The 127,929-nt window shown below is 42.6% G+C and overlaps 3 protein-coding genes and 1 pseudogene across 7 annotated transcripts in view; 2 read left to right on the top strand and 2 right to left on the bottom strand.

Annotated features, from left to right (window-relative positions):
- VWA2 (von Willebrand factor A domain containing 2) overlaps positions 1–4,107 on the bottom strand; it is a 17,405-nt gene extending 13,298 nt beyond the window's left edge. The window contains exons 1-3 of the mRNA XM_036439113.2: positions 4,041–4,107; positions 3,287–3,361; positions 2,476–2,609 (exon numbers count right to left, since the gene is read on the bottom strand). Of these exons, the coding sequence (XP_036295006.1) occupies positions 2,476–2,609; positions 3,287–3,361; positions 4,041–4,092 (261 nt within the window). The 5' untranslated portion in view covers positions 4,093–4,107. The remainder of the gene's footprint in view (positions 1–2,475; positions 2,610–3,286; positions 3,362–4,040) is intronic.
- A 14,838-nt stretch (positions 4,108–18,945) lies between these two features.
- On the bottom strand, positions 18,946–47,141 carry TDRD1 (tudor domain containing 1). The gene is made up of 23 exons (XM_036438004.1): positions 47,058–47,141; positions 46,496–46,826; positions 45,453–45,511; positions 42,870–43,014; positions 40,772–40,877; positions 39,765–39,828; positions 39,323–39,427; positions 38,920–39,102; positions 36,183–36,354; positions 35,379–35,465; positions 34,847–35,014; positions 34,617–34,724; positions 33,639–33,809; positions 30,676–30,918; positions 30,000–30,137; positions 28,303–28,413; positions 27,114–27,284; positions 24,545–24,820; positions 23,724–23,843; positions 22,834–22,950; positions 21,465–21,632; positions 19,514–19,560; positions 18,946–19,434 (listed from the first exon to the last, which is right to left on the bottom strand). Exons 1-23 carry the CDS (start codon positions 47,139–47,141, stop codon positions 19,342–19,344), a joined length of 3,267 nt encoding a protein of 1,088 aa, XP_036293897.1. The 3' UTR covers positions 18,946–19,341.
- Positions 47,140–47,657, top strand: LOC118719032 (annotated as a pseudogene).
- Positions 47,658–53,379: 5,722 nt separating this feature from the next.
- CCDC186 (coiled-coil domain containing 186) lies at positions 53,380–87,051 on the top strand. Of its 5 annotated transcripts, XM_036439108.2 has the most exons (17): positions 53,387–53,513; positions 53,546–53,624; positions 63,746–64,432; positions 66,996–67,122; positions 69,940–70,068; positions 72,075–72,287; positions 73,888–74,007; positions 75,923–76,027; positions 76,473–76,571; positions 76,721–76,807; positions 77,651–77,793; positions 79,223–79,478; positions 80,369–80,558; positions 81,671–81,751; positions 83,510–83,720; positions 85,221–85,440; positions 86,546–87,051. In XM_036439108.2, the coding sequence occupies exons 3-17, from the start codon at positions 63,780–63,782 to the stop codon at positions 86,627–86,629; spliced, it is 2,718 nt and encodes a 905-aa protein (XP_036295001.1). In that variant the 5' UTR covers positions 53,387–53,513; positions 53,546–53,624; positions 63,746–63,779; the 3' UTR covers positions 86,630–87,051. The 5 variants fall into 5 exon arrangements, with proteins under 5 accessions (XP_045438085.1, XP_045438084.1, XP_045438083.1 ...); XM_045582127.1 differs by having other exon boundaries at positions 53,386–53,624; XM_036439110.2 differs by lacking the exons at positions 53,387–53,513; positions 53,546–53,624 and adding an exon at positions 63,183–63,202.
- Positions 87,052–127,929: the final 40,878 nt, after the last annotated feature.

The raw sequence follows: 127,929 nt of genomic DNA, 5'->3' as shown, positions 1-127,929 counted from the left end.
AAATCAATAAAATATAAAATAAATAAATAAACGATGATTTTTCTAACACCATTGTTTCGAAAAAAAGAAAAAAAGAACATAAAACCCAAAGCCACAAAGCAGATGGGACCATCTTAAACCACCCGGATGCAAATAAAGCCCCTCACTGGCATCCCAGCAATGGACTGAGCACAGGGAGGTCGGGATGCCCACACACGGTCTGACACAGACCCCCGACTCCTCTGCACACCAAGTCCGGCTGTGAGGAGGTTTCTCTGGGGCCAAGCCCACACGTATCTCCCTGCACACCAGCTTCCGCCCTCCCAAGACCACGGAGCCACTCTGAATGCACACCCCCTACTGGGGATATGCCCGCAACCAAGGTACATGCCCTTGACCGGAATCGAACCCGGGACTTTTCAGTCCTCAAGCCGACGCTCTATCCATTGAGCCAAACCGGTCCCGGCTGAACCCTCTTTCATAGGAAAATGAGAACCAGGTTCCCTATTTGGAAATTCCCAGGCCTCTCACTGGTCCACTCCTGGTCGTGGGCACTGTCTGGTTTGCCAATGTCTAACCTGCGAACGCCACGTTCTAGATGTGGCTTGGGATGAAGTGTCCTGAACGCTGGGACCCTGGGGGTTGGGACAGGTACTCGCAACAGCACCAGCCATGACGTTTTTTGTTTCTCATTGAGAATCTTGAATTCCATCAGCACCCTCCACTTCCACATACACACACAACCCAGTCATACATACACACGCTCCGGCAGGCACGCACATGCACGCGCACGCACACACACACACACACACACACACACACACGCTCAGACGCACAATGCCATGTTATCACTTCCGATGTGACAGCAGGGTGTGAAGGCTGACCCTCATCACCTCATCCCACCCAATGGGTAGGAACAAATGACCCGTGAAACAAGCCCTGAGCTGAGCATCAAGAGCCCAGTTCTTCCACACTGAGCTTCCTTCTAAGGTTGCTGTGTGACCCTGGGCAGTCACTTAGATTCTCTGAGCCTATTTCTTCAACCGTAAACATCCTCTAGTCACCCACACAGCTCTTCTCTCCCAACGTGCCATCAGCTGAGATCTCTCGGCCATCCCCTTCAGGACATACAACATCAATGCCACGGTCAACAGTGTTGGATCTTTATGGCTCTTTCTCCAGGAATAACTAGTGGAATTCTATAAGGAATCCTTTCCTTTGAAAAGCAGAGCCCTCTGTGGAAGAGGGTGGAGACTGAGCAGGCGCAGGCCTAGGCCCTGGCCCTTTTAGGGTCTGTGATGGGCTGACTGTACAGTTGGAACTTCCGGGCTGCTCTGCTGCGGGGTCTTCCAATAGCTCTGCAAGGCCGCCTGAGGTCCCGGGAATGTGCTCAAGCTCTCGACGTGACATGCCATTCTGGAGGACATCCGGCCCCCATAAAAGGCCACTTTTGCTCCTAAATCCTAGGGGTTTTTGTAGGATTAACCCAGGAATGTCATCTTGGACAGCCCTCTGTGGGAGTATATTTAGAATAATGTTCTGGGCGAAAGGGAACAAGCCTTTGTAACGCTGATGGATGCTGTCGGGGCTGCACAGCTCCTGCCAGCAGTGGGTGAGAATGGCAGCTTCCTGGGGCCCTGCCAGGGCAGCGTGCCACCAAACTTTGGGTTGTTGCTAACACAGTCAGTGAACACCGGTGTACTCCTCGGAGGTTTGCTATTCCATTGACTGCTATTCCACTGCTATTTCCTATGTCCAAGGGCAATTTGCGTTCCATTTTCTGGGAATTGTCTGTCATGTTCATCACCCATTTTTCTATTGGAGTTATTCCAAAATGCCCCTTTTGGCCACCGGAGCCGCAGCTAGAACACTCTGCGGGCACTTAAAGCCTACTATGCGGAGCCAGGAAGAACAAAAAGTGAACATACTGGCTGATCACTCAGGCAGGACTAATTCCTTTCAAGCGAACAGAGAGGGTAGGAGGAGCTGTGCTTTGCACTGAGATTCTAGTCTTAGGAGGTAGTGCCATGCTCTCCCTTTCCCACTGTTGTGCAAATACGACATCTTGCTAGTGGGAAACCAAATCCGCGTGTTCACCACCACCCCAGGTCTGGCCACAGGAGTCCCTTGAACTACTGTGATTGGGCTGAGGGATTGTCATGTGACCTATACCTGCCCAATCAGAGCCTTCCCTGGGACTTCTGACAGATGCAGGGAAGGAAGTCCGCGTTCTTTTTACTGGTGTCACTAGCTTCAAAGACAAAGCAAGGCAGCTTTGCTATGGGTGGGAAGGAAGCCAGCTGTTACAGGCAAAACTGAATGAAGAAAAAGGGGGGCCTACCCTTGGATCCCGCTGCGCCTGGAACCATGATTCACCCCCTGGGTCTTTCCACTTCCACAAGCCAGCAGTGCCCTCTTCTGCTCAAGATTGGACTTCTGTCGCTTGCAACCAAAGACATCCTAAATACAGAGGCAGCAAGGCGTGCACTCACTCACCCTCTCGGGGTTGATGTCCAGAGCGTCGCAGACCGTGATGGCGAAGTGCTTGGCCCTTTCAAAGCTCCCTTTCCCGATGCTGTGAGAGCCATCCATCAGGAACAGGACGTCCACCGCAGCGGAGCACCACGCAGCTGGGGAGAGGGGACAGGTGGGTGACCATACACTTCCTTGCAGTGGGGTCCCAAGAGGGTCTCACTCCCAAAGCAGAGAGGAGGAGAAAGGACCCGGGGTGGGCCAGCTGCTGCTCCTCTTAGGTCAGTGAAGGGCAGAATGCTGGGAAAGGTCCGGGCCAGCGGCAGCCCCCTCTGCAGCGGGAAATACATGCCCACACGGGCACAATGCTCAGAACGAGACCCTCCCGTGAAGGTCTGGGGTAATGGGAGAGTCTAATTCGACAGCACTGACTTGAGCCGTATGGCCGCGGGGGCCGCTGGGCCAGTGTGGGATCCTGAAGAGCCCTGGTCCCAGCTCTCGGGGACCACAATCTGTTCTGGGACACAGCCAGGCACCCTAGTGCATGAGGTCAGGTTACCCAGGAGTTCAATACCAGCAGCACTGACCGCGTCTTTCCCACACACCGGGCACTGTTTAAACCCGTTATATGGACTGTTCACTTCATCCTTACACCCACCCCTAGATGACTATCTTTAAAAATCCAGGAGGAGCTGTGCAGGAGGCAGCGGATCGATGTTTCTCTCTCACCGATATTTCTAACTCTCTATCCCTCTCCCTTCCTCTCTGTAAAATATCAATAAAATATATATATTTTTAAGATTAAAAAAACAACAATCAACAAACATGGGCTTACTTTTGCTGGCAGCTGCAATCTTCCCCAGGGTCTCCCTGCTCATGTGAACTTCCTGAAGAGGGAGGGAAGGGGGCACTAGGAGAGAAGACACCAGAGGCGGTCACTGCGGGCAGAGCCAGCCCACAGCCCTGAGTGAACACTGTGCAGGGTCTCCCTCTCATGGAGCTTAATCTGGCGGAGAAGATGGACCCGGACTTCAGAAGATTCACACGGAAACAAACTCTCCTCTGTGTTAAGTGCTACATCTCCGAGGAACCAAGGCTACAGGGGGTTTTAACAGGATCTGACCCGACCTGGGGTCCAGCAGGAGCTGTGCTGGGTGCTGAAGGATGCGCAGGAGTTCCCAGGGCGGCAGTGTGGGGATGAGGCCTACGGCAGGAGGGAGCAGGGTGTGGGCCGGAAGGGGTATGGACTGACAGCACAAAGGGTGGGGAGGGGGTCTGATCAGGCTGGGCCGCTAAGAGATATGGGAAAGGTTTCAGGCAGGGGGTAGAAGTGGAGAGGGATCCAGATGTGCCAAATTTTGCATTTTTAAATGACCGCTATGCGCAGAATGGGCTGGACGAGACCTGGGCCCGTCAGGAGGCCGTTACAGTGTCCAAGCCTGAGGAGTTGGGGCTTAGGCCAGGCAGGTGGCCATGAAGTGGAGACACACAGAGGCATTCAGCAGAGCTTTCCATGTTAACATGGACAGGATGTGACACAACTCAAAGCCCTTCACGCCTTCCCTTTCTTCCCCCCAACCAGAACTTACCTCCCGCCAACATGCAAATGCAGAGGGCTTCCAGCAGCAGGCCGGAGGGCATGTTGATGGGCTACAGGGCCGGGGTGAGAACAAAAGCAACAGCCATGATCTCTGTGAGCTCCCGTCACACACCCAAACGAGGTGACAAGTGCTATGCAGCCCAGGTCAGCACAGGGACCCTGAGCCACTGCTCCGAACGCCTTCCACACTGAGATGGCACCCCTCTAAGTGACAACCTGACAGGCAGGCACTGCATCTGGCCCGTGGGGGCAGAGAACCTGCACCCTGAATCTAGAAGCACCTGCTTCTCATTGGATGTGAAGTGACCCCGAGAGGGGCCGTGGTTCCTCACTTCCCATGCCAGGAGGTTGTACCAGACGCTGCCAAAAATCCCATTTGGTCTGGCCAGTGTGGCTCTGTGGTTGAGCATCAACCTATGAACCAGGAGGTCATGGGTCAATTCCAGGTCAGGGCATATGCCTGGGTTGCAGGCCTGATCCCCAGTGTAGAAGGCAGCCGATCAATAATTCTCTCTCCTTCTCCTTTCCTCTCTGAAATCAATAAAAACATGTATATTTTTAAATATATATTTTTATTGATTTCAGAGAGGAAGGGAGAGGGAGAGAGAAATAGAAACATCAATGATGAGAGAGAATCATTGAGCCCGAAACCCAGGCATATGCTCTTGAATGGAACCAAACCTGGGGACCCTTCAGTCCACAGGCCGATGTTCTATCCACTGAGCCAAACCAGCTAGGCCAATGGTCGGCAAACTCATTAGTCAACAGAGCCAGATATCAAACAGTACAACAATTGAAATTTCTTTTGAGAGCCACATTATTTTTAAACTTAAATTATATAGGTAGGTACATTGTTATTAACTTAATTAGGGTTCTCCTAAGCTGGCCTTTGCTAAAAACTCAAGGGGCCTAAGAGTCGCAAGTGGCTCGCGAGCTGCAGTTTGCCGATCACTGAGCTAGGGCAAAAACATATATATATTTAAATCCCCCTTGCTCTCCCCTCCATCCTGAACCTATGATAGTCAGACCTTACTCAACTGTATATTCAGCTTATTGAATTTCAAAAACACTTCTGAAGAAAAACAAGATCAAATATTCCAGCCGGCCCGATCTAACCCTGAGGCCCCTCTTCACTTCACCTGGGTGGAAAGAGGAGATTCGGCATTGCGAGAGTGGGGGAGCCAGGCGCTCGCTCCCCAGACACCACGCAGGGAGGACCAAGGCCGGAGGGGATGGTCCCTGCTGGCTTCCTGCTGGCTTCCGGCCCAGCGCATGCCAGCCAGGCGCTCCCTTTGCCCCAAGGACATGTTTTCTCCCCTCTCACTCCACACAGACTCAGGGCAAGTCCCCACCTGCCACTTGGAGCCAGGCTTGCGCTGGGCCTGTGGGCGAGGGCGGGGCAGGGCAAAGGCTACCACCGACTTCCAAATGCTACCGCCTCCCTAAGATCAAGATGGCTTTCTGTGGTCACAGCTTCTGACCATGGGCACATGCAGGACTCCGAGGCTCAGGCCTGCTAATATTTTACAAAACCAGGATTCTAGCTGCCTCCCCAGGCTGCCCTGAGGACAAGCCGGAAGAAAGTCTGGAAGGTTCCTGCCACCCAGTAAGCATGAAACAAACAGAGGCAATATGTCATCTCGCTCTGCCATGCGCCCTTGCGTGCCCAGGCAAATGTTTCCAAGTTTCCGCTCACGAAAAAAAATATTGTATGTTGGTAGTTTGCAAATTGATGCCAGAGGCCAGATGCTTTCTCGGAAGTGTGTGGACAGGCGGGATGGTCTGGCCCTGGGACCCCAGCCCCAGCACAACCCCTGCTGTGACCCAGCCCACACACTGCATGAGACAGGTGCCTACTGGGTAAAAGGAGCATGACAATGGCCGCTGCCCACCACAGATGGGATACTTCCAGACCAGTCTTTGTGCTCACTGCGGTCTCTTTTGTACCGAGATGAATGTAAAGGATGCTATTTCGAACCCAACCAACCATTTCAAACACTCAGCTTCTTCTCCCCTTCTCACATATCAAAACTTTAAGATACGAATTCGCTATTCTAAATACAACCCTATATCTAAACACTTAATATATATATGTATATAATTTTATTGATTTCAGAGAGGAAAGGAGAGGGAGATAGAAACATCAACAATGAGAGAGAACCACTGATTGGCTGCCTCCCACACTCACCTCCTACTGGGGATAGAGCTCGCAATCCTTGATAGGAATCGAACCCGGGACCCTTCAGTCCGCAGGCTGACACTCTAGTCACTGCGCCAAACCAGGTAGGACTAATCACCTTTTTAAAATAATGAATTCACAGTGAAATTGCACAGCTACTACCATCAAGTGGGTATTTCTTGTGTGCCTGCTGCCTGGCTCCATACATTTATGTCTTCTCTCCCCTAATCCATGCAGTCAGTCAACGAGAACATTATTCCCATTTTACGGATGAGAAAATTGAGGCAGGTGGAGAAGTTAGGTGGTTGGTACCAGGTTATACAGCGAATAAGAGCATCCGACTCCATCCTGGCCTCTGGGGGGAGGGGGGGGGTCTGTTCAACCCCTCACCTTCCTGATGCTGGGGAATCAGGAGAGAGGAACAGGCATATTAACTAAAAGTCTGCCACCCCTGCAGCCTGCCCACTGGCAGTTTCCCAGCCACCTCCTACCCTGCCAGTAACTCCCACAGTGGAGCACGCGAGGAGATTCCCGTAGCCGTCCACATCCTTTTACAAAGCAGTGAGGGGTAGCCTGCCACCCAGGGCAGAAACAGACCGTTCGCTCCCAGGTGAACCCTGTCAAGCTTTCTCCATTCCATTAGCCTCCGCCACACCTTTGTTCCTTTCTGTTCCATGACTCATGCCAATCCCGAGCATCATACCTGGCGTCTGGGACTCACACAAGGGCTTAGATGCCCCCAATCTTTTCATCTGACTGTTGTCTACTGAATCCTGATCCCACACAGCACCTGCGGCATTTGGGGACACATTTGGGGACAGTGAGCGAGTGGGTTTGCTGCAGGGCACACAGAACACTGCACTCTGCGACACAGGAAAGAAACCGAGGCCAAAACAGGGATCCTTTTGACAAACCAGGGAGGACTGGTGAGAGCTACAGGCAGTTTTGCAGGACAATGCCCGCCTTCTCCTCCTGCCTTCTCCTCCTAGATCGGAAATAAATGAAGGCAGGGTGAAACGAGAAACCACTTCCACCTCCTTACAAAACGCAACTCCACACCCGAATATTAGATCAGCCCTCCGCAGCCTCCTCTCAGTGGGCCCAGATAGAAACCTGAGCCTTTTGTAAGGACAGTCAAAGCCTGAACAGGAAGGCTACAATCAGCGTAGGAGTCTCCGGGCCAGGAAGCCATGGGTGTCTTTTGCTGTGACAATGATCTTTCTTGCCCATTCAGTTGGCCAAACACCTGGCTCCGTGTCTAGGGAAGTAGACAGCACCTTTTTAGTTTGACGAGGCAGGGAAAGCATTTTAATAAAAGCTGCTCCGGGAAGAAGTAATGCTCCCCCTGAAAGAATCACAAATTTTCAGAACCCAACAGTCTGACACCCAGAAGTCAGCACTCAGGGACAATGCTGTTTGGATTCCCTGGATGGTTGGGGAGAGAGCTGGGCAGGTGGGCAGAAATTGCAGAGCCTCCCACACCTGATAAGAGATACTTTTAGCCAAAAGAGATGTTAATGATTGTTTTGATGATCTCTGAAAATCCCAAATTCACTGCCTTGGGACTCCAGGAGGCACAATCACAGGACCGGAAGCCCAGAGACCGAATTCCAGCCTAGCGCTGCTTGAAACCAGCTGGGAGACTCTGCAAACAACGTCCCGGACTCGGTCCATGCAGCTGTCAAATGGGGAGGATCTGTTTCACCAAGTCACGCTGTGGTGTGAAGATTCTATGAAATAACGCATGAACATCCATTTGGTAAAACACTTTCTAAATGGCCGAAACTGGTTTGGCTCAATGGATAGACTAGAGCACATGTGTCAAACACAAGGCCTGCGGGCCAAATCCGTCCCGCCAGCCCTTGCAATGTGGCCCGCACCGCGCTGTCATCACTGCACTCTGCTGCGTTTCCATCACAATGACAGTTTATGACTGTTCAGTAAACCATTCGGCCCGCGATTTAGGCTGGATTTTAGATTTTGGCCCCTTCTCTGATTGAGTTCGACACCCCTAGACTAGAGCATTGGCCTGCGGACTGAAAGGTCCCAGGTTCGATTCCGGTCAAGGGCATGTACCTTAGTTGCGGGCACATCCCCAGTAGGGGATGTGCAAGAGGCAGCTGATTGATGATTCTCTCTCATCGATGTTTCTAGCTCTCTATCCCTCTCTCTTCCTCTCTGTAAAAAAAATCAATAAAATATATTAAAAAAAAAAAAAAAACCACTTTCTAAATGAACGAGGGTAAAAGATGACCATTACATATATTAACTTCATGAAACACCATGCGTGCCCCATAGGGGAGGCATGACCATTTCCACTGGACACGAAAATGGTCTTGGGAGAAGTTGCGGCCCGAGGTCCCAGAGCTAGTGACCTGCAAGCTCGATGTCAAGTCCAGGTCTCCTGACGGCGGACAGCTCGCTGTTGACAAGAAAGAAGCGTGCAGCCCTAACGGGACATCAGGAGCCCTGAGAGTGAGCCTCCCAGGTCACTTCCTGAACTTCAGTCTCTCCATTTCCTGTTTACCTGGGAAGGCTGCCGCTGGCAGGATCACAGGATCACACATTGCAAAAGCGCCCTGGACCAGGGCAGTTCCCTCACTGGAGACCAGGGGCTGGGGATCAGGGAAGGAAGTGAGGGCTCAAAGGCAGGAGTCAGGCCAGGGAGGCCCTGCAGGTAATCTTGCAGGTGGGAAGCAGGCAGTCTACAGCGGCTCAGAAGATAACAGGGTGAACTAAAGGGAGGGCTTCAAGTGGATTCAGCTGTCCCACGGGGCTGGCTTGGCATGATGCCGAAATGGGGGTGTTGCCTGGATACTCTTCCTTGTGAGGGTCCCCAAGAGACCCCCACAGCCTTGTAGATGATGGGGTGATTTTTTTTTTATACCCTGGTGAGAGGAGGGGATCTACTTCAAGTGGATGGTAAACCAAAAACCAGATTTTAAGAAAACTACATCATTGCTGGTCTTCAGTCAAACAGGCAGGTGTCTGTATGATAAAGGAAGGAAGTCCCTCCCCCCTCTCCGTGACATTTGCCTGGGGACCTAGTCCGGGAAATTCTTACACAGACAAGAGTCTGGCTCTTGCTGGATGCCTACAAAGGAAGAGAACTGGCCACTGCCCCCTGGAAAAGGGCTCTGTGGGCTTTATGCCCCCTCAGCTAGTAAGAAGGGCTGCAGGCTGAAGGCCAGCAGCCTCCGCACCAGGCTCCTGTGGCCAACCGCAGTGCTAGCGCTCTCACTCTCCGGCTTGCTCCTTCTCTCTTCTTGATAAATGCACACTTCTTAATGCAAGGTCACACCGAGCTTCGATTTGTAGACCTCAATTTATAAAACACTTACAGGTTCTAGGGTTTTTGTTGTTTGTTTGTTTTTTTAATAAAAAGACCTCATGATCTGAAAACTGTAAAGTTCCAATTCAGTTCCAAGGCAGCAAACACACTGCCTGGTGACAGCTACTGTTTTTTTGTTGTTGTTTTCGTTTTTTTAAAAAATATATTTTTTTACTGATTTTTTACAGAGAGGAAAGGAGAAGGATAGAGAGCTAGAAACATCGACCAGCTGCCTCCTGCACACCCCCCACCGGGGATGTGCCCGCAACCAACCTACATGCCCTTGACCAGAATCGAACCTGGGACCCTTCAATCCGCAGACCTACGCTTTCTCTGCTGAGCCAAACCGGTTTCAGCGACAGCTACCGGTTCAACAAGGACAGGCGCCCTCCTCCCTTCTGGGTACCCACCTTGTTTTTAAACAGACGCTCTTGGGCAAGTTTCAAAGATGCAACTCTGATACTCCCCTATGGTCCCAGCAGGTGGGTAAGGGGATGAGGGTGCAAAATCACCAAGGAGGACCACCCCAGGCCTTCCCATCGCCCAGGGCGAGTCTGGGGGCAGCGGGCCGCTCTGGCTCGGCTTGCGGAGCCTTCACTGGGGTAGGGGGAGGAGAAGAGGGGGGGCGCGGGGAGGGCACTCCGCGGTCTGGAAAACTGCACCCGAGTAACCAGAACACGTGGAGATCCTCTGAAGTGGGTGGCGGCGGAAGGGGGGCGCTTAGGCATGTCCCCAAAGCCTGGATCCAGAACACACGCTCCTTCCGGGACTGTGCCAAGCCGCTGGGGTTTAGGATGTGGTTCCCTCCTCCACCCGCAGCCTCCCAAGCCCGGTGCCTTTACCTGCGGTCCTCGCCCGTGGGCTCGCCGCTGCGGTGCCAGGACCCAGGGAGGGGCCGCTGCGGGGCCCGCTGCGCGCACCGTCCCGGGACCCCGCCGGGCCGCCCGGGGCCGCGGCGCCAGGTGCGCCCCTCCCGGGGCGGGAACAAAGCCGCCCGCAGGCCTCCGCGCTCCGGTGGGCGCCTGGAGGGGGGCCGGCCCGGCTCTGGAGCGCGAAGAGGTCCCCGGCGCCCTTTGGGGGACGCTGGCGGGGCCGGGCCCCCGGGCTCCTGCGGCGCGGAGACGGCGCTGGGCGCTGGCTCCCCAGGACCCGCGCGGCGAGGGGCGCACGGCGGGACAGGGCACCGGGCGGCGCGGGCCAGGGGGCGCTGCAGCCCGCGGGGAGCGGAGCCACGTGGGGCACCTGTAGCTCCGAGCGAGGGAAGGCGGAGCACAACCCCGCCCGCATCACCTCCCCCGGCTTTAACAGGGAGTCTGGGCCCAGGTGGGCAATCAGGGAAGGTGCTCCCTCCTGCGCGGGGTCCCAGCCGCTGAGCGGTGCGCGCGCTGCTGTCTCTGCGGGACCTATTGCTGCTGTCTCTGCGGGATCTATTGCTGCTGTCTCTGTGGGATCTATTGCTGCTGTCTCTGCGGGGTCTATTGCTGCTGTCTCTGCGGGGTCTATTGCTCCGATTCCGGCCAAAACGTTGACTTTGGCATCGCTGCTGTTTGCCATGGCGATGATTGCCGTTTGTTTACCTGGCTGCCCAATCGTTGGCATTGCGCGGTGGTAAGTGGACCTTTTCGTCAATATTCCTGGTGAAGTCTAGGAAGTGCCTGATTGTTAAAGCGTAAACGCCCGCGCGCAAAGCACAATCGCATGGTGCCCGGCGCAATGGCGCCTCCAGGGTAAGCACTCGCGCCATAAACGGTGGCTACCAGTGGGTGGTCTGTGTTGGTCTGTGGATTTCACACTCACACAGAAAGCCTCATTGCATAATGTGTGTTCGGAAGAAAATGCGAGCAAGCAAGGTGAAAAGCCACACCTAGTCCACCTCATCGACAATCACTAATACTATGGTGTATATCCTTCCAGTGTCGTCCTACTTATATAACATCTAGAACAACTTTCTGTTTTGTAGACCCTATTGAATGTCTTAATGTAGTTAACATATCTGCTATGGATGGGCATTAACTTTTAATTTTAATCATGCAACTGGATATTTGAGTAACTCGGTTACTCAAAAGGCAAGAAGGTAAATTCGTAGGCTATTGGGTATGTGCACTTTAAGGTTTTTGATGTGTATCATTAAATGCCCTCCAGGAAGATGTTTCTTTTTTTTCCTTTTTTTTTTTCCCATGCCCTTCCCGTTATTCTTGTAAATGTCAACCGGATAAACTAGTACTTTGTCTTGTTTTACACCCTTCCTAAAAAAAAATGTTTCTTCTAAAAACGTCTCATTTCTGTGGTTCCCAGTTGGTGTACAACCCTCCCAACATTGCCAGAGTCGCCTAATGCCTGCGCATGGGCCCCCGTGCAGGAGAGCCTGCCTGCAGGGCTCAGTGCTGGGGGAGGGGTGGCCACTGCCTCGGATTGACAGGTCCCAGTGGAATGTAATGCAAGCCACCTGGGTGGTTTTAAACGTTCTAGTAGCCACATTTGAAAAGAAGTGAAAAGAAACAGGTGGGTTTAATTTTAATAATATTAACCCAGTTGATCCCTAGTATCTCAACATGTAAATAAGGTACAGGGTGTTCCCCCCCACCCCCCCCAAAAAAGTATACATACGCTAACAGCTGATGGCTCAGTCTTGGAAAGGAAATGTACTTTAATAAACACTGCCTTTATCATTATTCAAAGTGTGTGTATACATTTGTGGGACACCTTATAGAGATATTGTATAGTCTTTAAAATTCTGCTGTCGTTCACGTTTACTGCACATCTCAGTTTAGATTCGCCACATTTTAAGTGCTCGGTACCCCCATGTGGGTGGCGAGTGGCCTCTGCTGCTCCGGACAAAGCGGGTTTGAGATGGGCAGCCCTCAAGTCCTGGTAAAATGTGGGAATGCCACAGCTGACAGCCTTCTCCCCAACCTGTTACGATTGGTTATTAACGTTTGCCTGCACAGTTTTGCCTAATCAGGTTTACCTTAGAGAAGTCAAATTTCAATTCTAGACGTTTCTGAGAGCTTAACATCTTTAACTGGTGTCAAATTAAATGTTTACTCCGTGGTGAAGAAGGAACAGGTTAAACTATAAATAGTGGTGGAGATACCAGTTGCTTCAAACTCCTTCACATCCACAAAGAATCCCCCTGTCCCAGGTGCCTGTGGGGAGGAGGGGAAGGCAGATGAGTGGGAGGAGACTAGCAAGGCTGGAGGCTTTTAATACAGAGAGAAGATGGGCGGCTGCTATTGGCCTCTTTCACAACCCCTCTTTTGTGAACACCTGTGGGCACTTAAAAAATAAAATCACCCGAAGGACCATCATTCCAAAAGGCATGTGCTGTAAGCCTCTTGCTTTCAAGTTCTTGCCTTCTTCATCTTCATGGTCCCAGTGTCTGGTAACTCTGCACAGTAACTACCCTATTAAAATGTGAATTCAGTCTTAGCCGGTTTGGTTCAGTGGATAGAGCATCAGCCTGCGAACCAAAGGGTCACGGGTTCCATTCTGGTCAAGGGCACATATCTTGGTTGCAGGCTCCTCCCCAGCCAGGGCCATGGTCAAGACTCATGCAGGAGGCAACCAATTGATGTGTTTCTCTCTTCTATCTTTCCCTCCCTCTCCCAATCTCCCTAAAAATCAATGGAAAAAATATCCTCGGGTGAGGATTAACAAATCACACACACACAGTTAATTCATTCATGAATTGCTCTGTATGGCATGTCTCAGTAAACCACAAGCATGCAGATGACTGAACTCCATGCAGAGGTCAGCGGAGACACCAGTGCAGTGGAAGGGCCACTGCTTAGGAGACAAGGAGGTCTGCGTTGCTGCTGGCTTTGTGCAAAGAAAAGATGCTGACTTTTTGACTGCTCAGTTCCCTGGCCTATTAAATTAAAGACTGGTGGATTCCCATCTAGGAAAGCCCAATTCAAACTGTTTGCATCCAGTCCTCTGCCTGATGAAGGCAAGGAGGGGCATATATGAAAAAGCCCAAAGCGGGTACAACACAGAGGGGAAAAATGGTGAATTTCCAGAAGCCTCTTGAGAAATGGAAGAACAGGAAATAATGAACCTTAAATGGCAAAGAAACCATCCCAGAGGACACAAAGGGCCTTATTCCAAAATGCCCCACAAGGTAGCAAATTAAGCCAGAGCCAGAATTAGGAAGGGGGGGGGGGGGGGCAGATGCCTGCTGGCAGAGCGGGGCACAGACCCAAGGAACAGAAACATGCCATCTCAGTTGAAGCCCCTTAGGCTTGGGGTAGGTACCAATTGTTCCAAGGCTTCAAGCCCACATACCAATCCTTTACAGAGAGGAGAATAGTGCACAAGACCTTACTGCGTATGCTTTCTGGCCGAATCGAATACACATGGAATGTCTGTGCGGGAGGCAAAGGCTTGGGCATCGTAAGTTAGTCATCCAATCAACACCCCAAACCGCATAAGCACTCTCCTCCAAACTGTTCATGCTTCCAGGTGTTGGATCTATAGTTTCCATGCACAGATGTGTGCCTCAGCAAAAGCCCTCGCTGAATGTATTTCGAGAGGAATCCTGCTGCACCCTTGGAGGCAGAGCGGGCTTCTTACAGTAATGCCACTCCGTGTCCCTCTCACGTCATAAGAGGTGGGCCCCGACTCCTCCTCAGGTTATCAGCTCAGGGTCTCCAGGGAAAAGAAAAGCATAGGGAAATGCATGAGGCTGGGCAGCTAAAGCCTTACGTGAAACCAACGTTAGTACGTTATCAGAAAGCTAATGGCTAGATTCAAGAACCTTCCTAGGGAAGCTGGCCCGGGAACTTGCACAATGTTAGGCAATGGAAAAAGTGCGAGTTCATTGTGTGCACCTCCCACAGCCCCACCTGGGCAGATGGGTGGCCTGGAACCTCCCTGATTCCAGCAAGCAAAGTCCTGCTGTTCCTTCTTAACTCATGTTTGGAACCTCAGGCTACCCTCCAACTCCTTTCATCTGGAAAAAAAAACTAAAACCACCCTTAAGAAGCCTTTGTTTCTCAAGCAAGCTCTGCTGGGGGCCAGCCTGCCTGCAGAACCGCCCGCCCAGTGAGCAGCCCAGCTGTCATGCTCTGGCTAATCCCAGGAGAGCTCCATTTGCCAAGCAGGCAGTTGTGTTGGTGATGAGAGCACTAGTTGCATGAATGGTTCACGGTTCATCATCAGCCTCAGGAGGACTTGGCCTCTGCTGGAATTTGGCAGCGTAGCAACCTGCTGGTAAGGGCCTTTACTGGTTTTCTGGAGTTCACATTATGCAGCAAGAGAGCTCCATTTCAAACGTAAGTCACCCTCACTCACAATGTTGAGCCTTTTACATTCCCAGCTGCCCCAGCTAAAGAATTCTACCAAAAGAAAAGGCGTAATGAAGGGCTGTCCCCAAGGATTAAACAGGGAAAAGCCATTCTGTCCCCGGTTTTAATCCTTGATAGAAATCTCTCCCTGGCAAAACAAGTCCAATTTGTCTCAAGGTTTACACAGTCTCAGCTCTGTCTACTTCTCTCTGACAGAACTAGGTATTACAAGGGACAGATGTGATGGGCCATACCTGGTCCTAATGGACAATAAATACAGCACCTGCCGCCATGTCAGACACATAGCTACTTGTTGACTTATACCTCGCTCTAACAGGAACTATTTGTTGAATTGATGTTAACTAAAATAGGAAAGTCTTAAGACGACTTAGAAATAAGACATGGTGGTCTGGTATGTTAACCCTTTGCACTCCGAACCATTCTGGACATTGGCTACCAGCTACTCGACACTAACGGCGGAAACGTGCATTGAATTAACTCAATTCCCTGTAATCACTAATAAACTGCAATGTCCCCTGAGAGGGGACATCCGAGTGATATGCTAGAATTCCGATGTCCCCTCAGAGGGGACAGCGGAGTGCAAAGGGTTAATGTGCGGATTAAACTAGAGACATTTATTGTGAGACCAGTGCTACAGATTACATCAGCACCTTTTGGGGAACAAGGCACAGCTGAACCACCAAATGATCGTGAACTCCATTCAGTTAAAACTGTTTGAATTGCAGTTTCCAGGAGCTTATAATACCTTGGAACCTGATGAATTCTGACTTAGGTTTTTTTATGTGGTCTCTGACTTGCTTCCCTGACTTTCCAGAATAAAAAGGCAAATTTTGTGATTCTATGGGTTTTCATTTGCACTTTTGCTGTGGCTGGAATTGAACACACTGAACAAACTAAGCACCTAGTGCTCCTACTATGTGCGAATAAGAAAAGAAACTTAGTAAAATGCTGGCAATAAGGACACAAGGAATCTGGCAAAATGAAAAGATTTTATTGGGCAAAGCAGCATAAATTTTAATATAATGGGGGCACATCACATCAATGTTTGAACAATTCTTTACATGAGGAAAAATTCCACTGAATCTAACAGATTAGCTGACACACATTATCAGTAAAAATAACAACAAAAACAGTCTTGTTTCTCTTTGAGTTGGTGAAAACATCTCCTGAGGCTGTAATGGGCTGCTACTTAAAATCACAAAAATTCTGACAAAAATTTAGGGTGGCAGAAGAGTCAGTTGGCCATAATTCTCCGCATGTGAGTTTAGGAGAATTTAATATCATGTGCTTCTAATTAAGCTTAAATTGTCACCTGTATTTGTGTTTCTGAAAATGGCAAATAGAACGGCAAATTCTATCTATAATAAAAATCTAAGTGGCTACATAAGGGCTGGCGAGAGCAGAAAGAGAACTTTCCTTCCCCAGCTGGAGTGGTCCAGAGCCCGGGGACAGACTGCCACAGGACAAGTGAGCCACGTCGCCATGGAGAGCAGCGGATGACCTCATGCACAAGAAAAGAGGAGCAGAGAATGGAGCACAACAAACCAAAGAACATTTATTATGTGCAAGAGACAGATGGTGACAGGGATATTTTATTATAAAATACTTCAAACATACATAAAGTCCAAAAAGTAATAAAGCTCATGTATCCACCAACTAGACTAATCCAGTATTAATAGGAGGCATATTTTCTTCAGTAACTTTATGTAATAAAAAATTATATATACAGTAGGAGGCCCCCATGCATTCCTTCCTGATATTTCTGTGAATCTGGTACAGATCTTCTATGCAGGTTTATATATTTGGAAGGAAGAACTTGGGAAAATAAAACTACTCTACCTAATAGAAGAGCAGTAAGCAAACAAAAGTGGAGGCATCAAAGGTCATTAAAGAAAACGTCAAAGAGAAAAGGTTCCGTTAAACAAACACACAAGATGCTGTCCTTTCTCTCCTAGTCTAGCCTTCACTGTTTCCTCTCTCATAAGTGTTTATTTCCAACAGACTGTTTCTGAAAGAGAAAAATCAACTATCATTATGCCGTATATAAAAGCTTGGTCACCGTGGTTCTTAATTTCTATCTTAAGTACGTACAAGCAAAACAAATATTCACTTTTAACTGAAATTATATATTAAATCAGAACTGCCAGTTAAAAAATTAACCACTATCATAACAATGTAATGTGTTAATTAGAGCTGTTTGTACTCCCCCTTCACAAACATAAAATATAGCTGTGTAGACTCTCCTTCTACTATAAAAATATTTTATATTAACTAGTATGCTGAAGCACCTATTTATCACTTTTGAGCAAAAGGTTAGTTTTATGTTCTCAGCACCACATCACTCCTACAATTACTAACAAATTAAAACAAATTTCTCCAGAGATGATGAAACAAAATTAAAACACATTTTCTCTATCTCTAAGAGCAGCGGTCGGCAAACTGCGGCTCGCAAGCCACATGCGGCTCTTTGGCCCCTTGAGTGTGGGTCTTCCACAAAATACCACTTCAAGGGCGAGTCTATTTTGAAGAAGTGGCGTTAGAAGAAGTTTTAAAAAAGTTGGATCTCCAAAGAAATTTCAATTGCTGTACTGTTGATATTTGGCTCTGTTGACTAATGAGTTTGCCGACCACTGTCTAGGAGGAAAGACTTAAAGTACTAAATATTCAACTACATTTTCACTAGAATGAAGGAAATATACTTAAGTAACCAGGTATGTAATTTTTTCTAATAATATAACCGTAGTTTCATGCACTTCAGATTGATGGAACCTAAAAAGATATTGTAGCACAGCAGACAGGTAAGAAGCAGGAGACGGTAAAGTCAGCTTTAAGTCAGAAGACCTACTTTCCAGGCTGTGTGATTTTGGGCAACCATGGAACCTCTCTGAGCCTCAGCCTCCTCACCTATAAAATGGGGTCGTACTTTCTTTTCAAGGATGCTGTAAAGATGAACTCTGGGATTAGATGTAAAAGTCCCTTTTAAATAGAGCACCACCCAAATACATGGTATTACAGTGTATTCAAATGTAGATAAAATGTGTATTTATTACCACAGAGGAAAAGTCAATTCAAAGACTATGCTTTAAATAATGTCTTCACTCTATTCAGAAACAACAGAAAATACAGGTTTCGTGTGAAGTTGTGTGCGTCAGCACTCTCCGCAATCCTTGGGAAAAAGCCCAGAACACAAGTGAAAAGTAACAGAGCACGCAAGTTCATCAACTTGACTGGCACTAGCACTAAATTCCAGAAGTTCATGTCTTTGCATGTTCCTTAATCTACGAAATTAAAAGTATCATTGATGATTTTAAACCCAAGTACACAAAAAACAGCAGGATTACAACTCAATACATGAAAAAGCACTGAAAGTTGTCATTGCGATTGTAAGTCAGCATTTGTTAAAAACGAACCAAAACTTGTAAAGGAAATAAATAATGAGAATCAAAACTGCTGACCTTGCATTAATGACATTTACCCTCCAACTTGGCTATCCTTTCTTAGAAACAGATATACACTTCACCCAACAAGAGTGCACACATTAAAATAGTCAAAGAGGCTTTGCTTTTGGCTGGAATTATATCTCTTTGAATTAAGTGATAGGGACAACTTCCAACTGGCTGTTTACTGGTCACAAATTATTTCCGAGGACTATTTTAGAACAAAGGACCCCAGATAGTAACAGGGGATCACAGCAAGGGAACTATCATTTAAAACTCACCGATTTTGTCTTTTAATCACTAGAATCGCCACAGCCAAAAGAAAATAGTATGTTTTGTTTGGAAATGCAATGTAGCATCAGTGCAGCCCATTTTCCATTCTTGAACCTTTGGGACCTCCTCACAAAAAATGCTAAACATCCTGGCCGGGGTAGCTCAGTGGTTGAGCATGGACCTAGGAACCAAGAAGTCACCGGTTTGATTCCTGGTCAAAGCTTATGCCGATGTGCGGGCTCAGTCCCCTGTGGGGAGTGTGCAGAAGGCAGCAGATCGATGATATTTTTCTCTCATCAATGTTTGCATCTCTCTATCCCTCTTCCTTCCTCTATCTCTAAAAATCAGTAAAAACTTAAAAAAAAAAAAAAAGCTGAACACTGTTATAACAATGCACACAAGTGAGAGTTGATCTCACATCTAGACACAAAGTATTTCGGGCTATGCTTTACATCACAGCAATTATTATGAGTCCCTCCACATATCAATACGAACACTCCCCAAAATCAAACAACAATTGGAAAGTTTGCTGCAACCTGAACACATACCCCTGGGCTCAGTTCCACTGGCAGTGTCAAAGGAAGATTACCCAATAAAACTTAGGAAAACAGCCAAAACATTACAGCCAGGCCTCGGATCGTTAGCTCACAAAATAAGTACAGCCTCGCAGTGAGCTTTCACTCCAGCAGCTCTGCCCTGAGAACAGGACTGCAGGCCTCCGGCTGCTGGTTACAGAGGTGGCAAAAACAGCAAGTTTTACTTACTTAACTTCTTAACAACTTTTTCATTTCAATAAATTTATTTTGATTGGTTGGATTGTTTAAGAGGAAGAGAAGAATCTGTTCATGTTTTTCAACCTATGGGTGAAAAAGAGAGTAGCATTTAATTTCTCAAAATGTTAAAAGGTTCATTTCACTTAAAGAAAACTTTACCCACTTGTTTCTGTAATTCTGAGCAGCAGCAACTCGTCCTGTTCACCTTTTCTGAAAGTAAATGCAGAAAGTCATCAGATCACATACATGCAATATAAATAACAAAATTCCTCAAGTCTGAACATATGCAGATCTGCCTCTCCCCAGACATGGGTTCCAAACACAGAAGACTTGATCAATTAACTTTTTTAAAAATATATATTTCTTTATTGATTTCAGAGGAAGAGGTAGAGAGAGAAAGAGAGAAATATCAATGATGCGGGAGAATCATTGATCGGCTGTCCATGCTCCACTTTGGGATTGAGCTCACAACCCCGGGCCTGTGCCCTTGGCCAGAATTGAACCTGGGAACCTTCAGTCCACAGGCCAATGCTCTATCCACTGAGCCAAACTGGCTAGGGCTGATCAATTAACTTTTTGTTTGTGCTTCCATGCTATCTCAACTATGTCCAAGGATTTTACCAAATTAATGCCCACGTCTCCAAGGCTTCAGGTCTTCTGCTTCTCATATATGGGCTATCTCTCTTTGGCTGAGGGCAGGCCTGCCAAATATCATCTTATGAAATATCGTAAGATCCAATCTAAAAAAGTGGGTGTTTCTCACTTTCACCAGGATCAAAAGTAACCCAGAAGTAACTTTGAATGCATTTCTAACGTTCTTGGCATCAATTCCATGGACAGTGTTGCTGAGCCTGATCTAAGGACAGTCTGGACTGGCGGCCTGCTTCCATCCAGGGGGGTCCTCCAGGGAGCGTCAGGACCTGGAGCCCTACCACTAGGCTCACAGAGGAGGAGGGGATGTGGCCACGGGGAGTACGGAAAGATGAGTTCAACTAAACTGACAGCGATTCTTAATTACACTTACATTTGTTATTACACTTGGAAAAATACCTTTATTTAGGGCATTCTGCTCTTTAGATGTGATGCTTTTTGCCAGACCATACATCACCAGCTTATCAGTGAGACTGACAGCACCGTTTTCAGAGCTTTTCTCAACCAACACGGTATGGACATTCTTAGTGATTCCTTTTACAGAAAGCGTTACATTCTGATTCAACATGAAGTTTTTTAGTAGCTCTATTACTAGTTGAGAACAGCTTCCATTCAATTCCATCAGTCCTGGGGGGGAAAATTACATCTTAGAGTTAATCTTCAAGTCCCTTTATAAAGGTAGTATTTAGAAAAATTATTTAAGGATTCTAAGGAAAACGCTCACTGATTTTTAGCTAGGTTTATGTATGCTTTGATGTACTACTGCTATTTGCTGCATTAAAAATAATAAAACTCAAGTACTCATTGATCCCTGCTGTGTGTCAAGCACTAATCTAGGTCTGGAGGCCCAAACGGACAAATGGTGCCTCTGTGGACATATACTCATGCGGGAGAAGAAAACAGGAACAGTTTCCCAACTCCCTGAATCAAAACCAAAGCAGACTCTGAGGCAGTGTGTTCTTATCAGCGGGGACCTCCAGGTAAACAAATTGGGAGTAAGTAAAAATCTATTGTGATACTTCAGACACTTTATACAAAGTCCAAGAGAAGAGCTGAAAAGATGCAGATAGTACCATGGGCAGTGTCATCTGAGTGTCTCTAACGACAGAGGCAGGACAGAGCAGGAAGACCTCCAACAAGAGCTGTCAGGTGACTTCCCTTCTCCCCCTCCCCCCTCTTCTTGGCCCTGCGACTCCCTAGTTTTGCAACCTGGGGCAAAACCACCTCTGAACCTGGGCACTATGAAACCATCTGTAAAACAAAGATGGACCGACTCAATGTAGTCTTTGTGAGAATGAAAGAAAGAATAAAAGATAAGATTTCTTTGTGAACTCTGTTGATATTTAGAAATCTTGGCAGTTACTTGAAATACCCATTTGATTCAGACTTACTAGTAGAGCTATAGAACTAACAGGAAAAAGCAATAATCCAGAGACACTCAAATCGGAAAGCGACTTGTCTACCTTCGAACGAACACCTGATAATTTGGAAAGGAAGCTCCAAGTGGCTGGCGGAGATGGGCAGCACTCTGCAGAGAGGCAGCGTTTCCACGTTTCCGTAGTCCGCATAGATCACCCTCACCTCGGCCTCCGACGTCCCCAGAACAACAGCACGGTACCAGAGATCATCACCTGAGAACATAACGGAATTTTTCCAACATGAGAGATAACAGAAAATGCATCTCACATGTATCTTTTATCTGCATCTGGAGGATGGAATATACCCAATTTTTAGAGTAAGTCAAAAGTAAGAGATTCCAAAACAAGGGATCGTGGTGACCGAGGGGGAAATCTAGCCAACAAGGTGGGTGGGGAAGAAGTCCACGAAACCAAGGTGGGTGGTGTTGAAACAACTCCCAGCACGATGGTGAAGGGAAAATTCCAGGATGATGGCTCAGGTCTGGAAGGCAAGCCGTCTAGAAAGGAGTAGTTCAGAAGGTTAAAGACGCCTCAAATACAATAAAAGTTGATAAAAGTACCTTAAGGGTTCACTGAATTTACACTAATGCAGAGAACTGGAGGTAATTAGTGAAAGTATACAGAACACTAGTAACAACAAAAACACCACAAAATAGAAATCTAACTATGGTACACCACTAGCCGTGAACAGTGTTTATACAACACTAGTAGAGTAATAAAGAATTCTTAACCTAGCCCTAACCGGTCTGGCTCAGTGGATAGAGTGTCAGCCTGCGGACTCAACAGTCCCAGGTTTGATTCTGATCAAGGGCATGTACCTTGGTTTGGGCATATCTCCAGTAAGGGATGTGCTAAAGGCAACTGATTGATGTTTCTAACTCTATCCCTCTCCCTTCCTTTCTGTAAAAAAATCAATAATATATATATATTTTTAAAAAGAATACTTTACCTAATCAAAAATTACCACTTACAGTTTCTCAAACCTAATTCATTCTGGAAGGCTATTCGAGAAGCGATTTGTTCGAAAACCAAATCATTTCCCCCCATTAGAAATAATGTAAATGGAATTAATCTATTCCAGACCCCCAAATAATTCCATTTTAACTTTTCTGATATACAATAGATGTCTAATGTACTGATAAACACCTATTGATCCACCATATAGAGTATTATTATCTAGAGCTGGTTATCTAGAAGTACTGACAGATTTTTAAATCTCTACCTATACCCTTGCCTAAGTATAACTGTGGTTATGGAACAGAAAAGCTGAACAACCCCAATATTTGAATTAAACCCACGACCTTTTCTTTAATTTCTCTATCCAACCAAATGAACTGTGCATCTTAAATAACAAGATCCCATATCATCTCGTGTGAAAGAGAACAGAAAAGTGCTGTCCCTAGAAGAATCTTACTTGTGTATTGGGCACAGCACGCATCTCCAGCTCTTGGTATATAGGATGATGGCCTCATCTGAGCAGTGCAATATACTAACAATTCAGTTGTCAATATATACAGTTTTTCTGGATCTCCTAAAATATATAAAAACAATCTTTTGTGAAAAAATTTTCAATACTATTATTATAGTATGCAAAACAATGTTAAATCTAGTCACCAAAAAAAACCCCTCTGTATTAAAACATACATTTATTTTTTAAGAATAAATAAAACCCTATTGGTCATCTTGTGCCGAAGGGATGCGATACTGAGAGGGAGCAAGAAGGAAGCCTGGGGAGATTAATGTCTTGCTTGGGGTTGCTATACTAGGGTGTCACACTTATGAAAAATTATTAAGCTGTATTTTTACAATTGTTTGGTGTGCTTTGCTCCTCTCTCCCCTCCCTCTCCCCTTCCCTCTCCTTTTCCCCAGCCCCACCTCCCCACCTCTCCTTCTCTTCCACTCTATAACAATCAATGAAAAAAATATCCTCGAGGATTAAAAAAAAAAAATTCTCTTAGATGGCTGTTGAACATTAACTTGGTAAACACAATGCATTTAAATAAGAAGTTATACAATAATCAAGACACTGTTTTGTTATAAAAAAAACACACACACAAAACCTGTAGATTATTAAGACTAGGTTGAACAGGTGCTGAATGCAAGGCACTCTATTTATGTTCACACTGTGTTTTTATTCGTAAATCTGCCTGAAGTGCTAATAAGATCAATTCTTCCTTAAAACCTTGAGTGAGACAAAATTGTTACCCTCTTCCTTCTCCCCATTTCCTAATGAGTTCAGATAAGCACTTTCATTTTACAGTTAAAAAGGTTAGCATAAATGGGCCTCACATTTTAATTTCTTACCTGGCATGTCATTTGGCAGAGCATAAAATAAGTTTGGGTTAATGATTTCTAATATGCTGGCTTGTACAGTTTTATCAACTGGCAGTTCTATTGTCCTCCACTGCTGAGCTAAAGAGACAGCTGAAAACATACCAAACACAGGCTCCATGAAACAGGTCCAACTAAGTATTCTTTCCCAGTAATGTCTTTATTCACTCAATTTTTTCCATCAACATTCCCAAATTCCCAAAATAAATATCTGTATCTTCACAAAACAATCTATTCAATTTGAGGGATTTTGTGGGTGTTACAAAAAAAAATAAAAATCCAATCTATAATGAGAACCCTTGAAACCACTGCACTCCTGTAGTATTGTGTTCCTGTAATATATTTCCACTTCTGTAGTATATTTATATCATCCTTAAAATGTCTTCAAACATTAAGGGATGCACAACTGTATGATGAAAGTTTACCTTATAAGTAACTACATTAAAAATGAGTACAGTGTTTGCTGAATAAAACCATCGTGTTTCAATAAATTAATATTAGATTAACTTCAACTAGAGGCCCGATGCGTGACATTCGTCAGAGTAGGCCTTCCTTTCCCTGGCTGCCCCCACAGCTTCCCTCGCAGCCCCGACTTCATCTAGAAGGACGGCTGGTCTAATTAGCATATTATTTTATTATTATGGATAGCTTACTGTAAATCTATATTAATCTATCTCCACAAAGCATATTTCTACAGGAAAATTGTATCCTTCAGAATAGAGAATTTTTCATAGCCTATGAAGACAAAGGATAACACAAATTTAAATAACAAATAAATGGCTTAGAAATGTTACCTTGCTGCCCTGGGGTTTCAATCTGAAGGTCACGTTTATTGACAGGCCTGTGTGCTGTACAGTCTTTTTGTGGTGAACTGGCTTTTGCAACCAGTTGCTCGTCAATGAGAATATCACTAATTATTCTGGGATAACAAGTGGAGAGATCGGTGAGCTCAAGTCCCACTCCATTTTCAGAGATTTCAACCACTCGGGCTTGGAGTTTTATCCCTGCAACGCACATCTGAAATTTTGCTATGGCTTCCTTACTCCAGTGTTTGTTTCTAGGCTGTACATCTGGCAAATACATACAGAACAGCATTAAAAAGAATTCTGTGCCCACGCTGTATTTTTTTTTCTTTATTAAGGTATTACATATGTGTCCTTATCCCGCATTGCTCCTCTCCCCCCCTCCCTCCACTCATGCCCTCACCCCCCTGGTGTCTTTGTCCATTGGTTAGGCTTACTAGAATATGCCATGCTGTATTTTTGCTTCAGGTCAGCAATGTTGAATATCTTTTTCCAATACTCAATTCTGTATCTACATACCCTACACACCCTGCATGTCTGATTTTTCAATAATGCATTTGCAAATGTACCGCTCAGGATCTCTCCTTACTTTCCTACTACTGTGTCTTTACCTGGCATTTTCCCAATTGGCAAAAATAGATTATTATTTAACTTTTAAAAAAATATATTTTTATTGATTTCAGAGAGGAAGGGAGAGGGAGAGAGAGAGAGAAATATCAATGATGAGAGAGAATCATTGATCGGCTGCCTCTGGCACACCCAACCCACACTGGGGATCAAGCTCACAACCCAGGCATATGCCCTTGACCAGAATTGAACCTGGGACCTGCTTCAGTCCACTGAGCCAAACCAGCTAGGGCTATTATTTCTTTTAGAAGCAATTCTTATGTTCTGTTACAAGCAATGATGAGTGACCAATTATACTGGTAAAAAAAAATAATTCACCTTTGTGAACAGTTTTCCAATAATTTCAAAATGTCATTTTAAACTACTTAGCAAAAAATTCTTTTTCTTTGCTAATTTTGGCTTATACCCTCTTCTTAACAGTGATTCTCAAACTTCCATGTACATCTGGATAACCTAGAGGTCTTGTTAAAACATATTTAGGCTCCCCGCCCAAGAGTTTCCAATTTAGTAGCAGGTCTTGAGTGGGGAATGAGAATTTGCATTTTTAAGTTCTCATGTTGCTGCATCTGGTTCAGGGGCCACATATTAAGAAACACTAACATAAAACGTGGTAATTAAAAATAATAATCTGAAACATAATTAAGTATAAATTAAGTAGAAAAAACAACAACAGATAAGCAAAAGAATAAATGAAAAGCGTCTATGCTTCCAGACAGAATACTGTTAACATTTTGGTATCCAACCTTCCACAGTTTTAAGGTAAATACACACATGAACATATATACTCATATTTCTTTTTAAAATATTATAAATATTTATAATAATAATAATAATAATAATAACTATTATGAATATAACAGTGCCCAGGCACTATGAAGTGCTTTTTATACTTTTACTAGTGGCCTGGTGCATGAAATCTATGCACATTAAAAGATAATTTACTAAAGGAAATATTTTAATATTGCTATTTGCCCTTTCTCTATAATAGAAGTGTCAGAGGTGAAAGAAAATTAGTAAAATGTATATGAAAATCTCCCTCCTTTGAGTCTGGGGCACACCGCGGGACTGAGCCAAGGCCCCACCCACGCATGCCTCAGATCCCCAGGCCCGGTGCCAGGCTGAGGGTGCAGCCTCAGGTACCCTGTCAAGCCCTGCTAAGACTGGGGGGATGCAGCTCGAGGGCGGGAGGACCATTTGCATATTAGATCTTTATTATATAGAATCTCTTTGAGGAAGGTACTGTTTCTGTGCAGGGGTGGAAATGAGGGCACAGAGTTGAACCAGTTCGTTGAGGTCTCATGACTGGGAGGGAGCAGAGCCGTCCCAGAGTCCGTCCTCTTAGTTACAATGCTATGCTACATCTCCTTATAACTGCTTTCTTCACTTAAATCATGAACAATTCTTATATCAGTGACACACATTTAACCTCCTCTTAATGACTATGTAATAACAAACAGTGAAATAGGACCTTCTGAGTGCCAGGCTCTGTTCTGAACATTCCTTTAATCCTCACAACCACCCCTTGAACCAGACACTACCATAACCCATTGTATGGAGCGTCATTTAACGCATCTTCTCTTTCTATGTAGGTTGATTTGCTTTTATTAACAGCAGTAGAATGGGTTTCCTTGCAGGGGAACTCTGTAAAATTCCAGGATTAGTTCTTTGGGATAAATGATTGGAAGCAAAATATGACCATGAGAAGATATCCATTTTCCCACCCATCACAGAACAGAAAAGCAGCTGCTTCCCTACTCTGACATCGACAGGGAGTCTGGCCAGTATCTTTAAAAACAAATTTTGAAATTTTATATTATAAAGTAAGATCTTCTAACTTACACAAAATATTAAAATTATAGATATTAATACTTAGATGTTTATGCACTCTAAGTATTAGGAGACAGCAGAGAAAATTTCTTATTCTACATCATACCTACTAACCAACACCTTATCCCTTGAAATGGCAGGGTTAAAAATTCAGAGGGGATCATCTGGAGTTGATCTGCAGTAACTTCTTCAATGTTTCCATAATCCACAAAATGTACTTTAATGTTTCCATTTGGTACAATTTCCTTGACTAAAGCACGATACCAATGGCCATCACCTAGGTTTAACACAAAGTTTATTACATGGAAGTTGTTTCTTGAAAAAGACATCATTTGTCTAGCAGCTAATAACCCCTCTCTCTTTCACAGATGATGCCTTTAGCTTTCACTCACAAATCGCTACAAGAATACTCAAAATCAATTTTTAGAACACCTCCAAAATTTTTATAGCACCACACTTTTCCATCTAATATAAAGATTTCATTCATCACCTATCCTTAAATTATCAGAGTGAAAAGGTAAATGTAAGCATGTCTGTCAATCTGGAAGACTTAAAATACTCTCACTACTACTGACAGATTATTTTAATTGTTACTGGTAAAGCAATAGAAAAAGTAAATAGAAAAAGTCTTGCTGCTGAAACCGGTTTGGCTCAGTGGATAGAGTGTCAGCCTGCAGACTGAAAGGCCTCCAGATTTGATTCCGGTCAAGGGCATGTACCTTGGTTGCGGACACACCCCCAGTTGGGGGTGTGCAGGAGGCAACTGATCGATATTTCTCTCTCATCAATGTTTCTAACTCTCTCTCTCTCTCTTCCTTCCTTTCTGTAAAAAATCAATAAAACATATTTTTAAAAAAAGAAAAAGTCTTGCAATGAAATTAAGTTATCTCATTAAGTTTATCTTCAAAATAAGCAAACACAGGATGACCAGAAAAAACAATAAATTTATAGTGGACAGGTTTTCCATTATCTAATTTATTTTAGTATTATCAGAAATTTTGGAATGAAAAGCATTTAACCAAGTTTAAGTGTGAAAGTACCATTTGGAAGTTCCTGGTCAAAGAGAGAAGAAAAAACATCTTAAGCATTCACTTAATGTCAAGTGTGAAAAATATTTGCTTAAACATCAGAAAGAAAATAGACATTAAAAATAAGGGTTGCTGAAACCCATATAGTTTTATTAAGCAATGTCACCCCAATACATTCAATAAAAATTTAAATTAAAAAAAAAAGGGATTGAATGTCAATAAACAAAAGGTCCTGGTAAAGTCAAGATTGCACCAACTGCAACTTACCTGAGAAAAAAGCACAACAAGGTTGCCCTATTTCTGCCTTAAAGTCATTAGGCAACTTCTGCTGGCAAAGTTCTGCTAGTGATTTGTTCAAATCATTGAGTTTCTTTATAGCTGAAAATACAATACGGAATTTAATATTTTTTTAAAATGCAGAATATAGATTTTTCTTTAAAGCTAAAAAATATTTTAATCATACAATCTCAGGTATATCCCCAAACAACTATTAAGTACACCAAATGCTTTTCCCTTTTCATTAAAAACTGGGCAAATTTGCCAATCAATGTTTCTCTCTCATCCTTGATATTTCTACCTCTCTCCCTCTCTCTTCTTCTCTGAAATCAATAAGAAATATATATATTAAAAATAAATAAAAAATAACTGGGCTGAAACCGGTTTGGCTCAGTGGATAGAGTGTCAACCTGCGAACTGAAAGGTCCCAGGTTCAATTCTGGTCAAGGGCATGTACCCTGGTTGCGGGCACATCCCCAGTAGGGGGTGTGCAAGAGGCAGCTGATCGAGGATTCTCTCTCATCGATGTTTCTAACTCTCTATCCTTCTCTCTTCCTCTCTGTAAAAAATCAGTAAAATACATTTTTAAAAAATAAATAACTGGGCAAATTTTGAGTCATTATTTAGCTAATCTTCCCAGTGAACCCTATGCCAATGATTTACTGAGCACAGTGACAAGACCAGGGCATCGTCATCGGTGTACAGCAGCAAGGCGTTCACTACAGAGTCAGCTCAGCGAAGGGTGCCCAGGAACTCTCTGTACTGTCTTTGCAACTTTTCTGTAAATCTCAATTGTTCCACAGAAGAAAGGGTTTTAGAAAAAGAAGAGAGGCCAAAATCGGTTTGGCTCAGTGGATAGAACGTCGGCCTGTGGACTGAAAGGTCCCAGGTTCGATTCCGGTCAAGGGCATGTACCTTGGTTGCAGGCACATCCCCGGAAGGGGGTGTGCAGGAGGCAGCCGGTCGATACTTATCTCTCATCGATGTTTCTAGCTCTCTATCCCTCTCCCTTCCTCTCTGTAAAAAAAAACAACAATGAAATATATACATATTTTAAAGTGATGGCCAGTTTTAAAAAACAATGTAAAAAATACCAGCACTAAAGAATGCATATCGTATCATTCCATTTATATGACGTTCAAAGCCAGAAAACCGAACCTATGGTAGTAGAAGGCAGGCTGATATTTACTTCTGAGAGAGAGAAGGATAGTGATAGGAAGAGATGAAGGAAACTTCTGGGTTACTGGCAATAATTTATTACTTGGCCTAGATGTTGGTTATGCAAGTGATGCAAGTGTTTTGACTTTGTGATAATTTGACTTTGTGATAACTTATTTGTGTGTGTGTGTGTGTGTGTGTGTGTGTACACACACACACACACACACACACACACATATATGTTGTATTTCAATGAAACCAACAATTAAATTTAAATTTCAAAACTGAATCTAGGAGACATTTTGTGAAATCTAAACTGGTTTAAATATAAGGAGATATGTTGGAAATAGAAACAAGGGCTTAAACTGGAAATAAAAGGCAACAACTAAGTTTAAACAGATCTTTCTTGGAGTTTAAACACAAATGCCCACTTGGCCCTTCTTGGAAAGAGTATTTTTATCACTCTGAACTCATCTTGAGTTATTATCTACACCAAGGTATCTGTGAAAAAAATAAATGAGTTAACTTACCCTCCTCTTTAAACACATGACAGTAAAATTCTCCAGGATTATGTATCAAACAGACCACAATATCTACTGTTTGGTCAACAGTAAGGGCAACCCATGTCCATGCCAATGGATTTAGTTTTGCTTCTACACCCAAGGGAGCTGTGAAAATAAATGAATGTTTTGTAAAGCCAAATGATCTGAGAAATCTACTTTGGAAAAACTGAATTTTCAATGATTCTCTTAGTGAATTCACAGGAAAGTTTACTATCACAATCAACCAGTACATTTCTGACCGACCTTCAGTGGCCAGTGACTCATAAAACTTTCAACAAATATTCAGTTCCCAAACAACTCTTACATGTATTTAGACCAATACTTGATTTAAAAAGACAACAAGTACTCAACATAATTCTTTAATATTTTACTGTATTGATTTTTGAGAGAGAAAGGAAGAGGGATAGAGAGATAGAAACACTGACGAGAAACAACAATTGGCTGCCTCCCTGCACAACCCCTACTGGGGATCGAGCCTACAACCTAGGTATGTGCCCTGACCAGGAACCAAACTGGTGACGTCTTAGTTCATGGTTACACGCTCTACCACTGATCCACACCGGCTGAGCAATTTGAAAACCTACATATTCACAAAACCATCTGAACTCCAGCCTGAACATTGTCTGACTGACGTTTTACTTACCACTGGCTTCTTTCATGTCACTGAGCTTCTCTATCACTATCCCCTTCTCCCGGGCAGTAAAGCCTGCATCTGTGAGGACTTCAGTAACACTGATGTGAGGTGTCATGGATTTATCTAAAAGCTCCACCACGGAACTGTTCTCCAACTTGTCCACCACTTTCACCGTGATCATTGTGTTCTGCACAGTTTTTTTCATTAGACAAATAGCTTCGGGAGTCCAAATTCCTAAAGATGGCTTTACTCCTAACAAAGAATTTTTTAAAGGATGTTAAAGTGTTTCTTACAGCAAGCACTGTGAAGTTCAGCTTCAAATTCCTACAAAGGTGAACTTAAATAATCGGTGATAAACACTGGAACCAAAAAGTTCCATCTAAGCAGAAAGATTCTCTAATCATGAAAATGAAGGCAAATTACAAAGAAAAAGCCTGTAAAAACCTTCTACAATTATAGAAGATAATTGATATGAAATGTCCAGAAAAGCAAATCTGTAGAAACAGAAAGCAGATTCCTGGTTGCCTGGGAGCAAGGATTAACTATACGGTAGGTCCTCCAGTTACGTCAGAGATCCTTTCCTATGGCACCACGTAATGAGATTTTCGCCGTAAGCAGGAACCCACCTACATAAGCACCTACATCACTCACATGGAACACATGCATAGCAGTAATGAACTGAAACAGTAAAAAAATTTAAAAGAAAGATAACAATTCCTGTCCTTTACTTGTGGTAAATAAATAAAAAAACCCTAAAGCACATATGTACATATGTCGAAATGACAGAATTTATTTTTCATAAATAAGTGGGACATGGCAACATAACCATGAAACGATGTACATCAAGTCTGACGTAACCCGAGGACTGCCTGTAAACAGGCACAAGAGATCTCATTTGGGTGATGGAAATGTTTTGAAGCAAGGTTACAGTGACAATTATACAACTTGGTAAATTTACTAAAAATCACTGAGTTGTATATCTAAGACAGTAGATTTTGTGGCATATATAAATTATGTCTTGATAAGGTTGCTATGAAAATCATAAACAAAAGTATAAGCAATCCAGGAAGAAATACTGGTCCCTTACCTGATATGAAGCATTTGTGGCAACCCCAACATAATGCTTAGTTCATCTTTATATATATATACAATAAAAGCCTAAGCCACCGAATGACCAATCAACTGGTCGCTATGACATGCACTGACCACTAGGGGGCAGATGCTCAATACAGGAGCTGACTCCTTCTGGTCAGTGCGCTCACACAGCTGACTGACCCTACCCGGTGGCCCACCAGCCCAGGTCAGCTACTCCCTCCCTCAGTAGTCCTGCAGGTCCAATCTCAAGGGTATGGGCGGGGCACCGATAGACCTGTGCTGCCAGCACATTCTTGACAGTGCCTCCACTAGCCTCCTGGAAGTAGGCCTCAGGCACTGCAGCCACTTCCCCTCCCTAAAAGAGGCCATCAGGTGGCTCCTGACAACCAGCACAAATGTCAGCGGGACAGATCGGGATCCTGGGCCAGCTAGGGCATCCCACCAGCTGCTCAGAGGGCCAATCTTGTCCCAGACCTCCACCTACACGCCCCTTGGTTCTGACACCAGACACAGGGCTCACAGCTGGTGAACACTGCTACAACAGCACAAGCCTCTCCCAATGGGGACTGACTGGGCACAATGGGGCTAGGATGAGCAGGAGTTGCAGGCAGGAGCACCAAGCAGTGTTGGACTGCCCGTTTGGGCCTAATCCCTGCAGGCCATCCCAAGGGACCACACCTGTGCACAAATTTGTGCACCAGGCCTCTAATAAAATATAAGAGCCATGTAACTTACAAAAAAAATAGCTTCACTGGTAATGAATTTAGCTCACCAAAATTGATCACGATGAACTAACACAGTGCTGGGAACCAGGAACAGGGAACCCAAACCTAGCATTGTCACTGGAGATAAAATGTAAAAAGAGCTATGCGACCTTGATGGCTCTGAATGGTCAGAGGCATTAACTCATTGTCTAGTTGAGATAGTGGTGCTTGAGGCAACTTTAATTTGTTAATCATATGTAAATGTAAGTTGATTTTCTGTTGTTGGAACTTCCCCCTTAAGAGATGTCTTTGTTTCAGAATCTCAATAAAAGGAATGGTAAAAGGCCAGAGAGCGGTTAGTCTTCCCACTAGAGGTAGACTTCCCGCCTGGCCCCCATTTTCCCAAATTAACTCTTTTCCAGTCTCTCTCTTCAATTTAGTGTGCAGCCTTCTCCAGAAACTGGACCCTGAGTGGGCCCTGAACCACGCGGGTCGTGTTAAGGGATCCCACAACACAGAAATACCTATTTGGTGCACCATGTATGAAGGCACTGATTACCTCTGCATATCGGACAGATGAGTACACTAGTTTAATGCCTTCTGGAGAACCACCACAAACAGGAAATGAAGCATACCCACAACATCTCCTAAGGATCTGTTAGAAATATACCTACACCTTGCAACCCATATTAAGTAAATGATCACAGACAGGTTGTAAAATATAGTTAAGTAGCATTCTTATAATGGGTTATTAAATTAGGGTACATACATATGAAGATGTAGAAGCCAATTATTGACATGAAAAGAAGCCCTCTGGGACAGATTACATATATATCAATATCTAAGCACGTACCTATAATGTTCTTATTGCTTTTACTAGTGGGTTTCTCTCTACTTCATGTAGTTAATACACTTCTAAAATATTAATAATGCAGGCTCCATAAATAGCAAAGAACACTCAATTTCATAACCATAGGTACATTAAATTTTGTTTTATTACAAATAGTATTTCCTAAGTGTTCTATTAAGGATTATTTTTCCACTAAGTTATGTCTAAACATGTTCCTTTGTTTTATCAGTAGTAAGATAAAGTAGTCCTTTATCATATCAATTCTAATACTCTTACTTGAAATTTCAATCTTTAACAATATGGGGAACATAAAAATTTCATACCTGCCAGCACACACTTTATTGCTTGCATTGGCAATTCCAACAACTTCAGAGTTATGGGGCACAGTCTTTTCAAATTCAGAATTTCAAAGTTTCCGTAATCTACATATCCGACGAGCACAGAGTCTTCAGAGGCGTAAGCCAAGACGGAGGCACGGTACCACTGGTCATCCTCTGCAAAAAGAAGAGTCAGTCTCAAGTGATTTTCCAACATGGACGGAAAGAAAAACTTTTCCTCACACACTTAGAAATTGTCATTTGTAAATTTTGATATCAAACTTTACTGAACAATGAATGCTTATTCAACATTGCTATCTTTGCCTTCGACTCTTCATATCACCCTTTTCCTTACCTTACTAGACTACATGCAGTTTGCTTTCATGACTTATGTCCATCCATGCCTTGTCTCCCCAGCAGACAGTTAGCTCATTAGGACAAAGAACATACATGTTGGCCATGTGGATGCACAAGGTCTTGACCAATACATGGACCACTGGCAAAGGGCATCAAGCAGGCTAATTTTAGAATGCCTGGCAGTGTGAGTCAACCAGACTCTACCAGCCAAACCACCATTTTCCTGGAGGCCTACTTGGACCTCCCGCTCTGTGAGGTCACTGGCTCTCCCTTCACGGAAGAATTATGAGATGCAGTTATCAAAGACCAGACCTGTGTAGCTAGAGGCTGAGCTATGACAGCTCTGCACTCCCAGACCCTCTTGCTTTTCCAAAGAAAACTGGAGAATTCATGATCCTGGGAGGTTCCACATTGGCATTCAGATGTAAACAGAATGATCTGCACCAGTCTCCCAAAACTGCAAAACTGATAAAACAATCAAAACCTCCTTAATCCACCCCTCCCCCACATTCCTGGGCCTTCTTTCTTTAAGCATTTGGATTTAGTTTAACTGGACATATCTGGTGTACCTTAGTACTCAAAATTTCAAAGAGAGCCATCAAACTCAACAACACTCTCTTTCCTTACCCGAGAACTGAGCACAGCAGATGTCACCAATGGTTGGGTAAAAATCTGAGCGTGGAGACACTTGACCACAGTACTCATTAAGGGATGCCTGCAATTCAGCGAGCTTATCTGTAAATATAAATCACATCTTAAGCAAAAGAAATACAACTCTACACATTATCTTCATTTTTCCCCCGCTGAATCTCTTGACGTATGTTATCTTGAGAGCCAAATTGAGAAAGGTGACTTACGTCCACTTTGTAGTTTTTGACAAAAAAAGTCTTCTGGAGTCTGAATGTGGGAAACCACACCACAGAACTCATCGCCTACATTCAAAGTTAACACTTTTGGGATTAAGTCTCTTCTGTCTACAACAATTTTGTTTTCAGCTGTCATTTTCCCAACATCTTCAGGCTCACCTGATCAGAAAACAGAAAAGTAAGTCTTTTTAGTTTCACTGATTAAAATTTTCAGGTTTTCAGGCCCAATCATGCTTTCCATACCTCTAGACCTTAATACTTTAGAAATAATGTATTTTTAACGCTGGGGGGTGAAGGCATGTACGGGAGTGGGGTGGAGGGGCAATGGTAAGATATGTGCACATATAATACCTTAATAAAAATTTTTTAAAAAGAAATAATGTATTACTAAATAAAAACTATCATATTTCATGTATAAAGTTTATGGAAGGACTAGCATTGCCATGAATCTGACACTGTGACATTTGTGCTTTTATGTTTAGTACAAGTCACTATACTGTTCATTATTAATGTGTATACTCACTTTGAACTGCACTTTGCTTCTTAGAATTTTGTCCCTTAGGTATCAAGCCATATCTCATTTCTACAAGCACATCATCTAAGAGTTTTCCTAAGTGATTAACAAAACAGATCTATAGTGAGCTATTTACTAAATATTAAGGCAAAGCATAAATAGAAAACAAATGAGTCACAATTACATGGTTTAGAGATTATGGCTATTAATACACATTGGCATATAGCTATTAATACACATTGGCATCCAATGCATGCTGAGCCTCTAAAAGTAGAGGCGCAATACTGTGGAAACTGAGAGGCAATTATAAGCACACTGCAGGAAGTCATTTTTCAAACAGATAGAAAACCAGAATGAAAGAACAGGATTCCAAAGTGATTTTTCATTATTTCCATAATCTGAACACTATGTACCTACAGTCTCAATACTAACAAAATACAGTTTTGTGGAGGCTGTTCAAAGAAAAAGCAACGATGATAAAAATGAATGCATTTGTAAGAGTAATTTCTGAGTTTCTCCATGAAGGAGAACTCGGAAGTAGATATTATCATGGCCATATGGAAAGGACAGTATCGTCACCCCCAGACTGTCTACATCTAGTCTTTAATCCACTCAGTTCTACGGATCCGTGCCATGTCTCTGACACATGGCCAACTGCAAGAGCAGGGTCAAGGCCAAGTCTTCATCCACATCTAAATGTCCCCAGAGCAGAGCGTCCTTGGCCTCACTTTGTGTTTCTTTCTTCTCTGAGTATCTGGTGGAGACTAAACAACGTATTAAACACCTCATTTACAAAGAAAGATTCGGTCTTACCTGAACTTAGTAGCCTAACATCCACAGCAAAGGAAACGACTTCCTCTTCCAAGATGTTGACAATCTTTACAGAGCAGAACTGCTCCATTAACAGTGATTTAATAGTTTTGATACAATCATTGCTCCAATTCCCCTCTGCTGGGATAACATCAGCCACAAAGCACTTTATGGCCTGAAAGATTTTGTGCAAGTTACTAAAAAAAAAATCAGTATTTGAAAATGACTTTCTCTAGTTAATTATGTGAAAGTTTAAAAAGATGTGCTTTCATGCATAAAATGTTTCAAAAATCTTTGAGTACTAGCCATATAAACAATTTTATGTGTAATTATTTTTTTCTTTGGGTACCCTATTCACAGTGCTTTGACTTTTGGGACTTGAAGCTTGAGAAGTTGAGGAAAGAATAATTATCCCTCAATTATGTATCAATTCAAATCACTTTCAAATAGTGTAATAAATATAAAAATGATTATTTTTAAAGAGCAGATTCATAAGAAATGACTAAAAATGCTAACAGTTTTTCACCCAAGGTAGTACTTAGCCAAGAAAACCAATGAATGATTACCAAGGTAGAAAAAGATGTGCCAGCAGGTACTCACGGCAGAACAGAACAAGCAAATAGTGTATCTACCAAAACTTAAAAACAGCTCCTTTGGGCCACTCTTAGGAATTTAGAAAGCAAAAGAGACTCACACAAGGAGGAAACAAGTCAATGTTTCTGTTTAGTTGCTGAATTCTGTTTACTGGAATTATTTCTTCATTTCCATAATCAATATATAAGACTTGTGCCTTCTTCTGTAGCAGATCAACGTCTTGTATTATTACTCTATTCCAGGTCTAAAATGAAATAAAATAGTACTCTACTTCAAAAAAGCATTTCGTGAATTTTTTTAATGTATTGTTGCCAGTATTACAGAAATCCCCCATTTCCCCCCTCCTTTGCCACCCTCCACACCCCACCCAGGTCTTCCCCATACTATTGTCTCTGTCCATAGGCTATTCCTATATGCATATACCGGAGGCTCGGTGCATGGAATTTGTGCACAGGTAGGGTCCCTAGGCTAGCTGGCAATCAGGGCTGACTAGGGCCTTCAGGCTGCCAGCTGAGGCCTTCCTTCCCAGGCTGCCAGCTGCCAGTTGGGACCTTCCTTTGTTCTGCACTGTCCCCTGGTGATCAGTGCATGTCATAGCAAGCAATCAAACTCCTGGTCTCCCAGTCGAATTCCAGAGGGGACACTGCATATTAGCCATGTATATCTCTCCCCCCACCCCTTGGTTAACCTCTTTCTGTCTCCTCCATTTCCCTCCCCTATGAGATCTGTCAGTCTGTTCCATGCATCAATGTCTCTGGACCTATTCTGTTCATCAGTTTATTTTGTTCTTTAGATTCTACATATAAGTGAGATCATGTGATATTTTGTCTTTCCCTAGTTGGCTTATTTCGCTTGGCATAAAAAATCTCCAGGTCCATCAATGCTGTCATAAAGAACAGAAACTTCTTTTTACAGCCATATAGAATTCCATGGTGTAAATGTGCCACGGCTTTTTTTATGCACTCATCTACTGATGATCACTTGGGCTACTTCCAGATCTTAGCTATTCTGTCCCATATAATAAAAGCCTAATATGCAAATCGACTGAACGGCAGAATGACCAGTGGAAAGACTGGTCACTATGACATACACTGACCACTAGAGGGCAGACACTCAATGCAGGAGCTGTCCCCAGTTCGCAGGCCCTGACAGCAGGGCCAGTGAGCAGGCAGCCCCAGGCCAGCCAAGGCAGGTGCCAGCAGGGGCTACCCAATTGCCCAGCCTGTCACCCCACAGATCAGCCCTGATCATCGGCCAGGCCTAGGACCCTACAACATGCACAAATTAATTGCACCAGGCCTCTAGTTGTAAATAATGCTGCTATGAACATGGGGGTGCATATATTCTTTCTGAATGGTGGTTTGGGGTTCTTAGGATATATCCCCAGAAGTTGGATTGCTGGGTCACATGGCAGTTCCGTATTTAATTTTTTGAGGAAACACCATACAATTTTCCATAATGGCTGCACCAGTCTTCATTCCTACCAGCAATATGCCAGGGTTCCCTTTTCTCCACATCCTCACCAGCATCTGTTTGTTAATATATTGATGGTATGGCAGGCATGAGGTAACACCTTATTGTAGTTTTAATTTGCATCTCTCTGATTAATAGTGACATTGAGCATATGTCCATATGTCTACTGGCCATCTGTATGTCCTATTTGGAAAAATGTCTAGTAGCATTTCACAATCTTACGTTGAAAATTCTCACTCTATAGAACATGCAGTGGAAAGGCTAACTGTTCTATTTCAAGGCACTTAATTAACAAGTTAACATAATTTTCTAGTAATCTTGCCCAAAATTGTTTAATTAGGCCACTGTGCTATGTACAAATATTGTCAAGCCATTCTAGCCCGGTCAACTCTATGACACCCTGGTGCCTCAGCTACACAAATAAACACCAGCTCTCCGACTTGCAGTCAGCCGGGAAACAGCACCTGAGGAGCCCATACAGAGCTGGACAGGCCTAGCACAGGGAGCAAGTAACCGAACAGAGCCTGGAAGACTGACGGAGGAAGCAAAACCGAAGTTGGAGCAGTCTCGCCTTTAAGCCACCTAATGCATCATTAAAAGCTCTGCTATCAAGTTGATACAACCAAAGTAAATTAAAACATTTTATTAAATAATTCACTTCAAGAGAGGTTACCTGGTCAACAGTGTACTTGGCAACACAAACTTCCCCTTTAACGGGAATGTAATCCTCCTCATGCACTGTATTTGCATACGCCTCCTTTAGGCTAGCAGAAAGTTGGTTCATGTATCCTAAAACTTCTGCAGAATATAACTGCACATAAAAGTCACTTGGGTCTTTGAATTCAGTAACTGTACCCTTCCAAAGACAGAAAAGATGTAAAAATTCACTGGAACACAAGCCAATGTGCATTTCTTAAAGCTTTTATTAAGCTACAATAAGCGTCACAGATAGTTCTTTCAATCTATCAATTTCATCAGATTAAATGTTGTAGCTACCATGAATTCAAAATAGAAAATAAGAAAATAGAATCCATAGTTCTTTGGATTTCTGTCCACAAAGATTAAACAACAAATACCTTGATTTCCATGGTTTTCCTGAGTTGTAGACTTCTCAAATCAGAAAACATTATTTTTTCAGCACAAATGGCTATTTCTTTAGTAACTTCAAATGGACAGTCACTCTGGTTTGAAAAAAAAGCACATAAGTGCGTTACATACAAGAACATATTTCAATGATACTGCGACTACTAGTTGCTGGAATCAAGGTCAACATAGCTGACGAGGCTAGAGAACATCTGCGTGCAAGGACTACAAAGAAGGGACTCCCGTACTAGTCCAAGTAGTCTGACACAGACACAGCCATCACAAGCCCTTTTTGGAAAACGGCTGGGCATAAACAATTCTCAGTGAGCACCAACAGTCACCTCGTCAACCCCTAGGGGGTGCAGATTTACTCAGCAGGAGGCTTCTGTTCTTAAAGAAACACCAGTGAAATGCAGAAATGAGTCTACATCATACCTCATTTTTCACTTCCATGTTCTTTACTTCATAAGTTGATTTATTGTCTTCAAGTTTGTGGAAACTAAAATAAAGCAATTAATGTTAATACTTATATTACAGAGCTAAGAGTAAGGACCACAATTATGTTAAATTCTCAATCAATGAAACCCCAAAAGAGCAAACAGTTTCTCCCAGACAGAATCCAGAACAGTAACAACTGCCTAGGCAATGGCTACGCTGTGCACAGGAGTGCTTCTTCCCAAAGCCACCTCTGAAAGGACGATAGCCACAATCTGCAAACCTCAGTGTTCCTACCTGTGAAATGGACAGCATCCCTACGGCAAACAGTTTTGAGAATGAAATCAGGTTAAATATATGAAACTGGCCCTAACTGGTTTGGCTCAGTGGATAGAGCAAAAGCCTGAGGACTGGAGGGTCCCAGGTTCAATTCCGGTCAAGGGCATGTACCTTGGTTGTGGGCACATCCCCAGTAGGGGGTGTGCAGTAGGCAGCTGATGGGTGTTTCTCTCTCACTGATGTTTCTAGCTCTCTGTCCCTCTCCCTTCCTCTCTGTAAAAAAAAAAAAAAAAAAAAAAAATCAATAAAATATATATTTTTTAAAATATGAGAAACTGTTTTTTGTAAACTCGTTAAATAGCACACAAGATTTGTATATTTCAAAATTGCAATCCAAGAAGCACTGTGAAAGTTCCACCTTATTAGAATTTAGTAAAGGACACATAATTAAAAGAGCTTTCTAAGCTCTAATCATTTAAAAAAACAAAAACAAAGTCACTTAAGGTTTTAAATCTTAATGTGTCCAACCTAATAAAAATATATTCATGGAAACTCGTAAGTTTATAAAGCTGTTCACTTCAGATTTGCACACTTTATGTTACACCTCAATAAATAAGAATAAAGTAACAGCATCTACAATTATGGGCTGCCTATCTGATTTGATGCTTATTATATCAGGAAAAAATGTTGAATGAAATATTCTCTAATGAATAGGAACACACACTTACTTTTGCTGCACAGGCTTGCACACAATGCTGTGTGCGGACCAGTCTCTTCTCTGGCATGCTATGGAGCAATAGTATGTCTGCTTGCACTGTGAACACCTCTGCGACCCTACAGAAAACAGCCAAACATTTCATTCCAAATACGTGTTGCCCAGGGCAAGACAATTTCAAAGACCAGACATATCAAGTACCATTGTATCAATCATATCAAGATTATCTGAAGAGGCAGGCTTATGATGTCTATAATTAGGTGTCAAGATTAAACTTTTCAAGCTCTCTCAAAATGCAGAGAAAGGAGGACAGACTGGAAACATGACTGACTTCTCTAAAGAAGAGCCCAGAACACATTATAAAAGAAACCAAAGGAAACAGAAAAACTGTGGCAATTAACGTAACTTGTGCAAGCAGACTGACATGGCTTACTTTGTGCCATTAAAAATACGATGTTGTTCAGTGGTTAGAATGTCAGCTGCACACTCAAGGGTCCTGGTCAAGGGCAAGTACCTGAGCTGCAGGCTCAATCTCCGGGCCGGGTCAGGGCGTGTGCAGGAGACAATTGATGTCTCTCTCTCTCTCCTCTTTCTCTCCCTTCTACTCTCTAAATATCAATGGGGAAAAAAAATCCTCTGGTGAAGATTAAAAACTCAAAAATACAAAACAGCCATGGCTAGTTAGCTCAGTTAGAGCATGGTCTCAATACACCAAGGTTGCAGGTTCAATCCCCAGTAGGGGTCTTATAAGAAGCAACTGGTTAAGTTATTTCCTCCCTCCCTCCTGTCTTCCTTCCCTCTTCCCCTCTCTCTAAAATCAAAAAGCATGTTCTTGGATGAGGATTAAAAAGGAAATCCTATCAGTATCCAGGCAGAAAAAAACATGTTACCGAAAAACAACAAAACCAAGCTGGCTTCAAATGCCTCCACTCTAAAAGAAAGAGAGGCCTGATTGGTGTGGTTCCTTGGTTCAAACATCGACCTAGAACCAGAAGGTCATGGTTCAATTCCTGGTCAGGAACATGCCCGAGTTGTTGGCTCAATCCCCAGGGTGGGGCATGCAGGAGGCAGCCAATCAATGATTCTCTCTCATCACTGCTGTTTCTCTCTCTCTCTCCCTCTCTGAAATATATATATGAAAAATGTCCCAAGACCACTGATTATGAGAGAAATGCAAATTAAAACCACAATGAGATATCACTACACACAACCACAAGAAAGGCTAAAATTAAAAAAGATTGAAAATCCCTAATGTAGACAAAGCTAAAGGAATCAGAACTTGTTACCAATGGACATGTAAAATGAGACAGCTACTTTGGCTGTTTCCTATAAAGTTGAACATACACCTACCCTTTTGACTAAGCAATTCTCCTCCCAGGTATGTACCCAAGAGAAATGAAACATATGTCCACACAAAGACATGTGCAAAAATATGCAGAGAGCTTTATACATAACAAAAACTGGATACAGAAAAATGTTGCAACAAAAGAACAGATAAACAAACTGGTATAATCATACAATGACATACTACTCAGCGACAAACAAAAATAATTAATGTGCATGCAACAACATGGATGAGTCTCAAAAATATAATTCTAAATGAAAAAAAGTTTTATACAAAAGCTCCCATACTGTATGGTTCCATTTATATGAAATTCTGTAGATTTCATTTAGTATATGAAATTCTGGCAAAATTAATTTATTTTAAAAAACAATGGTTGCCTCTAGGTCGGAAGTACAGTGCCTGGGAAGTGGCATGAGGAAACTTTCTGAGAAGAAGGAAATACTCTCTATCTTGATGGGGTGCGAGTTTGTGTGTTTCAATGCATGAAAGTTTTATCTAAAAAAAAAAAAAAATATATATATATATATATATATATATATATATATATATATATATATATATATAAAAATAACATAAGAAGCAATAAGAACAGGAAAGTATGGATGAACAAACGATTGTATGTTGATGGCTGGCAAAGGTGAAAGATGGGTATATGCTGCATATATATTACTCCACTTACATTTAATATATTATAAATTTTCTATACTCAAGATATTTTTCAAACATATAAAGGAATAATCTAACACAACTGAGACAACATGCTTACCAAACAGGCCACAGCGATGGCAAGTAGTTGATCGAAGAGGCGGTCCTAAGGATTTGAAGAGTGCTGGATTATTTATGGACAAGGAATTCTCAACCAACTTGTGTATATTTTTTGGTTTTGCAGGAGACACATTATTGCTAGGTTTCTATTTTAAAAAAAGAGAATAGCAATATTAAAACTTGGCAATAACATTGAAAAACTACGAGCTTTGAATTCCCTCTTCTGGGAAGATAAAGATTTACATTTCCCTATTTTTCCCACTAAGTAAAACTAAAACTCCTGGACTTACATGTAAAACAAATATACGCCTAACTCTGAAAGAAGGCAGCAGACAAGTTAGGAACTCTGGGACTCACAGAAGGAATGGCGATGGTTCTCTGAGTTCTTTTTCCTCATCTATCTATCCCAGGTAGGGTGCTGGAGAAGCCAGCAATCCAAAAACATCAAAAGATGCAGACAATAAAAGCCCCAACCAAAAGCTTGCTCTCTCTAGGAAAGGGGTAGCCCAGCAAGACAAAAAAAAAAAACCCTTTTATTAATAACTACTCTCCTCTAGACAAACAATTCAGATAAAACTGTGGCCCCTACTTCCACCAGCAAGAGTAGCGTGGGGAGCCGAGACTTCCACTTTCACCAGGCTACAGTGAGGTAGCAGCCCTCCCACCAGGTGGCATCAAAGATGGCCAACCAAGTAGGAAGCCAACACTTCATCCCTGCAGGGGTTCCCTGTGGAGACCACAGGGGAGCCTGGACTTCCATCTGGCAGTAAGAAATGTCATCCCAGCCCTAGTCAGTTTGGCTCAGTGGATAGAGCATCGGCCTGCAAACTGAAGGATTCGATTCCCATCAAGGGCACATGCCCAGGTTGCAGGCTCAATCCTCAGTGTGGGGCATGCAGAAGGCAGGGGGTCAATGATTCTCTCTCATCATTGATGTTTCTATCTCTCCCTCCCTCTTCCTTCCTCTCCAAAATCAATAAAAAATATTTAAAAAATTAAAAAAAAAAACAAGTCACCCAAACCCCTCACCTTCCAACTCACCACCATTGGGGTGGTGTTAGAGGAGACTCAGTGGACAGTTAGGACCTTTTGCCACCATTCAACAATAACGAATGTCTCCAAATCTTCTCACCTCCAAATCTCCCTCTGGCTTGTCCATTCTCTGCCACCTTACCCCACCCTCACCCAGCAGCAAGGTGTCAACAGAGACTGAGCGGGGAGCCTGAACAACTACTTCCACCTGGCAACACCCCCCTTCTCCTGGGAGCAGTGTCAGAGGAAGTTGGCTAAAACAGAAAAATTAAATAACATAGAGTTTCATAACATAGTACCCAAAATGCCTCAGTTTCAACAGAAGCAAACTGTCATTCTAAAAACCAGGAAAATAACAAGGAAAAATGAAAAGATGTCAACTCAAGAGGACAGATGTTAAGTTTATCTGCCAAAGAATTTAAAGCAGCCATCAATACTTCAACAAGCAATTATGAACATGCTTGAAATGAAGGAAAAAAGAGTCTTAGAAAAGAAATAAGAAAGAACCAAATGAAAGTTTTGGAACTGGAAATTACAGTAACAAAAATTAAAAACACAATGGGTGGCTCAACAGCAGAAAGGAGGGGGCAGAGGAGAGAGACGGTGAACATAAAGATCAAAACTATAGGCCTTACCTAATCTGAACAAGAGAGAGAAGAGTGAGCAGAAAATATAAATAAGCACAGCCTCAGGGACCTCTGGGACTACAACAAGAGTTATAACACTCATGTATTTGAAGAGTCTCAGAAGGGAAAGGAGAAAGAGGCAGGGCTAAAGAAGTACTCAAGTAAATAATGACCAAAATTTGTCCAAAGAGATAGGACTACAAATTTAAGAAGCTGAGCAAACCTCAAAGAGAATAAACTCAAAGAACTACACACCAAGACACACTTTAGTCAAATTTCTTAAAGCTAAAGATAACAAAAACGCTTAATAGCAGAGAAAAAGAAATGATATCTTATACAGAGGAGAAAAACAATTAAAAGGAGAACAGATTTTTCATGGAGGCAGAACAAAGTGGCATGATATTTTTTAAGGGCTGAAAGAAAAGAACTGTTAACTAAGAAATTTAACCAAGAAAAATCTCTTTCAGAAAATGAAGAGGAAGTCTCAAATAAAACTAAGAGAATTTGTCACCAGACCTATCCTAAAGGAATGCTTAAATTACTGGCTATCTGGGTTAAGGAAAGGATAGGGCAGGAGGGAAGTGGGTATGGCCAAAGCACATAAGGGCTCCTGTATGGATGGAAGTATTCTGTATCTTGAGTATGAAGGTCTGTGATATTATACTACAGCTCTGCAGCCTGTTCCCACAGGGAGAAACTAGGTAAAGGCTACACAGGATTTCCATTGTTTCTTACAATTGTATGTCAATCTACAATTACCTAAAAAGAAAAAGTTGCATTTTTTTTAAGTACTACATTAAAGAAAAGGAAGCTTGACCTTAAAAAATACCCAAATATTGAATAATTATTTATTATTGCAATACAAAAACACGTTTAGACTTTTACCCAAACAAAAACACCAAAAAGGAAAACAACCCAGAACTTACACTATTTGCTTCTTTGGGTGGTGAATTATTTCCAACATTTAATGGAGACACTGAGTTTCCTTGGGAGAAAAACATAAAGCCTAATAAAAGCCAAATATTAATTTCTTGCTCAGAATGTAAAATTAAGTAATGTTCAAATAATAAAGCTATACCATAACAGTCTTAAAGCTACACTATACATAAGCAACATTCTACTTCTCTGAAATTTCATACTCAATATGCTATAGAAGTTAGGAGGATAATTCCCATTTCAACATACAAAATACTAAAACGTCTGTGAACGAAGGTCAAGATTTATTAATAATCCATCCTGTTTCTTAAGAAATGTCATTTATGTCTTTTTTTGGCCTTAACTCCAAAGTGGATGGCAATGAAAAACTCAATACCACTAGCCCAGGTTGGTGCCCTGCCTAATACTGAGCTAATAAAATGCCCACCTTGTTTTTGTACATCAGTGTAAAGTCGGCACAACTAAGAAGGCAGATAATGTTTAACATTATTAGAGAAATAGTTCTGATCTGTTGGGGAACACCAGAGGCCCAAGGGCCATGGAGAATTACATCACCAGAATGCTAGAAGGTCACATTTCAGGTTCAAAGAGGCTAAATTCCACCTGGGTCTAGCTTCCTTAAACAGTCGGTTTTTAGAATGAAGACTAAAGGAATTATTTTTTTTTTTTAAGTGAAACAATTTAATATCTTAACTATATCTTTGTGAGCTCTTACATTCATAATGTCAGCACAGAACTTCAGGCATGTAAAATATGGTCCATCTTTAGAACTCCTATAAAAAGCCCTAAGGTTTCCTTCCTTTCTACATCCCTAGTAATATATAGCTTTCTTTGGGGGGAAAAGCTCATCTGTATTCATTCTCTCCCCCAGGAATCTTTTGTGTGATTCATCTTGTTTTCCCTTCTACATTAATATTTAAATGCAAATATTGTATGGTAGCCATTTGGCTGTTGTGTTAACAGACACACTTGTGAAAAGTCAAGGAAACCATCAAAATAAGTAGTATTAAACCTGTAATTTTCACTCACTCACCCGTTGGCAATGTCTTCCTGCTTCCTTTGGATCCAACCACATCTCCATTGATGCTGTTAGGGTTTGAAGACGATGAATTATCTTCCTGACTAGCCAAATACTGTTTGGTTTGCTCACAAAGCAAAAAATTGTTATTTTTATTTCTGCTCTCTGGGCTTTTCAACCTGAAATTTGGGTGATTGGGCTGTCCTCCAGGACTTCTTAAAGAACCATGTGATGGAAGCTTGCTTTCATTTTTCTCAAAATTGAACGGCTCTGTCATTTTATAAGTAGATGCCTCCAAATTATTTCTTGACATCCCATTAAGCGGTAAGTTAACATTCACATAAGTCTAAGGGAAGAAATGCAGTTAAAAGGTAACTTTAATTACAAACCTCGGGTAATTTTTTATGTAACAGACAGTTCTCATAAATAATTCCAAATCAGATGTCACCACGATATTGGCCCGGCTTGTTACAGGTACAAGAAAAGAACAGCTCCATCAGTGAGGACACACTGCAAGAGGACCGGGACTAACTTAAGACAAGGAAAGAGTCCTCTCGGAATTCCAGACAGCCCTTACTTTAAAAAGCTTCAGAGCCAAGCAGCCTTGAGCCTTGGGGAAGGTGGGGGGTGGGGGGGGAGGGCAGGAGGGTTTGTGGTCCATGACAGCGTGGCTCCCAGCGCCCAACAGCAGGACAGGACCCTGCAAGGGGCGCAAAGCCTCTGCTGGCCCCTGCCCCTCCCCCCCTCAGGGTCGGACCTCAGGACCTGGGTCCAAGATCTGCTTCCAGGGCTGCGGTCATCACACTCCCTGGCTCGGTAGCTAGTCCCAATCCCCAACCCCTGGCCCTTCTGGTCCCCCAGTCTCCGCCCTATGCTGCCTGACTCCTCCCCCAGTCCTGCTGGAGCATCTGAGCTTGTTGCCCACAACACAGGATTGTAAGAGCCAGAGACCAGCCAAACAGATGTTTCAGGGAAGTATTCTTTTTTTCATTAATAACTGGACTTATCTATGGGTGGAATATCTATACAGTTATGGCCAGATCTACTTTTTCGCCTTTGGTGACATCTCCTCCAGGGCCCATTTATGCCCCGGAACCTCTCAAGTGGTTACCAGTTAAAAACTCAAGATAGGAAAGGAGGGGAAAGAAAAATTGAGAGGCATGCTAAAAGTAATTGATTGAGGGATTTCATGATTGAACCTTACTACTGCACCTGCTTTTGTACCCTGTGAAATAAGCTAAATTTTCTCACCCAAAATATGAGCTAAAAACCTTCTATGCTCTTAGGGCTCATCTGTGCTTAGATTTTGTTGTCTGTATTTCACTTCTCATTTGGACTTTGATTTATACATATTTTAGACCTCTGCATAATTTTTCTCTGAAATGGAGAACAGCAAATACAAATATGTAAAGTTTCTTTCAGCTGCATCAAAATACTAAATATATGTCTTACAAGTGGTAGTATGAGCTATCAAAGTTTTATAATTCATTATTAGTTAAGCTGTTTTAATTTTTTAATTAAAACTCATAGTGCAAAAAAAAAAAAAAAGGTGCTGTTGGAAACAAACCTTACAACTTAGTGGGGAAATACAATAGAGGCTATTGTTTAAATCAGGTCACCACCTACCTTTCTAGCCTCTCAGAATCCCTACCCTCTCATACTTGATGCTACGCTATGCCTTTGAATACGCTGAACCTACTACCCAGAATACCTTGCTCTCATCTGCCTGGCAAATGCTGTCCTTCCTAGTCATCCTTCACAATTTTCCTCAGTTGACCCTATTTTTTTGCATTTCTCCCAAATCCTCTAGCTTGATAATCTCTAACTAAAATAAATTCCATAAATTTCAATTCCCATCTACTGCTTTTAAGCACTTATCTGTGTGCACCTGTCTCTGAATATGAGGTACACACATTGCTGCAACGTGCAGCTGAGAAACCTCTACCCAGAAACTGTGCTGGTTTGTTATTATTCTCTTAATCTTAAAAGCACTCAGTGTCCTGCCCGGGGGACATCATAAAAGTAGACAAACAACTCTTTTTGAAATAGTGAACTATAGCTTTGTCTGAAGAGCACAGGCAGAATTTTTGCCCATCTTCCCAAAATTGCTCAGGAAAACAAATAAACAAACAAAAAACAAGAGAGGTGAAACTAGCATGAGGAACACCTCAATGTTGTTAACATTGCTGTGAATAGAAGAGAGAAAGAAATAGCAGAAAAATCCTTCCTCTTGGTGTCCTCAAACTTTCATCTTCTTTCTTGCTTGAAATCAGATGTAGCTTATTCCAATAACAATCCAGAAAATAATGAAATAATAATAATAATAATAATAATAATAATAATAATACTAAAGAGATGCACAGGCACACTCAGTGGGGAACTCACAGGGGACCAGATCCAGGGAGGATCCCTAATAGAAGGCCTGGAAAGGGGCAGGTCTAATGAGAGACCCTGCAGCTGCCAGGAGAAGGTACCTGTAGCAATAGCACATCTACATTGGAGGACCAGATTGAGAACTACAATGCTGGATGCAGTCAGAAAAGAGAGATATCGTGAAATTACAAAAGGAAAATAACCTCCAGGGGAAACTGTGTGAGGATTCAAATGCTGGGTAACTCTAGACTCTGTACAAGAAATATAAGGAACGTGTATTAAAATATCAGGGTAGCTACCAGATTAAAAACAGAATGCATAACTTTAAAACTAGAGGGAAAAACTCTCAATCCAATAGGAAGGAAAAAAAAAAATCAAGCATGGTAAAGAGATGCAATATGGCTCCAGCAGCAAAGGTGGCTGGGAAATGTTGGACTATCTGGTTAACCCTCTGGCTGGTTAATTCTCTACAGCCTCAGGCTTGGCTGACTACACAGAAAACCTGGACTGTCACGCCCCCAGCAAGGAGGTAACTGCCTGACCTTATCTGTTACCTTAGGAATGCATTGTTCTTTCTGTGATCTATGTGACTACCCACCAGTGCTTTTACCAGTTACCTCCTACAAAAAGAGACCCTGGCCTGGAGGGGTGTGGATTCTTTTCCCACGGCTGCCACTGGCAACAGCTGCTTTGCAGGGCTATGTGTTCTCCTGGTAAGGCTCTTTGGATTTGGGTAAGGCTACATGTCAGTTCTTCGGAATTGATCCCCAACATTCATGTGTGACACTCATTCTTCGAAGTCCAAAAATTAGTTAATATACTTGAGTTTAGGGACAGTAACGACAACAGAATGGGTGTTCGACCCACTGAAAAGTTTCAGCAGCAAATAAGGACTTAGGCTTAAAAGCTCCACGTGTTGTGAAAAATTTAGGTAGAAGGACACCTCACTTGCCTCTTCCTAGACCTGTTCTAGAACTGGAAGCTTCTTACCGTCTTTCATTTCTAGGACACCCAACGGTATGGCATTCCTCTTTAAAAGATGGCTCTTTCCCACTGACTGGCTCCTCTGGCAGTCCTGGGACCACAACCCTCCTGTGTGAGCCATCATGTCCCCTTTCCTTCCAGTCCTTCACCTGCCGAATCACGAGGACCAAACACAAGACGGTATGTAACGGATTCAGCACAGTGGCTGGTGCTAAGTCCATTAAAGGCAGGTATGACTTCTCCTATTTGACTTGTATGCCGCTCCCACATACAAAGAATTCCCTCCACTCACATGGCACCAGTTTGCTCATTTTCAGATAGAAATAATTTGAAGATTAAAATATTCCTATTCCGCAGAAACCGATTTGGCTCAGTGGGTAGAGCGTTGGCCTGCAGACTGAAGGGTCCCAGGTTCAATTCCGGTCAAGGGCATGTACCTTGGTTTCGGGCACATCCCCAGTAGGGGGTGTGCAGGAGGCAGCTGATCAATGTTTCAAATTCTATCCCTCTACCTTCCTCTCTGGAAAAAAATCAATGAAAGTATATATAAAAATAAAACATTCTTATTCCTTTATTCCCACGGGCGAGGGAGACCTGAGAAAGTGAAAACACGAAGTGGCTTGTCCTCCCTCCCCCCTAACCCCCCACCCTGCGCAGCTGAGATGTTTTAAACATCCAGGTCAGACACCTAGGCTGGACAATTTGGCCTTCAGTGCCCTGGTGGCTCAAGATGGGAACCAGAGCATCTTCCTTCCTGCAGAGGCCAACCGGGCAAGGCTGGTACAGCAGGCGCCGATTGCCGAAAAGCGACTGCACACAGCAGACAGGCTATGGACACTGCGGGCTAACCCAGGCCTAGTCTCACCATTCCTAAACCAATGCTGCGCTGCAGCTTCCTTGCCATAGGAGATTGGGGGGGGGGGGGGGAAGAGGGGGGAGAAAGGGTGTATTTTTATTGTTTGCACTGTGGCTTTGAGTTCACCAAAGGCAATGAATCCACACACCAGTTCCTTTCGGAGAGAAGGGGAAAGGTCCCCTGATGGAATGCGGGCAGAAGGTCCTGTTCTAGAGAGAGTCATGCCCGGGAGCGCTATTTTCCCCAATCTGCTGCAGGGCCCTAACTGGCCCAGGGCTTCAATTCCTAACATCGCTGGCTCCTCCCCTCGCTAGGGGGATCCCACCCACCCTAAACCCTCCCCCCTAGACCTGCCCTCTGCCCAGCTGAGGCACAGGAAGGCCTCCAGCCCCCTTCCATCCTCTCTCCACGCCCCGGGCCCCTTGTAGCTGCTCAACGCCCGACCTCAACGTCCAGGGGGGCCCAACGTCCGGCCCCCAAGGTCCAGGACCCCACGGCCCACAGGCAGGCCCTCTCACTGCCCCCCTGCGCCCGGGGACCCTGACCTGGAAAGAGACAAAAGGGCCGCGGACCCCGACCCTCCTCTGAAGCCTGGCCGTGGTGGCGCCGCCCGTGCCAGAGTCCCACGGCCCAGGCCGGCGAGCTCCTGGCCCTCAGCTCACCTCCAGTGCCCAGCGGGCCGCGCCTGCGCAGTCCGCGCCCACGTGCCCCCCACACGCTCCCTCCGCTGCCCCGGAAGCGGAAGTGGACGTAGGAGCTGCGCTCGGGGAGGCTTGGTTGGGGGCATCCATGCTCCAGGTGGTGCGGAGGCCGTGGGTCCCAGAAAGTTCCCCTGCGGGGACCTTAATCTATACCTCCTCTTCTCGCTTTTTCCAGAAGGCATCCCTGGGCACGTGGAGGGCAAAGTTTGAGCTCAAAGACCCAGACCCTGTCTCTGCCAGAGTCACTTGGGGGACTTGAATCATTGGGAATCTTACAAGATTTTGCAATCTGACCCCTGCCTCTGCCTGGTTTTGGAAAGGAAACACACATGGTTACTTTTTTACCCTCTACCTGGGAGAAGTCATTATATATGCTGGTATTGCCCCCCCCCCCCCAAATAATGTTGTATAAATATGTTTGTATTGATTTCAGAGAGGAAGGCAGAGGGAGAGAGGGAGAGGTGCAAACATCAATGATGAGAGTCGTTGATCAGTGGCCTCATGTGCTCCCCACACTGGGAATCCAGTGGGCAATCCGGGTATGTGCCCTGACTGGTAATCCAACCCTGACCTTCAGGTTCATGGGTTGAAGCTCAAACCCTGAACCACACCAGCTCGGCCAAAATAAAAAAAATTTAAAATATATTTTATTGATTTTTTTACAGAGGAAGAGAGAGGGATAGTTAGAAACATTGATGAGAGGGAAACATTGATCAGCTGCCTCCTGCACACCACCTACTGGGGATGTGCCTGCAACCAAGGTACATGCCCTTGACTGGAATCGAACCTGGGACCCTTCACTCCGCAGGCCGACGCTCTATCCACTGAGCCAAACTGGTTTCGGCTGTACTACGTTTTAACATTTGGCAAGAAATAACACTTAGAACTGCCCAGACCTTGAGACCTCTGTCCTAACAGCTTTGCTTTACAAACACTTGCTTGGACCACTGTCAGAATTAACGGTGCTCACTCAGGAGTTGTGTGTAAGAAGCTCTAAGCCAAAATAGTCTGACTTCCCTGGACAGAATAAGGCTTGCACAATTTCCCACAAGGTTGGTGAGCTGCTCACTTGACTGCTTCAGCCCCCATTAGGCCACTGCATTCCATAATCCTATCCCCGCCCCCCATCCCAACCCGGCACCCCCCAATACACGTTCCATTGCTAATTATTGAGCAGTTCCTGCGTCTCAAAACCGAGGGGACACAGCCAAAACCGGTTTGGCTCAATGGATAGAGCGTTGGCCTTCGGACTGAAAGGTCCCAGGTTCCATTCTGGTCAAGGGCATGTACCTTGGTTGCGGGCACATCCCCAGTGCGGGAGGGGGGGTGGGGTTTGTGCAGGAGGCAGCTGATCGATGTTTCTCTCTCATCGATGTTTCTAACTCTCTATCCCTCTCCCTTCCTCTCTGTAAAAAAATCAATAAAATATATTAACAAAACAAAACAAAACAAAAACAAAAACATGGGACACAGAGGCCGAGAGGGCCAGGTGCTAGACACGGACGCCCTGACAGCCTATTATCAAACAATGGCAGAGGTGCCACGCCGCGGACAGGCACGCGGTGCCATGGAAACCCCAGATCGTCTAGCAGGGACGAGCTGTCCCAATCCGGGCAGGTAAGCTACTCCTGCTGCTGACTCCGCCCATGTCAGGTGCAAGTCCTCTTTCGAAAGCTCTTTTATTGCTGGATTCTCCGGACGAACAGAGGACGGGCCTGAGGATGAGGAGGACGGTGTCCAATGAGCGCGCCCCACGGAAAGAAGCCACCCGCTCGCGTCCCCAGAGGCGTCCCAGGTAGGACGGGACGAGCTCCCGCCGAGCCGGACCGCCCGGGCAGGCGAGGGTGCCGGGGCAGCCCGGCCGGGAGGCAACGCAGCGCCGCGCCGGCCCCGCCCACCGCCGGCACGTTCCATTGGCCCGAGGCGGGGCGCGTCACACCGGACGCCGCGCGCTGATTGGCTCTCCCGGGGAGCCCCGCCCCCTCAGCTGTATCCAAGCCGGCTCTGGCGTCGCCGCCATCTTTGTTGATGTGTCAGCTCCGCGGGGATCTGGGGGGGAAGAAACCGCGGCGGAGAGAGGAGAGAGCGCGGCGTCGGCCCCGACTTGCACCGCCGCCCCCTCGCACCGATCTCCTCGTCTGCCGCCGCCCGCCGCCATGGAGGAGTGGGGCCCGAGGCCGGAGCTGCCGCGGCCTCGCTAGGGGTGCAGACGGAGGCTCGGAGAAGTGGGGTGAGTGCCCGAGGGGTCCCCGAGGGGTCCCCGAGGGGCGCCCGGGCGGACCGGGGAGTCGCGATTGGGGGCTGCGCGGCGAGGCCACCTCCTTGGCGCGCGGTCCTGCGAGCCCCGGGGTGGCGGCTCCGGTGGGATGAGAGGAGGAGGAGGAGGCAGGCGCTGGGGATGGAGGAGTTCTGGTCTCTCTTCCGTCCGTCAGTCCGTCGCTCGGTGCCGGGCTGCCCCGGGGAGGACGCGGCCGCAGGCGGTGTCGGGGCCGGGGCCGGGGCCGCGCCTCCGGAGTCCGGGGCCCGGCGGGGAGCGGGCGGGATTAGGGGCCGACTGCCCGGCCTCCCCGAGCGAGCGGACGGCGGCTCAGCCCCATCTGCGTGCGATCGCTCCCGGACGCGATCGCCGGCTTCTCCTCTCGCCCGTCCGAGTTGAATGTGTGTGTGTTGTGTTGTGCGTTTTATGTTGACTGTTGTGTGTCTACTTTTTATCCGAAACGCTGCCACTGTTGTGGTTTGTAAGAGATGATTGTTTGGGGCTGTGACGAGGAGAGAGCCGGTCTTTTGTTTTTATGTTGCCTTTCTCCCAAAGACATCGAGGCATGTGATGAGTCTTGGCTGGGAAGCGTGGTAGTTCACATTGGTGTGTCTGCCCGATCCTGTAAAAAATGGGGGGGAAAGCACCTTCTTGCAGCTCCTGGACTGGGAATCCTGGGGAACCGTGCAGGGGTGTGTGTGTGTGTGTGTGTGTGTGTGTGTGTGTGGTGATTGCTCAGCTGTTATCAGTTTACTAAGTACAGCTAATATCATGTCTTTATTTTGTTTAGAGGAAAGAGACCTGCCTTTGGAGTAAAAAAAACAACAACAAACAACCACATTTGTATTAGAAACTGCCTCTTTCAGTGGATAAGTCTTCTTACCTATGGGAATCCCTACAGAAAAGTAAAAACACGCCCTCCCGGTCCCAGGCATTTTGGCCGTTTTCTGGGCACCTGTGTCATGTTCCCTTGATGCCCAGCTTTATTTCTTCCAAAGTGATAGATACACTGGGAGTTTTTCTAAGGAAAATGTGCAGTAAGTCATTGGGAACAGTGTTTCAGGAGGAGTGCTGGTTAGTCATTCAAAAAGAAAAAAAAAAGATCCGGTAAATGTTTAGGTATGCCAGTGGGTGTGTAGCTTTCCCAGCTGCTGTCTACACCTAGATATGTGCAGTGTTGATTTGTGCGACAGATTAAAGGTTCTAAGGACGTTGATAGTGAAACTGAACGATCTGCTCGAGTCTCGAGTTTGCGCTCTCCGTACAGCGACTTTTCAATTCTTTATTCATTGTCACTCAAACAGAAAACAGTGATGATTGGCCTGGCTCTTTCCCCCCCCTTCCTTTATGGTCTTTTCATGTTATTTAAAACTCAATGATGGTATGGAGTAATTCACTGATCTTGCAGAATTGAAAGAATGAAAAACCCCTTTTTACATTGTAACCGGCGAGCATGTAGAATTACTGAGGAATCTACCTGGAAATGCCCTGCGTGAGTTCAGATTGCTTTTATTCCCCAGAAAGGCATGGATTGTGTTTAGATTGATTTACTTATAGGACCATGTCTTAATTCAGAATATCTGATGTGAACTTGAAGATTTCTTTAAGCAGTGTCATGGGTACTTCGGAGTCTTATTTGTTGCTAACGCAAAAGGGGTGATATGACACAGTGACTGCCCTATAACCTTTTATTCCTTTACCCATAAACTCAAGAGTTGCTCTTTGATGCTATACAGTGACAGTACAGCTGATGATGATTGCTTAATATATTTCACTTAAAGACATCTTACAGCTACATCCTGACATCGTGGAGTGAAGGTAGAATAGGGCAGCAGTATTCTCATTCTTTAGGGAGAAATGACAGGACAAAGCAGCCTTACTTACCAACTTAGAAAAATCATCTTTGCCTTTGAAGAAATGACTAGGAATCTGCACTAATTCATGGAACTGTTACATGTTAAAGAATCCTTAACCTGGCCTGTGTTTCTCAGTGGTTAGAGTGTTGGCCTGCACACTGAAGGGTGATAGGTTTGTTTCCTGGCAAGGCCAAGGGTGTGTACCTGAGTTGCAGGTTCCAGCTCCTGCTGGTCCAGATTGGTGTGGGGCTGGGTTGGGAGGCAACCAACCAAGGTCCCTCCCTCCCTCCCTCCCTAAAAATGGATGGAAAAAATATCCTCAGGTGAGGATTAACAAAACAAAAACAGAATCCTTAAATTCTGTTATTTTTATTTGAATAAAGTTTAGATTTTCCTTTTATCTCTTATCTCTAGCTTTAAATAACAAATCAATTCTCAAATTTTTCATAAATAAGACAGTTTCTAATATTGTTAATGTTATATTTAATATTTGTTTCAGGGCAACAGTGGGAACAGAGATAATTGAAATTTACAAATAACCCTCTAATCTTATCATTATTTCAAATTTGTCCTTTGAACTTTATATGTCAGTTACTGAGATTTTAAATATTTGGGCTAAGAAGAAACAAAAGGAAAAATATTGGGGTGAAAGAGCAATAGATATGAAGTGGAAATCAAACCCAGAAAAGGGAAGTATTGATTGGATTGTGAATAGATTTGTCTGACATCAAGATTGATAGGGTTGATTATGTAGAAAGTGCTAATGAATAATTTGATTTTTTTTGTAAACCACATCATATGAAATTAACCAAGCCGTGCCAAAGGTGGTTTCAAAATTTAAACAATCAGAACTCCATAATGTAAGGCACACTTATTTTTTTTCTTTTTTTAGGTTATTAGCCTTTCTTTTTTAATAGAACTGTAGTCAATTTTTTTCCTCCTTTTAGTTTTCAGACTTTGGGGAAAATAATTAGTGGAAAATACTTAATGTTTTCTTTGACTTATTAAAATTCAGATTGTGAGCTCTATACAAGCAGCTTTAAAATAAGATTTGTATATTAATAACTTTCTGCTTTAAAAGTTATTAGAAGTATATAAAGTTGCATCAATCTAAGATACCAAGCTGATTATATGACATATAACTTGATGATGTGATGTGGCCACTTACCCTTTTTTTCCTGGAATCTTGATGGACCATAATTTCTTTCTCCAGTTGTTCTCTCGCAGGATTTGGTACTACAGGTTTGGTGTGAGGGATCCTGCTGTCTTTTTAACATCTATTTGTGGTATAATGCACATATCAAAAATTGCACCCTGCCCTGAGTGTTGGGTGCAAAGATTAACAAGCCCTTACAGGGATAATTGACCTTGGCCTCAATATAACATACATTTGAAACTGGTGGACTAAAGGCAACTTTAAAAATCTAGTGATTATATTTCATGTAAAGGAAATCCAATATGTTAAAGTTAAATTTTACCCAAAAGCTTAATTAGAATGTGACTACTTTACAAAATAATTCGTCCTTTTGATCATACAATCTGGAATTCTCTGTAGTACCAGCTCTTTTTAAAAGTAGAATTTGATTTCCATAAATTCACCTTCTGTGAACTTCAGTGTCAAATATTTTCATGTGAAGCAAGGTCTTTATGTTTCTTATACAGGTTCTTTTCAATCCTATTATTTTATTCTATTTTTAAAAACTTTATCCAGGAAAGTGTTAGTATTTTAAAGTGAATACTATTAAAAATCATTTACTTAGAGGTTGGGATCTGATTATGATGGGCTATAGATGTCTTTTAATATAATTTTTTTTGCCTCTGACTTTAATTGTAATATCAGAACCTTGTTAGAACTGGTGAGAAAGATAAGTTATTTGATTATGCTGCCTTCAAAGGTTATTTGGGGTCTATGTTAAAACCTTTTTAATGTACTTAACCGTAAAATGATGATAAATCATTATATTGAAGAACAGAATCCTCTCACGGGCTTTACTTACTTAATGGACATTATTTGAAAAATATACAGCTGGTATAATTTAAGAGTCAAATTATATAGTTTGTAATTTAAAAATTTGTAGTTGTATATAATATGCTGAACTGAGTTAGATTTTTCTGTTCGACTTAACACATTGTAGGCCAGTAGTTTTATTGCTAGCTTTACCCAGTGGCCAGATAAGTTTCTATTGAATGAGTACAAAAAATGTTTACATAAATGTTAAAGGCACGCTTTAAAATTAAATACCATTGCATTTTGAAGTTATTTATTACAGGTTCTTACAAGCTAATATCTTTTTAAAGTATGATACTTTGTAAAACACTGTAATATGTAGCGAGAATTCTCATAATCCATCCTCAATGTGTTAAAAAAAAAACACTCATGCAGATAGATAGCATTGATAAATCTTCAAATTAAAATATTGTAAACACGAAGAGTAAAAAATTTAACATAGTGTTTCTATATATTGCTCCACTATATCAGAATGTAATTTCCACCAAAGATTTTTGTTTATTGCTATGCTCCTAAAATATAGAACAGTCCCTGCACATAATACACAGTGCATATTTGGTGAATGAATTACCTTCTAGTTTGGAATGTATTTCTGATGATACTTTTGTATGAGGCCTTTTACCAAAATCTGTGGATTGGATTCATTTGTATTTACAATTTATTGAATAAGCTTAATTTTGTTGCTGTTTATACTGCTGATTTACCGGGGAAACAAACCTGTCAGAGACAGTGTTTTCATTTATATGGCTCTTGCATGGGAATAATTTTGTACAAATGTGGTTCTTTCATGAGGAAATAAAATCCAAAGTGGGTAATGGTTGGCTTGAGGCAAATAAAAGATGTTTCCTGACCAGTTGCCTACAGCTGATGAGCTCCAGTAAGAGCGAAACCAGTTCTCACTTCACTGGAACCATTTAGAAGTGTGAATTGGTCCTGTAGTACTGTGTCAGAAACAAACAGCTCTGGGGGGAAAAGTGCTGAATTAAGAGGATTTTATGACTCTGCTAAGTTTTAAATACTACAGTATTTTCCTCTAATGAGCTATAGTTGCTAAAAGTCAGAGAAGTGTTACTTTTTACTTCAAAAAAGCAAAAGATGTTGTAACTTTAATTGTAATCCCTGTATCTAAATGAGTGTTGATTTAATTTATACAAGCACTTATTAAACCAATCTTGTAAGCAAGTGTCTAGTTTTATATCCCCCCCCCCCCCCCCCCCCGCCGCCCTTAATCTACTTCTACATTATTCCATCCTCAGTAGCTTTGATGGCCATACTTCCTCCCCCAACTCCCGAAGAAACTGGGACAGCAAACCGATTGGTCCACATCAGCATTGCCAACGGGAGGCCCACAAGAAGACCCAGATGTTTTCCCCTGGTGAATCATGGACATAATCAAACTCACCATGGTCCCACTCCCCTCCCCATGCTTGTATAATTATTTAATCCTTGGTGATAGCGCTGTCACATATTGTATATACACATGGATCTTTGTGAACACCTCCTTTTCCTTTTGCCTCCATTTAAGCATCAGGAAACGAAGTTTGAAAGCTAAGTGGTTATCAGATACCATGTTATATGATGACTTTTTCAAAGATCATGGCATATTACTGAGCAACGCTATAGAGAGAAGACCAGTCAGTACTTGTCTTTTGAGGTTAAACTAAGCAGTCTGTAACTTACAGGAGGATAATAGCAAAATAGTCTAAGCTGAGAAAATTATAAAATCAGGGACTTTTGTTTGTTTACCTACCTAGATGAACATCCAGCAGAATGAGACAGATTTTGGTGGTTCTGTGCTGTCTTGCACATCATGGGTTTCCTTACAACCCGGATCCCATCCAGGATGGGAACTAAATGCTCTTCAGTTCCTCAGGTTATTGTGTAAACCCAGGGGGTGCCACTCTCATCGAGAACCACGGAATAGCATTTGTAAGAATGAGTGTAAATGCAGTAGACGGCACTTTGGTTAGATTTATTTACCTACTTATTATTACTGTTGTTTGAGACTTAAGTTTGATTCATTTCAGAATGAGTGATTCAGTTCCTCCTCCTTGAAAGTGCAGGAATATCACAAGGAAGGCCGTGACTCTGCTTGATGAGTATAAATGCAGTATGTTTTCATTTTCCTGAGAGATAATTTTTTACTTATGATGAGGGAAAATTTGGAGGAGGATGTGGCGTTAGAATCAGTTCTTTAAATATAATTAGGCTCTAGAGAGAAGAAAGGATATTCTTGGATGGGAACAGCCAGGGAAAGTTAGTGTGCAGTTGGTGGAATCGTGAGTAGACTAGTCAGGGACTAACAGAGGACAGTGAAGTACTAGGCTTTTAGGAATGTGTTGGGAGATAAGATGGAAAAAGCTGTACAACTGGTTTACTGGAGGAATCACAACTCTGAAATATGAACATGAAATGGTTTTGTGTGTTTTTTCCTCAGTGAGTCTCCAGTCATACTGTGTAGAATGCCCCCATCTCCCTTCTCTTCCCTCTGAAGTGCTATTCCTTAATAATATCTTGGTTTGATGTCATAACTTTTCTGCAACTTGTGGTTACTAAAGAAAACTCATTCCAGAAATCAGGACAGGTTTCAATAATTTTTAAAAAGTTACATTTTCTTCCTGAAGAAAGGTTTCCAGCAGCTTGAATTGAGGAGGAGGTATAATCTGGCTCTAAAATATCATATGTTCCCTTTCCTTTCTCTAGCTAGCCCTTCTGGAGTAGAGAGAAGACCAGTCAGTGGGCGCAGAGTTTTCATTACCCAAACCTCTAAAGAGGGAAGAGATAGCCCTGACCTTACTCTAATTCATCTGGTTGCATTTGATGGTGGGCTCAATGGAGGTGATGTGTGTGGGTATTTTAGGGGCGACGTTTTAGCTTCTGCCATTGAGGACCTAATTCATAGGGCCCTTCTGCCCCTCCCCCCCACTTTTTTTTTTTTTTTTTTTTTTTTTTTTTTGCAGAGCTAATGTGACAAACTTCCACCCCGTCTCTGGATTGAGTGGCACTTGTCCTAGTGTTGTCTCAAGTCACTTGTCCTTTAATCAACCTTGCTTCTCTACTTAGAGTTGCAGGAAGGAAAACAGGAGGGACGAATGGAGTGAGATTGAGAAACCAACAATTCAAGTGTTTCTTATATGAAGTGGTCAGGGTTGGATTGGTTTGCATGTGGAAACAGTGACACTAGAAAGGAGGGTCTAATTGTAGGAGACATGAAATTGATAAAAGAGTAAGAAGGCAAAGGAAATGTAGGAGTCATGACTAAAAAATGATACTATTGACAAAAAAGATTAATAGGGATACTCAATCATTGGAACTATTCATTGGATTTTAGATTTAGCCATTTGAGTATGTGGTTATGGTGGAACATTCAGTGGAATTGCCTGTATTCAGGTGGAGATTTTAATATAGATACAGAGATAGAGCGAAAATGAAGGTATAGATAACTTGTTGTCTGTCACTTAAGAACAACTCAATAACTATGAGTTGTTGGCTCAAGGCATGGAATTAGGTAAATTGTGGGAGGGAAAATAAAGTTGAGGACTGAAACCCTGGAGAATATGAAAGCTGGAAGAGGGGATAAGAGCCAGTATTTGTTTAGTGCTTCTTTCTTTCTTTCTTTCTCCTTTTTTTTTTTTTTTTTTTTTTTTTTTTTTTTTTTACAAAGCTTGACAGTAAAAATTCATGAAGTGCTGAAATGATTGAGTTTCTTCTCACTTGCTCTCTCTGTTCTGGAGAGTTGCAATGTTTTTATAGACTTATTCTCTTTTAAATAGATTCTTCATCTGCTGTCCATTACATTTTGGTCAGCTCTGAGTTCTACTTCAGTTGATACAACATGGACTAGTTACGTTGCTTAGAACCACTTCCTTCCTTAGCTTTTAGATTTCAAAATTAAAAGTTTAAATTCAACAGCAACACATTCACAAGTTAAAGTGAGTTACTTTGGGGAAAGTAATGCCCCTGTTTGAGAATGATTTTATTTTGTCCTAGATTTTGGAACACAGCATACTTGTGAGGTCTTAATTATCAACTTACTGTGCTTATTTGTATTATCTACTAGTAAACGAAGCTTTAATACTAGTGTAGGCTATGTCTTAGTTATAACATATATGCAGCAAGATAATGGTAATTTCTATTTGGCTGTTTGGAAATATGTTATAATTCAGAATATTAAGACGAATGTCAATATTAGTTGATATTGTCTATACTCAAAGGACAGTCTATACTGAAAAGCAGGGTATTTGACAAACCAGCTGGTCTTCTTTTGCTTTCTTAGAATTATTCTTCCTGTTCTCTGCATTCCTAGAATAATGCTCCTCAAACGTCACTTCTGTGTTTTAATTCATCAAATACTTGAGAACCTACTCTATGCTAGAGCTCTATAGATTAATCAAGTATGTCCAAGTCGATCATGATTTATTGTCCTTAACAAAATTCACTCCTGTATATCATTCTGATGAGCATTGTACCTAGTTATCTTCTCTTACCCTTTTTCACCATCCTCTGACCACCACCTCCATCATAGCCCAAAATGAACATGAACCTTTCTGTTACTCAATAATTTAATTTTTCTTTTTTATAAGTTCACCTTCCATCTGTAATTATTTCTTTCCTAGTTGCTGTCAGAACTATGACTTGCCCACATTTTACCCAACTTTATATGACTCCAGTAATTCATCTACCATGTATATGCTTTGTTGATATTTGACAAAATCATCAAGATTGAAATTGAATTATTTTCCAGAAATAGCTAGAATAGTAACCCTCATAAATAACAAAAAAATGGATTCTAACAATATTGAGTGAATTTTGTAAATATTGCTTTTATGACGTAGGCAGTGCCTCCACTCGAGTTACACTGAATATTGTTTCTTCTCTTTCTTTTCCTTTTTCTTATTAAAGCTGGGGAAAGTGAAACAGGGGAGGGCTTAGGATAGGAGAAACAGCAGGAGTGAGCGTAGGCAGGGCTGCTTTGGCTCACTGAGAAATAAATATAAACTTTTTCCTGCAAGTGGAAGAAGTGAGCCAAAGTACTCTGCCTCGGCTTATTTCTTACCCCCTCACTGGGAAGTCAGAGGAAGGGGGGCCTTGGAGACAGGCAGGCTCCGGGATTAGCCTGGGGTGAGCTCTCTCTGCCCATTACTCTCCTGGTTGCAAGTCTCATGGCGCCCCTAGAGTGTGGGAGATGTACACCTGTTGAGTAAGAGGAGGAAGGAAAGGTGTGGCCAGCTCTCGGGAGGGAGAGCTGAGTCTGGTTTATTCTTGATGAACATGTTTGGAATTCACCCTGGTACTTCCTGGATCCCAGCCTGGATAAAAAATGAATCTCTGCCAGGGATCCTTACCATAATTTTTTCAACTCAGCTCTAGGTGTTTGGGCTATAGTAACTGTTTTGTTATTGTTTAGTTTTCCTTCTGAGTAAGTTTTTGTCACTGTTCACGTGTCTTGTTTTATTATCTTGGTTTGTAATTTCTCTTCTGATGTTGTCATTGCTATCTTATTTTCCTATAGATTATTGAGGTACTACTCATTTTTCTCTTGTGGAGCTGAAGGAATTTTAAACCATCTTTGTCACTAAGCTCCCAGTTACTGGTCTTATTCCATATCCAGCATCTTATGGGGGTGATTGAGGAGTGCCAAACTGCACCTGAAGTGGTGGTGTATGACTGAATTGAAGGAGGAAAGAGTATGAAACTACTGTCCTGTTGGTTGTGGCACATGTGGATTGGCTGTCCTAGTCTTGCTTTTCTCTCTCTCTCTCAAGGAATGGCTTTTAAGAGTTTTTAGTAGTAAAATTTGTGGTCTTACTTATTCCACATCATGGAATATGTGCAAATACACTGAGTGGCCAGATTATTATGATCTTTGAACACATAATAATCTGGCCACTTAGTGTATATCCTATATAATAAAAGGCTAATATGCAAATTGTCTCCTCAACCAGGGGTTGGACCAGCAGACAGGCCGGCCAACCACCCATGTCCCCTCCCCCTGGCCAGACTGGCCAGACCCCACCTATGCATGAATTTATGCACCGGGCCTTTAAAAAATATATATATATATTCATACACACACAGACACACACACACACACTCTCTCTCTCTGAGTGGCCAGATTATTATGCGTTCAGTGTTCAGAGATCATAATAATCTAGCCACTCTGTGTATATAGGGCGTCTTGGTTTTTAAAAGCTTTTTTTTTTTTTTTTTGAATGTTTTGACTTTCTTAGATGTAAAACGAAGATCAGGAACAGATTTGAAGAAATGCAGAGCGAGTTGGTGCCAGTCAGCATGTCAGAGACAGAGCACACCGCCTCCATTTCCTCTGGTGAAAATGTTGGGAAAACACCTGAACTAAAGGAAGACTCCAGCAACTCGTTTTCTGGCGATGAAAGCAGCAGCATAGAAAATGAATCCCAACTATTGTCATTAAACTTTGGTAAAACTTCGTGTCAGCCTGATGAAAACAGTAATCAGATTGAAGCACAGGAGAACTATATGCCAGATCATGGTGGAAGTGAAGATTCTAAAACAGACCTATGCCCAGAAAATTCTGAGCAAATAGCTAATTTTCCTGGTGGAGATTTTACAAAGCAAGTTTCGAAAACAAATGGAACTGAACAGACAGTAAGTCAAATATTGGCAGAATTAAGGTCCTCCACATTTACAGAAGCAGCCAGTCAAAAGACTTACTCAGGAAATCCCTATGATACAGACTGCACCAAGAAACTTATTTCAAAAATAAAGAATGTTTCAACACCAGAGGATTTGTTAGAAGAAATAGAATCTGAGCTCTTATCTACGGATTTTTCAGAACACCGAGTACCAAATGGAATGAATAAGGGAGAACATGCATTAATTATGTCTGAAAAATGTGTGCAAGATAAGTATTTGCAGCAGGAGCACACCATAAAGAAGTAAGTTTTTAATTTTTTTCAGGTTATTTTTTTCCACAGGAATTAAAGATGGCATTCTTTAAAGGAAATTATCTTGTCCACTTTTAATTCCACAATAGAGCCACACGCTTTGTAGTTATCCACAAATATCTATTTACTAAATAATTAAGCAAATGCTGATGGTTATTCAATTTGTCTATTTTTTAAGAATGTGGTATTTTTATTTGTATTATTTTAGAAATAATAGGTATGTATCAGTGTTTTTATATGGGGTGGACAAAATTAGGTTTATAGTTATAAATAACACAATAATTAATATAAAAATAGACTGTTTCTCTTATTTACAACTATAAACCTACTTTTGCCTAACTCTATCCTGTATAATAAAAGCCTAATATGCTAAGAGTCCGGTCATCTGGTCAGCAGTTCAACCAACCAAAGTGTAATATGCTAATGCCGCTCAGGCGCTGACCATCAGGGGCAGACGCTCTGACCGGTAGGTTAGCTTGCTGCTGGGGTCTGACTGATTGGGACTGAGTGAGACGAGTGGGACACACCCTGGAGCCTTCCCATGGTCCCTCCCCTGCTGGCCAACTTCCCATGACCCTCCATGGCGGCGATGGTGCACCTTCTTGCAATCTGGGACCCCTTGGGGAATGTTGGAGAGCTGGTTTTGGCCCGAACCTACAGGCCAGACTGAAGGACTCTACTGGTGTACGAATTTGTGCACCGTGCCTCTAGTACTATATATCTGTCAGATATAAGCATATATAAACATATGTATAAAGTCAATATTTTGAATATGATTTAAAATTTCTGTTTTACATGTAGTAATATGTAAGTCTAAAGGTGTAAGTATATTAAGAATCTAGAAATATTTATAAAGACAACTAAAACTTTTCAGGTTTGAAAGAATGTAAAGCATAATGTTCTTCTGTATGAGGGGGGTGATACTTCCCTGATGAGATTGTTTTGTGATAGTAGGCATTATAAAAATGTCAGATATTGTCATTTTAAATCTAGATTAATCTTTTGTTACATAGTGTTTTTAACTCAATTAAATGCTTCATGACTCAGGTTAGTTCCAAAACTTCCTTTCAATTCCTTTGGCTTAAATTTTCATGAATATTACATTTTTCTCTTTTCCAAATAGTTGCATGATTTACTTCCTCACTGTAGTCCTGTGGTCCTTAGAAAGGCCTCGCCTGACCACCTTATCTAAAAATCACAGCTCAAGCTACTGTCTGTCCTAGAGCCTTCCTTCCTTTAGTTTTATTAATAGGACTTAATCACTACCAGGGATTTTATTATACATCTATTGATTATTTTAATATTCTCCCTTAGAATATAAGCTCCTTGTGTTTTTGCAGGGATGGTTTGCTAATTGACTTCTAACATGCAGAATAATATAGGCACATAGTAGGTGCCCTAATAGGCATTTGTTGAGTGAAACAAGAGATCTTCAAAGTAGATGTAAAGACCTGGGCTAAAGAATTACAGCTGGGTTCATATCTCAGTTCAACCACTTTACTAGCCTAATGAACTGGAACGCATTCTAGGCTTCAGGTTTTTAAAAAATTCATTACAAAGATAATTATTATTTCATAAACTAATTTCATAAGCTTAAGTTAAATGAAATGCAATTAAAGCTAAACTTAGTAAGTAGTAATTGTGCAATAAATTTTAATTAATAGCTATTGCTATTAATAATCCTAAAATATTACCTGTTAACCTTCTTAGATATCTGACCTTATTGCAGGTAATTCTTAAGGTTTTTAAAAATATATATATTTTATTGATTTTTTACAGTGAGGAAGGGGGAGAGAGAGAGAGAGAGCTAGAAACGTCGATGAGAGAGAAACATCGACCAGCTGCCTCTTGCACATCCCCTACTGGGGATGTGCCTGCAACCAACGAACATGCCCTTGGCCGGAATCGAACCTGGGACCTTTCAGTCCGCAGACTGACGCTCTACTGCTGAGCCAAACTGGCTTCGGCAATTTTTAAGGTTTTATTTATACTTTTTAGGGGATTCAAAATTGAATGTCTGCTTAAGCTTTTGTTATTTTACATTGACTATTTTTCTATAACTATTAAAATATCATTAAAGTATTTTTAAAATCTAAAGCAAGATTTCTCAACCTCAGCCCCATTGATATTTGCGGGTAGGTCATTCTTTGTAAGATGTTTAGTATCAAGAAGCCAGTAGCAATTGCAGTCCCTGTGGTGGCAACCAAAATGTCTCCAGACAAATCATGGAGGAGCAAAATTACTCCTCCTTGAGGATTGCTCATCTGAAGGGATGAATTTCATAATTGTGATGCCCAAAGACATAAACTTTAGAGTGTTTTTTTTTTTTTCTGAGTATATTCACTTGATTTGGAATATCAAATTTCTAGAAAAATGTTAATAGCCTGATTGGCCAGAGAATTTTTCCCCCTAAAGTGTAATGTGTCTTACAAAAGGATTTCTTAGGAATATTGATTTATTTGTCATAAGTATCTAACCCTAATCTGCATACAGATTATAATCCATCTCTCCTTTTTAAATTATGTTTTACTTACACTGTCCTTTTCATACTTAGGTTAATTAAAGAAAATAAGAAGCATCAGGAACTCATTTTAGATATATGTTCAGAAAAAGACAATTTAAGAGATGAACTAAAAAAAAGAACAGAAACAGAGAAGCAGCATATGAATATAATTAAACAGGTAAGAAGACAAATCTTTAAAGACTACATTTCAATTTATAAAATAAACTAGAGGTCTGGTGCATGAAATTAGTGCAGAGGGAAGTGGGGGTCCCCTCAACCCAGTCTGCACCCGCTCCAATCCAGGTCCCCTTAAGGGATGTCCGACTGCCGGTTTAGGCCCAATCCTGAGGGATATCCCTCTCACAATCTGGGTCCACTGGCTCTTAACTGCTCACCTGCCTGCCTGCCTGATTGCCCCTAACTCACACTCCTGCTGGCCTGGTCACCCCCAACTACCCTCCTTGCTGGCCTGGTCACCCGTCACTGTCCTCTCTGCCGACCTGGTTGCCCCATGCAATCTGTTTGGTTGTCCATTTGGTTGTGATGGTCTCTTAGGCTTTTATCTACATATATAGATAAGTGCATTTCTGGAAATTTGTTTATAAATAAAAGTTTTGTCTTTTAAGTTAGAGAGTTGCTTGGTGTGTAAAGCATTCTCTTTTATAAAGTGGGAATCAATATTTTTATATGATATGTATGTTTATATTCTATATATTTGTGATTGTATTCTATATATGGTAGAAATCTGAGAAGGTGACTTGATTTGTCAGATAGACTTTTTATCAATTAAAGGAAAAACAATATATAAAAATTTATATATGGTATTAGAATATTTTTAAACTTATGGTTTAATATTAACTATACTGTGAACTTTGGCTCTCCTACTTCAGATTTTATCTGGCTGGCTGGCTTCTCCAACCTTACCTTTCCTCACCTCTCTTTTCCTTCCTCCCCTTCCCTTCCCACCTCTCTCCTTCCCTCACCCCTCTCCCTTCCCTCCTTCCTTTCCCCTCACTTCTCTCTTCTCCCCTCCCCTCCCCTCCCCTCCCCTCCCCTCCCCTCCCCTCCCCTCCCCTCCCTCCCTCCCTCCCTCCCTCCCTCCCTTCCTTCCTTCCTTCCCTTCTTCATGGATCAGTAAAGTGAATATTTAGACTGGTAGCAAAATTGAGCTGCTCTTTATTTCTTTGAGCTGCTTTTTCTTCTGTGACAGGATTAGAAGCATTCTAGCCTTAAGAATCTTTTGTGTCATCTTTCACAGGAAGTTATATAATGAAAATAACAGTAGATAATAGATAATCCTATATAATAAAAGGCTAATATGCAAATTGTCCCTTTGACTGGGAGTTTGATCAGGAGTTTGACTAGGGTGTAGGGCCTACTAGCCCATTGCCCATGCCCCTCCTCAGACCAACCTCACCCCTAATTGCACCCCACCTCGATTGGGGGTGAGGCTGGCCTGCCAGCTGCTCACGACCCCTCCTCCTGGCCAGCCTGTCTGATATTTAGTGTAGCACTTTTACTTCCTTATAGTTGCTGTTTGCATGACATATGCAAATAGCAACTTTTTTCATCCTTTTAGTTTGAATTTATATCTTCGAATCTGAAGCATCTCTTACAGACAACATACTTGTGATCTTGTTTCTTTATTCCGATCTGACAGTTTCTGCCTTTTGGTATTATTATTTAATTTTTTGTCACTTAATATTATTATTATTATTATTAAAAGTTGTATTTATATCTTCCAGTTTTAATTTTTTATGTCTCATGTCTTTTTGTTCACCTGTTTATCTATTACTACTTTCTTTTGCATGTAATATTTAAATTTCCTTTATGATATTTTCACTATATTTTTTAGTTATTTCCATAGTAATTACTCTAGAGCAAGCATGTTAAACCTAAAGGCTTTGCCAAATGAACAAGGTTTAAGTTTATGTGGGTTGCAAAAAAACAAGCTTCAATTTTCATAGAAACATAGATTTGTTTTGATAGAGACATGCAAAGGGCTGCAATAAATGAGAAACTGTTAACATAATAGAACATTTTAATGAAAATTAATATATATTTTTTAAACATTAACTTACCAGACACTGAATTAACTGCACAAATTATAAGTGTAACACAAATAAACCTATTTTTGTTATTCTTAGAAAACAAAATACTTCCCATTGCACACATAATACAAGTCAGTCCAAGACTAATGATGTGACAAGTGGCTGCTAAAATATTTGCTGCTGATATTAGTAGAGAGAAATGGTGCACCTGCATGTGAGGTACATAAAGGAAATGAATGCAACATGATTATAGTCATCAGTCATTAGTGAACATAGTTGTTCGTTATTAATAACTAGAGGCCAGATGCATGAAATTTGTGCAAGGGGCTTTGTCCGGAAGGACATCTGGCTATCTGGTCTAATTAGCATATTATGCTTTTATTATTATAGATTATGTATAATAGGATATTATAAAAATTAAGTCACAAAAATGGTTCTATTGGCTGGCTGCAAAATATTCGTTGTAGGCTGCTAGTTTGACATGTTTGCTCTAGAGCTTATCATATATCTTATCAGAATCTGTTCCAGATTTATACTACAATAACTTAATTCTAATGAGATACAGAAACATTGCTAACATTTACTCTTTAAAATATATTTGTGCCGGGACCAGTTTGGCTCAGTGGATAGAGCGTCGGCCTGCGGACTGAAAGGTCCCAGGTTCGATTCTGGTCAAGGGCATGTACTGTGGTTGTGGGCACATCCCCAGTAGGGGGTGTGCAAGAGGCAGCTGATCGATGATTCTCTCTCATTGATGTTTCTAACTCTCTATCCCTCTCTCTTCCTCTCTGTGAAAAATCAATAAAAATATATTAAAAAAATATATATATATATATATTTGTTGCTTTCCTTGTGTTTATTTATATTGTTTATGTTTATTTGAGGTAGTGATGGTCTGTTTTGATACAGCTATAAACATAATATGGAATTAATTTTCTTTACAGTTAGAATCAAAAATAGAGGAACTTAATAAAGAAGTGAAAGCTTCCAAAGATAAACTAATAGCTCAAGATAATGCAACTAAAAATGCAGTTCAGCAGTTACACAAAGAGATGGCCCATCGGATGGAACAGGTATTTTTCAAGTCATTATCATTATTAACTTTCTGGTGATTCTCTCTTGTTTTTGAAAGTAAACTAATCCGGTTAGCTGATTTTAGACATTAATGTTATTTTAGGAATGGATAATTTTATCCCTATAAAAATTAACTTTTTAAAAATGTTGAAGCATTATAAAGATAATGTGCTACTTATAACAAATAATTTAATAAATTAGGAAAAGTGTGGAATGAAAAATGAAAATCCATCTTCATTTGTACTTCTCCCTTCCTGCTCCAATCCCTTTATATCCCAGTCCTTGGTCCACAGCTAGTAATTGATACTTTTTATATATCTTACTATGTATGCATGTAGAAGTTACACATATTCATACACTTTTTTCCCTACTTGATGAAGATCTTACTGTATATCTTTTTTTATAACTGTTTTCTCCCCTGTTTTATACACCTAATAATTTTAGTTGCCTGTTGAATCCTATTGATTATCCTGTTTGTTCATGCTTTATCTTCATTGAAGTCAGTGGTAAACTGGTCAAATCCAAAAACTTTTACTACCTCCTCTTCCTTTATCTGTGCCCATAAATGGACTGACATAATACTCCCAACAGCTCAGTGAAGTGGTGCTGCCATTATTTAGGGTGGGTCCGGAAATGTGTCTGTATAATACTTTGAGTATTTATTAGATGTGATTATCTGCTGTACCAGAACTTCAGGAAACATATTTTTAGACACGTTTCATAAGAGCATAGGAGCTTTTCTTACAATATCCTACACTATAGCATCATCAACTTAGCTATAGTATCAGTGGGTGCTCACCGCCCTCTGCCATTGAAACCTCTGAAGTTTAGGTGAATATAGGTTCTGTCATATTTGCAAACTATGCATTACTTAACTGAAGAGCTATCTGTAGTTTTTGTATAAAATTTTAGAATTTGGAGTAAAAGCTTACAATAATAGGGGATTTAAAATGAGTATATAGATGTAACAATTCATTTGGGTATTTATTAAATGTGAAATACTTTAGAAAGCTTTCATATATAGGAAATCAGATGATCATTAATTAATATATTGTTACTTTTATTTTTTTGGCGAGGGAGCTAAGTTTATAGCTTTTAGAAAATGGTTAGCCATGCAGTAAGCATCCTGGCAGAGATCATGATTTGAGGAGAACTTAATAAAAGGGACTTTTACAAAGGTATGGGCAGGACTTAGGCTGCCCAACGAGGGAAGTGAAGGGTTCTGGGGCTGCTGGTGGAGCCATTATTGCTCTTTGGGCTAAAGCAGGGCTGGGCAACCTTTTTTCTGCCAAGAGCCGTTTGGATATTTATAGCATCATTCATAGGCCATACAAAATTATCAACTGAAAAATTAGCCTGCTAAATTTGATCAAACATTTAATTAACTCGCCCCTCATGCCTCAGCAGGGCCAGACCAGATGATTTTGCAGGCCTTATATGGCTTGAGAGCAGGACATTCCCACCCCTGGGCTAAAGGAATAGGAGAGGGCACAGATCATGCAACTCAGAGAGACAGTGGTGGTATAGAGAGAGCACCTGACCGGAGCAGTCTCCTTTGACCAACCTGAGATGACTCTAGAGGAGCCAGATCTCCCTCTCTGCCTACCCTCCAGATCTTCTGTCTGGTGACATCTGTTAGCTGAACCAACTAGGATTTGAGGCAAGGAGACTTGTTGCTGTAGTGTCAGGTCATCTTGCTGAAGCACAGGGTGGATGGGAAAGAGTGGGAAAGGGGACCCAAAGGAGTAAACAGAAAACAGCAGCCACATCAGCCAAAGTAAAAGGAATAGGAAAAGGTAAAATAAATATTAGTGACATTAGTTTGTTTATTGTTTATCTGTAGTTTTGAAATTTTCCTTTCCTTTTTAAAATTTCACAGATCCTGGGAATGTTGTTCCAAAATAAAAAAATACATTGGTGATATTATAGAGAAATAATATTTAAAAATTTAGTTTTATTTAAAAAATTTAATGCTAGATACTTTTCCCTCCCCCCCTCCCCAAAGGCCAATAAGAAATGTGAAGAGGCTCGCCAGGAAAAAGAAGCAATGATAATGAAGTATGTAAGAGGTGAGAAAGAATCTTTAGACCTCCGAAAGGAAAAAGAGGTACTTGAGAGAAAACTTAGAGATGCAAATAAAGAAACTGAGAAAAACACTAACAAAATTAAGCTGCTTTCTCAAGAGAAAGGACGTTTGCAACAGCTGTATGAGACAAAGGTATAACTTGCGCTATTGTACCTTATTTGAAATGTATTCTGTTTGCTTTTTCTTAGATAATCATAACTTACCACGGTTAAACCACTATTAAACATCAAGTTGTTTAGTTTACCTTATAAGTATATGAATGCTTTACTAATTCCAGCTGTTTCCTGTGTGCAGAAAATGTTACTGGGAAAAGATGAGAAATTGACAGAGGTTTTTTATTAGATAAAATTTTTTTGAAAGATTTTTTAAACTTTTTCATTAAAACTATATGTTGAAGAAATTAGTTTGTGCCTCAAAGGAAGATTTTGGCAAGATATATATATACATAGTAGTGTCAAAGTGTTGATGGTTTAATAAGTGTCATTTGACCAGAATCCTAATGTAACACTTACTCATTATAGAATAGAATTTGCATTTTGGGGATAAAAAACATGTTTTTAGTCCTAGCCAGAACATGTTTTTTGCTTGGTGGTTAGAGCATTGGCTCATAGACTGAGGGTCGCGGGTTGGACTCTGGTCAAGGGCACATACCTCAGTCACAGGATCCTGAGCCCCAGTTGGGGGGCAATCAATCAATATTTCTCTCAGTCTCTACCCATCCCTTCCACTCTCTCTCAAAATCAATGGAAAAATGTCCTTGGGTGAGGATTAACAAAATAAACAAATATTGTTCTTAGATGCTGTCTAGGAGATTTAATTACTTAGCTATTCAGAGCCCTTGTGTTAACTAGCAGCCTCATTGCATGATCTCATTTCCAGTGGATTATCACTTTTTGATCTTCTTGATGATGAATGTTATTATTTTTTATAATATATTTTTATTGATCTCAGAGAAGAAGGGAGAGGGAAAGAGAGAGAACATCAGTGATGAGAGAGATTCATTGATCGCTGCTTTCTGCATGCCCACACTGAAGATTGAGCCCGCAACCTAGGCATGTGCCCTGACCAGGAATCGAACTGTGATTTTCTGGTTCATAGGTTGATGCTCAACCACTGAGCCATGCTGGCCAGGCTAATGTTATTTATTTATTTAAAATAATATTTTTATTGATTTTTTTACAGAGCAGAAGGGAGAGGGATAGAGAGTTAGAAACATTGATGAGAGAGAAACATCAATCAGCTGCCTCCTGCACCTGTGCCTGCAACCAAGGTAATAATACATGCCCTTGACTAGAATCGAACCTGGGACCCTTGAGTTTGCGGGCTGATGCTCTACCCACTGAGCCAAACTGGTTAGGGCTAATGTTATTTTTTTTTATTAGTTAACTTTTAGTTCAGGAAAGTTGTCATTGTCTCAGAAATCCTGGCAAAACCAATTTAATTCTTATTTTACTTTAAAGCCAAGTGGTTGAGCAGAATAAAGGTATGACTGTACTTGCAACATATCTAGTTGGTTAAATTATATATTAATTATGTCTGTAACAGGATTTAGGATTTTACTGCTCTCTTATGATTTGCACTTTAAATCAGTTTTATGGTTTATAGGCCATAATAATGTGCCATCTTCTGAATTATTGTGTTATTGTATTGATTATTTTGAGGTGGGATAAACATACACAAATAATTGGTTGATTGTAAAATGAAAAAATATGACCTAGTGATATTATTTTAGGAAGGTGAAGCTACTAGACTCATCAGAGAAATAGAAAAACTAAAGGAAGATATCAACTCTCACATCATTAAAGTAAAATGGGCACAAAACAAATTAAAAGTGGAAATGGATTCGCACAAGGTGAGTACTGGGATGCAGTGGAAAAATCATTAGAATCAGTTTTAAGAGCAAATGCAGTAATAGTTAATGAGGCATAAAGTTTAATTTAGTGACTCCTGTAGGATAGCTTGGGCCTGCATATTTGGTGATTGCGAGCCTTAGAGTTAGCCTTGAGTTCTCAGTCACCATATTGAGCCCCTTAGCAAATCCTGCTGACTGCTCTCAAGTCTGACACCATTCCCAGTGAAAGTTCCCCTGGCTACCCTCTCGGAATTTTCAACACCTGCCCCCAGACTTTCTCATGTCTTTATTTTTACTCCTTAGTACTTGTCACCATCTAATACAACATTTTCACTTGTGTAGTATTTATTTATTATGTACCTTCATCTAGAATATCAGCTTGTGAGAGTAGAGATTTTGTCTTTTTTTTTTTTTTTTTTTTTTTTTTAAAACACCATTGTTTCCCAGAGCATAGTACAGTGCCTGGTACATGGTAGGTGCTCAGTGAATACAGAATGAATGAATCAGCGAGTGAAACATGGTTAATACCTTAACAAACATACATTTAATGTGATTCTCACTTTTATTTATTTATTTAGTAAATACTTATTTGGCATATAGAAATCTCTCAATTGCTATTTTTTGAGTGAATGAAGTGAGTACCTCCTGTGTGTCAAACTCTGTTTTAGTTACTGGTCACATAGAAATTGGGGGAAGGGAGACCAGATCAAATTTCTCTCTGTGTCCTCTTATTGAAATAATATTCTAACATTTAAAGGGTATATATATTAGAAAAAGTCTCCAAATACTTTTAAAAGTGATACTGACTTTTAATACAATTCAAATTATTATTGACATCAACTAAAAGTATATAAGTAAATACTTAATTGTATGATAGACTTATACAAAAACAAATGATATATAAGAAGCAGTATGTGAAGCATAGATGAAGGGGAAAATATTACAAGTGGAGGAACAATAAGAAAAAAAGGGAAAAACTATTGGTATTTGGGAAGACCACCCTAAATAGAACAGAAGGTTTATGTATTATGTTTCCTTTATTAATTCAACAAATATTACTTGCACCATTAATAAGGGGCAAATTCTGAGCTAGATGCCGCCCAGAAGCTGCTTTCCAATGGGGAAAACACAGAAGCTATGGTCACTATATCAGTTGTTACAATCTAGGAATGCCCTGGATTCTATCGATGGGAAAGCAGAATAGCAGCATTTGCCCCTTTCTGAAGAGAAGCTCTAAGAGATGTTTTAATTTGAAATCAACATGATAGCCAAACCCCTGGGACTGGATGGGTACTCTGCAGAAGTATGGAGAAAGAGCTGAGGGCAGGGATATGTCTTGGGAAATTGCCGCAGGAAATAGAAAAGCAGTTGAGGAACTAGAGAAGGCCACAATCAAGAGGGACCAAACGGCGTACTGTCTTGTAATGGAAACAGGAAGGTTGTTCAAAGAGTAGGGAGTGGTCAGAACTGGAGCAAAGTCAAGAAGAAGAAGAAAGGAGAAGAAGGAAGTAATTGAATTGAATTTAACAAGAGAGTATTACCTGCAAACCTTCAGAATGGCTGTTTCAGGAGAGTGGTTAGGCATAGAAACCAACCTGCAGCATGAATCTATAAAAAAACCTGTTTTTAATAGATACCACCGCATAAACCAAAGAATTGTCGTGTGTGTGTGTGTGTGTGTGTGTGTGTGTGAAAAGAACTATTTAATATTTGCTCTTGTTGTCTGACCAGGTTAATTAGTAAATTCTAGTGATTTGCTGAGAACTTTATGAAATTTAACTTTATTTAAATGGCTTTTAATTATTCGGCCCCTCAGTGGCAGTGCTGAGACAAAAACTTTCCCTGCCCTGGCCATTGTTCCTACCGTTCACCACATGATTGTGCCCATGTTTGTCACTGTCCTTTATCAATGCAGGAAACCAAAGATAAACTCAAAGAGACAACAACAAAGTTAACCCAAGCAAAGGAAGAAGCAGATCAGATACGAAAAAATTGTCAGGATATGATAAAAACATACCAGGTATGCTAACTTTTTTAATAGATTAGTAACGAATAATGTCAATATTAATATTATTTCATTAAAGTTTGTATCTATAATATTTGAAGTGTGGAATGTATTGGTAGGTCAGTTAAATAAAAAACAGGTTATTTCTGATGTCAAAGTACTTGTAGCTTATATAGAGATCTCATTAACTAAATAAAAACACTAGAAAATGTCAGAAGAATAAAGAGTACATGTTTGTAAATGTATAAGTTAAAAAAAAACCCACTGTATTATGTTACATGTGTTAGGTATGCAATTCTTGTTCTTGCAAAATCAACATATTTAAAATCTTTCAATGAAGTCATCATTTGTAGATAATTATACTATAGATTTCTTAACACACCTAATTGCAAAAGCCTTCTTCACTTTTCAAAGTATAAAACTTTAACAAGTTGTACCTTTAAAATTTATTTTCCACTAGGAATCAGAAGAAATTAAATCCAATGAGCTTGATGCCAAGCTCAGAGTCACAAAAGGAGAGCTTGAAAAACAAATGCAGGAAAAATCTGACCAGCTAGAGGTGAGTGGTTCTTTGTATACCCTAGATTGTGTAATAAATACAGGAGAGGAATAAGGAGTACTTACTGTCATCTACTTTGAAAGCCTTTGGGAGGAGCAGGATCAGTTTAGTACATAATGACCTGTGGTTTCTTTTAAACTTGCTAAAAGATGCATCACGCCAAGATCAAGGAGCTGGAGGACCTGAAGAGGACGTTTAAGGAGGGCATGGATGAGCTACGGACCCTGAGGACAAAGGTAATCACATCTTTGGGCGTGACTCAGACGAAGGGTAAACTTTTTTAATTTTGGACTCATTCTGAGTTTTAAACTGTTGGGGAAAGGGTATTTAGGACTTTTCCAAAATGAAAGAACTCATAGGAGTAGCATATCAATCCCCTAGCAATAAAATGGACTCTCTTACTGAGATGAAAATGTCTTCTATTTCACCCCCTTCGAAGAGTTCCCAACATTCCTGCTTTTTAACACATTTGCTGGATCTATAACTTATTCTTGGGCAGTCTTATCAGTAAATTAATTGGATTTTAGAACTGTTAGTATGAGAAAAGAATAGTTTCTTAATATTTCTCCCAGGTATATTTAATAGGCTTGTATACAGTTTTAATTTTTAACAACCTGTTAAGTTCTTTGCAGTGCTTATTGTCTTTATAATAAGACTAGTATCCCTTTTAATGTAATTGTGAGAGTACCATTGTATATCATTCATTTATTTAGAAATAGGCTTTTAAGTAACCACTTTGAGTTTGCAAGCACAGTAATTTTCAAAGTGTTTTCCCTGTACACTTCTGTTTGTTCTCCACCCCAGTTCCTTGAGGTAGGTAGAGAAAGTATGTCCTCTTTTCAGGTGAAGAAATGGAGATTCAGCAAAAATAAAGTGACATACTGAAATTCCCAGAGCTAACTCAGAGGAAATCTGAGATGAAACCCAGGACTGTTAACTTCCCATTATGTTTTCTTCACGTTAATTAACACAGCTTCAGAATTCAGCTTAGGTTGTTCATATCTAACCACTACCTGAAATAGCTAATAAGGAACAAGAAAATATTGTTTGTAGTTAAACTTGGTTATGATTTGTGATAGGTGAAATGTCTAGAAGATGAACGATTAAGAACAGAAGATGAATTATCGAAATATAAGGAAATTATTAATCGCCAAAAAGCTGAAATTCAGAACTTCTTGGACAAAATGAAAATTGCAGATCAGATACAGGAGCAACATCAAAGGTATAAAATGTGCAATTTCTGTTTGTGCTAATCAGTAGGCTTTTAGATTCTATCCCAGGTTTCTATTTTTAAATGCAATTATTGCATCAAACAAGAATAATTTGAAAATTTTACTGGCTAAAAGTTTTTAAATTTTGGTCTTTCTTTGATTTTTTTTTTTTTTTTTTTTTTATTATCTTTGAAGTTCCTATCATGGCTTCTAAAAAATCAAAGTTTATATTTCCTGAACATTGTCAGTAGTAGTTTATAAGACAGAATGGATTTGCGTTTCTTTATTCATTACTTAGCTTTCAAATTGTGTTACTTACACACAATAGTTAACTTTTCCTCCTACAAGGTAGATATACATCTATATCTTTGTATGCACGTAGCTTGAGGTCAGGATCTGAAGTTATTCCTTGGCTTCTTATAAACCCTGTAGCTAAACTACTCATGAAATTACCTGGCAGAGCATGGATTCAGGTTAAATCCAGATACTTCTCATACCCAGGCTGCTGAGTCTTCCTAAAGAAACCTCACCGTTCTCCAGAGTTACACTGCTATAAACTCATGGTTAGCAGCCTCACCTGGGAATATTAATGCACCTCAAACCCTATCATGTCCTTAGAGCCTTCTCCCCCATCTTCTCCGCATCTCTTCTAAACCTACGGCTTTCTTCACATGCTCATCTTCCTTCTCCCCTTACTGTTTACTCTGACTGCACAGAAGAAATGGGAGCTATCAGTTGACAAGTTCAAAACCTCTTGCTATTCGTCCTTTGAACTTACCTGCATCTACAACCATTCTTCCTTCTTTTCCTTCTGTTAGGGAAGAAATGTTCCTGTTCCTCTCTGAATGGAATTGTTCTCCACTTCATTTGTGGGTCCCATATGTTCCTGCCTTCTCAGGGTCTTTGTTGATTATTCTTTCTTTATCCTTTTCTCTTACCGCTATCTTTCTACTAACTGTTTTCTTTCTACATGTAAATATTATTATATCTTACAAACATCAAGCTCCAGTGACCTTCTCCTCCCTTTCTCCTTTCCTTCACAGCCACACATCTTTATAGGGTCATCTCTGCCTGGCCTTCATTTACTTCTTTGTTCTTCTAACCCTCTCCACTCGTCCAAGCTTCTATTCCAACATTCCATTAAAAACTGCTATGCCTCCTTAAATCTAGTAGACACTTCCTCAGGCTAAGTGTGGCTTGAGTTTTCAGTATTGATACAACTAAACTCCTTCCTTCTTCCCTCCCTCCCTCCCTCCCTCCCTCCCTCCCTCCCTCCCTCCCTTCCTCCCTCCCTCGTATTCCTAGCTCTTAGTTCCCAGTATGTTTCACAAGTAAAAGTACCTTTAGAAAGCATTTTCTTCTGTGAAAATTCCCAAACCATTAATTTAATGTTTTTCAATGGTTATTTATTTTTTCTTAAATATAAACTTTGTTTTTTAGAGGTAAACAAGAAATTGAGAATTTGAAGGAAGAAGTGGAAAGTCTTAATTCTTTGATTAATGATCTACAAAAAGACATCGAAGGCAGTAGGAAAAGAGAATCTGAGCTACTGCTGTTTACAGAAAAACTTACTAGTAAGAACGCACAACTTCAGTCTGAATGCAATTCCTTACAGTCCCAGTGTGACAAGCTTTCCTGTAGTGAAAGTCAGTTACAAAGCCAGTGTGAGCAAATGAAACAGGCAAACACCAGCTTGGTAAGTATAATTGTACATCCACCATTTAAAGCAACATAGCGAGACGCACTAATCGATTTCCCTCTAGCATAAACCTACTGTAGTTGATCTAAGCTCTTTTTTATTGGCACTGACTTTCTTACAAATTTTTCAAATGCTGTGAGGAATGTTGGTTTTCCTTTCAACTTAGGTAGCTTATCATAAAAAATTTCCTTGAAATGGTTGATTTATTTCACTTTTGAAAATAAGAAAATCAGGGGTTTTGACCTTCTAACTAGAATTACTGTATCTTTTTATTTATTTATTTTAATCTTCACCCAAGGATATTTTCCCATTGATTTTTAGAATGGAATTGAGAGAGAGGAACAGAGAGAGAGACATTGATGTGGGAGAGATACATTGATTGGTTGCCCCAGACCAGGGCCAGGAGCCTGCAACCAAGACCAGGGCCAGGAGCCTGTAACCAAGATACGTGCCCTTGACCAAAATCAAACCTGGGACCCTTCAGTCCACAGGCCACTCTATCCACTGAGCCAAACCAGCTTGGGCTGGAATTACTATATCTTTTTAAAATTTTTACATTTTTGTACTTTAAAAATGGTTTAATATTTCCGAGTTATGAGAGTGCCTTCAAGTTATTTATAAAAATAATTTGAGATTTTAGTTAAAAAATCCAGAGACATGTACTACATGTTTTTTTTTGCATGTGTAAACTGGTAGATGTAGTAATGTACCCCCGGATTGCTATGTGAAGAATTTGAGCTCAGTAAACAAAACCTGGTAAGGAGTGATGATAGAAGAATCTACTATCAAAGATGTATTTTGATGTTTTAAACTGTGAGATAATGGAAACATACAAGCCACCTATAAAAATTGGTATTTGTTTTTTTTTATCTTAATTTAACATTTAGGAAAGTAGATTGTTGAAAGAGGAAGAATTGCGAAAAGAGGAAGTCCAGACCCTGCAAGCTGAACTCACTTGTAAACAAACAGAAGTTAAAGCATTGAGTACCCAAGTTGAAGAATTAAAAGATGATTTAGTAACTCAAAGACGTAAGCATGCCTCTAGTGTCAAGGATCTTACCAAACAACTTCAGCAAGGTAAGACATTCTTCCACACTTAGACCTGGAATGTTTTTGTTTCTTCTCATCTTTAGGATTTATAGAAAAAAATACTTTTCACTTCAGGTTCTATCACATTGATTAGAGCCTTACGTTCTTTCTAATGTACTATTGTTCATAAACCAAATTGCTAAACTTCTTGCAGTTACATGAATAGTTTGTAGCATCTTCTATGCTAAAGGATATTTGTTCATGGAACTTAAGGCAGTAATGTCGAAATATTTTTGATCACATACCCCTAGTAAAAATGACTTCAGCACTTGTTCTCTAATTTATATATATTTATAAATTTTAAACATGTGTTATTCTATTTGATGTATATTAGAATGTTACCAATGCATATTAGACAATAATAAAAATAGAAATTTTAAAGGGTCAGATTAAATATAAGTATTAATAGCAGTTCTAAAATTTTCTCCCTACACTTGTGTATGAATTGTTTTGTGCAGCATCTTTCGAGCTTGCATCCTATATAGTAGACTTCTAACTTAGAGATCGGTGAGACGTAACCTTTCATTGTACAGGGAATTGAGACCCAGAAAGCTTATAGGTTAACCAAACACAGTGATTGATAGGCAGAGCTGGAATTCAGATTTCTTTCATTTAAAATTCATACAACTTTTGGGAGTGTGTGCCCTGCGCTTGGTACAAAGATGAATAAGGTATACATTCTGACTTCCTATTCTTTATATTTCCCTCTGCTTTATTTGTGTCAAAACAGGATTAAACATAGTAACAAAAGATTTAGCATTTACATAATATAAATGTATTCAGCTATTTGCCTTGAGAAGTCAGTTCGTTTTTATAGATATCATTGAAGTGAAATTTGGGGGAAATTTCTGATACCCTACATCTTTCAGGACTCCAGAAGTTATGCTCAGTGTTCGTAAGTGATGCCAGCCAGTATCAGTTGTCATCATAATGTTTCTATATATGTTGTATTTGACCTGTGCATTTCTAGGTGTCATTTTGTATAAATGACACCTTTGGCCCTCCTGGCCTGAGTGAGTTTAGCAATAAAAATCAGAGGTAGTAGGAGCAAATAAATGATCACGATAATTGTCACAATAACCCGTTTCTTTCTTCTCCAGCTCGAAGAAAGTTGGATCAGGTGGAGAACGGAGGCTACGACAAAGAAGTCAGCAGCATGGGAAGTCGTTCTAGTTCATCAGGTAAAGAACGAACGGTGTTAGTGTTTTGTGATTGATTATAAAAAGGAATAGCATATTTTGTTTTAAAAGGTATTGAAACATTTTTCTTTCATTTTGAATTTTAAAAAGTGGCAGTTGTACATATTATAAGCAATATTTCCATTATCCAGGGTTTCAAGTTTGCCATGTGGTTCTTTCCCCCCACCCCACCTCCCACTCCCAGTTCTGGAATGTAAAGCTCTTATTAGTTAAAAGTATAGATGACATACAACATTATATTAGTTTCAGGTGTATGTCACATGGTTCTTTATCATCTATTCCTCTACCTTCTTTTTTCTTACCTACTTTGTCTCTATTCTGTGTAACAACTTCCTCTTCCATTCTTAAATTCAATTTGTATCCATCCCTACAGAGAGATTTGCTGTATTGTGGTCTCTTTTTATACTTTTATATTACTTTTAATACCTGAGAACTACTGAAGTGACCATTGTTATATATCAGATATTTAAATGTATTTACACACATGTGTTTTTAAAATATTATAATTTCTCATGGTAAATATGCTTATAGTACAACAGAAATGAATAGAGTCTATGAAAGTATGATTGGTAACATTGTGAAAATGGTAATTAGCAAAATATCAATGTGTTTATCAATTTTGGAATGCCAGGAACCATGCTCAATGCTTTAAGTATATCATTTACTCTGCAAAAGTCATGTTACAGTTCCCACTTTAAAGTGTGTTTCCATGACTCACCCCAAATCCTCAGTGACTGAGTGCTCAGATTCTAAAGACTGCACTGCTCCAGGAGTTGCATATTAGGGGAGAAAATGCCATCTATACGTACGATAATGGGAAACGGTGTAGCAGAAGAAATGTGGATTTGAAATTACACATAGGTATTTAGGTCCCAGCTCTGCCATTTATTAACGTATGATGTTGGGTAAGATACAATACATTACCTGTCTAAAATCTATAGAATGGTGGGTGGGGGGGGAGAGCTTAACTTTGTAGCTAAAAAGATCAAAAATTATTTACAGCTAATATCGATAAAAATAATAACTAGCATTCACTTAGAGCTCACTACATATATGCATTGTTGCAAGCACTTCACATGTATTAACTCACTTAAATGAGGATAATAATCCTGTGAAGTGAATAATGTTGTTGATCTCATTTTAAGATGAAGTGACCATGGCACAGCCCAAGTCTCACAGCTGGAACGTGGGATTTGAACCAAGGGAGGCCAGGCTCCTGAGCTGAGCTGACTAAGCTTAGCCCACATGGCTGTATTCTACTCTCCCTGTCTGTCTCTTTTTCTTGGTTTGATTTTGGTCTTACTTCAGACTTGTTATTTCTGACTTCCTATTCCTGAAAGACATACCCTATTTTCCGGCGTATAAGACGACTTTTGAAACGAAAAAAATTCTGCTCAGATTGGCCAGAGTCAGAGAGGCGCGGTCTATTAAAAAAAAAGAACTGGTGTCGGAAGTGGGGGGGGGGGGGGGTAGTCTTATACAGCAAATATAGGCCTAAACATATGTTTTAACTGTAAAATTAGGGCGGTCATCTTATACGCCGGAAAATACGGTAGTAGATCTTTTTGTACTTCTATCATCAGTATGTTCAGAAATAAGAACTCAAACCAGGTATGACTTGTGTTGGGTCCTGTGCCCAACTCTGTTAGAGTTGATTTGAAAGTCATTATAGAAGAAACAATCTGAGATTAGAGATGACTTTAAACCAGATATAATACCTAAACTATTTTTTCTCTTCAGGGTCCATTAATGCTCGAAGCAGCGCAGAAGATCGATCTCCGGAAAATACCGGGTCGTCGATAGCTGTGGATAACTTCCCAGAAGTAGACAAGGCCATGCTGATTGAGAGGATAGTAAGGCTGCAGAAAGCACATGCCCGGAAGCATGAAAAGATAGAATTTATGGAGGATCACATCAAGCAATTGGTGGAAGAAATTAGGAAAAAAACAAAGTATGTATTATTATTATGGTCACATATTTTGTGTTTAAAATACCATTATTCAGATGGTTAACTTACTGTTTTTTAATTAATCACACCAAGATCCTATCTTTTAAAAAATAATTATAGTCATTCACTTAGAAATCTTTTATTAATCACTTATTGTGTTCTAGGTTTAGGAATACAGAGATTAAGGAAAACACAGATCTTTCCTTTAAGGGGATAATGGATTTCAGTACACATTAGTTCTTAGTGTATTAACCCTTTTGTGAAAAATCTGCCCCCGGCTCTGTTGTCCAGCACCTCCTCTTGTTGTCCCACCTCCTCTTACTTTCTTCAGCACCAACGTTGGCCTTTGAGTTCCCTGGATGTTCTTCTGCCTGTTCTTGTGTCTTTCTCTATGTTTTTGAGGTCTTCTCATGCAGGCCATGTCTTGAAAGTCTGTGTTTGGGTTCTTTTTTTTTTGGGTAACCCAAGGAATCATAAATTATGCCATCACTAATTGTCTCGGCACTACCAGAAAGGGTTCTAAATCCCAACACAAAGGTGACATCCGCTGTGGTCTTACACAATCTGGCTAGTTTTTCCCAAATTTCTGTCTAAGGTACTGTTGCTTTCCCAGCGTGAAGGATGTCAGTGACCACTTGTTTCCATTGAAGTCATCTGTTGGTTATGAACTTCCCGGCCCGGATAATTATTGTGTTGTTCATGCTGGTGACCAATTGACATTAATTTTTTTGATATATTAAAATAACTTTGGACTTAAAGTGCTCTACTTAGGTTTTTATTTTTATGACTGATTCTAAGAGCTTTATAGTGTTTTGAATTATCTTTCCCACTGGGTAGAACATAGTGGAGTAATGTATTGGGCAACTACTAAGTACAAGGCACGATGCCTGTTGACTTGATAGCTCATTGATTTCTTACATCTACTCGGAGAAAATAAGTTCTCTAATTTGGCAGATAAGTCACTGGGGCTCAGGTCAAATTACTAACTGTTCCAGATTCGCACTCACCCTGGAAGTGACGGCCCCAGAGTGGAGAGTCACATCCCGTGTTGACACTCCAGGACGGTGCTGCACCAGGCCCCTCACAAACACCATGCTCCTTTCAGGGCTTTGATAGTGCAGTCTGTCAGCACGATTTTCTCATGTTTATTTTGAAATAATTTTAGACTTAGAGAAAAGTTTGCCCATAACTTTGAAAAGAAAAAGAGTAAAATACAGTTTTAAGCTTAACAGGAAAATTGAAAATATGAACTGAAATAGGAACAAAAAACTGCTCAAATACTTTTATTCAAGTAATAAGGAAAGAAATGGAAAAGCATTGTTTAAATGTCTTTAGGAAGGCAGCTCAATAAGGAAAACTCCTTTCTTTCCCAATATAGTTCTGTTATTAACCTTGTAGGTATTTATGCTAGTCATCTTGATACTTATGATTAGTTGACTCTTGCAAATTCCAGCATTTTTAATTCTGCAGGCACATAACTGATGGTGCGATTGTATTTTGCAGAATCATTCAGAGTTACATTTTACGGGAAGAGGCAGGCACCCTTTCTTCAGAGGCATCTGATTTTAACAAAGTCCACCTAAGTAGACGGGGAGGCATCATGGCGTCTCTGTACACATCCCATCCTGCTGATAGTGGACTGACGTTGGAACTCTCTCTGGAGATCAACCGGAAATTGCAGGCTGTTTTGGAAGATACGTTACTAAAAAATATTACTTTGAAGGTATTTATATTTCTCGTTCACTTACCCACCAGTAAACATGGCAAAATGGTGCCTGTTTTGTAGTTTGATCCAGTACATAGTGGACTATTTCTGTAATGCAAGACAGCATTTTACCCAGAGATAAAATGAGTGTGTTGTTCTCTTTCTGAAAAGTAGAGTTTTTTAACATAGCAATGAAAGAAAGAGTAAAAAATCAGTTTAGCTGTATTTTTATTTATCAATTATAGTTTACATTCAGTATTATTTTATATTAGTTTCAATGTACAGCATAGTGGTTAGACAGTTATATACTTTATAAAGTGCCCTCCCCCCCATCCCCCCGATATTTCCAGCACCCACCTGGCACCATACATAAGTATTGCAATATTATTGACTATATTCCCTATGCTGTACTTTACATCCCCATGACTGTCTTAAAACTACCAGTCTGTACTCTTAATCCCTTTCCCTTTTTGACCTAGCCCTCCCCGCTAAACCCATCATTCAGTCTGTTCTCTGTTTCTATGAGTCTGCTTCAGTTTTGTTCATTTATTTTTTTCATGAGATTCCACATATAAGTGAAATCCTATGGTATTTGTCTTTCTCTGTCTGACTTATTTCACTTAGCATAATACCCTCTAGGTCAGTGGTCGCCAACCTTTCGGACTTCACAGACCACCAGTGGTCCGAGGACCACCGGTTGGCGACCACTGCTCTAGCGACATGCTGTTCCTAATGGTAAGATTTCATTCTTTTTTATGGCTGAGTAATATCCCATTGCATTTATGTACCACAGTTGTTGTTTTTTTTTATCCACTTGTCTGTTGATGAGCCAGTTTAGCTCTTGGATAGTTAGTGGATTTCAAAAATTATTTTTTAACTTTGGAAATAATTTTATGTACCTAGAACAATTTGCTATAGCTTCAGTAAAAAAACAAATAAGTATGTCTTTGTAATATATAGGACTACTTTGCTGAAAATAGCTGTGTCTAGTTTATCTCACATAACCTATAAGACTAATCATCACTCTTCAAAATTTAGACAAAGGGAGTTCAAGTGGAACCCTTTTTACTTATTATACTTAGTAGATCTGTTCTTATTTTGCTCTTTTTTCAAATGGCTAAAGGAAAACCTACAAACACTTGGGACAGAAATAGAACGTCTTATTAAACACCAGCATGAACTAGAACAGAGGACGAAGAAAACCTAACCCGAAGCTGCTGCTCAGTGAAGAACCACCACCACACGAGGAGCAGGTCACTGCCCGTCGTCGGAACCATCCTCTGCTGTGTCAGCCAGTAAAGAATGATTGTTTCACCTGATAGACAGTATCCTTTCCCTTAGGAGTGCACTGCGGTGTGGCCTGTAAGAGTGTAGACTTGATGGAATTTGTTTTCATGTGGTGACAGCCCGCCATAGAACCAAAACAGCCTAGTTTCATTTGCTAAGAATCATTGAAATGATCAGCATTACAAGGGCTTTTGAAAACCCCTTCTCCATTTTTCCCCTTTAAAACACATAATGTCAAAAACGATCCAGCTTTTTAAAAGTACGCATGAAAGTACCAGTAATATGCTATTTTCCTAACTTAAAGAAAAATAAAAAATAAAAAATTTTGCCTTGACATTCCAATATGAAAATGGTTGTGTTTTAGGGAAGGGTACCAGTGATCCTTAAATCTTTTAATTTTAATGGAAGCCAATAGGAAAGCTAGCTTGTGGTAATTGGCCCATGATCAGGCATGTACCTTATCTGGGCTAGGTACATTTTTTTCAGATTCAAATAGTTTGAATTCTTAGTTGAGGTTTTTAAATCTTCAGTTACATAAAATATGATTTAAAATAACATGCTCATTTAGTAAATTCCTGTGGACTTCAATTATTTTTTAAAATGTGAAATTGACTAGTTATTAAAACAGAGAGATGAATAGTGAATTCTTTGGAACCGAAATACTTGAGTTTTACTAATATCGAATGCAAAGATAAACGTTTAAAATACTTATGAAGATTCTGTTCCCGAGGGAATGCACCATTCTGTACTGTTTGAGCTCCCGTTCTTCACTGTTGGTATACTTACATGTTACAGTGGAGTGATCCTACAATCCCCACATATGAGGCGTTTCAGTGTATTTATTTAAAACACAAAACAATTACTTCTTTGTAACCAAAGGAATTTTAGAGCCAAATTTATGTACCTATTGGATTTTTACAATATTTATTTGCATTGTGGCAACTTGAATGTTGCAAGTTGTAGTGTCAGTATTTCTATGTCATTGAATTTTTCTTGCTTCTTATAATTTCTCATCTGTTATAATTTCTGTTTGTGGTTTATATTTTGTCTTGCAGAAAGCCTCATTCTTGTTTTGGATATTTGCATTCCTTTTTCTCCCCTTAAGTAAGGTTTGGGATGATAGATTAAAAGCCTTTCAACAATTGTATTGCTCTCAAAGTTGGACTCGTGGTGGCAATATGCCTTTCATGGGTTTTAATATTTTTTTCAGTCATCATTGTTTAAAAAGATAATTTACTGAAGATTAGATGATTCATTATATTATTTTTTTTGGTATATTGAGTTATGTATTGTCATCCCAAAACAAAATGTTTTTACTTCAAAATGGAAATACAAGTTTTAAAACATTTTATTTTTAAAATAGCTGTTAAAAAGTATTAGTCTTACAATAATGTGTCTTGTTCTTTTTACCAATAGTAATTTAGCAGAAAAAGAGGGTAAGTGCAATCAAATTGGAATTATTTTCCCATTTGCTTCTAGACATATAGTTGATACCCCCAAAGACTACTTAGAGTAGCGAAGGTAACTAAATTTTTACGGCTTTTTATGTGATATGAATTCAAACACTACAATATTTATTTTCTTCTAAGACACAAAATGTATTACTGGAGACCAAATAGTGATCCCTATGTCTGTACATCCTTAAAAAAAAAAGTGTATATATATATATATATATATATATATATATATATATATATATACACACACACATTTATTACATACAAAATTGAAACACTCCAATATTGACATTTGTGTCACCATTCATTTGGAGAAGTTTAAATTTGAAACAATAATAGAAGAAAAGCTATTGTAAACCATATTTCGACTTATTGTTTCTTTCCCCCATAAATTTAAAAAACCATGGAAAACTTGTGAAGAAAATACTTGCCTTTTGTTCTTTAGTTTTTACTGCGTCCTTTTCATGTGGGTCAGAACTGAGCAAAATGTACAAAATTGTGCATATGTCAGATCGCTATCTCTACACTGATTCACATGTAGCTTCTAACTTAGAGGGCCTTCTCCCCTTACTGTGTTGAATATATGGAGAGAAGAATAGGGTACCCAGACAAGGAAAATGGTCTGGATAAACCTCAGATCTGGGGGGGGGGCATTTTTTTTGTATGTTCATTATGAATTGTACACATCCAAGGCAGGAAATGATTTTGTGTCTGTGTGTGTGTATGTATGCACTCCACCAGTTTTCAGTTTTAAAGTGAATGTTTACTGTGACTCCCTTTTTCCCCATACCCCTCCAAACTTCAGTGTGTTAAGTTTCAAGGATTGCAAATAGTGTGTTTGAGCAGTATAACGAGCTTGAACTTTGTTGTTTCCTTTTTAACTTTCTTCATCACCATTTAAATAGACTTCCCTTGAAATTAAATTTTACCTACTTACCATGTTATTTATTCATTTAATAAACGTGTTTATTGAAAACCTGTTGCCTGGCGCCATACTAGGTACTGTGATGATATTGGTGAACAGGCCAGAGAAAGTAGCCCCCCTCCTCCCAGAGGGATGGTCCTCGAACACACCCCGGTGGAAACAGGCAGCTTTGAGCCTCTGCCACTCCCACTGGACCCGTGGGAAGAGGGTCAGTCCGCCTGTGTAAGTAGGTGACCCAGAAATCTCAATCTGACACTCATCTTTGGGAAATGAATCCTTACTGAGGTACACGACAGCAGGATGCTGTTTCTTTGGTAGTTATATACATTTCCACACTTTTGTCACAGTTTGATGATTAATTATTCCATAAGAAAAAGGAAAAAAAAATCCAAAGATCATAAAGTGTCATTCGATTTTTGCCATTTTAGTAAATTAGTAATGCCTACTTGATGCTTATAAAGATTGTCTAATCATGCAGTCATGTGTGTTTCCAAACTTTGTTTTGCACTGTATTATTTTCTAAAGATTTTTACATGTAAATTTAGACTAATATTTACCAGTAGGGGAATAAAATTAGAAACCATTAAATGTTGTGAATGTTATCTATACTACCATGGTGAAAATATTTTTATCAATATGTTGTTATTCAGTGTCGTTAATTTGCCTTATGAATGTTGACTCCAGTAGCTTATTTTTCAATAACTTTTTTTTAAACAAAACAATTCTTTTTTTGACATTAAGATTATTAATTTTTAACACCAGTTGGTGGCACTAGGAACCTAAAAACTGTTCAAGGCTGAAGAAGAGAAAATAATTGAAAAAATGTATCCAAACATCAAGAATTTTCAGGACAATAAATGAAAAATATAATTGTATATTGAAATTGTATTTTTCTTCTGGAATGAAATCTTTTTTTTTTAAATGTAATATTGCTGTCCATTTAGACTACGATGATGAAACTTGCTTATCTTCCAAAGTTCATATATATATAGATATATATATAGATAGATAGATAGATATAGATGTATATTGTGTGTATTGTACAGATAATCTCTAATTTGATTACACTGTTCATTTTGTAAATATGTCTGTATAAAATTAAGCTTTTCAAGAGAATTTATGTATATATTGTACTTATTAAATAAGTATTGCCTGTTTACAAAGTTGTATTGTAATGTCATCTTATTATTTGTTTACATACAGCACTTACTATAAAAAGATTGATTCTGCAGACCTGTGGCAAGGCTAATTCAAATTGCTTGAATTTATTTTTTAAACCAGACTAAAAAATGTTTGTCCCCATGTTTGTTTTCAGTCTATCAATTATTAGAAATCATTTGATTAAATTGAATGCTAGATTATATTTTTGTTTAAATTACTAATGGCAAAGTTTGGCCTTTTACAAGAGGCACATTTTCACATGCTTATTTTATCCACTGGCTCTGGGGCCTCCCGGGAGTGTGCCAAGTTCAGCCACCTCTGTGCCCTGCCTGGGCCACCCAGCATGAGCTGCAAAGCGATCTGCCCATGCTCCTACTTTGTGCTGGGCTTGGAGGTGCCCAGCAGAGGCCAAGCTGTGAACCAAGGCTGGCTGCTGCTGGTGGTGGGCCTAGGCCCTAGGGTCACTTAGCAAGAGGCATGGGGCATACTGAGGCCAGGTGCTGTTTGTTTGAGAGATTTTAGGAAAGTCTGAAGTACGAGCCAAGACAGACCGTTCGTATGGAAAAGCCTGGAAATAGCTTGGGTGAGCCTGCAAGTTGGGTGGGGCGGGGTCTCGGAATACCAGGGCGGGGTTGATGGCGACTAATTTATGGCACCTGCCGGCTGGCTCCATGCGTGCCTGGGGGAGGTGTCCCAGAAAAGGAACGCTAGCCTCCACAGCATTTCTGGGAGAAATCTGTCCCTCTAGCTCTCACCCTGGTGCCAGACACTTCCTCCCCTGTATCCCTGGTGTCTTTCCAGCTGCTGCCTCAACGCTGCCGCTCAGAGCCAGAGTCCAAGTAAGTCTGTGTGTTGGCCCTGGGACTCCAGCAGCCCTACCTTTCACTCAGCCACTATCTCTGCTGGAACCCTGGGCGGAGGGACCTTGTTCTTGGGGGAGAGGACCTCTGCAACAGAGATATCCCAATTTTTATCCATCATTCGAGGGTGTGGGAGCAGCCCATTCCATGTCTTCGTCTCCTACAGTCTGGATGTGGCTTCTTTATATCCTTAGTTGTAGGACGTGGCTCAGTTAGATTCCAGGTGTTTTGAATGATTACTGCTCAGTAGCTTAGTTGTAATTTTTGATGTGAGCAGTTCAGACTATCGCATTTACCTACGAATCAGGCTTCAAGTCAAGACAATGGTGTAGGAAACATGACATGTTCCTTTGTCGGCATTTTGGCTGCTCCCCTGTGTTTGTTGCTGTGTACTGGGTTAGAGCTGCTATATCTCCTTGAGCTGGTAGAGGGGCCTTGGTTTTAGAGAGGAAGAGATAGAAACATCAACGAAAAGAGAGAATCATTGGTTGGCTGCCTCCTGTACACAAACTGGTTTTTTTTTTTATTTTTTATTTTTTTTTATTTATTTATTTATTTATTTTTTATTATTATTATTATTTTTTTTTTTTAAGAAAGAAACGTAATGCATGAGAGAAATTCAATGGGTTTCCTCCTATACACATTCTGACTAGGAATCAAACCTGCAACTAACAGCCACCCGGCCAGGGCTGGATTGAATATTTTTGTATGATTCAATTATACCTCCATATTGGTTTATGAGTGATGCCTCTTTAAAAAATGTTGTAGTGGTTGCCTAGAGTTTACAAAATATCTTAAAACATATGGAATGCTTCATGTGTTTGTGAGTCGTCATTGTGCTGGGGCCTCATCTTTTGTGATTGACCCAAATTTACTATACATGCCACTGATAAAATTCAGGAAAGAGGCTGGAAGCTGAGTGCCAGTGAGTCTGACTGATGACTTAAAAAAATTAATTGCTATGCCCAGCAGGTGTGGCTTAGTGGTTGATTGTTGACCTATGAACCAGGAGGTCAAGGTCCAATTGCCTGTCAGGGTGTACATGCCCAGGTTTCGGGCTCAATCCCCAGTAAGTGACGTGTAGGAGGCACCTGAGCAATTATTCTCATCACTGATGTTTCTATCTCTCTTTCCTCTTCCCTTCCTTTCTAAAATCAATACTTATATATATATTTTTTTTTTAAAAATTAACTCAGGCGTATAAACACTATCACAACAAATGTCTGTCCTGGGCACATTTTCCCTGGATAGTTCAGATTGATCTGTGCAGCACAAGACACAGTTGACTTTGCAGGTCACTGGAAAAGACCGCCATGCTGGGATTGTTCTAGGACAGAAGAATGCCAGGTGTTGCTTCCAGGGTGTCAGGGTTCCTGGGAAAGCTCTCTCGCTTTGCCTGTCAGGAGGATAGGGGACAATCCCTGGCTTTGCCAGACAGAGATCCACCATGGGCCACCCTTTGACCTTGGCCATGCTTTACCTGAAAGGCAGCAGAGTTTTACCTCTGCATCTTAATTGTGGCGGAAAACAGCATTGTCTTGGGACTGCCTCAGGTGGTATGTCTAAGTGCACCCTCTACTTGCAAACATATTTTTATATGCCATCAACATCTTTGTTTCCTAGACTGAAAACTTTTCTTGGCAGAAATTTTGCTAAAAAATCTAACGATGTGGGAAAAATTGTTGCATGAACTACTTCGGTTGGTTGATTTGCCCGGAGCCCATCAATAACTCGGCCACGTGGTGTGAGTGCTGGGTACGTGTTAGCTACGGCAGTGGTAGAGAGCTCAGAACACGACCCTGTACCTGACTCTTCCAGGCTCAAGAACAGTGCAAGGTGCTAGCAGCGAGGCCAAAGACTGTGTGCAAACAGCAAGACGTAACTGCAGACTTGGCTGTATCGTTGTAAGTGTTTGAAAGCGGTACGAACGGTGAAGGCACAGCCAAGCAATTATTGTGGAATGCCTTGTCTCCAGCGTGTGTGTGTGTGTGTGTGTGTGTGTGTGTAGTCTTTGTGTGTGGATCATGTTATTATGAAGGAACAAGCTGTCACTTGCCGCAAGTTATCAGATAAAGTGTTCATTTTGCTGTGGCCTCAGGTCATCACCCAGCGCACCAGCACAGACCAGGAGTCAGGTCTCATTGATCTTACCCCTGATGAGCCTCAGGAGGGATTTTTCAAAATGTGTTTGAGTTCAAACCACAAGTCCTGAAAGTCTTGCAGATGAGCCCTCCCTGACATAGGAATGCCTTGGAAGTCCTTTGGGATTTAAGTTGAGCCTCTAAGTACCACTAGAGGGCAGAGGAATGTTAAGAAAGCAGCCATTTGTCACAGACTAATATGGGGTGCACCTCCCTCGGCCTCATTGCTGGGTGTCTGCCTGCAGGATCCAGAGACCGGTCCTGTAACTTAGGCCTTCAGTCCTTGTCTTCCCACATACTCAGCCCCCAGGAGAGTGTGTGGCCTTGGACCGCAGCTCTAACGATCTAATAGCATTTCATGAGCATGATTCTACTGGTGCCCAGATCCCTAAACAAAAGCTATCCAAAGCTTTCCGATCGTGAAAATTGCATTCTCAGGTCTCCTTGAGCTGGACATTTGGAAGAAAGGGCGGGATTTTTGCAGGTGCCTCAAGGGCACTTGTTGGAGAGAATGAGCCCATTGCGCTGTGGTGGCATCATCCTTACGTCAGGCAGATCCACGTCTCAACCTCCCCACTATAAGGAAGGGCTGTCAGCATCTTCAACTTTTTAATATGAGAAATCAGTCTTTGTGGATATTCAACATAGTTTTTTTGTTCTTTTTAAAAAATGTATTTTTATTGATTTCAGAGAAGAAGGGAGAGGGAGAGAGAGATAGAAACATTAATGATGAGAGAGAATCATTGATCGGCTACCTCCTGCACTCCCCACACTGGGGATCGAGTCTGCAATCCGGCATGTGCCCCGACCTGGAATTGAACCGTGACCTACTGGTTCATAGGTTGACACTCAACCACTGAGCCACACCAGCCAGCCACTGAACATAATTTCTAACACTCCAAAATCATGGAGGCTAGTTCAAACTAAATTTGAGGGATTTACTCAATGCGACTTGCTTTTTATTTAGAAAAATATTTTTATTGATTTCAGAGAGAAAGGGAGAGGGAGAGACAGAAACATTAATGATGAGAGAGAATCATTGATTGGCTGCCTCCTGTATGTCCCCCACTAGGGATCATGCCTGCAACCCAGGCATGTTGACCCTTCAGTCTGTAGGACAATACTCTTTCTGCTGAGCCAAACCAGCTAAGATTTACTTTCCATTTTTTGACAGGTAGGGTTCTTAGTCTAAGCTGGACCAGTGGTCTTTCTATTTCTGAGAGTTCAGGAGGAGATTGATCAAGCAGCCCTGTATGCAGAGTGGAAATGCCTTCCTGGAGAAAGCTGTTTTAATGTCATGTCACCATCCTGCGAGGCAGAAAGCCAGCGGGTTCTGCTTTAGGATTTAGAATGTTATTGAATTCAGTGTGATTCGCCTACAATAGCCACACTTTCCCTCTGTCATTGATCGCTATCCAATGACTTGTTCCAATCTGTGTGTTCATTGAGGTCCTTGGTTTGAGAAGGGGGTTCTCCCCTTGTATTCATGCAGATGCTGATTGGAGATGGGACCAGGGCTAAGATGATAGCTGGGAGTGCGGCCTGAAAAGGATCCATGTAGGGCAGTGGTGGGCAAACTCATTAGTCAACAGAGCCAGATGTCAGCAGTACAACGACTGAAATTTCTTTTGAGAGCCACATTTTTTAAACAAACTTCTTCTAACGCTACTTCTTCAAAACAGACTCGCCCAGGCCATGGTATTTTGTGGAAGAGCCACACTCAAGGGGCCAAAGAACTGCATGTGGCTCATGAGACGCAGTTTGCCGACCACTGGTGTAGAGACATAAAAAAGACGTTGGAGTTACAAAGCTGGGTTTGGAGGTGGCAACCAAGAGTGCGGACCCCTTGGCCCTGTGTCCTCAGCCACTGTGAGCGAACAGCCCCCTGTGTGTGCCCCAGATCTGTTCAGAGTCTTCATCTCCTCTGTGAGCACATCATCCTCCCAGGGAGCCACCAGCCTTGGGCGTTAGCTGAGATGTTGGCGAAGCAGCCCACAAAGGGAGCTGGGAGGAGCTGTTTCTTGGCTCTGGGAAGAAGGAGAGGAAACCCAGCTTTCAAATGAAGGGCACATTAAATTCTGGGGCTGCCAAACTAAGTCAGTGCAGTCATTTCCTTCTTTAAAGAAACCCTACACGCGTCCCCCTGTCCCCCGCAAGTTGGGAGCGGGGTGTTGAGTTCCTCTTGCTTCCTATAAAGGGCCATTGGCAACGCCGCCACCTATGAATCAAAGAAAGCCGAAAGCCAGCCTGCCCACGGTCAGGGCGGCAGAAGCGGGGAGCCAAGGCCTGTGAGAATGAAAAGGCCGGGAGGAGCCGCACCCTCATTTCTGAGCTCTGCCTCATCTCTTTGTCCGAGTGTCTGGGCAGGACATTGAAAGGTGCCCTGGAAGCGGAGAGCAATTGGGACCAGCTCTCCTGGGGTGCCTCCAGCCACTGAGTCCTGCCCACACCTACATCCGGGAGCCCTCTCTCTTCCCAGGTCATCACACCAGATTCCCCGGGGATTGAACCACTGCCCTGCCCCGATTTCACCTCCATCAGTGCCCCTGCCCACCCTGAATCAGTCTGTGGCCCTGGGCCCCTCAAGAGGGGTTGGCCAGCTACTTCCTGCCCAGGCAGCCTCGCTCTTCTCAACAGTTTTCTCTCTAGAAAGGAAATGTGCACTCATTTCTCTCTCTCCTGTTTCTAAGGGTTTCTGGTTTGATATTGGAGCATTCTTCTCAAGAAGCCAGTACCATTAGGTGGAGGATAACAGTGGCTTGTGCAGCTAGGCCCATTGCTGGGGCTGTGAGAGCCAAGTCCGGCGTATCAGGAAATGTGCCAACTCGCCAGGTTGGGTGAAAGGTGTGGTTTTCCTTTGAAGGGCTCTGTTGCAATGCTTCCTCCTGCAGGGCTGTTTATTTATTTTTTTAAAAACACATTTTTGTTGATTTTTTTATAGAGAAGATGAGAGAAGGATAGAGAGAAACATCGATGAGAGAGAAACATCGATCAGCTGCCTCTTGCACAGCCTCTACTGGGGATGTGCCCACAACCAAGGTACATGCCCTTGACCAGAATCAAACCTGTGACCTTTCAGTCCGCAGACCGATGCTCTAGCCACTGAGCCAAACCGGTTTCGGCAGGGCTGTTTAGAAGACAGACCATACCCTGCACCCGGGTCCCCATGCCTCATGTTACGGTGCTTGGGATCAGCAGACTCAAACTCGCCTTTACTTCTGGGTCCCTAGGGGAGGGCCGCCTTACAGACAGCCCAGCACATGCAACACTCACTGCACGCCAAGCCCCCAGGCCCAGTCTGGGTGGGACACGGACTCCTCCACTTGCACTGAAGGTCACGGAGGTGAGGCCTGTATGGGCACCGTTGGAATGCTCGCCAGTGGCGTGTGTCTTGATAAGGATCTAATGATCATTCTGGAAAACTAAGACGGTGATGATGATGATGATGATGATGATGATGATGAAGGCACGCGGCGTGTTTAATGAACCCAGCTGAGAGCACTTAAATGGATGAACAGGAACTCACATTCGCAGGCACACTCGGGTCTCCGTCTTGGAGCTGGGCTGGGTGTGGCGTCCTCAGCCGGGGCGGTCCTTAGCCAGAGCTGGGCTGGGGAACCAGAATGTGACCTCCCAGCTGTGGCTGCGCATGGGTTCTGTCATTGTCACTCCCAGCAGTTACTATTTTGGCCAGGTAGTGCCTGATCGCAGCGGCCTGCTGGGAAAGTCAGCCGCCCTCCCGCCCCCTCCCTGCTCAGCGCTGACAAATGCTTCCCCAGCGCTCTCGGCAGGGGGAGTGTTCCGCCCAGAATAGCACCTGGCTCCCGGGCCACCAGGCTTCAGGGCCCAGGCTGCCTGTTCCTGGGCTTTGGGACGTTCCCCCAGAGGTCAGGCCCAGCGGGGCCGTCCCTCCCGGGGCAGGAGGCAAAGGGGAAATGGGCCATAATGCAAAACAGTGCTCAAGCCCAAGTTTCGGTTCCCTTTCAGGATGCAAAGCAGAAAACACTGCTCCAACCACTCAGAGCGCCCCCCGGAGGGAGTCCAGTCTGGGGGGGCATTCTGAGTGAGCAGCCCCTTATGGCTTGGGCAGAGGTCAGCCCATGGGAGTGTGGGGGGTGGGGGAGGGCAGTGCACCCCATTACCCCTCAAAGGAAACAAGTCTGTTTTCATCAGAATCAGGTCTCCCGGAAAAGTCTAATTTTTCTCACCATCTTTATCATTCCCTGTGTGCTGCCCACCTAAGAAACGTGAATATTGGGACAATAAGGACGGCGAAGAAGGGACGTGTTAGCTTTTTCCCGGTGGGGATGGGGGACCCTGGCTTCTCTCCAGTGCTGCTGAGGATTGAGGGAATATTTTGCTGTAAATCCTAGGTGAACCCAAAGCCCCCTGAAACGAGAGGAACATTCTAGTTTGTGTCTGTGTGTGTATAATCTCTCGGGCAATTAAACTGTGATGAAGTGGTGAGTGGATCAGAGACCTGGGACAATGAACGGTAATGAGGCCAGGGTTTCCCCCCTAAGCACTTTGTTTTACTTGATAAAGGACTTTGGGGCCTGTGCACTACAGTTCTCTGCCCCTTTGAGCCTGTGTTGGTTTGCTAGGGCTGCCATAGAAAAATTCCACCCACCGGAGGGCTTAAGTGACAGGAATGTATTGTCTCTGGAAGCTAAAGGTCAAAGGTCAAGGTGTTGGTGGTAGTTCCCCCCTCTCTGCCCCCTCGAGGCCTCTCTCCTTGGCTTGCAGATGGCCACCTTCTTGCCGTGTCCTCACATGATCACCCCTGTGTGTGCATCTGACTGATCTCTCTCTCTCTCTCTTTCTCTCTCTCTCTCTCTCTCTCTCTCATATATATATCTTCTTCTTAAAAGAACACCTATCCTATTAGATTAGGATCAATCTAATGCCCTCTCTTCAAATACAGTCACATTCTCTCTCTCTCTCTCTCTCTCTCTCTCTCTCTCTCTCTCTCTCTCTCTCATATATCTTCTTCTTAAAAGAACACCTATCCTATTAGATTAGGATCACTCTAATGCCCTCTCTTCAAATACAGTCACATTCTGAGGTCTTGGGTATTAGAGCTTCAACATTAGGGGACATAACTCATCCCATAACACTTCTTGGTAAAACTAGAATAAAACTTGCTCTCCTTTCTGGCTTTTAATCTCAGATGAGATAAAAGTAAGAAAGGGACTTTGGAGGGGGTCCAATGCTTACAAAGGCAAGTTGCCATCCGCAGGGTGGGAGGGCAGCTTAGGACAATGTGCCTCTGGGCCTGTGTGAAGGTCACAGTTCTGTTATACACTCAACGTTTGGAGGGCAGGTTCCCCATGAAAAGGTGAATTTGCAGAGGTGCTCCTGGCTATCATGCCTTCTTAAGAGTTTGAGCCCAGAGTGATGTTGCAAACCATCGGTCCATTTCTTTACCTACTACCACTGACTCCACACCCACCCGGCTCGGTGCTGGGCTGGGGTGACCCATGGCCTGCGGAAGATGCGAAATGGCAAGCCGGCCGGATGAATTCAGTGGGAAACTTCACTAAGCGGAAGGCGACTCTGACTTTTGTCTCGCTAGTGACTGTGGACTTCTCACTTCTCACAGCTTACAGGGAGCTTCGCCAAAAATGTCTCTTGCCTTCAACAACTTCCTCCTGCTTCTTCCTTCCTTAGTCACAGAAGGCTGCTAGGGACTGCAGGTTTCAGATGAACGTGGAGGTCATTCTGGGTTTGGAATTGGGGTCACTCTGGCTGGGGGAAAAAATTCAGGTTTTTTCATTCTTAGAGACTGAATATCTGATAGAACAGCGATTTTCAAGCTTTTTCATCTTATGGCACACATAAACTAATTACTAAAATTCTGCCAAAATATTATTATTATTATTATTATTATTATTATTATTATTATTTTGCCCAGCTGGCATGGCTCAGTGAATGGATGTCATTCCGTGCACTAGGAGGTCACAGTTTGAATCCCTGGTCAGGACGCATGCCTGGGTTGTGGGCTTGATCTCCAGTAGGGGGAGTGCAGGAGGCAGCTGACTGATGTTTCTCTTATGGGTATTTCTCTCTCTCCCCTCTCTCCCTTTCCCTTTTTCTCTCTCTAAAGAAGAGAGAAAGAAAGAAAGAAAGAAAGAAAGAAAGAAAGAAAGAAAGAAAGAAAGAAAGGAAGGAAGGAAGGAAGGAAGGAAGGAAGGAAGGAAGGAAGGAAGGAAGGAAGAAAGAAAAAATCCTGTGATAGAGTGAGGCAAATCTGGGTTCTCTGAAAGAACCCATTACACACACACACACACACACACACACACACACACTAGAAAAGTGTGTACCTGTCCTGCATAAAGAAACTATGCAGGAAAACCACAGGCTCTCCATGCGGTGCTGAAGAGGACCCTTAGCTCATAGAGAGTAAAGTGATACCATCATGGACCTTTGATCTCTTTCGAATTCGGAATCTTCAGAGCTGAACGGGCAGTATAATACCCACATCTCCCCTCTCAGCCATGGGAACCCTTTCCCTTTTGGGTTCTATGTCATACAATGGGTTGTGGGCGAGACGGGCAAGATGGATACAACCTCCTTGGGTATCCAAAGCAAAGTGGTGGCACCTTGGTTTCTTCCTGGTGCTGAGTCCTGAGCTGACGTCTCCTGCACAGCAGTGCCAAGAAGAAGTGAGAAGTCCACAGTCACTGGCAGATGCTGCAATCATTGCAACAGAGATTTGCCTTCCTAAGACAGGAAGGAAACCAAGAAGTGCACCAGGGAAGTCCAGTTTGTCACACGCAGCAAGCACACTTGGATGCGAAGAGACCTCTGGAATTTCACGTTTTACCTGGGACCAAAGGACGGCGTTGTGGCTCAGGAACTCCTTCCTGATGGACAGCAGTCTTGCTTTAGTTCCAAAACTGGGCTGTAAGTTGGAATGAGGAAGCCAAACACATCCAACAGCCTTAGATCCTTGGTTAAAAACAGCAGCAACACAGGACAGAGCGGATCCTCTCCCCTGTTCTTAACACTTCATTCCAGGAGGAAAACCGCAGGCCGAACCCAGCAGAGGCAGTTACATTTAATTCACGAGCCTGTGTGCTTACTGGTGGTTTTTGAGGCTGGGAGGCTCAGCAGTAATGTAAGAGCAGGCTATTTAATATGCATTCTGAAAGGAGGAAACAAAAACACATTTTCGGTCTCTTACTAAGCAGCAGCCCGATTCTGTTACCCCATTCAGTTCCCTGTTTCCAGGCTCTGGGGAATCATTCCCATGTGACATTTACCAATGAACCTTTAAAATAAACGTCGTTAGCATGTGTCAATCAGGCTTCTTTCTTTTTTTTCTTTTAAAATATATTTGGATTGATTTCAAAGAGGAAGGGAGAGGGAGAGATAGAAACATCAAGGATGAGAGAGAATCGTTGATGGGCTGCCTCCTGCATACCCACACTGGGGATCAAGCCTACAACCGGGCACATGTGTCAACCAGGAATTGAACTGTGATCTCCTGGTTCATAGGTCGATGCTCATCCATTGAACCATGATGGCTGGGGCTCAATCAGGCTTCTTAATGGCAAATCACAGAGCCCAAGTCCGTTCCCTTAAAGCAGAAAGGAGCTTACAGAGTGTATTAGATGGCTTCCAGAATCCCGGGAGGGCTGGAGAGTGAAGCTAGGAGGCTCTGCAACCAGCAACAGCCCCTGAAATCAGTGCTAGACCTGTGCCCTGCGATGCTCCACTGCCTTCTCTCCCGCAAAGAGACCACGCTTGCCCTGTCACCACTCCTCACACTGGACGAACTCCTGGGCCTTCTATTAGCTGGCGGTAGTAGCCACCCTCCTGGCCAGACTCCTCCAGCCCTCAGCTCGTTCTTCCTTCTCTAAAGATCCCTGTGTGAGTCAACCTCTTTTGGGAAACCCAACTGTGCCCAATGGAAGGGGCTCATGCTCCCCAACACTACCCAGCTGCTGGTGCTCAGGTCATTAGTCTTCTGTCTGGAGTGGCACCTAGCACTTCAGCTTGTTGGTCAGTGATGTGTAAGCAGGTGGTCCAGACCCCAAGGTAACTGAGTCCTCTAGGCTGCGTTTCCTTGTTCCCAACTCTGCCGTGGGTATGGCTGGTACCTCGGATTCTTTGACTCCTTGACGTGTTAGAGCAAGGTCACGCCGATCTCCAAAAGAGGAACAGGTATTGGAAATGTGGGAAAGATAGATACAACCTCCTTGGGTGTCCAAGAACAAAGTGGTGGCACCTTGAACTATGCCTCAAGGGGACAGTATAGTGTAGACTCATATCAGGAAAGAAAATTCTCCCCCAGCCGGTCGCTCAATGGTTAGAGCATCAGCCCACAGACTAAAAGGTCTCAGGTTTGAAGGTTCAAGAGCACGTACCTCCATTGCAGGCTCCAGTGGGGCGCATAAGGGAGGCAGTTGATGTGTCTCTCTCACATCGATGTTCCTCTCTCTCTCCTCCACCCTTTCATTCTCTCTAAAATCAATGGAAGAAAATATCCTCAGGTGAAGAAAGGAAGGAAGGAAGGAAGGAAGGAAGGAAGAAGGAAGGAAGGAAGGAAGGAAAGAAAGTTCTCACAATTATTGCTAGGCTCTTTTCCTTCAGGGACAGTGAGCCTTGTGTTTATGCAGTGGTCACCTTGGAGTCCCACACTACCCTCTCTTGGCTGCTCCCTTTGACACCCTGGACAGGGCCCCTGGCTGACCATTTATGGAAAGGACTCTTCCACCCTTCCGTTCTTCTGCACCACCCTCTTGGAGTTGAGGTGGGTGGTACAGGGCCTGACGCCACTTCTTCCCGGGACTGTGTAATGTGTCACCCTCCACGTGGCAGTGATGCAAGGCCATGTTTTGAACATCTAAGGTGATGGAGTAACACGCTTGATGGAGTAACACAGCCCTTTTTTGCTGTGAGCTCATCAGGAAAAAATGGGAGACATTTCTTTCCCTTCTTCTGCCAAGGGAAGAGCCAGGCTCTGTATCCTGGTTACCTGGACTTCTCCCGTCTCAGAGGAGTGCTGATGCATTTATTTTCTTTTCAAATATTTTTATTGATTTCAGAGAGGAAGGGAGAGAGAGAAAGAGAGAGAGAGAGAGAGAGAGAGAGAGAGAGAGAGAGAGAGAGAGAGAGAGAGAGAGAGAGAGAGAGAGAGAAACATCAATGAGAATCATTGATTGGCTGCCTCCTGCACACCCCCTACTAGGGATGGAGGCTGCAAACCATGACCTCCTGGTTCACAGGTCAATGCTCAACCACTGATCCACAGTGGCTGGGCTGATTGATGTCTTTCTTTTCAACAGTCTAGGTTTCTGAAGGAGTCTAGGTTTCTGACGAGGGCTCTGTGGGCTAAAAGGGGGGTTGCAGAGGCTCTCATCCAAGGCTGGCCAGATGGAAGGAGGCTCAACCCTTCAGTCCCCGGGACGAAGCTCTAACCACTGAGCAACCAGACAGGGGCCCTTATCCAATTTGCCCCATTGTGAACATGGTATATCTCCATGGTCCATTTCTGAGTTTTCTAAACTGAGAGACCTTCACGGGTACGTTATATTAACTAAACTCCAAACTTTACGTGGATGTCAACAGTCTTTCCATTCGTGTCCTCTTTCTGTTCCAGGATTTCCTCCAGGGAGATCTTGCATTTAACCATCACGTCTCCCCAGGACCCTCTATGCTGTGACAGTTTCTCAGTCTTCCCTAGTTTTTCATGACCTTGACATTCTTAAAGAGTACTGCCCAGCCCTAACCGGTTTGGCTCAGTGGATAGAGCGTCGGCTTGCGGACTGAAAGGTCCCAGGTTCGATTCTGGTCAAAGGCATGTACCTTGGTTGCAGGCACATTCCCAGCTACGAGGTGTGTAAGAGGCAGCTGACAGATGTTTCCCTCTCATCGATGTTTCTGACTTTCTATCCCTCTCCCTTCCTCTCTGTAAAAAAATCAATAAAACATATTAAAAAAAAAAAAAAAAAGAGTACAGGCCAGCTCTCCTGTAGAATGCCTCCCAAACTGGGTTGGTCAGATATTTTTTTGTCAGAATCAGGCTGGGGATATGAGATTCTGAGGAGGAAAAGACAAGGTTTTACCACATCACATCAGAGAGCCCGTGATAGCCACGTGACATCGTGGCTCCTGTCAGCCGTCCTCACTTGGAGAAGGTGGTGCCCGCCCCGTCTCACCTCTGCGAAGGTCCTATTTCCATGTCCCTCCTCAGTTCTTTATAAGCCATCTGGCACTTTTTAAAATTTGCAATAGCAACATAAAGAAGGGTAATGCTACTTTGCAACCGAGTGGCATAGAACACTTCTTGCTTATTATATTTACATTTGCGCAATGGTTTTCTTGAGGCCCTCAACCGAAAGTAGCAGCTCTAATGGTAGGAATTTCGGGCTCTATGACAGTTGGGTGTGGGCGTGTGGGCTTGGGTGAGAAATGTAAGCAGCGTTCTCAGTCCTACCGCTCAGGCAGAGCCTGGCTCCTCTGCCTAAATATAGGGCCAGAGCACGGGGCAGGTAGCCTGTGCACGAAATCTGGGTACAGATTTGAAAACTTCGCACGCCTACACACGTACGAGGGACCATCCTACCCCTTCCTTTGTACTGCAGCGTGCGAGTGCCATTGAGAAGGGGTGGAAACTGTTTACCCAGGACAAATTAAGCCTCTTTGGCTGAGGGTGTAATTTAATTAAGGAGGAAGATGGCTTGCCTTCTGTTTCAAGTCCAAAGCGTCCCCAGTGAGACAGCCATCCCCTTTCAAGAGCAAGACCTTCCCTGCACCTTTGAAATTGGAAGTTGCGTGAGGACAGGTCTCAAGACAAGCAGGGAGCCCCCAGCTCAGGGTTCCTGCTCACCGTTTAGAAGGATGCTGCCTCCGTCATGCTGTGACACCTGTTCCAGCTCCAGGGGTTCCCGCAGGGATCTCTTATCCTCCCAAGCACTTCCAGTGGCTGAGAGAGTTGTGGATGTTCAGGATGAACGCTTTAGACAGAGAAAGTCCTCCTGTGGTTGGGCCAAGCAGAAAGGCTATGAATCATTCGGAATATCTAAAATGACAGTCCAAGTAGCTATTGGCACACTGCAGACATTGTTTATGGGGCTTCTGATGCGTGGAGAAGCAAGGAATTTAGCAGCAGATTTAGAGCCATAAAGCATGGCAATGTTTATTCACACGTTGTGCTGTTGAAATTGAAATTTAGTTTCTTGAGGCTCTGACTTGGGTCCTTAACAGCAATCATCTCATAATAGCCCTTCCCCTTGGGCTGTGTGGACGCATTCCTGAAGAAGGTCAGAGAGGAGCGAGGAGGAGCGGAGGGGATGGAAGTGTTTTGGAAGAGCCAGGAGAATAGGAAGGGGTGGGTGTGTTCTGAGATCAGGAGGCCCAGCTAAGCACCCTGAGGCCCCCTTTAGATCAAGGCTGACACTCACCTCCCACATCCGCCTCCACCTGGCTCTGTTTGAGCCTTTTCTTTTATTCTACCCCTTTTGCTAGGAGGAGGACTGCTGGGCAGAGGGTAAGGGTAAAATTCTGCCTCTGCTCCTGAGACTCTTCTGGTTTTGAGGGGGTGGAGGCAGGGGCAGGGTGACATGGGACAGACAGATGAAGAACTGAGCGATTGAACCAGTGGTCAGAGTTACCTGGCTGATGAGGTGGGTGGGGAGGGAAGGGGATTCTAGGCAAAAACAAAGGGGGCTAATGAGCCCAGAGTCAGGGTGAGAAAATTGCAGGTAGCTAACCTAACCAACCTTCATGGGAATCATATTTGCTTCTCTTGGAGAAAAATGACATGATGACAAAATGATGAAAGTTCCTTTGGTAAAATAAGCATGCAACAGAGCTCAGAAGGTGTTGGGAAAGGATGATGCGGAGAGGAAAGGGCCTTAAATATTTAAGGAGATCGGAGAGCTACTTTAAAACATGATGCTCTGGGCCAAAGCCGGTTTGACTCAGTGGATAGAGCCTGCGAACTGAAAGGCTCCAGGTTCAATTTCGGTCAAGGGCATGTACCTAGGTTGCAGGCACATCCTCAGTAGGGGGTGTGCAAGAGGCAGCTGATCGATGTTTCTCTCTCATTGATGTTTCTAGCTTTTTATCCCTCTCTCTTCCTCTCTGTAAAAATTCAATAAAATATATTTAAAACAAGCAAGCAAGCAAACAAACAAACAAACAAAACATGATGCTCTGGGCATAAAAATTGTTAAATGGATAGACAGAACCAAATCGGTAGCTTGAGACTGCAAACCAGTTAACACTTAATAGATCCCAAAGGAACAATGAGGGAAGATTTGGATTATTCAAAAAGTGATGGAAACATCGGTTATTTGTAAATGGTTGAAGATAGAATCTTATCTGATGTATTAAAGCATATGACATCCCTAGCTGGTTTTGCTCAGTGGTTAGAGCATTGGTCTTCAGACTGAGGGGTTGCAGGTTTGACCCCTGGCCCTGCTTAGGGTATCACATTGATATTTCACATTGATTTCTCTCTCTCTCTCTCTCTCTCTCTCTCTCTCTCTCTCTCTCTCTCTCTCTCTCTCTTTCTCTCCCACTCTCAGTGAAGGTTAACAAAAAACAACACACACACACACACACACACACACACACAGAGAAACCTATTACACGTAGATTAGCATAGAAGTCAAACACAAAGCCTCCTGAAAACAAAGGAAAACATCAGAATTGAGCACTTTCTAAGTACCACATCAATAGAATAAATTATTAGGAAAAAGAACGAGCTTTTTCAACAAAATAAAAGAAATGATTATATGTCTAAAGAAACACTAAACAATAAAGAGGCAGGTGACAAACTGGCGAAAATATTTTAACACTATGATAAAGAGTGAATAACCTTATTTTACAAGCAAACTTTATATAACACTGAGAAAAGAGTCCCCTGATTAAATAGACAAAGGGTTGAACCAGAGTGCAGACACCCAATAAATGTGAAAGCATATTCAACGTTAGAGATAAAGAGAGAACACACAATAAAATGAGAAGACAGCATAGTTCACCTGTCAGAGAGCAGTTTTGTTTGGTTTTATGTTAAGGGACGTGGGCAGTATGTACCATGAGCCTTGGAAATAAGTTCATTACCTTTGGCCCCAAATTCCATCTCCAGGAATCTGTCCGAAGGGCAGAATTTTGAAAATAACAATCCCATTATTTATAAAGCAAACTCTCCATAAAGGTATGAGAACGGTGACCGAAACCCATAAAACTGTAACCGGTACTCGCCTCTTTCCTGGCATATACGGTATCAGAGAGGAAGGGTCAGTTCACAGTCAGATCCTTGGCCACTAACACTGGGACAACAGGCAAGCTACCTGACCTCTCTGGAGCTCAGTTTATTCATCTTTAAAATGGTATTTTCCTGTTTGATGAATTCCCTAAAGTATTGGGGGCACATGTAATCCCTCAATAAATGGTGCAGTCATGGTTTCCAAGTCCTATTCATTCTGCTCTAGCCCCTCATCATGCTAATTTGACTTGAATGAATGTCTAGGACAGTGGTTAGCAAACTCATTAGTCAACAGAGCCAAATATCAACAGTTCAACGATTGAAATTTCTTTTGAGAGCCACATTTTTCATTAATTAATTAATTTATTTTTAAAAAATATTTTAGTGATTTTTTACAGAGAGGAAGGAAGAGAGATAGAGAGCTAGAAACAATGATGAGAGAGAAACATCAGACCAGCTGCCTCCTGCACACCCCCTATCGGGGATGTGCCCATAACCAAGGTACATGCCCTTGACCAGAATCAAACCTGGGACCTTTCAGCCCGCGGGACGGACGCTCTATCCACTGAGCCAAACCGGTTTCGGCGAGAGCCAAATTTTTTAAACTTAAACTTCTTCCAACGCCACTTCTTCAAAATAGACTCACCCTTGCCAAAACCGGTTTGGCTCTGTGGATAGAGTGTTGGCCTGCGGACTGAAGGGTCCCGGGTTCGATGATCTTCTCTCATCCATGTTTTAACACTCTCTCTCTTCCTCTCTGTAAAATATCAATAAACTATATATTAAAAAAAAAAAAAATAGACTCGCCCAGGCCGTGTTATTTTGTGGAAGAGTCACACTCAAAGTGCCAAAGAGCCAAATGTGGCTTGCGAGCCGCCGTTTGCCGTTTGCGAATCTGGTAGAGAATAGGCACCTCTACTCTGGTAGAGGAGAGGAGGGAGTGATTTGGGGGAGATTCTAAGGATCTTGGCTCTTATCGAACACAAGTAGGTGGGCCCCATGTGGTACAAACCGGTTCCAATGCTCCCCTGAGAGAAGTTCACCACGGCTGGTAGGACATAGATAGGGCCCTCATCCCTGGGAACGAAGCATTGACAGCCTAAACCAAAACCAAAACAGGCAGCGGCCACCTCAGTGGTTAGGACACATCTATCTTGAAGGAAACCACCCAAAAAAAATATTGCTTTGCTTGAACCTGGAAAAAAAAAAAATTGTCCTGAAGCCGAAACCGGTTTGGCTCAGTGGATAGAGCATCAGCCTGCGGACTGAAGGGTCCCAGGTTCGATTCCGGTCAAGGGCATGTACCTTGGTTGCGGGCACATCCCCTGTGGGGGGCGTGCAGGAGGTGGTTGATTGATGGTTCTCTCTCATCGATGTTTCTAGCTCTCTGTCCCTCTCTGTAAAAAAATCAATAAAATATATTTAAAAAATAAATTGTCGTGAAGTCCCATGATGCCCATCTTACTGACACATCATTTGTGCCAGTGTAAATGCCCGCTGGTGCCTCTGTCAGGAGCAAACACGAGACTGGTGTGCAGACCTGGTTAACAGGACAACTTCTGGGTGGGACGGTGCCCAGCCTGTGCCCAGATTCCCACAGGAAAAGTGGGGACAGCCTGGGTCAGAGGTGGAAACGAAGGGAGATGGATGGCCACCGGCCAGGAACACGGAGGCATCTCTCTGTTTACAGCTCAGACCTGAGCAGATTACAGGGAGAGATACTGCGGACGCAGGCAGACTCCCTGCCCCCAGACACCGCGGCCAGTAAAACTTCAAAGCAGGACCCACTCTATCTGCAAATCCCTAGGGTTTATGTTCTCTTGATCCCTTCTGCCTCAGGCCCTCACATGGCCCCAGTCTGGTCCATAGCAGCCTGGCCGAAAACTCAAACCCTTCGATGCTTTTCACATATAATTCACTTAGACCAGCACGTGGGGAGTTTAGTTGTCTTACCTAGGGGGCATTGGCAGCATCTGGAGACATTTCTGATTGTCCCAATAAGAGGAGGGGTGCTCGTGGCATCTATGGGTAAAGAGCAGGAATGCTGTGTCCGACAGGCGTGGCTCAGTGGTTGAGCATCAACGCATGAACCAGTCACGGTTCGATTCCAGTCAGGGCACATGATCCCCAGTTGGGGGCGTGCAGGAGGCAGCTGATCAATGATTCTCTCTCACCATTGGTGTTTCTATTTCTCCCTCCCTCTTTCTCTCTCACCCTCCACTTCCTTTTCTCTTCCTTTCTCTTCCTTTCTGAAATCAATAAAAAAAAAAAAAAAAAAAAAAAAAGATCATGGATGGTGCAGTGCATAGGACTGCCCTCCATGGCAAAAAATAAATAAATAAATAAAATAAAAACAACAAAACAAAACAACCAACACAAAAAAAAACATACAAAACTATCCCGCCCCAAACATCAATAGTGTTGACATTGAGAAACTCTGCCTTAACGGAAGAGGTGAAGGAAGGTCACGGGGCTGGTGCCTTGGTACCGTGCATGGGTTTCTGCCATCTCTATGACTTCTGGTTCTCCTCCCTCCCCTCCCCCCACCACTTCTCAAGATCAAAACAAATTCCTATCCCTGTCGCGTGGTTCACTGTTGAGCAATTGCCTTTAGTAACAGGGATATGTCTTTGGACTCGCATCCAGACCCAGTGCTCTCCCTAAGAGGAATTCTGTAAATGACTTCCCGCATCTATCAATCACACACACACACACACACACACACACACACACACACACACACAGAAAGGAACCGCTCCCCTGGGGAATGGAAGAGGCTTAGACCCTCACCAACAGCCACCGAATCCACGGGTCAGGGCTGGAGAGGAGGGTGCCTGTGGGGAGGGTGCTGTGGGGCCAGGAAGGGAGAGGAACACTGAGATGTTGCCAGCTCTCTGGAATCTTTGGGGAGCAGTTGTTTCTAGTGCCCGCACACCGAGTGGACAGCGGTGCCAGCAGAATGAAGGGCCTGGGGCTGCTTGCTAACCACGTGGTGCTGCCTGTCCCTTCTTATCTCCCCGCCCCTCACCACGCTGTCTGCTGGAGCAGCTGGGCCTCTGACTGAGCGAAGTGAAACTGGAGCGAACCTCTTTCCTTGTGTGAAAATTCAAACAGGTGGCCCCATCGTTTTGACAGATCGTACCTCCACTCCCGACAGCTCATCCTTCTCTCTCTAGAGCCTCGGCTCAGGCAGAATGCATGAGTCACAGAGGATCCACAGCTCAACATAAGGGAACCCGTCGGAGGAATACAGCAAAAATGTAGAATAAATGATGAAATAAACTCAGTGCAAAAAAAAAAAAGGTCCGATTGGTGTTCTCAGTGAAACGGTGAAAACAGTCCTGAACGGGATGAAAGAAGTGATTGGCAAATTGCAAACCCCGATGGAGGCTCTTGGCTAGCACAGAAATAGGAATCGGTGATCAGATGGAGACATTCTCCCAGAACCCAGAGGGAAAATAAAAAAGAGATTATGGGGCAAGTGGAATATAATAAATATCATCTCAAAAAGGGGTTGGGGTATAGAAGAGGGGAAATAGAAGCAAAAAGAGACTGAATTGCTGCAGTTTGGGAGGAATGAGGACCTCTGTAGAAATGTCTCCTCTCATCTTCCATGGTTCCCTAGCTAAAATTCATTGAAAGCGCACTCATGTTTATCTTAGAATAAAGTTATTTATGGGGTCTTGCCTTACCTAATTCAGCACTTTCTGATGAGGGACCAGTGTCTGATTCTTCTTTGTTCCTCACAGGATGCCAAGGAATTCCGTACGACTTGTTTAATGAAAGAAGGGAGGGATTGTTTTAACAAGAATAAATGCAACATTCTGAAAAAAAAAAAAATCTAACTGCATTTATAGGAAAAAGGGAAGATGTGCTCTGATGATAAAGCTCGATTTTAACAAGCTCACCGCGGATCAACAGTGTGTTATGGCCTTCAGAAAACTAGTGAGGTCGGAGGACATGTTGGTAGAGGTGTGGTACTTAGAACAAAGGAGGTGAGTGGGCCACTCTGTTTGGCCTTCAGCAGACTACATTCTGATGTTTAATTTGTTTTGGTGTCGTGTTCAGAGATTTTTGGCTGTGCATTGTGAGCAGAAGGGGATGAAGGGGATTATTTGGACTGGAATTGAGCCTCGCGGGGAAGGGACAGAGCCCAGCAAGGAGGGGAGGCAGCACCATTGTCTTTAAGTCGCTGAAAGGATGCTGCAGGGAAGAGGGACTCGGTTTGTTCTATGTCATCCTGGAGAACGGATAGAGTACCAAACACGCTGGAGGTTAGGGGGAGGGAGACTTCCTGACAAATAGAATTGTCTAACTTGGAAGTGGTGACTTAGAGACAGGTCTTCTTTGCCTCCTTTTGGGCGATTTCCTGGCGTCCAACTGGATGGCTTCTAGATGCCTTCCACTCTCACTTCCTCTTCTGTAAGAGGCTTATTAAGGAGACCCAAGAGCCACCTCCTGAGCAAAGCGGTATGTGATGGAATGCTAAAGCACCAGGGGTAGCCAGTGTGCAGGAGAGGAGCCAGAGAGTCCTTGGGCTGGGCTTCCTGGAGAAGCAGGGTAGAATGGCCCGGGAGGGAGGTGAGGGCCTTTGGGATAAAGGTCCAGCCTAAGCGAAGGGGAAGGTCTGTGCACAGCAGTGAGGCAGAGCTGGGCACTTGGGCTGAAAAACGATGCTCTACAGAAATGTGGGGTCAAATCGTGCTGTGAAAGCTCATCAGAGGAATTGAGGCAAACACACACACACACACACACACACACACACACACACACAAACAACAACAAAAAAACCCCAAACCAAACCAAAACAAACAAACAAAAAAATCAAACAAAACAACCCTGCCCTGGATCTGAAGTGCTAGTTCTCATTCTGTCCACCCCTTGCTGAGGAGTCATGAATAAGTCACCTTGGCTGGCCCTCCACTTCACCACTCTGCAAACAAGGAGCCTGGATGGAAAGGCTGAGATTTCTCGCCTCTGCAAGGCCCTGGCTCCCGGAGACACACTGTTGGCGGCCACTGCAGATTCATGAGCCCACGAGAGAAGAGAGAGGAGTATTTTAGGGAGGTTGATTTACTATGCAGGGTGGATGGAAGTCGGAAGAAAGTGAAGGTGGAAAGAACAGCTGAGAGGCAGTTCCAGGAACCGTTTCTCAAAATAATGTCATTCAACTTTAATGCTGTTTACTGCGAGTTTTATGCCCAAGTGTCAGAAAGCACCAAGTTTGGTCTCCCTCTCGGACAACTTTGTTTCTGGGTCCAATGAATGACCCATCTCCTCGAGTAATTAAGAGGAAAAAAGATGCAATGCTGCCACCATCCCTCTAAACATCGCTGCATCCAGTGACTTAAGTCTGATGAGATTTCATAGCCTCTCATGCGAGTAGTTTGAGGGATGGCTCGATTCGCAGTGTCTCTCTGTTGCTAAGACTCAGCACCATCCACACAAGCTCCGAGACCGAGGAATTTTCTCATTTCTTTCTCGGCTGTTGGGATCCAAACGCTGCTGGCCCCAAAGTTAAGAATCGTGACCCCTGACCCCTGTCCTCTGGCAGCAGGCATTTCATTTTGTGATCGAGTTCCATCCTGAGTTCTGGAAGACTTATTACAATGGCAATTCATGCTGGCTCTTCAAATCAAATGCTTTCCCTCGGTGACTGGTTTGCGGTCGGCCAGACTGAGAGGGAAGGAAAGTCATGGCCACCTTAGTGACCGCAGTGGGCGGGGGCCACAAGTGAGATGGAAGGGAGCGAGGACTCTTTGATCGCAGTCACTGGACGCTTCAATGAGCTCCAAACATGCATTAGGGAACCATTCGGCAGTAGGTCAGCGGCTGGAATGTCTTCAGAGAGGGGCCTGACCCGTGATGTTACATGGTGGGCACTGCCCAGTGACTCATCGGGGAGGCATGAGAAGCTGAAACCCACAGATCTCGGCTCGCAGACGTGTGACCACACTGAGTCCACAGACCCAGTGCGTGCCTGGTGGCCTGAATGGACAGGGGAGGGAGGGGCTGGGAACATACATCTCTTTGCCAATTCCTTCCGAATGGGTGTCAGTGGCTCCGGAGCCCCACCCCGGCCTGTCTTTCTTTTCTGCCTTTGTTTCTTCCCTCACCCATCGCCTGAGCAGGACCCAGAGGTGGGGGAAAGAAAATATACGCTGGCGTGAGGATGAGGAGTCCATCTGATGGTGTCCGTTTCTTACTTGCATTAAGCCCAGACTTGTTGGGGGACGTCAATGTGAATTGTGGGTCCATCCACCCTTGATCACTTCAGCTCCAAGGACCCTCTTTCCTCTTTTCTTCTCATTGCCAGTGTGTGGTGTGTGTGCACCAGTGCTGGCCCGTGGGGTGTTTCTGTTTTGTGTTTGCTGTTCTAATTCTCTACAGCGAGATAACCATAGAGGTTAGGATAAAGCCTTTACACGCTTACACAACGTTGGCCCTGGCCAAGGAGCACCGTTGGTTAGAGCATCTCCTGGTACATGAAGGTTGTGGGTTGGATACTCACCAGAGTTGAGGTTTTTCTCTCTCCCTTCCTCTCTCTCTATACTAAATCAATAAAAAAAAGCTTACATAATAACTTGGTATTGTTATGACACAAAGCACGTTTTTATTGTGTTTCACTGACGCATTGGCCTTCAGGGTGCTGGAAACTTAGAAATGGTCCTTTACCACAGACAGGTTGAGAAGCTCTGCGTGGCGCTCCCCTCCCCATCACTTCATCAGTGAAATGTCCCCGTTTCTCTTCCCTCCTCTACCCCCCCTGACCCCCACCAGGGCCTGTTAGGTGCAGGTGTCAGCTCCAGGGAAACACCCCCTCAACCAGCTGACAGTTGGGTCTTTGTATGGCCAGCTAATGTTTTGAGGGTGACCTTCTGGTCTTTCCTGGAACCAAGCAGATTCCAGAAAAAAAAGCTGCCCTATCTCAGTCCTCTTTGGTGCCTACCTAAGTTTCTGGCAGTGCTGAGGCAGACAGACAGCGCATAAATGCCTGTTGCATTGGGTTACTACTTGGTATTAGTGGTAAGAAAAGTGAGATAGAGTTTTCAATGCAGCATTCTGCTGCTGCGAGGCAGTGGTCTCTTGCCTTTCTGTGTCCATCTGAAGATAAATTGCATCTTACATTTCTTTGTATGGGTCCTGTAAAGAGCAGGTGCTTAATAGGTATTTGATGATGATGATGATGATGATGATGATGGCATCAAGGCACTGGGCAGTCTAGTCTTGTTATGGTTTAAGACTATACTGTTGCCTGGATAGACTGGAAAATGGCTCAACTTCTGAACTTACATAAAAACCCAACTCTCAAAATGACCCGAATCTATAAGGAGTATTTATTTCATTCCATTTTATTTTATAAACCTTAAATAAGAAGTATTTAAAGGAAGCCAAATTCTTTTTTTTTCTTTTTTTTTCTCTCAAAGAAGCCGAATTCTTGGAGGCAAATCATGGGTCTTGTTTATCTGTGACTTATCCTTACGATGTTTCTTGTTGGGTGACTGGAGGCAGGTGTACTCAAATATACGTACACCCGTGGTGCCAACAAATGGCGTGTGGCCGATTTCCTTGTGCTGCTGCAGAGCAGTGGCACCCAGCAGTCTTCTGGGTGAGCTCAGGAGAGCTCGGAGGGGCCTTGGCAGTGAGCTCCCCCGATGCTCTGTTTCACGGCAGAGGAATAGAGAGGCAGCGAGACTGAGCGACTTGCCTCTCTGGCCATAAATTGTAAGCATTTTCAAGGATTTACGATGCAAGCACCGCTTGCTGCGGGCCACCGTTTGATAATACAAACTCTCACCCCTAAAAGGAACTCGGTCACAGAGGAAAACCTCAATGACTTGACATTTATTCAGGTCAGAGGAAGGTCAAGCACGTATGTTCGTCAGGGTGCGCGTCTTAACCTGAGGGAGAGCTTACATAACATGGGAAGTAAGCGGAGGGCAGGCATCTATGACCTGCAGGGCATCCTGGCAGTTAAATAAATAAATAAATAAATAAATAAATGGGTTCAAGGTCAACCGGAAATGGTTTTTAAGTCCAGTTTTATTTAGTGGGAATGTAATATACCAGGAAGAGCCCCCCGGGGGAGGGTGGCCCTTGTGTGAATCTCTCTGAAAACCCCATATGCAGAGTTTCTCGGCCATGGCACTACTGACATTTTGGGATGGATAACTCTTTTTTCATTTAGGAAAATAATTTTTAAAAAATTGATTTTGAATTACATGCCATTGGCATGACACTCCGGGGAAGGTGAAATTGTAGGGACAGAAAATAGATCCCTGGTTACCCAGCGCTGGAAGTGAGGGAGAAGGGTTGCCTCGTAAGGGTGCAGGGAAATTTTTTTGGGGCCATGAAACTCTTTGATCTCTTGATTGTGGTTGTGGTTACACAGCTGTATGTTTGTCAAAACTCACAGGGCTATCTGCTACAAGGGATGCGTTTTCATGTTTGTAGTACATACATATTACCGTGTGTATTAATTTTAAAACAAGAAGAAAAAAAAAAGGATAAGCCAATGTTATCAGGATTAGATAAGTTAAAAACAAAACAAAAACAAAAAACCCACAGTTCTCAATCTTTTCCAAGCTGCAAACCTCACACTGTTCCTAGTAAACTGGCTAGAAGATAAACATGAAATTTTGTTTCCATAGCAAAGGCCCACGTTGTGATTTAATACTTCCCGGTACACCCAATAGCCTGGACTTTATATACATATAAAAGGAGGCAGTCCTGGCCCTGCAGTTAAGCTAAAGCAAACCTTCAGCTTTAAGCTCTGCCTCTGACAGGTCAGGTTGGGCTCCTTCCTGTTTGAGTTTTTGTTCACACACACACACACACACACACACACACACACACGTCACTTTGAAAGATCCAAGGCCCTCTTCTCTCTCAATCTCAATCCTGTCATTTCCCACCTCTTTACTAAGGTCATTTTAAAAATACCCAAGGCTACCCTCTTCTCTCCCTTTCCTGAATTCATGCAGAATTTATTGCATGTGTGGTTGAGCACTTTCCATAGCCTTCCCCTTAAGCCTATTTATCTTTTAATTTCATGCAAATATATGCATGTCTTGTAGGCACACACTATCAGAGATACCTCTGAGGCAGGAATTGCATCTTACATTTCTTTGTATGGGTCCTGCAAAGAGCAGGTGCTTAATAGGCGCTTCATGATGATGATGATGATGATGATGATGATGATGATGACCATGACATTATCAAGGCACTAGGCAGTCTGGTCTTTTTATGGTTTAAGACTACACTGTTGCCTGCATTGTGTGTTTAAAAAGACCATATTTGGGTGAAAGGAGAGTGGGAAGTGGATCTAGAGGAACAGAAGGAGATTATCCATCATTCCTCTCAATCACCTCAGTGTGAGAAAGTTATGCAAATAACAAATGCAGAATTTTAATTGGTAAGCTTACTTATCTTGAGATAAGAGAGTGTGTTTCAGGCCTCACTAAGTCTTCCTTAGGGCTGGGATTACAGCTCCCTAGAGGGAATATTTAAGCCTCTACCCCACTACCGAGCAGCCAAGAATTATGATTTTAGGTGTGACACTATGAATCTCTCTCAGAAAGCTGTCTTCAAGGTCAAGGTGACCATCTGGGACTGAAGTGAGGGATCCACTGACAGGTGGGAGGGGCCAAGTGAGGCGGAGCTCATTGGGGGACTGCTGGCATCTGGTCTTCTTTGAAGCTCTTTCCCTTATCCTTACTGTTTTCCATTTTATTTGATTTATTTAATTTAATTCATCTTTATTGATTTCAGAGAGGAAGGGAGAAGGAGAAAGAGACAGAAAAATCAATGATGAGAATCATTGATCAGCTGCCTCCTGCATGCCCCCTACTGGGGATCAAGCCTGCAACCCACGTATGCATCCCGACCGGGTATCGAACCCTGACCTCCTGATTTGCAGGTTGACACTCAACCACTGTGCCATGCCAGCTGGGCATCTCCACTTGATTTTTAAAAGATGAAATGCAGAGAAAACATATTAGCAAAACAAATTGAAATGAGAAGTTATAAAAAAAAGCTAACCTGCAAAAAATGTTTTCAAGGTAGTAAAAAATGGAAGTCCTCCAAGGGTCAAGAGAAGGCCCTCTGTCGAACTGAAAAGCCTAGCAAGGTACCAACAAGTGACCTAAAAGCAAAAAATGAAGAGGGATTCTTTTTTTGGAGAAACTTACAGAGGACCAGGTGAAGGGACAGTCAAGACCTAGCAGAGGGCTTGGTCCTAAGGGTCTCTGGCTCTCCCTGCCCTTTGGTCTCATCTGAGTCTGGAAACACCCAGGGAGGTTGCATCCAGGTGCTTTTCCTGCAAACCAAACAGATTAGCAAAGTCTTCCCTCTCTCTCCTCTGCTCTGAGCCAGGGTAGATCAAGTCCATCTGAAACCACTCAAACACAGGTAGACCCTCCACGTGTCCAACAGGCAGTGTGTGTTATCTTTTCTGACGTCCACCAATCCCCCAGGGCCTTGGTCAGAAGGTACAGGGCAAAACGAAAAATAGATGATAGGAGGGACTGCAGAATGTTACCGAGGAGGCCAGTTTAAAGTTCATCGCCTATAAACATTTATTTTACTTCTGTTCCCTTTGATATAATTCCACAGAAGTCACGTGGATGAAAACAGGGGAACCTTCCTTCCTCCAAAGTGGATGGCGTGCTGAAGATGTGTTCTTGAAGCAAGACGAGGGTAAGTCTGCCTGAAATCCAACTCCTACAACATTTAAAAACGACAAAATGGTGTGTTGGAATTCAAGCTCACAGATCCCACATGTAGTGGTTACTAACAGATAACACTACTTGAAGGACTGTGGCTTCAAAGTACATGTTTTGGGAATTATGTAAATAAGTATATTTATACCACGGATTATGAAAACCTTTTAAAAACAAACTTGGGGGCTTACATCACAGACCTTCAGACTCCAAAAAAGTTGTTATGCTCTGTTCTTATGTCAACTTCCACTCACCAGCATGAGGCCTTTAAAAAAATATTGCCTTGCCGAAACCGGGTTGGCTCAATGGATAGAGCGTCGGCACCTTGGTTGCGGGCATATCCCCAGTGGGGGGTGTGCAAGAGGCAGCTTATCAATGATTCTCTCTCATCGATGTTTCTAGCTCTCTATCTCTCTCCCTTCCTCTCTGTAAAAAATCAATAAAATATATTTTTTTTAAAATATTGCCTTGCAATGAAATAGAGAAAACCACACACACACACACACACACACACACACACACTAAAAATGAGCCCTTCCTACAGACTACTACTCTGCATAATTTAAGAAATGGAAAAAGAACATCTCTTAGCATAGGGAAATTACAAACTATGAAGAAATAAGGACAAAAAGTGGAATCAAACCCTGCCTGGCCAGTATGGTTCAATGGTTGAGCATCGACCCCTCACCAAGAGGTTGCCGGTTTGATTCCCAGTCAGGGCACATGCCTAGGTTGAGTCCCAATCCCCAATCAATGTTTCTATCTCTCCCTCTCCCTTCTTCTTTATCTAAAAATCAATTTAAAATTTAAAAAAATTGAAGCCAGCTCTAACCTATAAGCTGAAACTATAAAAAGAGAACATAAGTATTTACTTTTTTCAACTTCAATGGACTTTGTGGGACAATTGTTGGGGGTGGGGAGGAATGTGTCTTCATTTTTAGAGCTCTTTCATTTGAATAAAACCTCTCCATGGAGTAAAAACAAAAGTAGCTAGGCTGATTAGGACTCATTGCGATTTTTAAAAAGTGATGTGTTTTTTAATGTGATAGGTCACTGCATTCATGATACCCTTGAAGGTGCAGCTGAGTGCTTTTAATGTCTTTCTTTGAATCGTACACATCATCACGTTCATCTTTCATTATCTAATAGAAACATTTTCTCTTTTTTTAAATAGTTCCTTAAACTAGTGGTCACAGAGACTCTGAGAGGTAGAATACCAGATCTCAAAACATTGGCTGGAAAACAGCAAATTGTTGATTAATACCCACAATCTGATGCCTGTAGCATTTTGGAAGTAGCAGACGCTGCCCTCTGATGTATCTCTGTGCTAATACAGGGTGCAGGCATAAAACCTGGGGAAAGATGCTTGCTAAACTCGTGATAGAGGTTGCCTCTGGAGAGGGAGATGGGACAATGGTCTTGGACAGGAAACCATGGAGTTTCCACTTTACCTTTAAAAGATCCTGATCAATGGCCAAAGGTTGACAAGAACCAATTCTTGTAGGGGGTGGTGTATAGATAGCTGCTTCTTTTTTCTTTTTAACTTTTCTGTTCTTTTAAATTTCTATTTGATAAAGTGTAAAATATGAAGAAAAAGGAAAATCCCATTGAGCTCAGTGGATGTGCCAACCAGGAGTGAGGCAGTTGTTATTTTGGATGGAAACAAACAGGACCTTTGTTAAGGTCCTTCTGTTGAATTCTTGGATGAAAATGAGTCAGCAGCAACCTACTGGTCCTGCTGTGGGGACCTTCAGGGTGGCACCCCGGGGACCAGATGTCCCCTTTGCTTGCGGTTGTACACTCTCCTCTCTGGAATACCTCTTCCCCATGTTTCCTGCATAATCACAGTAAAACTATTTTATTGCACTGCCACCTCAGATCCGGGAATACAGACTCAATCCAGGTGGGTCTGACGAGTTAAGGTTCTACCCTATTGGGCCAATTCACCTTGATTCAGTTGAATGTGCTAATCAGGCCTTTTTACTGACATCAGATTTCTCTCTCCTGGTCCTGAGTGCAGTCTGAGCCAGGACTCTCAGGTCTCCTGGTCATTGCGCAGGTGAACGCTTCCTTCTGGTGAGATCTTAGCCCAAGCAGTTACCACGCACGCTGGTCTCCCGCTCAGAGCAATCTCCTGGATTTAGCTTCCCCCACTTCTGAGCACGTGTCTGCTAGGACAAACTCTCAAACTCTGTCGGCGACTGCTCCTGATTTTGTGTCTCAACTAATTCATGTATTTCTTCTGTTTTGGTTGGTTTTTCAGCCCTGCGATTTATTTATTTTTATATATATATATATATATATATATATATATATATATATATTCAATATATTTGGTTAGGGTTAGTGTTAGGGTTAGGATTAGGGTTAGGGCTAGAGTTCAGGCTCAGGTTACAGTTAGGATTAGGATTAGGGTTAGGGTTAGGGTTAGGGTTCAGCCTCAGGTTCAGTCTTGCGATTTGAAACTACTCATTCTATTTCGTGAGTAACTGGCAGAGGGATTTTTTAAATCTTCATAAATTTAAGGGAGGTTTATAATAAAACAACAAACATGCTGGAATTTTCAAAAGTGCAGACTCTTCTAGAGTGAAAAAGAAAAATAGAAAAACAGAGGAATCTATACTTGAGGCTGTTGGGTGGCTAAAATATATATCAGTTTTAATCTTTTTTAAAGTTATTTTCCCCTGTTTTTTTCTTGGGTTGTCCAAATATTCTAGTCGTGTGAGAAGGTTGACAGAGTGTAGAGGCTTGTAGGCAATGGAACCCGATGAGCCTATTCAAACTCTCCTTGCTGAGCCTCTGCGTCTCAGGCCCCTCTTTGGGAAGATGAATAGAATAACACTGACATTTTTCTTTAAATACAATTTTTTAAAAAAAGTTTCTGCTCCTCACAAACTACCAAACCAAGACCCCAGAACCCATCCGCCTCCCCAGCAAGAATAATCAGCGATCTGATGATGCTCAGAGGGACACGAGAAATATCTGACTCGGGGGCCTCAGCTCCACTGCTCTGGGAAAGCTTGGTGGTTGGGCTGGAAGGCTGCTAAGGTCCTTTCAACGCCGGGATTCCATGGTTGTCTGAGTATAAATTGTTTTCTAGAAAGAAAGGAACGTGTCAAGTTAAATTTGCACCCATGTGTACAGAGTCACCAGACTCGACAGAAGTTCCAGTAAACTGACTTGTTTAAGGAAAAAAAAACCAAAAAACATAAAAAACCAGGTCTTGCAGCAGCGGGGGTTGGACTGCTTCATGGAAAAACTTATCTTGCGCCCGACATGCAGAAGAAGGAATGCAGGAGGCCCCCGTGTCTGTCCTCTCCCGGCGGCATTTGTCTTCTCCTCTTCAAAGTCTGATGTTGGCTGCAGAGTTCACCGAGGCCTTGCTCCGAGATCTCGGGGTCCTTCGGTGGCATCAGGGCTCCCTGCAGATGCATTTCAGGGGCAGGCGGCTGTCATTAGGTGGATGCCTAAGGGAAGTTCCTGAGAATTGCATCATCCTAGAGAATAACTGCATTATCATTGCAATTACATCTCAGGAGCAAATAGGTAATGAGGCCACAGTTGTTATTGGCAACAAGAAGAACTGTTTGTGGCCACAATTGATTGCATTTCTTATTAGATAGTTCAAAGATGTGCAAATGAGGTGGTTTTTTTGTTGTTTGTTTTTTTAAAGAGGAACAATTAAATGCCAGAGAGAAAATCCTGACTGATGTTAGAGTGACATCATAGACAATCGTGACCTTTTCATTGATTTTTCACCAAGATAGGAGCTTGCTTGATATTGTAGGTGTGTGTTTGAAACATGATTATACCACAGAGTTGGAGTGCTTGAATCACACTCTGCACATCTGAACACATGATTGCATATAATACATTTCCCTTTAATTATTCTTTTGAGTGCAGTCAGACTGTAGCTTTTTGGGAAATGTTTTTGTGCTTTCGTATTTAGCCCAGGCATATAGGTAGGCTTTAATAGACACGTAACAATGAGCTTTTCAGAAATGCTTTATATTCATTTCTGGGTGACTGTCACTTAGTCCCCCTGGGGCGGGGAGGTGGGAGAGGTGTTGATGGCAGGGGATCCAGTGTACCTATTTAAAGGTGCACTATTTAAAGGTCTTCGGCTCCACTGAATTCAATAGCCCACTGTGCCCCAGGGTTTTGTGGACACAGAGGTTTGAATTTCCCTAAATCGAGGGAAGTCATGGGAAATTACATGAGCTAAGACCATGGAAATGAGTGACAGGAGTTGCAGAGGGTACAGCTCAGAAAGAAAAGCACAAATCCATCGTGCGTGAGGGGAAAAACAGGTCATGGCCTGAACAGAAAATGGGGTGAAAACAGAAAAAGCTACTAAGGTTCCATATGCAGACGGATCCTCGGATCTTGCACATTTGGACATATGGAGTGTCCAAAGTTGCCCCGGATAGCATGGCACGTGTTGACCAGGGAGAACAGGGCCCCTGGTTAAACGGAAACCTTTACTCCCCACCCCCAGGCGAATGTGGAAAGTTACCCAATTGACCAAAACCCAAGCTGACAAAAGATGGTGAGAATTAGAGAGCCCAGCAGGGATGAGTTGGGGGGTGGGGGGGGGAACGGTGCTTCCACTTCAGTGACCATAAAAGGGCATCTGTGTCCTAGGAAGGAGACAGTCTGGACTAGGACATGTCAGTAGATAAGAGGGGGGCTCCGAGGGAGAGTGTTAGGGTTCCTAAAGCCCTTTTCCAGCTCTGAATTCAGGGGCAGGTTATTGGACCTCGCCAAGCCCCAGTTTCCTCATCAGTAAAAGATGATCAAACAGCGTTGGTCTCAGGGTTCTCTTGATCCAGGGACCTAATCCATACGAGCATGTAGGACAGTGCTAAGTAACATAAGAGACACAAGGAAAAATTAGCTCTCTTTTCAAAGCATCCTCCAGGGCGATGTGGGCATTCCTGAGATACTATCCTATTTTTGCAATTCCTGCTCTAGGATAGTTCAAAAGGAAAGAAAAGAGCACAGCTATGGTTATTATCAGGAACAGGTTGTCCATAGGGGCGCCATTCCCTGTGGGTCAGCACTGCTTCTGTTCAGGCCATCACCCTCCACTTCCTGGTGATTCACCACAAACTCCACCTCTGATTCTCAGCTGAAGGTGTGGCAATGAGTTGAAGCAATGAACATCTCCTGCTGTCACTTGCTTTCCTTATGGTTTTCTCTTGTATAATGACTATATATCTGGGCTTCTATTCTTTTTTTTTTTTTTCTTAATTAAAAAATATTTTTATTGATTTCAGAGAGGAAGGGAAAGGGAGAAAGAGAAACATCAATGATAAGAGAGAATATTTGATCAGTTGCCTCCTGTAGGCCCCACATTGTGGACCGAGCCTGCAACCCGGGCATGTGCCCTGACTGGGAATTGAACCTTGACCTCCTGATTGATAGATCGATGCTCAACCACTGAGCCACACCAGCTGGGCTGGGACTCCTATTCTTAACAAACATGTAAGACCTGACAGATGACAGCTCTCTGGGTTATAATCATTCATTACTAAAAAAAATCAGATTCTCAACAGGTAGCTGTGAAAAACAGAAGGAGGGCTGACTTGTTAGGGAAGGTCACCTGATAAGAGTGATGATTTTGACATAGCTGGAAAGTAGCCTAAGAGAGAGGAACAGAAAATGCCCGGTCAACACCCCAGTGTTCTCAATCACAGGAACTAAGAGCCGTAAGTTACGCAACGGACAGGGCAGGGGCAGCGCCAAGAATCTGCTTCAGTCTCCTGCCCCCTGTTCTGAGACTGGGCGACCTTCTTGGAAGTGGGTGAATTCACCCTGCTATTTCTGGCAGCGGTTCTGGTTCTCAGGCTCTTTATCCTAACAGTGGCACTTCTAAAGTAAGAAATATGTTGTCTGCTGATACCCAGTCCTCAGCACCAAGCACATTCTTTCAGTGGCATAGGGGAAATTCCTGCATAAATTGGACCACAAACTAAAGCTATATGAAGAGAACTTCGTCTTGGCCTGGCTGTTCTTGGGCAACTCACCTGGCTTGGGCTGATGTACCATCTATTCTTAGAATGAGGAAGGATACACACACACACACACACACACACACACACACACACACACAATATACATAATACACACACATCACACATATGCATGCATATGAATGTATATGTACATTGATATTTTTGAGAGAGAAACGTTGGTAGGAGAAACATGGATTGGTTGCCTCTCACATGAGCCCAGACAGGGTATCAAACCCACAACCTATTGGTGTATAGGACAACACTCCAACTAACTGAGCCACACTGTCCAGGGCCATAAGCATGTATATATTTAATAATACTGAACCCTATACTCTACTTACCTATTATGATATAATGTAGGAATTGGCTATAAGGAAGAAATGTTTATTCCTGAAGATATAGGAAATACTGTCATTTAAAGAAGCCTACGGAAATTATTTGTCCCCTCCCTACTGTTCTTCCTTGTTTTGTTGTTAGCGGTGTTAGAAAATTTTCACCTTTAACTTCCCTTAGAGGTGGGCCAACAATTCCCACATCTCTGTGTCTAGCCCTTCCTAAGCCACAAATCTATTTTCTTAGCTGCTTGGTGGACATCTGTCCCTGGGTGTCCCCACAAACTTGAGAGCCTCAAACCTCAGATCTAACTATGTCCTTGAACTTCCCTCCAACAAAACCTGCTACTAGCCTTGTCTTCCTTTCTTCAACTTATGGGCTTCTCTCATTATCTTGATCCACTCAACTAGTCCCTACTTCTCCAAGTCTATTTCCATTCTTTTTAAAATATGTTTTATTTATTTTTTTTACAGAGAGGAAGGGAGAGGGATAGAAAGTTAGAAACATTGAAAGCTAGAAACACTGATGAGAGAGAAACATCAACCAACTGCCTCCTGCACACCCCCCACCGGGGATGTGTCCGTAACCAATGTACATGCCCTTGACCCGAATCGAACCTGAGACCTTTCAGTCAGCAGACCGATGCTCTATCCACTGAGCCAAACCAGTTTCAGCCTTCCATTCTTCCATCAGCTCATCCTCCCTGTTTTGGGGTAGTGCATGGGCTAGAACTCAACTCTGACTCATTTGCTCTTTCACTTACAACCTTCACGGACTCTCTCTGCCCTTCAGAATGAACTCCAGAATTCTCGGTAGGATGTATGAACTCCTTCCCGATCTGGCTTTTGCTGTTTATCGGGAATCCTGTCCCACTGGGCTCGCCTTGGCAGCCTCGTGTTCCAGCCATGCAAATGTTCTTGCCATCTCTGCAGTCCAGCCTATTCTTGCCTTTGGAAAGTCTCCTTCTCTGCTTGGAATGCCCTTTGCGTGTTGGCAAAAACTACTCATTGACCAAGCTCTAGCTCACTTGGTACCTTGTGGGTGATACTTTCCCTGACTGTCCCAGCCTGTTTTAGGATCTCTTCCCTCTTTGGGGATCTCATGGTAAACGCTGCATAATTCAATTAGAGACTTCCCTTGGCTGTCTCCTCCACCAGACGGTGAGCTCCCTGGGGCCAGGGTCGGCAGCTGTGTGTTTCTATTACTTAAGGTCGTGCCTGGCTTCTCATTGGAGTAAAATGTTTTCTGGATAGAAAAATATAAATGAATCAATTAACTTCGATCTCTTTAAAATTGTTGGCTCACCTCCTTAGCAAGTTGCTGGGTTTGCCTTTGAGGAGTGCCTACCCTTTCAGAAGCTCATCCATAGTTAAAAACAGGGTAGTTACAGTTCATCACAGCTAGAAAAAAATCTTAGCTGTGCTACCCCATTCAACTAGCAGCCTTTATAAACTTAACATTTGTGTTTAAGAGATTAAAAAAAAATTATTCCCCCACACTTACTTGGGGCAGGGGGCATTAGAACCCACACTGGTCCCAAGCCCTAGTTCAGGGGCCCTTTTGCCCCCCTGATGCCTCCTTTGGAAGCAACCAGAATAAGATTTATTCTCAAAACTCTCACGTCAAGGATTTAACCTGACATATGGATGTGGTGGCTCTAAGGGTCAAACTGCTAGTTTATATAAATAAATACTGAAACAAAAACTGTTGTACTTGACCCACAGGCAGTAAATCAGGTTGAAAGGGGGCAAGCAGCTAAAAATGTCAGCGGCTCTGCCCATAGCGGTGGCGTCATAGGGAAGGAGGGGCAAGTAGTAAGAGAGAGACTTTATGGTCCATCAGGTCCAGAGCAAAACTTTGGGCTGCCTTTTAAACCCCACACCAGTCTGAACCCTGGGATTCCACGTTCTTCCTCCCAGCAGGTCAGGGTCTGGATCCCGCAGCACCCTGAGAGTCACACCCAGGTCCTCCCAGAAGACAGGGGATAAGTGAAGACAAAACAACACAATGTCATCTTTGTCCAAGCTTGAGAAAAAAATTGAATTAGAATATGAGAGTATGAATGTATTCATTAAAAAAAAAAAAAAAAGTAGCTGAGCCCAGCTGGTGTGGCTTAGGTTGAGCATTGACCAATGAACCAGGAGATTGTGGTTCGATTCCCAGGCAGGGCACATGCCTGGGTTGTAGGCTTAGTGGGGGGCATGTAGGAGGCAGCTGATCAATGATTCTCTCTCATGGCTGATTTCTCTCTCTCTCTCTCTCTCTCCCTACTGCTCTGAAATCAATAAAAACATTTTTTAAAGGTAGCTGAATATATATGGAGTGCTAAGGCTGTCATTCCCATTTTACAGATGAGACAGTGAGGCTTAAAGAGGTCCATGTTGGCCTAAAGTCACAAATCAAGTGACAGGAAATCTAGCACCCAGGCCTGAAGTCATCGTAACCACTCCACCCTGCTGTTCCGTTCTCAGTGGTGAAAACTAAACAAAGCCCACAGGACCTTTTATTGTGGCTGAACTAAGAAGCCTATGCCAGAAGAAGGGGAACCCGGGCTAATTGTGGGTGGTGGGCAGGGTTTTCTGGAAGGTAAGGTTGAAGAGCTGGTTCGAACTCTGGCTGAGCTCCAAGGACAAGTGTTTAGTGGGCACTGTGGTGAGACTCTGGGAGAAAAGATAGGATTTAGTGGGTGCAGGCACTGGGTGTGCGCTTGACATACAGCCACAGCACCTCTGAGAACAGTGACCCGTACATCAAACATGACAGAACTCTTTGGACCTGGAACTGAAACAACCCGTGTCAACATGACTTAGCTATTTGTTCCAGGAACCCTTCCCTTGGGAAGGGTGAGACTGCAAACCAATACATAGCTGCACCCTTTGCTTCAGGGGATCCCTGCCGGTCCATTTACCTGAGGCAACAGGCAAACAGCTTGCTGGCTAAACAGAAGTTTACTTGTCAACACTTGCTTCGAGACCCTTGTCCTCCTGGACCCACCGATCCGACATAGTTAGGCTACAAACTCTGCCCCAATCTCAGGGAACTCCACCTTGAGTGATCTGCCATAAATCTCTTGGGACCAGATCTTAAAACCCTATAAATACCCATGTTGACTTCCCCTTCTAAGACACTGCTAAGCAAATTCTAATAAATATGGCTTTGCTGTGTCACGTGGTTTGGTGACCTTTTGGGGAGTACAGTACTAGGTACTTTCAGTCCCATTTTATTGATGTGGAAACTGAGGTTGAGAAGCCAAGCAACTGCCCTTCAGTAACGCAGACCGTAAATCTGGCAGAACCACGTTCAGATGTGGATGTTTGCTCTCCAAAAAAGCAGGTTACCATGGTAGCCTTAGCTTCCTTCGCTGTAAAATGAGGGAATCACATTGGCTCAGGAAGACTAAGATTCTTTCTTGCTTGCTTATAGCTTAGATAAAAATAAACTTAACTATTTTTGAAGCCAGAATACATTTTCTTCTTCTTGCTGAAATAGTTCCTCGATTTTGTTTTTATATGTTTTTGTGTCTCTAAATAAATGGCAAGCCTAGTAGGAAAAGAAACACCCTATCATATATTTTTATTGTGGTAAAAGTCACACAATTAACATTTTAAAGTGCACTACCCACTGGCATTTAGTGCATTCAAAAAGGTAGTGTGCTCATCACCACTCTCAAGTTCCAGAACAATGTCATCACCCTATAAGGAGACCCCATATCCATTAAGCGTTCTTCATGACCCCCTCCTCCCATCCGTTGGCCACCAATAGTCTGTATTCTGTCTCTGTGGGTTTATCTATTCTGGGTGTTTCATATAAATGAAATCATGTTATATGTAGCATTTTGTCTGTGTCTCCCTCCTCCCCATCTTAGCCATCATGGTTTCAGGGCCTCTTCAGATTCCGTGTTTTGCAATGTTTGACAATGAACAAGCCAAACACATGCATTATGATGAGGAGGGTTTTCCTCCTGCCAGGAGAGGAGAAGTGGTCCTCAAGGGTGACAATGGGAAGGGAAACTTTCCATGTCCCCTGGCCACTTGACCTAGGAGACCTCTCCATCACTTTCCCCGGGCCCGGGGCTGGGCCTGAGAGCAAATGTGGGCAGGAAGGGCGAGGCACCAGTCATCCGGCCTTGTGGTGCCTTAGTTGGCCTACCTGGTCCTTTCCTTGCACAGCACATGCGACACACACACACACACACACACACACACACACACCACACACTCCTAGGTAGTGGGACAATGCGGCTGCTGTCAGATTTTAGTAACATGGTGAGATAGCAGCTGGCATCCAGCTTGCCCTCGGGACAGTTCACGTTCAATTTCACCCGACTAAATGGACAGAGGCCGCGGGGCAGTTAAGGTGGGTCTCCTTAGTCTGTCTGTGCCT

Source organism: Pipistrellus kuhlii, unplaced genomic scaffold (genome assembly GCF_014108245.1).
Source record: "Pipistrellus kuhlii isolate mPipKuh1 unplaced genomic scaffold, mPipKuh1.p scaffold_m20_p_15, whole genome shotgun sequence".
NCBI classification, from domain to species: domain Eukaryota; kingdom Metazoa; phylum Chordata; class Mammalia; order Chiroptera; family Vespertilionidae; genus Pipistrellus; species Pipistrellus kuhlii.
The sequence above is the reverse complement of the archived record's forward strand: the minus strand, read 5'-3'. Positions and strand labels throughout refer to the sequence as shown.

Excerpts from the sequence above, each read along its gene's own strand:
- CCDC186 (XM_045582127.1), top strand. The coding sequence starts at position 63,780 with ATGCAGAGCGAGTTGGTGCCAGTCAGCATGTCAGAGACAGAGCACACC. Across the intron at positions 76,808-77,650 it reads TACGGACCCTGAGGACAAAG|GTGAAATGTCTAGAAGATGA; the intron begins GTAATCACATCT and ends GATTTGTGATAG. Across the intron at positions 83,721-85,220 it reads GAAATTAGGAAAAAAACAAA|AATCATTCAGAGTTACATTT; the intron begins GTATGTATTATT and ends TGTATTTTGCAG.
- TDRD1 (XM_036438004.1), bottom strand. The coding sequence starts at position 47,141 with ATGGACCACAAACCCTCCTGCCCTCCCCCCCCACCCCCCACCTTCCCC. Across the intron at positions 35,466-36,182 it reads TGTTAGGCTACTAAGTTCAG|GAAAACTCTTAGATGATGTG; the intron begins GTAAGACCGAAT and ends TTAATCACTTAG. Across the intron at positions 23,844-24,544 it reads TGAAACCCCAGGGCAGCAAG|CTGTCTCTTTAGCTCAGCAG; the intron begins GTAACATTTCTA and ends GTATGTTTTCAG.